A 118,635-nucleotide genomic window follows, 5' to 3' on the forward strand; every position below is an offset into this window, starting at 1 on the left:
AACAACCATCTGTTGTTTTGCAAGGCAGTTCTGAAACTGGAGATTGTTATACATATATTGTAGGAATCCTATGCCTGGGTTGTAATCAATGGACAAGTAATGGACACAAAAAATAAGAGACTCTTGTCAGGATGCCCTCTCTGTCTTTCCAAGCACGATCCAAGCAGCCACACCTTTGCTCCACTATCACTGTCTTAGGAGGCACACCTGACTGTTTTCTATTCTAATTTGAAGCCAATCACTGGACCTCATTCTCTCTCCCTTGTTTTATTTCTCCCATAATGGCATGTTTTACAATTACTTGTTTAATTTTTATCTAGGTCCCTCTTTATAGAATGCAAGCTCAGGAAGGCAAGGATTTTGCCTGATTGTTCACTGCCATCTCTCAGCACTTAGCAGAGCACCTGCACATAAATGTCCAACAGACATTTGCTAAGTAGATGAAAAGTAGCTCTGACTTCTCTTTTAAGAGGAGGTAAAATTAAACACAATAAAACAGAACAAAATAGGACATAAGAAAGCAATGTAAGAGATGCAAATTTTTTTTCTTTTCTTTTCTTTTCTTTTCTTTTTTTGGTCTTTTTTCATTTTTATTGGTACTGGGGATCGAACTCATGACTGCCTGCTTACAAGGCAGGCGCTTATGCCACTGAGCTAAATCCCCAGCCCCCAAGAGATGCAAATTCAAAGCTGGATGACTTCACTATCTTCACTATCGATCATATTTTCTCTTGTTTTCTTCCAAATAGTTGTCCATGTCTTCGCATACAGAGAATTCATACAAATCAACATAATATAAAACTGGTCTGAGAGGCTGGGGATTTAGCTCAGTGGCGTAAGCGCCTGCCTTGCAAGTGTGCGGTTGTGAGTTCGATCCCTGGTACCAATAAAAATGAAAAAGAAAAAAATTTAAAAACAACAACTGATCTGAACAGAATAAGGAAGGCGTTTTAGGTCTTCAAAACCAGACAATAGGGAAGTCACTAATGGCTGTCATACAGTCTCTCGTTCTCTTCAAAATAGCTGTCCATACTTTCATGTATACTGAAGTTCAACAAAACAAAACAGGCTAAAATAATACCATTAATTAGAACAAAGCAAAACAGGGATAAAAATATTTGCCTTCAAAGAGATAGTAGAAGGAAATCCCCCCTATTTGCTACACTGCCTATGATCAACCTCTCAAGGGATGTCCAGATCACTGGCTCCCACTTGCTAACAGGGGCAGGGGGAGATGGGACATGTCATGTTTGATTCTCAGCCTGCACACGCGCAGGCTCACAGCTGCTCACCAGGCAGGAAGGGGTTGCTTGGTTTCCCAGCACTCCAGTGCCCATGGCACGGATCCCCATAAATGCGGGTGGTCCCATCCTGAGCCGTCCAGCCTGCCACGCTCACAGCCCTCAGAGCCACTCACCACGGGGGGAGGGATTGCTTCAAGCTGTTTCTTTCTAATGAATTGACCATTTCACTGCCCAACTTCTGAAATGGCCAACAGACCATAGAAAGACATCTCTTTAGGCTCCTGCTTGAAATCAACAGCATCAGGAAGCTGCCAGCCTTGATTCAGGGCCAGGCCCTGACTTCTCTTCAAGAGTTCACAGGAGCTAGGCATGGTGGTGAATGCCTATAATCACAGCACTCAGGAAGCTAAGGCAGGAGAACTCAGGCCAGCCTAGGCTACATATGAGACTCTGTCTCAAACATACTAGTGATAGACTTCTAGTAAGTTGGTAGGGTGGCGAACAGCAGAGAAACAGCCTCTCCTCTCCCTGGTGTCCACACCAGGGAATACAGCAATGAGAAAAAGAGAAGGAAGAGGAAAGTGGGTTCCCAGGACCTAGCAAGAATCTGAATCAAGAACTGAAGCCACAGGAAAAGTGAAAAGAAGACACTCAAGGCAGAAGGTGGCAAGTGGCACTTTCTACCTGGGCCCTGGCTGACTGCATGGGACAGGCAGCTCAAAATTACAGACATGACGACTACTGAGGCCCCAGAGGTCTCCACGGAGAAATATACTAATGGAATTGAGTACTGGATGCAGTGGACTGCAGTGGCTGGTAAGTTATTCAAGTTCAGACATCCCACCGGAGAGGATAGTTTGGCCAGATGCAATTATGGAGAGGAACCAACTGAGTTTGGAACTCAGAGCAGCTGCAGGTTGGCTCCATCTAGAAACACCCAGTGTCAGGGTAAAGCAGAGCTGAGTACAAGTTGTTAGGTCAAGGAACTGAATTCAAGCCAAAAGTAAGCTGAGTTCAAACCAGTAGGAGGCAGGAGGAGTGCTGCAGGCTGAACAACTGGAGTTCCAGCCTCACAGCCAAAAACTAGCCTGAACTTCACTGGAACTAAAGGTACACACTTGCTGAGATTATCACCACCCACTATCCCACCATAAATCTACTAATGGCTTGCTAGAATTAATCAACACAAATCTGGGCTCTCCCTGCTCACACTGTCTGCCAGTGACAGTACAGACAGGAAACATGCCCTGAAGTGGACATTTTCTTCTTTTTGTTTTCTCTCTTGATTGTTCTTATTAATGTGAACATTGTTTCCAGTTTTTCTATTGTTTTGTTGTATTCTTATTTTTTCTTTCTTCTCTCTTTCCCTCCTGTCTTTTTTTTTTTTTTTTTCACTAGCTTCCCAAATTTTCCATAATCTTCCTTTGTTCTCTAGGCTTGCTTCTAATTTCTTTCTCTTCTTCTATTTCTCTATCCCCCCCCCACCCCGACCCTTTTAAAAATTTTCTCCCCAGGGTAAAATTGCCATATTGACCGTGTGTGTGTGTGTGTGTGTGTGTGTGTGTGTGTGTGTATAGATATACATATTTTTTTGTCTTTTTTGAGACAGGGTCTCATTATGAAATTCAGGCTGGCCTTGAACTCACTCTGTAGTCTGGCTGGTCTTAAACTCACAGTGATTCTTCTGCCATAGCCTCTTGAGTGCTGGGATTACAGGCATGCACCACTACACCCTGCTGAAGAGGGAGGATCTTGCAACAGATTCAAACCCAAAATCCAGCTACACCTGGAAGATACCTCTTAGAAGAAGTCATTTCAAGGCCTGCCTGGCTACATAATGAGTTCAAGCCCAACCTGAACTATATAATGAGACCCTGTCTTAAAAAAAAAAAAAATTGAGATCCAATAATATTCTACATAAAGAAACATGTTTAATTAAAAAAGAAATTGGGGCCAGGGATTTAGCTCAGTGGCATAAGCACCTGCCTGGCAAGTGTGAGGTCATGAGTTCAATCCTCGGTACCAAAAAATAAAAAATTTAAAAATTAAAAAACAAAAGAAATTCATAGACTGAAAGTAAAAGGGTGAAAAATATATTCCATGTAATAGGAACCCAGAAAAAAAGCAGGGGAAGCTATTCTATTTGTAGACAAAGTGAATTTCAAGCCAAGACTGATTAAAAGAGACAAAGGTCACTACAACCTTGTAAAAGGAACAATCCAAAAGGAAGAGATATCAATCATAAAAAGATATGCACCAAATACTGCTGCATCCAACATAAAACAAATATTAACAGACACGAAAAATCAAATAAGCACAATACAATTGTAATGAGGACCGCAATATCCCAATATCCCATTATCACAAATATACAGATCAAACAGACAAACACTGGGGCTGGGGATTTAGCTCAGCGGCATAAGCACCTGCCTTGCAAGTAGGCGGTCGTGAGTTCAATCCCCGGTACTGATAAAAATGAAAAAAAAGACACACAAAAAAAATCAAATAGACAAAAACTCAACAAAGGAGCATCAGAATTAAACCAATTTTGAACAAATGGACTTAGTAGATGTCTACCAAGTGTTCCACCCCACAACATTGCACGTGGGGCTATCTCCAAAATATATCACATACTGTTACATAGAATATACTTAAGTAACTGAAAAGAAACTGAAAGTATCTCATTCACATTATTAGACTATTGTGCAATGAAATTGGAAATCAATGGCAAAAGACACCATAACAATATCATAAACACTTGAAAATTAAATAACACAAGGGGCTGGGGATTTAGCTCAGCGGCATAAGTGCCTGCCTTGCAAGCAGGGAGTCATGAGTTTGATCCCTGGTACCGATAAAAAGGAAAAAGACAAAATGAAAGAAAGAAAGAAAGAAAATTAAATAACACCCTCCTAAATAACCAATAGGTCACAGAATTAAATAAAAATTTAGACAGTTTCTACAAGGAAATAATAATGTCAGTACAACATACCAAAACTTATGGCATGCAATGAAAACAGTCCTACAGCAAGGGGAATTCAGAGTGGTAAATTCCCACATCAAAAAAACAGTGAATTCAAACAAATAGCCTAATGTTGAACCTCCAGTTTCTAGAAAATAAAGAGGAAATCGAGCCCAAAGGTCTTACAAGGAACAAAATTATAAAGATCATAGCAAAAATTAATGCAACTGACTAAGACAACAATACAAAGAATCAATGAATCAAAGAGTTGGTTCGGTGAAAGATTAAATAAAATTGACAAATCCTTAGCCAACCTTTTCAAAAACAGAAAAGACTCAATTCACACAATTAGGATGAAAAGGGTAAAATAACCACAGATCCTGTAGAAATACAGATCATCAATACCTACTTCAAGTACCTGTATTCTAATAAGGTGGAAAGCATAGAAGGGATGGACAGATGCCTAGATCTATATGAATTGCCAAAGCTGAATCAAGAAGAAATAAAGATTCTAAATAACCTAATATCACTTAATGATATTGAAGACGTAATTCAAAACCTACACAAAGAAAACCCCAGGTCCTGACAGATATACTGCTGAAATGCTACAAGAAATTTAGAAAAGATACAATGTCACTATTCCTCAAACTGTTTAATGAAACTTAATAGGAAGCAATATTCCCAAGTTCATTTCTGGAAGCAAGCATTACCCTGATATCAAAACCAGAGAAGGAGTCAACCAAAAAGAGAACTACAAGCAGTCTCCTTAATGAACCTGGACACCAAAATCCTCAATAAGATACTGGAAAACAGAATGCAGCAAATCATCAAGAAGATTGTACACCATGACCAAGTAGGATTCATTCCAGGAATGCAGGGATGGTTTAGCATATGCAAATCAATAAATGTAATGCATCATATTAACAGGGCAAAGGACAAAAACCATATGATCATCTCATGGAACACAGAAAAAGCATTTGACAAATTCTAACACCCATTCATGGTAAAGACCCTGAGGAAAATTGGAATAGATGGTCTTTATCTCAATCTGATAAAAACCATCTATGACAAACCAACAAATGGACAAAAACTGAAAGCTTTCGCTCTAAAATCAGGAACAAAGATTCCCACTATCATTATTCTTATTTAATATAGTTCTGTAAACATTAGCCAGAGAAATTAGACAAGAGAAAGAAAAAGAATAAGAAAAGCAAAAGACGACATTAAATTATCATAATTTGTGGATGACATGACACTAGATAGAAGGCCCCAAAAACCTCACCAAAAAACTTCTAGATTTAATAACCAAATTTAGTAGCATAACTAAACACAAAGTCAACATTCAAAAATCAGTAACATTCCTGTACACAAATAACAAACTAACTGAGAGAGAAATTAGGGAAACAATGCCTTTCACAGTAGCATCCAAAAAAGTCAAATATCTAGGATTCAATCTAACAAATACTTTTACATCGAAAACTACAGTACTCTGAAAGAGGAAATTAAAGAAAACATTAGAAAACGAAAAGATGTCCTTTGTTCTTGGGTAGGAAGAGCCAGTATAGTGAATATGGCCATGTTTCTAAAATTGTTATACAGATTTAATACAATCCCAATCAAAATACCAATAGCATACCTCATAGAATTAGAGAAAACAATCCTAAAATTCATTTGTAACTGGAGTAGACCTAGAATAGAAAAAACAATTCTGGGCAACAAAAGCAAGGCAGGGGGCATCACAATCCTTGATTTCAAATTATACTACAGGGGCTGGGGATTTAGCTCAGCGACATAAAGCACCTGCCTTGCAAGCAGGCAGTCATGAGTTCGATCCCTGGTACCAGTAAAAAGGAAAAAGACAAAAAAAAAAAAAATCTTCAAATTATACTACAAGGCTACTGCAATAAAAACAGCATGGTCCTGGCAAAACAAACAAAAACCCCCCAGACTCAAAGATCAATGGAACAGATTAAAAGATGCAGAAACAACTCCAAACACACTTGGCCACCTTATCTTTGTGTGTGTGTGTGTGTGCGTGTGTGTGTGTGTGGTACCAGGGATTGAACTCACAACTGAAATCACAACCTTGTACTTGCCAGGCAGGCACGTATGCCTGCTGAGATAAATCCCCAGCCCCTGACCTTATGTTTCACAAAGGGGCCAAATACCTTCACCGGAAGAAAGACAGCCTCGCTAATAAATGGTGCTGGGTGTGGTGGCTCTTGCCTGTAATCCCAGCACTCAGGAGGCTGAGGTGGGAGGATCGTTGCAAGTTCAAGACCAGCCTGGGCTATAAAGTGAGCTCAAGGCCAGCCTGAACTGCATAGCGAGACTCCGTCTCAAAAAAAAAAAGACCAAAAAAAAAAAAAAATGGTGCTGGAAAAACTGGCTTTTCACATGCCAAAGATTAAAATTGACCCATATTGGGGACAACAAATTATAAAATGACACTATCTGTGAGAGGCCCTCTTTGTCCTCCTTGTGGGCCAGTTTCGGAACACAGAAATCCTGCTTCCTCTTGGTCATCACTGAGATCTTGATGGTCAATGAGGCCATAATGACCACATAGCAGGATGAAGTCTGCTGGGGACAATCCATGGAAAACTAGTACCCAGGTATGAGGCTGAATCTTAATTTGTTTCCTTTATGATACTAAACTTGTCCTTTCAACCATTACTTCTACGTTTTTCCAGGAAAAGCCCTTGTATCCCTCCCATCACACTAATAAAACAGTGGCTAACTGGAGATTCTTGATCTTTGTTCTCAGAGAACACTGATCATCCCAGAGCCCCATATCCTCACAATTCTTGTCTCTTGATCTTTTTGTTTCTCACTGTGCTCTGTAACTCCAGGCAGGAGACTGGGTACTCACTGCAGAGGTCCCTGATAACTGGCACCTACAAAGAGTTACCGATAGACCTATATCTTTCACCATGCACCAAACTAAAATCTAAATGGATCAAAGATCTAAATAGTAAAACAGAAACAATGAATTTGCTGAAAGACAGACTAGGTAGAACTTTGGAAAACATAGTGTAGGAAAAGACTATGAATAAAATCCCAATCACACAAGAAATACCACAAAGAATCAACAACTAGGATCTCACCTTATTAACAAGCTTTTGGACAGCAAAAGAAATTACCAACAGAATAAAGCGGCAGCACAGTGTGGGAAAATTTTTTGCAAGCTTTTCCTCAAAGGATTAATATCTACAATACATAAAAAACAAAAATCAGATTTATTTATTTATTTGAGACAGGGTCTCACTATGGAATCAGGCTGGCTTTGGGCTCACTTTGTACCCCAGGCTGGTCTCAAACTTGCAACGATCGGATCCTCCTACTCAGCCTCCCAGGTGCTAGCATTACAGGACCGCATCACCACACCCAGAAAGATCTCCTCAAATTTAAAGACCCAATCCAAAAATGAGCACTCAAAATGAATACACATGTCTCAGATAAAGAAATACAAACAGCGGAGCCGGGCATGGTGGCTCATGCCTGTAATCCCAGCACTTGGGAGGCTGAGGCAGGATTGTTGTGAGTTCAGGGCCAGCCTGAACTGCATAGTGAGACCCTGTCTCAAAAAAAAGACAAAAAAAAAAAAAAAAAAAAAAAAAAAAAGAAATACAAACAGCAAATAAATATATGAAAAAATGTTCAACATTACTAGTCATTTGAGATGCAAATTAAAAACAATGCTGAAATTTCATCTCACTCTAGAAAGAATGGCCATTATCAAGAAATCAGTGGATAATGAATGTTGTAGGGCTGTGAGGAAAAAGGAAAAAGGTAGATCTCAGGCTGTTCCATCTGGGAGAAAGAAACATGACTGTTTTGTTCATTCTCTCATGTTCCCTTTGCTAATTTGACAAACAATTTTTATTTTATTTTTCCTAAACAAAACAGCCCAAATCCAAACACGTCTCTCACGAATGAGCAGTTTATTCGTGTGTTCTACATGTTTGATTGCTGCATTATCAGACTTTTTCCTCTCCAGTCTAGTAACTGAAGAACTTCACCTTTCCCATCATCTCAACAGACCCGGGGCTTAGTGTTGATGAGCAAGGTGGGAGGAGGTTAGGTACAGGGAGAGAAAATCTGATTTTTTTGCTTGTTTGATTTTGTTTTTTGCGTTTTTTGAGACAAGGTCTCGCTATGCAGTTCAGGCTGGCCTCGAACTCACAATGCTCCTCCTGCCCCAGCCTCCCAAATGCTGGATTACAGGCATGCACCACCGCGCCCAGCTATAGGAAAGAAAAAAAATCACTACAGGGAATATTGTAGAAAGGATAACTTGGTAAAAATGTAGGCCATCACCCTGCAATATAGTTCACTGCCTCAGTAGAAATCGGCTACCTAAAAAGGGAAAAATCCACACGCAGCAATGAGTTCAGAGGCGACAAACCACAACTCCCAGGGTAACAACAACAAAAAAGTCCAAGCCTGTGCCACAAGACTACAACTCTCTCTCTCTTTCGTCTCCGTCTTTCTTTTGAGGAAGGGTTTCACTATTTCGTTCGGGCTGGCCTTCAACTCACTTTGTTTTTTATTTTTATTTTTATTTTTTGTCTTTTTCCTTTTAATTGGTACCGGGGATCGAACTCACGACTGCAAGCTTGCAAGGGAGGCGCTTATGCCGCTGAGCTAAATCCCCAGCCCCTTTTTAACTCACTTTGTAACCCAGGCTGGCTTCAAAATCAAGGCGATCCTCCAGGTTCTCCCCACCTCGCGCCCCCCAACTCGGGCTGGAATTACAGGAGTGCACCACCACGCCCAGTTTATTCCCTTCTCTTTATTCTTCCCTTTTGCTGAGCCTGAAGTAAAAGTAGAAACTGTCACGCTCTTTTTTTAACCTTCACAGCCTGAGAGGACCCAAAGGACCACATGTGTTAATGGCCTCACCTGCACGGGTAACACAATACCCCAACCCAGGCACCACCAGGAATTGATACGCAGGCGCAGTAGCATGCTAGCCAACAGCCTGCGTCTCGGCACATGCGCAGACATTCACTCCGCACGCGGCCGGGCGCGGCCATGCCACTGCGCAAGCGTCTCTGTCCTCCAGTTTCCATCATCATGCTCTCTCTATCTAGCTTGCCCTTACGTTCTCACGTAGGAGGCGGAGCTAATACTGTCGATTGGTCTAACTCCGTGCCAATCAATGAGATGGGTGCAGTGATTGGTAGCAACTCGTAGGATACGGGGTTTAGGTGTCGGCCTTGAAGAGGCAGCGTTTTCTAGGTTTGTCTGTGAATCTCTCGCTCTCTCTCGCTTGCTCGCTCTCTCTCTTTCTCCAGAAGATTCTGTCGGTTCCTCTTGCTCTAGGTACCTGGCTCTGCGACGCTCCGCCATGATGGGCCACCGTCCCGTGCTCGTGCTCAGTGAGTTCTGGGGAAGCTAGAGAAGGGATCCCTTTTGTGCTTCTTTCTCTCCATACTTTTCAGTGTTCCCGCTGCTCTGTCCCGCTATGACCCGGACACCGATCCATCCAGCCATCGTTTCGTTTTGGAAGGTCCTTCTCTCCGTTTCCTTTTTTTCCTTTACGTTCCCTGCCTCCTTCGCAAATGCACATTGACCCTCCTCACAGAGTCCCTGGTCTTTCCATGTTCTTGTCTCTGAAGCGTCCCTCCACCCCATGCTCCGTTCCTCGCCGCCACCCTCCTCCACGCCCCTCACCCTCCAGCACGATTTCAGCGTTTGGCTGAATAAGTGATGGATCCCGAGGTTAGACCGAACTTTACATCCTTGACTACCCTTTAGCGGCGTGATCGCGGAAAAACCGCTTAACTTTTGCATCGTCGTTAATGCGGTTGATAGTTCCTCGTTGATTGGGCGATTAGTAGTGAGGTGCATGAAAGGGAGATGGCAGTGGGATCTTTGTATTCGGTCAGCAACCCTGTTCCTGAAGTATCCGCTTCTTCCGCTGGTTTTAGACTAGTCTCTCCCCATTGAGTTTCCCCCAGTTTCTGTGCTGGTTTTCTTTTTCCTTTGGGAATACTCGTTAGTCTTTCTGAGTAATGAGCACCCCATTGTCTTTCCCTTGGTATGATTCTATTTTGTGTGTAACTTCTGTAACCCATCTGCCAGACTTGCGAGGGTAGGTGGCCGTTTCCTTTCCCTTAGTATCTTCAGTATACACAGCGCCTAGGAGTTTGGTTTGTTTGTAACCGGGAATCGAATTCAGGACTGCATCCTTGCCAGGCAGGCGCTATGCCACTAAGCTAAATCCCCGGTTCTGAGACTGTCTGTATCTTGAAAATCATTTTTTTCGAGGAAAAACATTACTGAAGTATGGGGGGAGAGGGGCGGCTATTTTGATAGATTCTAGGTCCTTACAGGTTTTTGGTTATCACTATCTGAGACACAAATGTAAACCCAGAAGGTTATAATATGTGTTTAGATTTGATAGGACTGGATTGAAAGTGAGTGATACGTTTATAAAGCACTTTACAGGTTTGTGTTAATCTCTGGCATTAATGGCTGAGATTGACTAGACTCCCAATTAAACTATGTGGCCAGCTCTTACAGTTGTTGAATAAGTTACTGAGACATTCCTATTACATGCAAGTATGCAATGACTACATCTAGTTTTGTCTTACAAACTGGGATGCTTTGGAAAGTGTGTTCTCATTTCACAGATTTGATTCTCATTCTACAGCATGCAGTGGAGCTCCATGAGTCAATTGTGCTTGAACTGTGAAGAGTATGATCTCTTTTATCTAGGCAGGAACATTTGAGTCCTTGAATTCTTCCCATTTGCATAAAACAGTTGGGGCTTTTTTCAGGTCACTAGCACTTTGAGAATCTAATCATACTTGTGGATCCTCTTCCCAGCAAAAAATATGCAGTATCTTTCATTTTCTTATGTAGTATTGGGGAGTTGACTGGGTTACTGAAGTCCATTAATGGGTCTTAGATTATGAATCCCATTATAAATATGAAAATGTTAGAGGGAAGGTGTTTACCAAGATTTTTTATTCTTCTTCTTCTTCTTTTTTTTTTTTTTTTTTTTTTTTTTTTTGTCTTTTTCCTTTATATCGGTACCGGGGATCGAACTCACGACTGCCTGCTTGCAAGGCAAGCGCTTATGCCGCTGAGCTAAATCCCCAGCCCTCGTTTACCAAGATTTTGAAGTTGAAGCATTATGGGTTATTTCTTAGCATGCCAGTGGTTGAAATACAGAAGTAAATAGCTATTCAGTATAAATGTGAATTTTTAACAATTTGGAGGGTGGTGGGCAGTGGGCAGTGTGGTGACTCACAATTGTAATCCCAGCACTGGAGCCAGAGACAGGAAGATCCCCACAAGGTCAAGATCAGCCTTAACTAGTAGCAAGATCCTGTCTCAAAAAACTGAAACCAAACAAAACAGTTAAAGGGTATAATTAGCATATAACTTGCACATACTTGAAATATATAAATTGATAAGCTTTAGTCTGTGTAACACTCTGAAATACATGTGTTTATTTACAAAGGTTGGGAAATAAATAGCTTGAGTACAATAGGGCAGTCCTAGACTATTGATTTTCTCCCCTCCTTTGTCTTAGGCCAGAATACAAAGCGTGAATCTGGAAGAAAAGTTCAGTCTGGAAACATCAGTGCTGCTAAGGTAGCGTATTTTTTTAAGTGTTATAGTAGTTTGCCCCTAGCCTCCTTCTCTAATATTTCTATGTAGTTAGCCAAAAGAGAAGTTGACTTCCCTTCTTTCAAGAGATTTTCCTATGATGGTAGAGAAAAAGAAGCCCCCTCTTCCTATGAGTTAAGCCTAATAATCTTGTCTTTTTCGATTTTATCAGTACCAGGGATCGAACTCACGACTGTCTGCTTGCAAGGCAGGTGCTTATGCCGCTGAGCTGAATCCCCAGCCCCGTAATAGTCTTCTTATATTAACCTATGCATAGTTCTATTGCTATATATATTTACATATATTATAGTATCTTTTGCTATCTCCCATATCAGTCTTGAGTTACTGGAGTGGGAAGATTATTGGTTCCCTTTTGTATTCTGGTACCCCTCTGAAGTCCTGTAGAGGTATTCCATAAATGTATTTTTAATGAAGTAATAAAATGGCCTGAGATCTGACTTAGGTTGAGAATGGAGGCCACTGTCATGGAAGGAAATGCACAAAAAAAAGAGAGATCAAAACTCAGACTGCGTGAAAACTAAAACATGGGGGGTATCCTTGTTTCTTGGGAAAAGTTGGGGGCTTTTGGTTTTTTTGTTTGTTTGTTACTATATCTAAAACTAAACTTTTGAGGTATCACTGTTAAAACACTGACTGTGTAGGTTGCTATACAACTCATTCTCACTGTTTATTGATTGGGCCTGCATGTCTTACATTTCCTTTCCATTAGACTATTGCAGATATCATTCGAACATGTTTGGGACCCAAGTCCATGATGAAGGTAGGCTAATCTCTTACTGAAACTAAGGCTGCTAATTTTTTCTTTGTTTTCTGGGACACCTAATTCGGCTTTTTTGTCTTAGATGCTTTTGGATCCAATGGGAGGCATCGTGATGACCAATGATGGCAATGCTATTCTTCGGGAGGTGTGTTTATTTTTCTCATTTTTCTTTTTAAACTCAAAGGATCAGATAAGATAGATGTAGCTGTTGGTTCATTTCTTATGGCTGCTGTACAGATGACTAAATTGGGTGGTTTTAAAACATAAGCTTGGGGCTGGGGATTTAGCTCAGCGACATAAGCGCCTGCCTTGCAAGCAGGCAGTCGTGAGTTCGATCCCCGGTACCGATAAAAAGGAAAAAGACCCAAAAAAAAATGTAAAAAAAAAAAACAAAATAATAAGCTTATAGGACATACTAGCGCATACCTACAATTCCAGCACTCAGGAGGCTGAGGCAAGAGGATACTAACAAGTTCAAGGCCAGTCTAGACTACATAGGGAGTTCAAAGCCAGCCTGAACAACATACTGAGACGCTGTCTCCAAACAACAAAGCACGCAGTTCACCCATAATGGTGCAATAAATAAGCTAGAAGATACTGTTCTGTCTTCCAGAAACTTAAATTGAGTTCTCATGATGTCTGCCCCACCCCTCCAAAAAAGGCACTTGGAAAAGTGACCTGTATACAAATTTTTATTTATTTATTTATGTACCAGGGATTGAACTCTTGACCACGTGCTTACCAGGCAGGCACTTATGCCACTGAGCTAAATCCCCAGCCCCAAAATCCCAAAATATCTGGTTTACAATCACAGGGGTGTTTTTGTTTTTGTTTTGTTTTTTGTACTTGGAATCAACGTGATGACCTTGCCCTTGCCAGGCAGGCACTTATGCCACTGAGCTAAACACCCAGCCCCAGGTACTAGAGATGAGGAGCATTAATCTTGAAGGTATACTAAAACAATAAAACGTAAGAGTATACATATAGAACCAAGAAGCTGAAGGTAGTGATTCGGTGGTGATTAACTTCTTTTCTCCTCAGATTCAAGTCCAGCATCCAGCAGCCAAGTCAATGATTGAAATTAGCCGGACGCAAGATGAAGAGGTTGGAGATGGAACTACATCAGTAATTATTCTTGGTAAGAGGAGAATGGAAGATTGAAAAGGAAATTTTAGAAAAGGTCTATGTTTTGGGTTGTGAGCCACACCATTATCCTAAGACGATGGGAGGCTAAGGCAAAAGGATTGTAAATTTAATCCCAGCTTGGAGCAAGTTTTTAAGACTGTCTCAAAATAAAGAAGCCAAGTGTGGTGGTACACACCTGTAATCCAAGCATTTGGAGGCTCTGGCAGAAAGAAAAAGGGTAATGTGAAGGCCCTGAGTTTAATGTGTAATACTATAAATCGGGCCTAGGATTTAGCTTAGTGGCACAAGTACTTAGTGGCAAATGCAAGATCATGAGTTTGATTCCCCAATCCCCCTCTCCCCAAATAATGTCTCTAATACTGTAAATCCCAGCAGTCTTGAAAACTGAATCAGGAGAATCATAAGTTCAAGGCCAGCCTGGGATATAGTGAGACCTTGACCTGGCCCACAGGTCAGTCCGGATCCGCAGGGCAGTTTCCTGGGAAAGGAACGGGGATTAACACAGACAGCGTAGGAGACAGAGGGATGGAGACAAGTCGAGAAAGTCCGATCAAGCCTCATTTATTGATAAAGTGGTCGCTGCTTTTATAGGGCAGGGGCGGGTTGGTGGGACAGGAAGAGGCTATGGGGTGATCTCTGATGGGTCATCGTCACGTCCGTGTATGTGATGTAAATAGGAGAGGATTGTGGTTAATGTAGGTGCATTATGTGTCCATATGAGGGAGACAGCAGCGGGGCGGTCGCACCGCTCCCTACAAGACCTTATTTCAAAATAAAAATTTTAGCACATATGTGAATTCACAAACAGAGTTTTTAAAATTTATATATTTATTTATTTATTGGTCTTTCTGAGACAGGGTCTCACTATACAGTTCAAGCTGGCCTTGAACTCACTTTGTAGCCCACTCTGACTTTTAACTCACAGCAGTCCACCTGCCTCAGCCTCCCAAGTGTTGGTATTACAGGCCTACGCCACCACACCAGGAAATCTTTTGAGGGAGACTGAACAACATTTATTTCTTGCAGTTCCGCAGGCTGAGTACAAGGTTGAAGGCAAATATGAAATCTTAAAATAATGAGCCTCTCTTTTATAAGTTTAAAATTTATTTTACATTCATATAGAATCATAAAGGATGATTTCTGAAATCCAGCCACTTAAGGCAACTAAGACATCTAAATTTCAAGTTGATGGTAAACATTTTTAATAGATAACCCTCTCCCCAATGGTTCCATATGTGGTTCAGGCTGGCCTTGAATTTAGGCTTGGCTTGAACTTCTGGTACTCCTGCTTTAGTCTTCCAGAGTGCTGGGATCACAGGTGGGCACTACCAAGCCTGACAAATTTGAACCATGAAATAAAGCCTGATGACTATCTTTGATCATTTAAAAGATACATATAATAAGGATGTTCTTTTTATGAATTGGCTTATGCAAAGTGTAAAATTTCAAGTAATGTTGATAACCAAATGACATGTTTTGGGAAAAAAAGTATTTTTTAGAAACATAATGAAGTTGTCTTTTTTTTTTTTTTTTTTTTTCTGTCTTTTGTCCTTTTTATCGGTACCAGGGATCGAACTCACGACTGCCTGCTTGCAAGGCAGGTGCTTATGCTGCTGAGCTAAATCCCCAGCCCCTGAAGTTATTTTTAAAATACTTGTTCTTTTTAAAATATTTGTATGTAGTCAGGGTTGGTGGTGCTGGGGTAATCCAAGTAGTTGGAATGTTGAGGCAGGAGCATCAAGTCCAGCCTGGACTACTTAGTGAGTTCAAGCACGGTTTGAACTACATGGCAAGACCTCATCTCAAAATAACAAATAATAAAAATCATAACATATCATAAAATAACAAAATACTTTTGGTGGTGCTGTCCTTTTTTCCAGCGGGAGAGATGTTGTCTGTGGCTGAGCACTTCCTGGAGCAGCAGATGCACCCAACAGTGGTGATCAGTGCTTATCGCAAAGCACTAGATGATATGATCAGCACTCTAAAGAAAATCAGGTATGGAGAGCAGTGCGAGGAATGGGTCATCCAAGCTAGAAGGCCAAGAAGATGGGCCTATTCATAGAGGTAAAGGAAGGGCAAACATGTCTTACACATGTAGTTTATCTCTTGCTGTCATTTGGTTGGAAGGAGAAAATAAGGAACAGAGTAAGGGAAAGAGTTCCTAGGGTGACTTCTTCAGAATATATTTTGGTATATGCTGTAAGTTTCCATGTTGGTTATACATCACCATGGGCAATGTGTCAAAACTGAAATAGACTTAACCTTCAAAGATTTTAGGATTGAGCATGGTGGCTCATGTAATCCCAGGGGGCTGGGGCAGGAGGAACATTTCCAGTTCGAGACCAGCCTGGGCTACAAAGTGAGCTCAAGGCCAGCCTGAACTGCATAGAGAGACCCTGTCTCAAAAAAAAAAAAAAAAAAAAAAAAAAAAAAAAGATTTTAGGTTCTTGTTGGAGGACATAGTGATAACTATAATTATTTAGGATTTGATGTTAAAATATCCTATCATCACGTGTGACTAGCTGAACTCAGTAAGTACTGTGAGGCTGGCAGCGGCTCTTTCTCATTGAAAAGGATAGACTGAAAATGTAAGTTGTGTTAAGTAATTCTAGTACTTTGTATTAGTTCACATTTGTAAAGTACTAAGTCAGTAAATGACTTCTGTCTATCAGGAATATTAGTTGTAGCATAAGGTATAGTCACGAAAAGCAATCCTACTAATAAGACTTGTTCAGTGAGAAAAACATATGTGGCTGAGAATGTAGCACCATAGTAGAGCACTGGTCTAGCATGTGAAAGGCCCTCATTTAATCTCCAGCACACTAGAAAAAGCTAGAACCTGTGACATGGTGCTCTATTACATTGTTGGTTCACAAGATGCATAGATATTTAATAGTTTAGTAGACTTTGTATTATACTTGCTATTGTGATCTGTCTAGCGTACTGGCAGATAAGGTATATGGAGTTTTGTTTCGTTGGGAACAGTGTTTTTGTTTGTAGGAGGTTTTTTTGTTATTACTGTTTTTATTTTGAAGACAGAGTCTCACTGTAATTTAGTGTATGTGTTGCCAAAGTGAGCACATCATTATGTAACTTAACCTGGCCTCAAACACTTTGGCAAAGTTCTTATCTCAAGTGCTAGAATTGAAGGCATGTAATACCATGCCCAGTTGATGTAATTATTTTTGTGAAATGAGCTATGCAAGTTTTATTGAGTGTTTGGCTGAAATGATCAGGAGATCATTTTGGGAGAGGGCACTTTAGGGCACTGTTGGACCAAACTTAGGGCTTCACACATGGCTAGGCAAGTGCTGTACCACTGAGCTATATACCCTACCCCAAAATCTTTTATCAGGTAATAATGATCTACATTTTACTTTTTATCTTAGATAATGGTTTTGAAGCTATTGCTTCCTAAAATTCATAATTCTGAGGCAAGGGAAATGATTGAAATGTTTTGTGTATGTACAGTTCTGCCAAAATGAAATCCATTAACCTGCATAACCAATGTGAAAATAAAAAGTGTGGGGAAAAGTCCATAATTCAACCACCATATTTATCACAAAAGTGCCAATACTGCAAATAAACCTGAATACTGGAGTTTTTTGGGAGGGGACTAATACATTAATGTCTTTTCTTGAAAGAAAAACAATACACGCCATAGATTTGTTACCACTGGAGGTTTGTACTGTTACAAAGGAGATTTTAGCAGCATGCGAAAATTTGGGCAAATGGTTATCCGAGGTGTCTTACAGATGGTCTTGACGTATACAAATTTGTAATCTTGTGAGGGGAGACTAACATAAAAGCAGAAAGTAACTACTGTGATAAACCATGATTTAGTAGAAGAGAATCCACTATTCATAATGCGTAAGACTAGTAATTTAATCAAAAGGCAATTCTAGTTCTGTATGGGGTAAAGGATTGTCAACAAAATAACTTAATCTTGGTTATAAACACTAAAGAGTATTTGGTTGAAGCCAGGAGATAAGGAAGAAATTACCCTTCTGTAAGCTTTGTATGTATAGAGTTGTCAGATGGGAATTGTTTTGAGAATTATAGCACCTTCTAGGAATAAAGTTGTAATCTTTTTGCCTTTGTGATACTGGGGATTGAACCCACTGTCTTTCTGTTGAGCTATATCTCCAGTCTTTTTTTATTGTGAGATAAGGTCTTGCTAAAGCTGCGTAAGTGCCTGGACTGGGCTTTTTTTTTTTTTTTTTTTTTTGTCTTTTTGGGACAAGGTTTCACTGTGCAGTTTAGGATGGCTTTGAGAACTCATTTGGAAGCCCAGGCTGAGCTGGAACTCAAAACTGTCCTCCTACCTCAGCCTCCCAAAAGTGCTGGGATTACAAGCATGCAGTACCACACCTAGCTGGGTTAGTTGTAATCTTGGTGAAAAGCTTGAGGACAGATTAACACTGGTTGTTGATCTCCCTTTCAGTTTCCTTGCAAAGAACCCTTGTCTCTGCTTCTTGGCTTACTGTTAGTCTCTTAAGATATATATGAGAAACTTCTTCAAGTATGTAAATTGTCTACTGACCATATTGCCTTGCTTTCTTTTCTCCAGCACCCCTGTTGACATCAATAACCGTGATACGATGTTGAACATCATCAATAGCTCCATTACTACCAAAGCAATTAGTCGGTGGTCTTCTTTGGCTTGTAATATTGCCCTGGATGCTGTCAAGACCGTACAGTTTGAGGAGAATGGTCGGAAAGAGATCGACATCAAAAAATATGCAAGAGTGGAAAAGGTGAACTTCATATGTGCTTCACAGATTATTTCTGGGCACAGATCATCCCACTTGTGTAGGAACTACTTCTTCATCGTCGTCTTCATCTTCTCCCCTCTTCCTTTCCTCCCCCTCCCCTTCCCTCTCCCTCTTTTTTTTTTTTTTTTTTTTCTTTTCTTTTTATCCTTGAAATAAAATGGATTTGGAACTACTTTTAAATCAGAGCAAAATATCTGTAGTTAAAACAAGGAAGAGTAATATACTTGCATCCTGGAAAGAGGCTATCAAAGAACTCCTGAACTAGTTTTGTGACCCTCGTTGCTGTCTTTACACTAGAAGGCTTATAAGGGCTAGGGAAAGCTTATCAGTATGTGCTTTTTTGCCTTTGTATACATAAGTCGTTTGGTCAGAATATAAACCTAAAGGCTAATAAGCCTGTATTTTTGTCTGTTTCTACTAAATTTAAGGGGGTGAAACTATGGAGCTAATAGTTTTGTCCAGTAGATGGAGCTCAATCCCCAAAACTCAAGGTAATATCTTTAGAACCAAGTCTCTTGTAGTTGTTTTAGTTAGGTCTTTGTGAGGAAAGAAGTACCTTAGAAACTTGAAGTTGGCTGGGGATTTAACTCAGTGGCGTAAGTGCCTGCCTAGCAAGTGCAAGGTCATGAGTTCAATTCCCAGTACCAGAAAAAAAGAAACTTAAAGTGGTGGTCATTTGGTCAGGGTGGGAGGGGAGGATTGAAATGGAAGTGAGAAATTGTCTTCTCTTGGTTATGGACTTTTTTTTTTTTTTTTTTTTTCTCAGATACCTGGGGGCATCATTGAAGACTCCTGTGTCCTACGTGGCGTCATGATTAACAAGGATGTGACCCATTCACGAATGAGGCGCTATATAAAGAACCCTCGAATCGTGCTGCTGGATTCATCTTTGGAATATAAGAAAGGAGAAAGCCAGGTAAGATTCTTAGCCCTGTTCCTTAAAGTAGAACTAGAACATGACTGCTGATAGAATAAGAAAGTAAAAGGTATGTTTATTGTGTGTCTGTTGTGTCCCAGTTGTGACAGTATTCCTTGAAAAGTTTTTATCGGTACCAGGGATCGAACTCGCGACTGCCTGCTTTGCAAGCAGGTGCTTATGCCGCTGAGCTAAATCCCCAGCCCCATCCTTGAAAATAGTTTTTATTGATTTTGGGTGTTTTTTGTTTTTGGTACTAGGAACTGAGCTCAGGACCTTAGGCTAGCCAAGCAGACACTGCGTCACTGAGCTAAATCCTCGACCCCTAACCTTGGTGTTTTTGTTTTTGTTTTTGTTTTTTTTGTATTTTTCATTTTTATCGGTACCGGGGATCAAACTCACGACTGTCTGCTTGCAAGGCAGGCCCTTATGCCGCTGAGCTAAATCCCTAGCCCCCTAACCTTGGTTTTTTTGAGATAGGGTCTCGCTATATAGTTTAGGCTAGCCTTGAACTCACTATGTAGCCCAGGGTGACCTAGACCTTGTGGAGACCTTCCTGCTTAGCTTCATGAATACTGAAATTATAGGCTTGTGTTACCATGCCTGGCTCACAGCTTTAGCTTTATAACTTAAATTTTCTGGGGTACATCAGAAAGGTCCAAGGGGAAAGGAATATAGTCATTGGGGTGACCTTGGGGCGCCTCACCAGGCCAGGGATTTTTATTTTAATTTTATTTAACTTTTTTATTTTTTCTTGAGACAGTCTAGCCATATAGATCAGACTGGCCTTGAAATCACTATGTAGGTACCAAAAAAAAAAAAGGAAACAACTCACTATACAGTATGGGCCCAGGCTGGCCTCAGATGTATGGTAGTCCTCCTGTCCCCAGGCTCCCAAGGACATGTGCCATCATGCCTGGCCAGAGATTTTTGTTTTTTTTGTTGTTTGTTTTGGCGGGGTTTTTTTCTCTTTTTTAGACAGGGTCTTGCTGTATAGTTCAGGGTGGCCTTGGGCTCACTTTGTAGCCCAGGCTGGTCTCAAACTTGCAGTGATCCTCCTGCCTCAGCCTCCTGAATGGTGGATTAGTGGAGTGCACCATCATTCCTGGTTCCTGGCCAGAGATTTTTAAATCATTGTCTTTTCTTTATCACACAGACCGACATTGAGATTACACGAGAGGAAGACTTTGCCCGAATCCTCCAGATGGAAGAAGAATACATCCAGCAGCTCTGCGAAGACATCATCCAGTTGAAGCCTGATGTGGTCATCACAGAAAAGGGCATTTCAGGTAGGACTATATTAATCTGTTAACGTAATAAACATATGACAGACTACCTAGGACAAAACCAGTTTAGAACCTAGGAGCCTGGCAATCAGCTTCACATCTCTGTTCTTGGGTTTACAGATTTAGCTCAGCACTACCTCTTGCGAGCCAATATCACAGCTATCCGTAGAGTTCGGAAGACAGACAATAACCGGATTGCTAGGTGAGTAGGCAAGGTAAAAATGATATTCTTGCTTCCCATGTTTCCCTTTTTGTAACTGTATAGTGTTATTAGCTGAAAAGATAGTACAATAATAGGTAGGAATGAGCTAAGATAGCTGTCTGCCCTTTTCAGTAGCCTATAATGTAGCAATTAGCCACTTTGTGAGTCCCTTCACTACCAGCCCTGGCCATTAGTGAGGAGGTTATACTTAGACGTGTAATTGCTGCCTTGGTAGATCCAACATGTTTCTAAGTAACACCTGGTCAAAGACTGTTCTTAAATGTAATACTGGTGCTGCTGAATGAATGTTTCTAGAGGGGTCTGTTTTAACTGACTCAGAAAAGCAGAACCTTGATTAGATCCTTGGCAGTTACTTATATAAGTCTAGACTGCATTTATTATGTCTGCACAGATGTCTATATTCAGATACCAGCTACTTTTAGTACTAACATAAAAGTAAATATACCCTACTGCATAGTGGGTTTTGTTTTGTCACTGTAACAAATACCAGGGATCAACTTATAAAGAGAAAAGGTTTATTTTGACTCAGACTTATTTTGTTGTTTTATGATGGGGTTGTTTGTTGTTTTTTATTTTGTGTTTGTTTTGAGATAGGGACTTGCTTAAGTAGTTCAGGCTGGCCTTAAACTCACTGCGTGGGGGCCTGAACTTGTGGCAATCTCTGCCTCAGCCTTTTGAATGCTTGGGTTATAGGCATGTACCACCATGCCCAGCCTGACTCGGGTTTCAGAGTTTCCAGTCTGTGATCATTTGGCTCCAATGCTTTTGGCCCTATATCGAGGCAGCACATCATGGTAGGAGCACATAGTACAACAAAATTACTTGTGCTGTGGCCAGGAAGTAGTAGAAGGGGGCTGGGTCTCACTGTCCTCTTGAAGGCCACATGCCCAATGACCTGAAGACCTCCCATTCAAAGTATAAGCTGGGCTTGGTGGCACACGCCTATATTCTCAGTACTCAGGAGGCTAAGGCAGAAGGATTGCTGTGAGTTTAGGGCCAGCTAGGGGGCTACATAAGCGACTTAAAGGCCAGCATGTACTACATAGCAAAACACTGTCTCAAGCACCCCCGCCAAACATATTATTGTACCTATTCACATTTATCAGAGATGTGAATGGCTGTGGGCACACAAATGCATATACTTAGTTGTCATGGATTAGGGAAAGAAGTGACAAGTCTGTCCCATTAAAACTGGGTCTAGGGCTGGGGATTTAGCTCAGCAGCATAAGCGCCTGCCTTGCAAGCAGGCAGCCATGAGTTTGATCCATGGTACCGATTTAAAAAAAAAAAAAAAAAGACAAAAACTGGGTCTAATAAGACACACACATACTTAATCACCTTCCTATTATTTATTAGTTTAAGGAAACTTGGCCTGTTACTTTTGTTGTTGTTTTGTGTTTTTTGGGTTTTTTGATACTGGGAATTGAACTCAGGACTACACACTTGCAAGGCAGGTGCTTATGCCACTGAGCTAAATCCCTGGCCCATTGGCCTGTTATGTTTGAAATCTTTTCCAACAGACATTTGGGACATGTCAGGCAGTTTTAATGAGACTGACTTGTCACTGCTTTCCCTAATCCATGGAGGGGTGTTTGAGACAGTGTTTTGCTATGTAGTACATACAGGCAGTGTTTCTAGCAATCTACTTTATCCCTAATCATCCCCAGCCTCAGACCATAGACCAGAGATCTGAAATCTCCCCACTTCCTCAACCCACTAGAGCCTGTGGGGCCCGCATAGTCAGCCGACCAGAAGAGCTGAGAGAAGATGATGTTGGCACCGGAGCAGGCCTGCTGGAAATCAAGAAAATTGGAGATGAGTACTTCACATTCATCACTGAATGCAAAGACCCCAAGGCCTGTACCATTCTCCTCAGAGGAGCCAGCAAAGAAATTCTCTCGGTGAGTCAACCTTAGAAATACGGCAGCTAAAGTCCACTTCTAGAGTTTCCAGAATGCCTCAGATCATGCTTATGTCAGTCACAACTTTTCATTACATAACAAATAACCTGAGAGCCAGGCCTGGTGGTACACACCTGCAAGTAATCCCACCTATTGGATGGCTGAGGCAAGAGGATCACTGTGAGTTCAAGGCCAACCTGAATGTCATAGCAAGTCCATGTCTCAAAAAAAAAAAAAAAAAAAAAAAAAATCTAAGGTGTTTTTGTTTCTCATTAGAGGAATGAAGCGTCACACTGGGATTAGAAGCCATAATCTGCACTGAGGACACAGCCCCAATGACTGGGAGACTTTTTTTCTACTTAGCACCACCTCTGTAGTTCCTACCACCTATAAGAGGCCCATGTTAGGGATGGGCTCTGCCATTGAGCTGCAGAACCCTAGCCCTTTTTTTAAGTTGAATTATAAATACTACTTTTTTTCCTCAATGAGACTAAGTAACTTTTTCAAAGGCACATAGAGAGTAAAAGTTTCCATACACCTTGCAGTCCCCTAAACCACCACAAGTAGGAAGGTATAAAAATGGAATTTAGGGGCTGGGGATTTAGCTCGGCAGCATAAGCACCTGCCTTGCAAGCAGGTAGTCATGAGTTTGATCCCCGGTACCGATTTAAAAAAAAAAAAATGGAATTTAACTGTAACATAGTAAACAAACAACACACACACACCACACACCACACACCACACACACACACACACACACACCCACCCACCCTCTTTGGCCTGGAGGTACGCATTCTTCTCCCATTGAGGGGTTTCAGAGGCCTTGCCTGCTTACCTCTGTGGTTTACTAGTCTAGGAAGATAGGAAGCCATTGGTGTCTGATTTCTCCATGAGTTGTCTGTTTGCTTCCCAAGGAAGTAGAGCGCAACCTACAGGATGCTATGCAGGTGTGCCGCAATGTACTTCTAGACCCTCAGCTGGTGCCAGGAGGTGGAGCCTCTGAGATGGCTGTGGCCCATGCCTTGACAGAAAAATCCAAGGCCATGACTGGTGTGGAGCAATGGCCCTACAGGGCTGTAGCCCAGGCTCTGGAGGTCATCCCTCGCACGCTCATCCAGAACTGTGGTGCCAGCACCATCCGTCTATTGACCTCCCTTCGGGTGAGTCCCTCTCCTGATTATTGTCTGAATGGAGTAGGGGAAACAGTCATTGGCCTAAGGGATGGTTTTCATATTGACTTCCCCTTGTGATTGGTCCCCTAAAGTCTGCCTTTTAAGTTTTGATTTGCTGTCTTTACCTTTTATACCTTCTGTACCAGTTCATTGTTTCTGATGTTTTCTGATAGGTCACTTGTTCCAGTATTTTCTTTGAACTACTTTTGTTTACTCCAACTGCAGGCCAAACACACACAGGAAGGCTGTGAGACCTGGGGTGTAAATGGAGAGACAGGGGCTTTGGTGGACATGAAGGAACTGGGCATATGGGAGCCTTTGGCTGTGAAGCTACAAACATACAAGACAGCAGTGGAGGTGAGGATGTTATATGGCATTGGTATGCTGCTTATTTCCATATGGCCAGAAGCCATTTGTGTTAGGCCTAGTCTTGGAGGGGCAGTAAAATGTAAGAGTGTTCCCAAAGATTGTCCAAGGAATTCCATTTCCCCATCTTTCATTTAAAAGCAAGGTAACTTAGCACAAGCCTGCATTGCTTAAGAATATCTGTTTTGGGCCAGCGATTGAGCTCAGCACAGACACCTGCCTGGCAAGTACAAAGTCAATGAGTTCGGTCCCCGGTACAAAAAAAAAGAATATCTGTTTTACATTCAAGACACTGGAAAGGTAGATTTCAGATAAAATGGTAATTCTGTGGGGCGAGCTAGATTTGTTTAAAAGAAAACAATATGCTTCCCTTCTCCTCTGACCTCTTTGAAACTGGTTTTTCTCCTAGACGGCAGTGCTGTTGCTGAGGATTGATGACATCGTCTCAGGCCACAAAAAGAAGAGTGATGATCAGAGCCGGCAAGGCGGGGCTCCTGATGCTGGCCAAGAGTGAATGGTGGGCAAGGCAACTTCAGCACACAGACCAGCAGTCCTTCCTTTTCCTCAACCAGTGTGCCAGGAACACTGTGGACGTCTTTGTTTGGAAGGGATCAGGTTGAGGGGCAGCCCCAATCCCTCTCTGTCCTAGCTCAGTTTGCAAAAGGCACTGACATGTAATTCTTCTCTATTGTAAGCTTTCCATTTAGTTTGCTTCCTATGATTAAATCTAAGTCATTTGAGATAGTTCTTACGTGTTTTTCAACCTTAGGTCATATCTCTATCTCCTGGCAAGTGGGAATAGGCAGAATGCTTTACTAGGTAGAACAAAAGATGGGAATTAAGGTCCGTAAGTCTTATTTGCCTTCTTGAGAGGTTATTCAGATCTCCCATAAATCTTGCTGAAAGACTTGGGAGTTCCAAGGATGATTCTATAAAGATGAAGAAATACCTTTTTAGCGTTGGCAGTAGTAGCTCAGTAACAAAGTCCTTTGCCCAGCATGTATGAGGCCTTGGATCCCAGCACTGGCACAACTAAGTAAAAAGAAACACTGCTCTACATATACATCACCTAAAGAAAAAGAGGAACCTATCTGAAGTACAGGTGTTCCCAGTCTGATTTTATGTAGAGCCTCGCCCAATATATGGTAGGACTCAGCGTTTGTCTTAAAGGACATGTAACATCTCTTTTGGGTGAAAATGTTACGGAGGCAGACTTTAATATCTTCCTTATCCTTCCTCCTTTTTAAAAAGGTATAAAGGAATTTTATTAGGCAAAAATTTAGAAATAGACATTCAAAGAAATAGTGTGAGCCCTTGAGCAAAGGGTACAGTACCATTGGAACTGGGAGCACTTGTGTGTCTTCAGTGGTGGAAATCTGAGGAATTTATAAACCTATAGGAAGTTAACTCTTGGTCTTTATAGGAGAATGGCCCACCCACAGAAAGATAATGGCCCATTTTATGGACAAATGGCATAAACCCCACATCAAGTTTTTTAAAGATGTTTTCCTTTAAAACATTCTTGAGATTCAATCTGTTAAGATCAGGTTTCTGCCATTTACTGAGTGTCATAACCTACAGCTGCTAACAATTCAACTTCACATGTATTACTCATGGGTCCTCGTGATCTGTAAATTTTTTTGCGGGGGGCAGGTACTGGGGATCAAACTCAAGACCTCACACTTGCCAAGCAGGTATTTTTGCCACTGAGCTAAATCCCTGGCCATGATCTGTGTATTTCATTTTAAGAAATTTTTATTTTATTGAAGCAGGAGCTCACTGTGTAGTTTCGACTGACCTGGACTCACTATATAGTCTAGGCTGATCTCAAACTTAAGGCAATCATCCTGCCTTGGCTTCCCAAATGCATGTACCCCCATGTCCAGTCTTTTTTTTTTTTTTTTTTTTTTTTTTTTTTTTTTTGTCTTTTTCCTTTTTATTGGTACCGGGGATCGAACTCAGGACTGCCTGCTTTCAAGGCAGGTGCTTACACCGCTGAGCTAAACCCCCAGCCCTTTTTTTTTTTTTTGGTAAGTAAAAATATTTGCTTATAGGGGTTGGGGATTTACCTCAGCCACGTAAGTGCCTGCCTTGCAAGCAGGCAGTTGTGCATTCAATCCCTGGTACCGATAAAAACAAAAAAGACAAAAAAAAAATACTTGCTTATAAACATACTATGTACTTGTAACATTAAAAAATTAATTTTCAAAACCCCCCAAAAAAGGAAAAACATGAAATGTAAGTAAACCTAAAGCATATTAATAGATAACTTTGGGTAACTGTTCTAGATTTGTCTTCTTTTTGTTGGTTTTTTGTTATGTTTTTCTCTTTTTTGACAGGGTCTAACTATGTAATTTAGTTTGTGTTTGAACTCACTATATAGTTCAGGTTGGTCTCATTCATGCCAATCCTCCTGCTTCATCCTCCCGAGCCCCGGGATTGCAGGTGTGCTCTCTACCACCATGTGCAGCTTTCATCAGTAGTGTTCACTTTTGTTTGTCCAAAGGTGTTACTTCTAGTACAAGTGGAGTTAAAGGGTATATGGAATCTGGGGCTGGGGATTTAGCTCAGCGACATAAGCGCCTGCCTTGCAAGCAGGCAGTCGTGAGTTCGATCCCCGGTACTGATAAAAAAATGAAAGAGACAAAAAAAAAAAAAAAGTATATGGAATCTTCTCTGTTTTGACAGACAAACCTAATGTTCTTTTTAATTACAACAGTGGGAAGGAATACACAAGATTTTTGTTACTATTGAAATTTTTACTAGGGCTCTGTTGTGGAATTGAAAACCTTTTTTGAATTACTGGCCCCAGATAATATAAACAAGAGTTAGGCATGGTAGCACATGACCGTAATCCCAGCATTCAGGGATACTGAGACAAAAGGATCATGAGTTCAAGACCAGCCTATACTACATGTAAGACCCTGTCTTCAAAACAGTATATACTGCTTACTAATACATTCCAAGTAACTAGAATGTGTTTGCATGTGTTAACTTTCACATCAACCCTGTACAAGGGGTAATAGCCCTCATTTGTGTGAGTGAGAATATATAAAGTCACATGTCCACGGATCACAGAAGTGTTTAGGCATAGACCTGGGGTTTGTATGTGGGAGCCTAACCAGGATTCCTACTGGCTGTTTGGACTGAACTGAGGAGAGCAAAGGGCTAAAACCACCTCTGGACACCCTGCTGCTATCAGGCCTAGCTTGAGCTTCCTTCACTTTACCCTAAAACCATCTGCTTTTACTTTTCTATAAGGGACTCTAAAATAAGCCTAAGGCCTTTTGCGCAAGTCCCTGCCTCTACTAGAATGTTAATTGCCTCAGCCCTTAATCTTGAGAGGCGGATGATAGGTTAATTCTCAAATTGACAGTTAAAATCTTGAAACACTGCTCTAAGGGTCTGAAGATGCAATTTAGGAGTAGAGAATAATCTACCATATGTGAGGCCTTGGATTCCGTCCCCAGCACAACACAGAAAACATTTCCAAGAGCTGAGCATGGTGTCAATCCTGGCATTGAGGAGGCTGAGGCAAGAGAATCTGCTCACACTTGTCTTATTTATAAATACATAAATAAAAAGAGCTGAAGAATTGAGCAAGTCCTGAGGTTAGCTGGTCACACCCTAGGGGTTCTTACACATCTGTGTATTCTTGGGTCAGCCATCTGGGTACTTTTTGTTTTCTGCATTACAATGTCTCCTGCCTCTAAACATAAATTGTGGCATATTAGATAAGTCTGGACTCCAGCTTGCTTCTGGAATCCCTCTTCACTCAATTTTAATGGTGATTAAAAATCTGTATGAACCCTGTTCACTAAACTTAATAATTAGATGAATGTTTTTGCTGCCTCCTTAACTTTGTTCATGATTCTTCCCATTCCCAAATCCAGTAAACTAGAATTTTTCCCCCATAAAGCAGTGTTAAGTTTTTTTCCAGTGCTGGGAAGAACCCAGAGATGCTCTTATCACTGAGCTACATCCTCAGTCCTTTTTATTTTTGAGAGTTTTCCTCAGTGCTTTACCTAGGCTGGCTTTGATCTTGGATCTTCCAGTCCCAGCCTTCTGAGTAGCTAGAATTATAGGCATGTGCCAGATCTGAGACTTGTTTCTATTCTCATCGATCCCAGAGTTGATATTATAAAAGACTTCTCAAAGTTTTAGGATTAACAGATAGTTCCTCTTAAATTAACCATTTGGAAGAAAAAGATACAATTGGATCCCTGTTTCATTACAGCAGGATTAACTCCAGGCAGCTAAAAGATATAAAGAATGGTCCAAGTGTGATAATCTCAGCATTAGGGAGGCTGAAGCAGGAGGATTGCCATGTGTTTGAGGACAGTGTGGGCTACGTAGTTAAGTCTAGCCTAAAATACATTGCAAGACCCTGTCTCAAGTCAGTCAAACCAAAAACACCTAAATGAGAACATTAGGGGAAAAAGAATCAAGATACATAATGTACAGGTACAAATTCCCTATGATAAGTGTTACCATTATGTATACCTAAAATGCACCAATGAGATTAATTTAAAAAACAGAATAACAGGGATATAGCTCAGCAGGACAGTGTCTGCCTGGTAAGCACAAGTTCGTGAATTCGATTCTCAGCACACACACACACACTCAAAAAGAACCAAAAAAAAGCCACCAAAAAGTAGAAGAGCCAGACATCCAGATATAGTGGGGTACACCTATAATCCTAACTACCCTAGAGGCTAAAGCAGGAAGATTGCAAATTTGAGGTCAAAAATAAAGGACTGAATTGTATGGGATCCCTGGATTCAATCTCCAGTACTTAAAAAAATGGAGACAATGTTTGCAACATAAGAATGAAAATTTATGTCCTTAGAGTGCTTTTAGAGGTTAACAGGTAAGTGGCTGAAAATATAGCTCAGCATAAGAAGTTGGCGATTAAGAAAAACCTAACCTGGATTGATACAGCTCAGGGTCAAATATTTGTCCAGCGTGCTTGAAGCTAGAATTTCATCTCTAGCACTGCAAAATGAAAAGCCCTATAGTGAAATAGATAAAATGTATAAATTGTTCCAGGGAAACAAAAAGATGACACCAAGGTGTAGTGGCCCACACTTACAATCCCAGCAGTCAGGAAGCTGAGATAGGGTTGCCATGAGTTTAAGGACAGCTTGAGCTACAAAAGGAAACCCTATCTCAAAAAAATGTGCAGACATTCCTAAAGTTACTCAAGGAGAAATAGAGACCCAATTTGGTAAACACAAAGGGCCCTCAAACATGGTGTGAACATGGATTGTTAGACCTCATGCAAAGGGCAGTTTGGCTCAACTGTGCTACTCTTGGGTGTTTATCCTACAGAACTGGCTATGATACGTGAAATGCATGCATGAAGATTATCAGTGTTTGTTCTAGTAAAACAGGACTATTATCAGCAAGTTTCTGGTCAAGTATATTCATGGAGCATAACTGCAAGAAGAATGATCCTGGTCCAAGACTGGACACAGGACAGTCCTCAAGCAAAAAAAGCAAGTCGAAAAAAAAAAAAAAAAAAAGCAAGTCGAAGAATAATGGATGCCATTCCTATACAAATTATTGAATATGACAGAGTACTTTTAGAAGAGGCTAGGCATGGTGTCACATACCTGTGAATCCCCAACTGAGGCAGGAGGATCACTGTGAGTTCGAGGCCAGCCTGAACTGCACTACAAAACGCTGTCTCAAAAAAGAAAAATGAAAAAAATTCAGGGCCGAGGATTTAGCTCAGTGGTGTAAGTGCCTGCTCAGCAAGCACAAGGTTGTGAGTTTGATCCCCAGTACAAAAAAAAAAAAAAAAGATTCAAAGAAACACATAAGAGCCAGGCTTGTCATACACCTGTAATCCCAGCACTTGGGAGGCTGAGGCAGGAGGTTCACCGTCAGTTTGAGGCAAGCCTGGGCTACACAGCAAAACCCTGTTTCCAAAACAAATTTGTAGTGGTGGTTCGCTGGTAGGAAGCAGTTTGCTAGGAAATACAGATGACACTGTGATACCTTTCAAATTTTACACCATGAGTGTGTATTAGTCATACATAACTTAAGCAAAAACAAAGGCATATTTAGTTTGGTATGATGGTGTACTGTGATCCTAATACTCTGGGAGGCTGAGGCGGAAGAACTGCAAGATCACAAGTTTGACCTCAGCCTAGGCAACTTACTAAGCAAGATACTGTCTCTAAAATGTAAAAGCGAGTGCAGGGATTTAGTTCAGCGGCACAAAAACTTGCCTGGCAAGTTCAAGGTCATGAGTTCGAGCCCTGGTACAACAATAAAAAAAAGGTAAAAGGGGAGGCGAACATAGCTTAGGGGGAGGGCCTTGTGTTCCATGCGGTACTATCTACAACAATGTGCCTAAGGCTAGGTGTGACTGCCCTCTTGAAAAATAGATATATTGCTGTCTAATTTTCTGAGGGATCTTTACAATTCAATTGTTAACTCTTCTAGGATAAAAACCTGCATACCAAGCGCCCAGTAGATAATAGGTTGACAGAAACCTCTGTGTGTGCCATTCCGCAGAATTCCGTCCAGTTTTTCTTTGGACCTTCCCATCAGAGATGTACTCAGATCCTGTTTGTATCTTCAGCCCATACCATGCTCACTTTAGGTGACTTTCAGTGGGACTGGCTGTGTAGGAGACGCCAGGTCTATATCTGGAATATCTTGCTTGCCACCCCTGTTGGGGATGATTTACTTCCAGCTTCTCTGGTTCTGTTTCAACTCATGCTGAAATCTGGGTTAAAGGAGGCAGGTTCTTTAAGAACCGGCGTTGCGCCCCGCCCTCTAAAGAGATCAGCTGAATCACAGTCACGTGACTCTCCGAGTCTCTTCCGGCAGCTAAAGCTGCTGCAGCATGTACAGTTGTGGGGCGCTCCGCCGGGGTTGGGGGCACTGTGCCCCCAGCCCCATCCTCTTCTTCAGTCTGCTTCTGTCTGCCGCCCCATTTGGCCTGCTGGGGGAGGAAACCCGTCAGGTGAGGGCCGTAGAATCACAGCGGCAGAGGTTTCCGGAAACACTAAAATTTGGGGCAACCAAGGGGTGGGGGGTGGCCGCAAGAGTAGCGTTCTTTGCCCTGGAACCGGGATGTAGCCGTAAGCCACGAGGAAGGAACTGTGGAATGAGCAGGTATATGGCTTCCTGCCTTCCATCTTAATGAGGACCTGACTCAGCCTTGAATGACCCAGGTCCAGGGAAATGTTGGAGTTTTTTCTTCTCAGCTCTGTGCCCTGACCTCCTTCCTACCAGGTCCAGGCAATCCTGGCTCTTCTCCCAACTCCTTGACTCCATCTGGATCCTGCCATTTCTTCCAGGACTCTAAGCTTCTGTGTGCAGCCAAGGCCCCACACTACCTAGCACTGTCCCTTCCTCTCCCCCACTGTCAGGCTTGATTTTGCTGTCTCTCCTTGATCTTGTCCACACCCCTCCACTACTCCATGCTAGGTATCTCTGGAGGTACCGACCTGGCCTGATGTTCCCCAGAACCTGCTACATATCCGAGCAGTAGGCACCAACTCCACCCTGCACTATGTGTGGAGCACCCTGGGGCCTCCGACAGTGGTGCTGGTGGCCACCAACACCCCCCACAGTGTCCTCAGCATCAATTGGACCCGTCTGCTATCTCCTGAACCAGATGGGGGCCTGATGATTCTCCCCAAAGACAGCATCCAGTTTTCTTCTGCCCTCATCTTCACCAGGGTGAGGAGGTTGGTGGGGGGACCAGAGAAGAAAGGAGCACAGCAAAGATGGAGGGGGGTGGATGAGGTAGACTCAGATGGAAGGCCCGGGGCAAGGGAGGTGAGTGGCTCAGCAGGAACCTAGGCGAAGGCAAGCCCAGGTCCACTCCAACCCACCCCCAGCTGCTTGAGTTTGACAGTGCCACATCAGATGCTGCAGCAAAGCCCCCTGGAAAACCATATCCTCCGTACTCCTTGGCCGAGTTCTCATGGAACAACATCACTGACTCATTGTATCCTGCCACTCTGAGCGCCACCTTTCAGGGCCACCCTAAAGGTGACCCAACAGGGGCTTTTGCCAATGGCAGCCTGGCCTTCAGGGTGAGTGTGGGGAAAGAGTGGGAGGCCAATGGTTTGTTTCTGTGGGTACGAATTATGACAGGTGGAGCCCCCAGTCCAGGCTTTGGGTCTACTCCCATACCTCCTGTGTTTCTTCCTTTCTAGGTTCAGGCCTTTGCTAGATCCGGCCGACCTGATCAGCCTCCTCGCCTCCTACACACAGCAGACACCTGCCAGCTAGAAGTGGCCCTGGTTGGGGCCTCTCCCCGAGGAAATCACTCCCTGTTTGGGATAGAGGTGGCTACCGTGGGGCAGAGCCCTGACTGCCCCATGATTCAAGAGCAGCATTCCATCGATGATGAATATGCACCCACTGTCTTCCAGGTCTGGCCAGTGGAACAGGGACAGGCAGAGAGACCAGGATGTAGGTGGGACCCTATTAGGACCACAGAGAATCATTCAAGCACTTACCATTTTGCAATGCTTTCCTGGCCTCTTTTAAGTGCTGGGTAGTGTGCTAATGAATCCCACCTTTTGCCTCAAGGGAGACAGACCAAAGGCAGAACCAGATGACTACATCTCCAGATTAGGCTCTCCACAGGGGCCTACCATGCAGAGGAAGGAGCTGGGTACAGGATTGCAGGGTTCTAAAGAATTCTGCTCATCCAGGGCAACTACCCCCACTACAGATGCACGTAGCCTGTTACTTCTAGGCCCAACCTCAGGACTCTTGTTGCCCTTCAAACAGTGTCACTGACAAATGGGGACTGAGAGAGGCAGAGAAAGGCCAGGCTAATCGTGTCTTGGTTCTTCTCACCTGCTTCATTTGCCTTTCACTATAGCTGTACCAGTTGCTGTGGGGCTCCCTCCCATCTGGCTTTGCACAGTGGCGACCCGTGGCTTTCTCCCAGGAGAAGGCAGGCCGTGAATCAGCTCTGTCCTGCCAGGCTTTCCCTCTTCATCCCACCGTAGCACACTCTCTTCCCCAGTCACCTGTTGTCCAAGCCTTTTTTGGGCTCCAGGAAAAGTACTGTACCTTCAACCTGACATTTGGGGCTTCCACAGGCCCTGGCTACTGGGACCAACACTACCTTAGCTGGTGAGAGTCAGGTTGGGTCTGAAAGTTTGGGGGATGAACCCCCAGTTCTCCCTGTAAGTCTGCTGACCTGTTACTTTCCTTTTTTAGGTCAATGCTTCTGGGTGTGGGCCTCCCTCCGGTGGATGCCTTGTCTCCACTCATCCTGGGAATCATGACAGTGGCCCTGGGCATTCCAGGACTCATGTTGCTGGGGGCAGGCTTAACCCTGATCCTGCGCTGCAAGCACGCCTCAGAGTACCAATCCATAAATTGAGGTGCACTCTCTGCAGGGAAGGGCATGATTGGACCTGCCATGCTGTGTCTTGAATGTTGGAGCTTGGAAGATCAATATTCCCACTGGTTGGCTCCTCCTTGCCCTTTTTCCTCACCCATCTTGCTTTTCTTAAGAACCTCCCTCTGAGGTCCACCCTCAATTTCCTGAGGACCCCCAGGTGGGGCTTCTTGCACACATTGGGGAGGGGTATGGGTTGTTGCTAAAAGAAGGTCCTTTTTGTGTTCCCTTCATGTATTATCATTCCCTCCAAACCCTTTTCTAAGCTGGACCTGTAGTCCTAGCACTGAGGAGGCTGAGGCAGGAAGATCACCATGAGTTCAAGACCAGCCTGAACTACATAGTGAGATCCTGTCTCAAAGAGGGAAAAAAAAAAAAAAACCGTTTCCATTGGGTGACATTCAAAGGCCTGGAAGAATGCCCAGCTGGCTGCCTCTTCCAGCATGAAATAGAATTATTTTTTTCACAAGGTTCCTGTCTCAGTGTGTGTAAGTGGTGTTGGGTTGGTTTGAGGCTGATATCAGAGAATGGGAGGGATAAAAGATGGGCTTGGAAGTTGGGCCTCTGTTTGAGGCCCCGTTTGCCAGTTTTTTTCTGTTCCTCCTTGAAAGCCAAGGTTCCTGCCAGCCACCCCCCTACATGTGCAGTCTGAATTAGGAGAGACATTTGAGGCTGAGGAATGCAAAGAGGGAGAAAGCCAATGAAGACTGCTAGAGATTTATTGCTATACACATCCCCTCAAAAAATAGGTTAGCCTCAGCCACTGCTTCAACACTCCAGGTACACACATGCACACACATGCGCACTGCTCTGGGATACAGGGTTCCCTGTCCACTCTTGTCTTCCTGTAGAAGGCATGACTTCCAATAAGTCTAGAGGAGGGAAGTCTTAGGGGCTTGCACAGGTGATAGGAGGAGGTTCAGTTCAGGGAGGTGACTGAGGCTAAAGGGCCACTAAGGGTAGTGGTGGCAGGTCCTAAGCCCAGGTCCCCAGGAAGGTCTTCACTGAATGTGAAGCAGCATTTCCGGTGGCCTTGAGCTCCTCTGTCTCCACAACTGGTACAGAAGTGGCCAGAGCTGGGCCTCACAGGAAGCTGGAGAAGGGCAAAGTCCAACATTCGGGGTTTGGGAGGCAGCTAAGGTAAGAGCCATCCTTCTGTCTTGGTCCCTTGTCCTCTGTATCCTTAAAAGATGGCCATCTACATCTTTCCCTGCAAAATATGCCCCTCACCAGCTATGGTGGCACACATAATCCCAGGTGGGAGAATCTCTTAATTAAGAGTTGAAAGAGTTCAAGGCCAGCCTCAACCACATAGTGGGACCCTGTCTCAAAAAGGAAAAAAAAAAAAAAAAAAACCTCCCTTATACCGGTCTCAGGCTTCCAAAACAAAGGGAGAGCCAGGGTGAGGCGAGACTCTTGACTGCACAGAACCCTATGGGTGCAGCAAGGTTCCTCTCACCAGGTCCTCGGGCTAACGGGCGCATCCAAGTAGCTAGCTAAAGTGTGTCCAAGTCAGCCCCTCAGCCCCAGGGGCGTGGCCAGTAGTCAGAAGCGGAGTGGGCATGGTCCGGATAGTCCAGGCGGCTCTCTGAGGCTGTGAGCATGCGCTCTGGTTCCACCACAAACATGTAATAGAGGTTCCACACCAACATGGCCAGCAGCGGCAGGAACGTCAGGCCGTAGCCGAAGCCTCGGAAGGAGCGGCCCACAGCAAAGGACAGCCAGTATATCAACCTGCAGGCCAAGGCAACCAGTGAGGAAGGTTCACGGCAGGGAGAAAAGGGTTGATGCCTATACCTGTACTGTACTTTTTTTTTTGGTACTGGGAATCAAACTTAGAACCTTGCACTTGCTAGGCAGGTGCTGTCACACTGAGCTATGTCCCTGGCTCTGATGCTATACTTCCAAAATCAGTTAAACCGGGCGCGTGTTGTACTCCTGTAATCTCAACTCTCAGAGACTGAGGCAGGAGGATTGCTGCCAGTTCAAGGCCAGCCTGGACTACATAGCAAGACCAGGAGCAGGGCTCATTACTGTAAGTGTATTATTTAATTTTTACTTTCTCACCCCTCTGAGGTAAGTACATTATTCCTCTGCCTTCTTTTATTTAGTTTTGAACTTTTAATTAAAAAATTTTAAGTAGGGAGCTGGGGATTTAGCTCAGCGGCATAAGCGCCTGCCTTGCAAGCAGGCAGTCGTGAGTTCGATCCCTGGTACCGATAAAAATGAAAAAGACAAAAAAAAAAAAATTTAAGTAGGTAGCTGGGCGTGATGGCACATGCCTGTAATCCCAGAACTCTGGGTGGCTGACAGGAGGACTGCAAGTTTTCAGCTGAGTCTGGCCAATTTAGGACTTTCTCACAATTTTAAAAATGAAAAAGAATTGAATCCTTGGATTTAATCACCAGTACCAGGAAAAAAAAATTGAAGAACACTATGTATCCACATGACTCTAAATACAACGAATATTATAAAATATCTTATTCCCTTACCGATTCCCACATTTTCTCCCCATTCACATTGCAGGTATCCAATATTATGGTTTCTTGTGCTTTTTTTGTGTGTGTGAAAGGTTTTTGCTATGTAATCCAGGTTGACTTTGAGGTCAGTATGTAGTCCAAGTTGGCTTTGAACTTGAAGGGATCCTAAAGTCTCAGTTTTCCTTAGTATAGGAATTACAGGCATGTACTACTACACTTGGCTTCATCTTGAACACTGATTGTTTTATGTACACATAAATAAAATGTATTGTTGGGAATGGAACCCAAGGCTTTATTCATGCAAGCACTCTACCACCAACCTATACCCCCAGTCTGACTGAAAAGTTTTGCCTTCTTTTTCCCTTTTATGAAGTATGGTAGCATACTATATAAACCTCTGTATGCTGACTTTTTCATTTATCTTGGAGGTCACTTTAAATATATGCCACTTCCTCATTCTTGTACAACTGTCATGTGTCCCATTATATATTTGCCCACTTGCAGATTAAGAAACTAAGATTCTAAAGGGGTCTAAAGTCACACCTGGGAAATAGCAAAGCCATGATTTGAACTCAAGCCTGTTCATCACTCCCACTTAGTGCTTTTGAGGGATAGAAGGAAAGATGAGAGAAAGGAAGCCAGCTTCAAGCAGATTGGAAGCCCTGAATACCTGAGGGATGGATCAGCTATCACAAGACTTATTGCTGGAGAAGCCACTGCATGAGGGATGGAAGGGGAAGTAAAAGGAAATAAAATGTGTTATGTATACATACCAATTCCCTGCCATGAATATAACCTCTCAATACTGCGAACATGGACTGAGGAAAACAAAATAAAACAAAAAAGAGACTAAAGAAAAGCACCTGAAAATGCATACCCCTCAGCATGGGGGTATGGAAGCAGTGTCTTCCTAATATGAGTATGACATACTACAAAGCTGACACATTTCTTCTCCTGTGGCCTGGAAGCCCAGGAAGCTGCTGTCACCTTACTGCTGAGGAGGCTACACCACATCAGAGTTCCCATTCAGCGAGTCCTCTGGTGTCAGAGTGTTTTAATAGCTTTACTTGAATTAACTCATCTACTCCACATAGCTCCACATTCTAGATAATGAAACAGAGGCACAATAGGCTTTAAGACCTTGGCCTGAATGGGAGAAGGAAGGGGCTTGGATTCTGGTCCTGTCATGGTTACTGACCAGCCTGAGGAGTTCTTTGCAGTTGGTTGTGGTTTCCAGGCATGGTGGCTCACATCTGTAATCCCAGCACTCCGGAGGCTGAGGCAGGAGGATCGTTGTAAGTTCAAGACCAGCCTGGGCTACAAAGTGAGCTCAAGGCCAGCCTGAACTGCATAGTGAGACCCTGTCTCAAAAAGACAAAAAAAAAAAAAAAAAATAGAAAACCTGGACCAGACCATCACTAAGTTTCCCACTTTAGCTCCTTGTTGATTTTCACTCAACTTCTACATGAGACTAGTAGTCCCCAAGAGTCAGAGACAAGGCTGAGTTACATGAGGAGGAACATGTTTGTTTTGGGCAAATCTACTGGGAGAAAATGCAAAGTTGCATGATGTTCAGGAGGATGAGGGGACAGCTAGACTGCAATTGGAAGTGACCAGACTACTTAGTCTTTACAGGAAGAATATTTTACCACTTAAAGATACGATACATGGACTTATGTAGTGAAAGCAACACAGGAAATGTACCTGAGAAAAATGAAAATACTCCCCACTTTTTTTTTTTTTTTTTTTTTTTTTTTGGTGGTATCAGGTATCAAACTCATGACCTCACACTTGTCAGCAGGCACTTGTGCTGCTGAGCTAAATCCCTGACCAATACACCCATTTTTATTTGGTTTGGTTTGTTTGTTTGTTTTGTGGTCCCCCCCCCCTCCCTGTGCAGGGTGGGGTGGGGATCGAACATATGATCAAGCGCTTGCCAGGCAGGCACTTAAGCCACTGAGCTAAATCCCCAGCCATTGTTTGTTTGTTTTTGTACCAGGGATTGAACTCAGGACCTTGTGCTGTTTGGTTGTTTTTGATTTGTTTTGTTTTTGTCTTTTTTGAGACAGTCTCACTATGCAGTTCAGGCTGGCCTTGGGCTCACTGTAGCCCAGGCTGGTCTCAAACTCGCAACAATCCTCCCGCCTCAACCTTCCGAGTGCTGGGATTACAGGTGTGAGCAACCACGCCAGGCTCCGGTGTTTTTTTTGTTTGTTTTTTTTTTTTTTTGAGACAGGATCTCCTTACTACATGGTTCGGCTAGCCTTGAACTCACTATGTAGCCCAGGCTGGCCTTGAACTGGCAGCAATCTTCTTACCTTAGCCTCTCAAATGCTGGATTTACAGATGTGTGCCACCATACCCTAAAAAACACCTCCATTTGAATCCAGAAATTCAGAAGTGCCTTCTGAGATAGGCATGGTGGTACAATAGTAACCTCAACCCTCAGGAGAGGCTGAGTCAGGACAATGGTGAGTTCAAGACCAGCCTAGGCTACATAGCAAGACTCTAACTCAAATAACCAAACCAAACAAACAAAAACCAGGCATGGTGGTACCTGCCTATAATCTAGCACTCTGAAAAGTTTCAGCAGGAATGTCACACATTTCAGTACTGCCTAGGGATTTAGCAAGATCCTGTCTCAAAATAAAAAATGACTGGGGATGTAGCTTAGTATGAAGGCCCTGGGTTCAATTACCAGTACCACACACTCACACATGCAAGCCATGGTAGTGCCCACACCTGTAATCTCTTTTTTATTTTATTTTATTTTTTTGTCTTTTTCAGTACCAGGGATGAAACTCACGACTGCCTGCTTGCAAGGCAGGCGCTTATGCCACTGAGCTAAATCCCCAACCCTTCACACCTGTAATCTCAACCCTTGGGAGGCTGAGGCAGAAGGATCACAGAGAGTTTAGGCCCAACAACCTGGGCTGCATTGTGAGTTTAAAGCCAGTGTGGTCTATGTAGCAAGAACCTGTTTCAAAATAAAAAATAAAAGGTGGGGGTGTAACTCAGAGTGAAGGCACTGGGATGTAATTGCTAGGGGAGAGAGAGAGAGAGAAAATTTCACCGTGGCACCATCACCTCCCTCCTAAGCATCCCAGCCCTTACTTTACTCACCTGGAGATAGCAAACAGCCCCGTGAGCAGAGGGAGCAACTTGAGGGTGTCCTGGGGCAGGTAGGTGGAAAGCACAGCCAGGTTGAAAAAGTAGAGGATGAAGAGTTGGACAGACTGGGCCACATACTGCCGATGGATCTCCACTTCGCGCCTTGGCTCTCCAAAGGGCCGTAAGGCAGAAAAGCACAGCAGGCTCAGGCCATATACCAGGAGTCCTGGTAAGGTGGGAAGTGCACAGGGTCAGAAGGAACAGGAGGCAGGAGCCATAGCAAGAAGGCTAGGGTAGGGTACACATACAGAGACATGGGCATGGACACTATGCAGTGAGTCAGAGATGTGTACCAAATGTCAAGTGTGGGAGGACCTAAGTTCAGGCTGAGTGAAGGCCAGGCAGAGCCTGCTCCCTTAAGTTCACTTCCCAGATGCCCTTTTCTTCTCCCAAGGTCTAGACTCACCCAGCACGATGGGAAGTGTAGCAAAAACCCCACAACGCAGTGTGTAGATCAGGCGGGAGCTCATGGTGGGCAACCGTGGGGCATCAAAAGGCAGGAAGGCGTATGCCCCATAGAGCAGGCAGGGGAAGAGAATGAGAGCAGCTCCGACTGAGGCCACAGCCCTCAGTCCCTCTTGGCTTCCGCAGCTCCCGCAGCCTCCACAAGACTGGCCAGGTGGCTTCATGACTGCTTCAGCCCACTTGCATTCAGGGGGCTCAGGATGGGTGGCCCGAGGAGGCAGAAAGTTTCGGTGCTCCCCCTCCCGCGCCTCAAAGCACACAATGACTTCTTCCTGGCGCTGTTGCTCGATGCACTGTAAGTCAATGGGCACAATGGCCCGGGCTGGCTTCTCAGGCAGCAAGTTGATATCATCTTCAAGTGGCTCCTCTAGCTTGGTGAGTGGTTCTGACTCAAGAGGGTCTGAAATAATGTCCCGCCACCCAGGGGGGTCAGGGAATGGGGCACTGGGCTGGGGGTCAGTCCCCCAGGGCAAAGTGGCAGCCTCACTTACTGTGCTATCTAGCCCATCTTCTGTCCCCTCTCTAGCAGTGGGAGATCCAACTGAAGACCCTACTCTGAGAGACTCAGCTCCAGGAGACTCAGTGCCACCTTCCCCTTCTGGCTGCTGGCCATTGGGGACCAGAGTCTGAGATGGGCTCTTTTCTGGGGTTTCAGGTTCCTTCACTTCCAACAGGGCCAGGGACTCAGGTTCTGTCATTCTGTGGTCTCAGTCCTAGGGTCCACCATAAGGTCATGTCATCCTGGAAGAAGCAGAGGAAAGCTCTGTCAAAAGCCTGTCTTTGGCCTTTTGAAAGGTTCATTAAGCAGTGAGACTGTCCAGGGCAAATGGGCTCAAGGGCTCCAGCTGTCCTGGGACCTCATGGTGAATGTGGTACAGAGGTGTTGAAACAGCGAGGCAGGCAGGCAGTGAGTAGCTGCAATGGAGACACTCTTTCAACATCAAATGCTGTCTAGCAGGTCAGAGTGAGTCAGGGGGCACCGGCTCTGGTGACTGTGCCCTCCCTCAGCCCCACCCACACTTCAGCCCCTACACCAAAAACCCTGGGGTCATGACCAGCCTAGAGTAAGAAAAGGAGGTATTAGAATTTTGCTAAGAGCTTCTTTCCCACCAAAGATCTCCCAAAAGACAGAAAAGCTACCCCTCCACTGTCCCACTGTCTGTTCTCCCCGTAGATCCCTGCTTGTAACTCTTTTGGCAACTGATACTTGCAATTGGCTGACAAATCTGTCTCAAGAAGCTGGCAAATGCAGGACTCAGTCTTTCTGTCTCCAATCTAGGTGCCTGGTCAGTTTCCGAATGCCTCATTAACCTACCCCAGTCACCTGTACGGGTCCTAAGTCTACTCATTTTGATCTATAGGTCTAATCATGACTGTTTTTCATGCCTTCTCTCCTGTGTTTCTCCACTCCTCACCACCCTCTACCTAGCTCACTCTGGATGGGACTGATCCCCTCCTTCACTTCCTCCAGGGCTCTCCCACCCTTGCCATTTGGACCCTGACACCTTCTTACTTTTTATCTGGAGAGAGGTGAAGGGTTCCCAGCATCCAGGAAGGAGGTGCCTAGCTCCTAGTTGGCTCTGCAAGTGTTTCTCTCTGTCTAACTCCCTCTACCTGTGTCTCAAAACCTGTCTGACCAGAGCAGGTGGGGCCCAAGTTAAAGGGGCAGGTCCTCCCCTGCTGAACTGGCCGACAGAAAAAGCAGTCAAGAAGTCATCCTTTGTGAAAAAAGGGGTGTAGCTGGTCATAGAGTTTAAATTTATGTTCTAGGTGCCTAGGATGTATGAAGACTCCCAGCTCAGGCAAGCAGGGGGGAGGAAGTAAGTTTGGGCACCACAGAGAGTGCTTTGAGTAACCATGGGATACCTAGAAAAAGAGATGGAATTTATACAATTATTCATTCAATAAATGTTTATTGTTAGGTGTGGTACACACCTATAATTCCAGCACTCTGGGAGGCTGAGGCAAGAGGACTGCAAAGTCAAGTCCAACCTGGGCAATTAGTGATTTAGCAATATCCTGTCTCAAAAAATAAGGGCTGAGGCTGTAGCTTGGTACAAAGGCCCTGGAATCAACCCCAAGTAGGGGAGATTGGGGGGAGAAAAAGTTTAAAAACTTAAGCACTGGGCCGGGGGTTTGGCTTAGTGATGTAAGTGCCTGCCTGTAAGTGCCTGCCTTGCAAGCGTGAGGTCGTGAGTTCAATCTCTGGTAACCAAAAAAAAAAAAAAAAAGAAAAGAAAAGAAGTGCCTGCCTGGGAGCATGAGGTTATAAGTACTCTGATACTGAAAAAAAAAGATCTCTACTTTTGAGTTTATGTTCTGTGGCATTTCAGATAGTAAAGAATTCTTTTTTTTTGTCTTTTTCGTTTTTATCGGTACCAGGGATCGAACTCATAACTGCCTGCTTGCAAGGCAGGTGCTTACGCCGCTGACCTAAAGCCCCAGCCCCCCCCCCCCTTTTTTGTCTTTTTCCTTTTTATTGGTACCGGGCATCAAACTCACAACCACCTGCTTGCAAGGCAGGTGCTTATGTCACTGAGCTAAATCCCCAGCCCCTAGATGGTAAAGAATTCTTATACCTCAATCAGTAATACCCTTTCAATAGGGAAAAACTCATTGATAAGGTGACATTTGCCCTGCAACAGGATGGGAAAGTAGGACTAAGAATGCTCCATGCAGAGGAAATGCAAGTGAAAGGCCAGCAGGTAAGACTTAGCCTGTTTCAGGAACAGAAAAGTTTGGCAGCTGGAATCAGGAGGTGGTGGTAGAATTAGAATTTGAGACCCATTAAAATGTGTACAGGGTCCCCAGAATGCTTTGATTTTAGTTTAGGTTTAAGGAGGGAAAAAAAAGGGAGTTCAAAACAGATGTGGTAGCCAGGTGTGGTGGTTCATGCCTGTAATCCCAGCACTCGGGGAGGCAGAGGTGGGAGGATCTTTGCGAGTTTGAGAACAGCCTAGGCTACAAAGTGAGCTCAAGGCCAGCCTGAACTGTATAGAGAGACCCCGTCTCAAAAAAGACCAAAAAAAAAAAAAAAAAAAAAAAAAACCAGATGTGGTGGTAGTGCACACGTATAATTCCAGCACTGGAGAGGTTGAGGCAGGAGGCTCACTATGAGTTCAAAGCCAGCCTATAGTGAGACCCTGAAACAAAACAAGATGAAACAAAAAACAAAAGGAAAATCCTAACCTAAATTAGATAAGAGGTGATTTTTTTGTATATGAACCCAAGACCACACTCAAATGCTAGGCAGATGGTCTTCCACGGCGCTGCTACCATATCCCCAATCCAGAGGTGCCCTAATGAGAGATGGGGGGGGGGGGCAGAAATGGGAGGGAGTTAGTGACTTCTCATTTCTAGGAGACTTTAACTGTAAAGTCATCTGAGATTTGTGAAAGAAGGAACAGGACCTAGTTTGCTTGTCTGTGTCTCCAGAAACCAGCACAGGTTTGGGAGAGAGGACAGGTTTATAAGCTGGAAATCTTTAGAAAAGCAACATGAAGGGTTGAGATGTTTGTACAAAAACCATGTCTTTTAGAGGCACAGTCCAATATGATGTCTGGAGTTTTCCAAGGAACCTTTTTTACACACCTCCACTACCCTTTTTGTTTGTCTAAATTATGAGGGGGGCTTGAATCATTCTATCAAGTTATCTCAAGAAAGCTTGGTTCAAATGTGTGTGTGATGTTATTAGGGTGCAGGATGGACCAAATAACCACTGCAGGGCACAGCAAAGTCACGCTCCCAGATGTCACGCTCCCACTTGCCCATATACAGTTTCACATCAGACTCCTTTCCAGGCCAACTGTCCGTTCTCAGTCACCTTTATCAATAAAGTTTTTCTCAAGGGCTCGGGGAAGCCGGAAAGAGGCCATGCTGCCCAGAGTTAGTTCTGGCAACTTCCCTGGAGGGAATCTGCTTTCGCGAGATTTGGTACCAGCCGGTCACTAGCCTGCTGCACGGCGGCTGCTATCGCGAGATTTGGTGGGCGGAGGCGGAGCCGTCACAGGCAGCCGCCTCACAGCAATGGCGGCCGAGCAGGGCCGGCGGCGGCGGCGGCGGATACGACTAAGGCCGGTGACGGCAGTGGTGGCGGTGGTGGTGGGCGGTGGGGGTCTGTGACCAGGAGCCGCCTGCGGGCCCGGGCATCATGAGCCAAGGCCCCTCCATTGGGGAGAGCAGCGAGCCCGAAGCTAAGGTTCTCCACACCAAGCGGCTTTACCGGTGAGAGGGGTCGGGGCTTGAGTAGAGGTTGGCGGGGTCGCGGGGTAGGGCGCGAGGCGGAGGCGGGAGGGTAGTGTGGCAAGCGCGGGATTGCGGAAGGGGGCGGGGTCCTGTGTTCTGGGAAGGACCTGGAGAGTGACTGTGTGGTGGGAATCTGAAGGGAAACACGTGGAGGAGTCCCCTCCTCGGTGGGCGCGGGGCTTTGCAGAGTTGGGGTAAAGACGCTGGGAATTGGGAGCGGGAGAGGTTTGGTAGATTAGGGTGGGGATCACAACGAAGAACCCGGAAGAGAACAGTGCTTAGAACCCTGTAGGATTTACAGGGAACAACCTTGACTACTCCACAAAACAAGGTTCGGGTCCTTTTTTTGCCACACTCTAGTTGTGTGACCTTGAGCCTTAGTTTCCTCTTCCTTAAAAAGATTCATGTTGGATACACTCTGAAGTTCCTGACTGCTCCAATTTTAGGGAATCTTAATGAGAAGAAAGATGCTAGAAGGCTAGTTGTGTTGGCTTGAAAGCACCAGGAAGGATTTGGGGTCTAGAGAGTTATTTATCAGGCTTGGGATCCCATTTAAAGGAATCTTCGGACTCCTGAGTCTTACCTTCCTCCCAGCCTCATGATTACAGTCTCCTGCCAGGGAGCTTCCATTCCTGGTTTCTGATTTCCACAGTGCCACCCGCACTCTTCCAGTCACTTCTTCAGCCCTTTGGCCCTCTGTTGGAAACACAGCAGCGTGAGCGCTTCCCACCTTGGGTGGAGGAGTTTTTGTGTAGGTTAACAGGACACAGGCCCCAGAACTGGACCACAATAAAATGAAGTGTAGAGCCTAAGCCGAGTGTTCTGTCTTCCAGCGGAAGTAGGGTGTAGGGTTTTCTTTTAGCCGAGGCTTTGGTTGAACATAAGGTGTTTGCTTGAGAAAACTGCCCTCAGAGCCTCAGGCCCTATCTTGGCAGTGAAAGGGTCAAGCACGTGTTGTCTTTTCTTCCCTGAGTAGGCATGCTGTCAGCTCTGGCCTTGTAAACCAGAAGGCAGAGGGGAATATAGGCTGCTCCATAAATAGAAAAGTGATGCAATCCAGCAACCCCTGAGCTCCCACTGTGGGCTGCCCCAAGCAGTCCCCAGGCAGCTACTGTGGCATGTGTGCCATGTCATGCTGCTGAGTGTCAGTGCTGCCTGTCAGACAGAGCGTGGGCAGTGTCTGCAGTATTCCTTGTTTCCAGCTTTGGGAGTGGTTCTGCCCAACCTTCTGATTTTTTTTTTTTTTTTTTTTTTTTTTTGTCTTTTTACTTTTTATCTGTACGGGAATCAAACTCACGACTGCCTGCTTGCAAGGCAGGCGCTTATGCTGCTGAGCTAAATTCCCAGCTCTCCCCCCCCCCTTATGATTTTTCTCAAATTGAGTTCTTTCTCACCACTGTCATTACAGACTGACTTGAGCTGGTGTATTTGCATGTTGGTTATCATGTTTGCACGTGGATGCACATGCTTGTAGTTGTGTATTGTTGGCTTTGAGTCGGGTGGACTTTGCAGGCAGCTAGTTTGTGGTATTTATTTATTTATTTATTTATTTATTTATTTATTTATTTGAGTCAGGGTCTTACTATGTAGCCCAGACTGGACTCTAAACTAGCAGTCCTCTGCTTCAGATTCCTAAGTGTTTAAATTATAGGCATGCACCCCCATGCCCAGTGGGTTTATTTATTACGTATTTATTTTTGTGGCAGGGATCAAACTCATGGTTTGGTGCCTGCCAGGCAGGCATTTATGCTGCTGAGCTAAATCCCCAGCCCCTCAGTGGGTTTTTAAAAAATTTTTTATTTTTTAAAGCAGTGGTGATTGGTGAAAGGAACTGGGAAAAAGGTCTGATTTCTCTACGTAAGATAATATGTTGTGAGGACTGTGGACCTATCATAGAACTTCAGTAAATTTGGGAGTCACACACCTAGCTGTGTACAAATATGAAATTTTGAAATAACTTAAGGCAGTCAGAAGAAAAAGAAGCATGAAAGGATGCTGGAAGGGACATAGTACCAATTACTTTATTAGCCCAGTTACTGTTTTTTTGTATCAGGAATCAAACTCAGGATCTTGTGCTTGCCGGTCCCTCAGTTACTGTCTTAAAAACATCTTTTTTTTTTTTTTTTTTAACTGCTTTATTCTTTAGATCAGAATATATTAAGTATAGACTTTTCTTAAAAATTAAGGAGTTTCAGTATTAGAACATTGTTATGGAGAGGGAAATATCTGGCTCTTTTGGCTTTTTACATTTATCCAAGTTCCAAGTAGATTATCATATTTAGGTTCTTCTGTGTTACTTCTGTCCAAGTTATGACAGCTGTCTCATGAATTGCATAGTATTGAAAAGCTCCCTGCAGCCATACAAAATGTGTTGGCCTTGCTTTGCCTTTATGTAGTCAACAAGATTTTGATATTCAATATAGTTACCTCCTCCCACTACAAAAACAGTTGCCTCTTGGAATAGATTTTTGTTTCTAGGCATGAGCTGTCATTGCTCCCGAAGCATTTTGGGATCAAAATAGCAATAGTCATCAGTTTCAGGGTTTGACTTCATCTCCGTGAGGTGAGGTTGTCTAAAATATAAATAACAGAAAGGTTCTCAGTAGCTATCATCACAGGCTGTTTCTCCACATCAGCTGGTTGCTGAGCTGGGGGAAGGGAGTATTGATTCTTCTTGTCTCCTAGCCCGAGCTCCAGAAAGGGCTGGCCTCTAGTTCTCACCCCAGCAGCCTGAGCATGGCACTGACTCAAAGGAAAAGGCTGGTGTCTGGTTCTCCCCACAGTGGTCTAAGCATGGTGCTGACTTGCAGGAAGGATTTGCTTCTTGTTGACTTTTTTTTTGAGAAATCGAACTCACAGCCTTGCACTTGCCAGGCTCTTGTTCACTTTTTTGTTCTCTTCCTCCCACCAAAAACATTTTTTCTTAACACTGTTGTGGCTTGATATTATGAAAGGTTTCTTGTTTTGTGTTTTGTTTTTTGAGAAGGGATTTCTGTGTAGTCCAGACTGGCCTTGAACTCACTATGTAGTTTAGGATATCCTTGAACTCATAATCTTCCTGCCTCATCCTCCCTCCTACTATAGGTGTGCACCACACTTGCCTGTAAACTAGTTTGTTTTGTTCTGTTTTGACACAGGGTCTCCTTGTGTAGTTCAGACTTGTCTTAAACTCACTGTGTGGCCTAGGCTACCTAGAATTTGGCTTCAATCCTCCTGCCTCAGCCTCTGGAGTGTCAGGATTACAGATGTGCCTTACCATGCCCAGCTTTACAGAACTAGTTTTTGTTTAAAAGAGATTATATTTTGTTGGAGGAGTTTATGGTCTGGTGGAGGAAAAAAATGTTGTCTTAACTATTTGTGATTAGAACTTTCCAAAATAGTGGTGGAGGGGTTGTTTGTTTTGTTTTGGTCTTTTTGAGACAGGGTCTCACTGTGCAATTCAGGTTGGCCTTAGGCTCACTTTGTAGCCCAGGCTGGTCTCAAATTTGCAATGATCCTCCTGCCTCCACCTCCTGAGTACTGGGATTACAGGAGTACACCACCACTCCTGGCTCAAAATAATGGTAATTAATAATTTTTTATTGATTCTTGTTTTCAGGTTGTCCCCCCCCCCCCTTTTTAAATGGTGTGGGTGATTGATCCAGGGCCTCATCATGTACATTAAGCAAATGCCACTGAGCTACATCCTTAGCCTTCTAATATTTTGTTTGAGAATCTAAGGAGTTTGAGTCTTTCCGTAGAAAGCACACCTATCGGCTGAGATTATAGTTTAGTGAAAACCCTTGGTTCAATCCTTAGCATTAAAAGAAAGAAAATACTGTTCCTATTAGGTTTGCCTATAGTACTGATGTTAAAGAGTCCTCTGTCCTACCAGGGACAGAGATGTGTACCTATAGTTTGAGCTACTCAACAGGCTGAGGCACAAGAATCTATTGATCTTGAGTCTAAGAGTTTGAGGCTACCCTGGCAAAAATAGTCAGCAAACTCTGTCTCTTAAGAGAAAAAGAAAAAAAAAAAAAAGCCTTTCCCTGCAAAATAAGCTGATATCAAGTAAATCACTGCTGCTGCCCTGGCATCTATGGCCAGGCTGGCTAGAAGGTTTCCCTCTCTAGGACCCAGAAGGTGTTTGGAGAAATGCTGAGCTCTCAGGCTGGCCTGTGAAAGGCTGTGATTAACCATCCCACCCTTTGTACTGAGTTCTGGCAGACACTTGGCCTTGTGCAGGACAGGTCTTTGTAGTGTACCTCCTGAGCCTGCTGTATCCTACTCTTCCTGGCTCAGGGCGTGATTGGTTTATTAGGGAATGATCACTCTTACTTTTATGTTGTTCTTCTGTCCACATGTGTTCTCACAGCTGCTGTCATGGTCCTCTGGGTTTTACCCTTCTAGAGATGCTATCTATTGCTAGGACTTGTTGGCCATCCCCTGTAGTTTCTGTCATTCTTGCTGCAGTGACAGACATCTCTTGCTGTTTGGAGTCTCCCCTCAAACTTACAATAGAAAGGAGGGAAACTAAGACATGTTGGATGTTAACTACACAGCAGGCACTGTCGTAAGTGGTTTATGTACTAGTTGATTTAATCCTCCCAAATAGGTGATTTATACTCTGGTTTCTCTTGAGATTGGATAAATATTTCACCTTTTACCAAATAGCTGATAGATTTTATTCCCAGTTTTATGAGATGAACTGAGGTGTTTTGCTCAGAACTTCATAGCTGGTATGAAATAGAGATAGGCCAGCCAAGGTGGCACATGCCTGTAATACCAGCACTTGGGAGGCTGAGGCAGGAGAATCACCACAAGTTCAAGGCCAGCCTAAGCTATACAGTGAGTTCAGCACCCAGCCTGGACTACATAGTGAGACCCTGTCTCATAAAAGGGAGCAGGGTAGGATTTTAACTTAGGCAGTCTTGCTTCCAAGCCTGTATTCTTTAGCCACTGTGCTGTACAAATCATCTGTTAGCAGAAACCAGGAGACTTTGCAACTGAGCTGCTCAGTAGTCTTCTCTAGTTTCCCCTATCTGCAGTTACAAAGCAAAATTTTATATCAAGCATGCCTTTCCTTGATGTCAGAGATCATAAAGTCTTTGTATAATAATTCATTCCACCATTCTTTGTTGAATGCTTACCATATTCCAAAGCCGTTGGCAAATGATTGCATTTAATCTTCACAACACTTTTCTGAGTGGCTGCTAGTGTTATCTACACATATATTGATATGATAACTTTTATCCATTTACTTATTTATCTTTTTGAGACAAGGTTTCACTATGCAGTGCAGGCTGGCCTTGAATTTGCAGTGATTCTCTGCTTCAGCCTCCCAAGTGTTGGGATTACAGATGTGTGCCATCATTTTCTGCTTGATAGGATAACTAAAAAATAAGCAAGGTAATTGGCCCAAAGACACAGCCAAACTTTAGATTTTCTGCCTGGTATCATAGCCTATGCATTGGGAGAGTTTGTCTCTGATGTAAGAGTTTCTCTACTTTGGCACTATAGACATTTGAGCAGGGTAATTCTTTCTTATGATCACCTGAGGATCGAAGGATGTCTAGTAGCACCTCCTAGATGCCAGGAGCAACTCCTGTGACCCTCATGTTGTGACACCCAAAAATGTCTCCATCATTGCCACATAGTCCCTGGATAGGGAATGCCATATGGGAATGGAGACAGTGATCATTTTGTTATGTGCAGAGCTCAATGTATAGCCTTTTGCTTTCTTTATCCCTCCTTTAGCTTTTCCTTTGAATTAGCATCTGAGATGGTCTATGCATATGGCTCAGGGCTCTTTGCCTGTGTTTCTTTGCAGGGCTGTTGTGGAGGCTGTGCATCGACTTGACCTCATTCTTTGCAACAAAACCGCTTATCAAGAAGTGTTCAAACCTGAGAACATTAGCCTAAGGAACAAGTAAGCTGAAGACTCAAAACCACAGATCCTTACTGTTTTCCCTGCCCATCTCTACCAGAAATCCTGCTGTATATAAACATGTTTTCTTTTACTTCTGGACCTCATGGGACTGTAGTGCACTATAAAATATCTTGGCTTCCTAAGGGAGGAGATAGGAGTGAGCCAACTTAAAGTTCTTTATTGTTTTTTATCTTAATTTTTTTGAGACAGAGTCTTGCTTTGTAGGGCAGGCTGGCCTTGAACTCACTATGTAACCCAAGCTAGTCTGAGACTTGCAACCCCTTTCTGCCTCAGCCTCCCAAGTGCTGGGATTACAGGAATGCACCATCATGCCCAGCTTTCGGGTTTTTGTTTTTCTTTTTGTTTCTCCTCCTCTTAAAAAACAAAAGGGGAACTGAGGATCTTACTCCATCTGCAGTTTCTACATCCCTTGGCCTGATACCATAAAAGTGGCATACAAGCCAGGCATGGTTACATGCACCTATAATCCCAGCACTTGGGAAGCTGAGACAGGATTGCTGTGAATTTAAGGCTGGTCTGAATTGCATAATGAAACCCTACCTCAAAAAAAAGGAAAGAAAGAATGGCATACAAAACCAGGCCTGCTGTAATCCCAACATTTGGGAGGCTGAGCCAGGAGAACTGCTGTGATTTCAAAGCCAGTTTGGGCAACATAGTAAGATATTGTTTCAAAAAGGAATACATAGGAGCCAGGTGTGATGTCACACACCTATTATTGTAGCTACTTGAGAAAATGAGGCAGCCTTGTAAATTCAAGGCTAGGGAGCAATTCAGCAAGACTCTCAAAAAAAGTAGAGGTTAGGGGCTGGAGATTTAGCTCAGCGGCATAAGCGCCTGACATGCAAGCAGGCAGTCGTGAGTTTGGTCCCTGGTACCGATAAAAACGAAAAAGACAAAAAAAAAAAAAAAAAAGTAGAGGTTGCCTTAGTAGTGGAGTGCCTGGCTAACATATGGGAAGCCCTCAGTTTGATCCTCTGTGCCACATACACATGCATAAAAGAATGGTTTATGAGGGCTAGGTCTGGTGGCACATGAATATAATGTCAGCACTGAGAGGCTGAGACAGGAGAATTGTCACAAGTTCGAGGCCAATCTGGGCAACACAGGCAGCCTGAAACTGTGAAGTGAGATCCTGTCGAGAGAGACAGAGAGAGTTGCTTATGAGTGAAAGAAATTAACCATACTGCATAATGAAAGGAAAAAAAAAGAGGAGGCAAAAGGAAAGATGGGTGCAGGAAGAAAAGTAAGTACTGTTAAAATCCTGATTACCGGGGCTGGGGATTTAGCTCAGTGGCATAAGTGCCTGCCTTGCAAGTGTGTGGTCATGAGTTTGATCCCTGATACCAATAAAAAAGAAAAAGACAAAAAAAAAAAAAAAAAAATCCTGATTACCTTCTGCTTCTGTCGTTTTTACTACTTTACTAGACTGTTATTGTGTTCATGCTGACTCTGGATGTAGATTCTTTGGTGGGGATAGCACACATGCTTCCAGTCTTTACTTCATGTTCCCTTCCACTCACAGGCTGCGTGAGCTCTGCGTCAAGCTTATGTTCCTCCATCCAGTTGACTATGGGAGGAAGGCTGAAGAGCTGCTGTGGAGAAAAGTATACTATGAAGTTATCCAGCTTATCAAGACAAACAAAAAAGTAAGATGAGGGTCTAGAATGTGGAAAAGGAAGGAAGGAAGATTCAGCTAGAAAAGTGGACCTATGGTAGCCTAGAAAAAGATGGTAGAAAGGAGAGAAAGAGTCAGATTTAATTGAGATTTGGAGAAGGAAGGAAGGCTGGTTTCATGTGGTGGGAAAGACAGGTCCCAGGAGATGTAAATGAGGTTTCAAGGCCAATGAGTTAAGTGTATTTCCTCAGGAAGATGAATGGGTTGAGGGAAGGAGAGTGGTACCCTGACTTACTGCTAAGCTGGCCCCTTCTTTTGCCAACCTCCAGCACATCCACAGCCGGAGCACCTTGGAATGTGCCTACAGGACACACCTGGTTGCTGGTATTGGTTTCTACCAGCATCTCCTCCTCTATATCCAGTCCCACTACCAGCTGGAGCTGCAGTGCTGCATTGACTGGACCCATGTCACCGACCCCCTCATAGGTCAGTGAAACCTGAAAGGTATTCTTTATTTTGTTTTGTTTTTTGAGACAGGGTCTCACTGTATAGTTCAAATTGGCCTTGAGTTCACTGTGTAACCCAGGCTGGCCTAGAATTTGCCATGATCCTCCTGCCTCGACCTCCTGAGTGCTGAGATTAGAGATATGTGCCACCATGCTCAGCTGTTTGTTTTTTTGAGACAGGGTCTTATTATGTAGTTCAGGCTAGAACTCACTATGTACCCCATCCTGGCCTTGAACCCACAGAGGTCCTCCTGCTTCAGCCTCCTGGGTGAGGTTATAGGCATGCAATGTCATGCTTGGTATCTGAAAGATGATACTGAGAAGTAGTCAGTCTGGCCTTTCTGTTTCTCAGGATTTGTTTAACTTGTGCCCCAGCCTGATAGAATTCTGGCACATACACAAATGCTTCATGAAACTTGGATGTGTCCATACAAGCGGATGAGTCAGGGTAGAGGTGTTAATGAAGAAGAGAGGCTTGGGATTATGAACTATTGCGGAAGCAAAGGAGGGACAGAAGGCTGTAGAGTAGGCCTGGCTTTGGCAGGTAGCATTAATTATGTTTCTTCTCCAACTTGAAATTTGCTGATACTGTTTCCTTTGACTTTAAAGATTGATTCCCCGTGTTTGATGAAAATACCGAAATCTTTGGCCAGATGTGATGACGCATCCCTGTTATCCTAATACTCAGGAGGCTAAGACAGGAGGATCACAAGTTCAGGTTGGCCTCAGCTACGTACTGAGTTCAAGGCCAACCTAAAGTACATAGGGAGACCCTGGTGTGTACTCCCCACCTCAGAAAACATAGAAATCTTTGAAAACATTGGAAAATGGTGTATTTATTTTCTTTCTTTTTTCTTCTTGAGACAGGGTCAGGCTTTAGGCTGGCCTTGGGCTCACTTTGTAGCCCAGGCTGGTCTCAAATTTGCAACAATCCACATGCCTCAGGCCCTTGAGTGCTGGGATTACAGGAATGTACCACCACTCTTGGCCATTGGTGGATATTCTTTCAAGACAGTGCAAATCCCTTTTCAGCTAACTAGGGTACTGTTACATACGTAGTTTTTTGTCATTTCTAGTTGATAGTTTTCTTTCTTTTTTTTTTTTTTTTTTTTTGAGACAAGATTTTACTGTGTAGTCCAGACTGGCCTCAAACTCACAGCCATCCTCTTGCCTCAGCCTCTTGAGTACTGGGATTACAGATGTGTGCCACCACAACCCAGCTTGGTTCAGCTACTTTTTAGAGCTGCTTCCCAACTCTCATTACTGTTGTGGTCCCTTCCTTCCCACAGCCATGTCACCACCCTTGTCAGGACAAATAGCCTGGCTCAGCAGTAGAGGTTGTGGCCTTGCCACCCACCACATGGCAGCATTTGCTGGTCAGAAGCTGAGCATCTGTGCTTTGTGCACATAATACATCCAAAACAACAGGACTTTACAGCTGGAGCTCAGTGCCCCAGTGTCTGGCTAACGTGCATGAGCCTGGCTCCGTCTCTAGTACCACATACCAGCGTCAGGCTGAGGGAGTGTCCCCAGGTCTCACTAGATAACCAGAGGTGGTCAAGAGCTCCAGTAGGTCAGCTCCCAGCCATGGTAAGCTTTTCTGTCATAGTCTTCTCTGTGTAGCCAACTAAGAGATATCTGTGGGCAGGTTGCAGAATGGGAGCACTTTGCAGAATGGGAGCTGTGTAACTAAGAAAGGTTGCAAGGTGGAGAGGCTTAAGGGATGACCCAGGGTCCAGGCTGCTATTTCTTTCATTTTGTATTGATTTGGTTTTTGGCTTTTTGAGATAAGATCTTGCTACGTAGCCCAGGATGGCCTCAAAAGCTCATGATCTTTCTCCTTCAGCCTTCCACCTTCTGATATTGTTGGTGTGGATAACACACCTGGCTCAGATTGCTTTTTTTCTTTGTCTTTTTTTTTTTTTTTTTCTATTTTCTTCTTCTTTATTTTTATGAGACAGGATCTTGCTGTATAGCCCAGGCTGGCCTTGAACTCATGGTGATCCTCCTGCCTTAATCCTGCAGTGCTGGGATTAGAGGCATGCAATACCAGTCCTGGTTTCAGATTCATTTTTGAATCCTGGGTGTGCCACTTAGTGAAATGAAAGTAGCAGTGACCTCCAGGAATTGTTGTGGGATTTGTTAATACTATGGACATGCCTGGCATGGGAGGAAATTGGCTGAAATGAGCTGCAATTCTGTGAACTAAGGTGATAGGCTTGGTAGGAGGAGGAGAGCACAGGCATATTCAGCTTTGGCTATCACCATTCATGAGGTGAAGCAAGCTCACCTGTCTGCCTCATGGGAGACCAGTGGCTGCTGTTGGCTCTGGAAACCCCTCCTTTAGGCAGAAGTGAGGAACTTTTCCTGGGCTCACTCACATTCAGTTCCTTGGCAAGTTAGCTTCCCTTTCTCACCCAAACCTTGTAACTTTACATAGGTAGCTTCTACACAAGGGTACTCCATCTTTCTGATACAGGAGCAGATCTCCTCTTCCTCCTCGTAGGTGCCTACCTATTTTGACCCTTCCTCTAGGGCCCTGTTCTGGGTTAGGACCCAACACTCCTTGTTCTGTTCCTTTCTGTCCTGCAAATGAGTCCTACCTGTGCCTCTGAATCTCTGAATAAGTGCTAAATGAGTATCTTCTTTTCTCCAGAAGTCTGGGTTCCAAGATTGGCCCCGTGCTCTGTGAAGCATTCCTACCCAGGTGAGGCTGGAGGATGGGCTCATAAACTTCTTTCTCTTTCTCTTGCAGGATGCAAGAAGCCAATATCTGCCTCAGGGAAGGAGATGGACTGGGCACAGATGGCTTGCCACCGATGTCTAGTGTACCTGGGGGATCTGTGTAAGAATCTGTGCCTTTTGTTTGCTCTGTTTTGGGCCACAGGAAAGAACCAAGCTGCTTCAGTGGTTGGGACCACCTTTTACATGATTAGAGAGCAAAAGAAATAGTTTGACTTCTGACAGTTTTTCTCTTCCAGTCTTTTTGTTTATTCTTTTAGATAGGGTCTTACTCTGTAATTGAGGCTGTCCTGAAGTCGTTATCCTCCTGCATCTCAATTTATGGAGTGCTAGTGATAGAGACATGCACCACAGTGGCTGACTTTTCCACTTTGATCTGCTTACTGTGATCCTTTGTTTCAGCAGCTTGCCTTATATACAGATGATCAGTGATTATAGGAAAGGGAAATACCTTTGAGTTTTGAGAAGTTAGGATGATCTCTGTTGTAGTAATGAGGCAAAAAGATTTTAACTTGCTATCTTCTTTTTGGAGACAAGGTCTCTCTTTGTAGAACCCTACAAAGATCCTTTTGGTCTTTTTGCTTCAGCCTCCCATACCTGGCTTCCTCTTTCTTGTTGGAGGCTTTTATCTTTATTGACTCTTTAATGAATAGAAACTTCAGTAGGACCTTAAGGAGCACTTACATGCCTGACAGATTTTTCTGAGACTATAGAGTGCCCTTTTGCTTGTGGCTCCCAAATCTCTAGTTCTCATGGATGCCTGTGCTTCTTTAGGTGGCTGATGTGTAGCTCTGAAGACTTGAAGCCTGGTATCTGCTTCCTTGCTCAGGTCCCTTCCTCCCAGGCTCTCATCACAGCTCTTCAAAATAGGCTGCTAGTGAAGGGGACACTTCTCTGAAACAGGGAGTCAGTATGTTTCCCATCCTTTTATCTTGCAGCACGCTATCAGAATGAACTAGCTGGTGTAGACACTGAGCTGCTTGCCGAGAGATTCTACTATCAAGCTCTGTCAGTAGCTCCCCAGATTGGTAAGTGAATCCCTGCTGGAGTCTCCTGACCAGTAGCATTTCCAAGAGGAAGATAGTACTATTGAGATGTCAGTCTCTTCCTTGTTTACCCAAGGCCTTGCAACCCTCAGTTCTCTTATGCTTCACTTTGGCACCCCCATCTACCTTATAGCACATAGGAGATAGAGGAATGGGAAGGTCTTAACTAAGAAGGAGGAGGACAGAAGAGAAAGGAAAGATGATTTCCTTGTCCACAAGGTCTCTAGAAAGAGGACAGGATACTTCAGCTCTAGAGAAGGGATGTGATTCCGTGATACAGAGAGATGAGGTAGGAAGGAACTCAGAGGTAAAAAATAGAGCCAGAAGAGGGGAGATGGCTCCATAGAGGTCCATCATCCTTGGAAAAGCTGCAGTAGAAGTGGAAAGCATACACACAGTGGTGCAGGACATGTCAGGCAGAAGTTGCCTGATGAGAAGTGAGAAGAGTCAGTAATACCCTGGAGGAACAGAGTTAAGATACTGACCACCTTAGACACCAAAGTTGACTGCAGACCGAGCTGGTCTCCCATGAATTCACTGGTGCTTAGCATGGGTCGGGCCTAGGAGCGTTGACTGATTTGTGCCGTATGAACACTTTTTCTTCAGGAATGCCCTTCAACCAGCTTGGTACCCTTGCAGGTGGCAAGTACTACAATGTGGAAGCCATGTATTGTTACCTGCGCTGGTGAGTATTCACCTGCTCCTTCTCCAGCCCAGCTGTTAGGTCTTGGTATTTTCACCCCTGCTCTTAGGAACTTCAGCTCCTGGTAGAATAGACAGGGAAGGAGGCTTAGATCAGGGGGTCCCTCCCTTCACGGGGACCCTGACATAGCTCTGCTGCTTTTCAGAGAGCCACAGGGATTTGTAGGCACTTAAGCAGCCAACATAACTATACCTTTTTGTGCGAAAAAACAAATTTGATATGTTTGATCAAATGGTACTGAGGTGATCTCTAAAGGATCCTCAGGTTTCTAGAGCTTCATTGTGTTCATGTACTAACAAGTATAGGGTAACCTGCTCAGCAGGGTAGATCTGACCCTCAGCTCTTAGAATAAAAATACAAATTTCTGGGGACCCAAAATTGTTTAGATGTAAGGTACTGAGGCACCAAAACAAGGCATAGGAGGCAGATAGGTAACTTTGAATGAATTTTGGGGATACACTGTCTAGGAAGTTCCCCATCACTATAGTGAGGCTGAAATCTGTTGGAGAAGCCAGGTCATTCTCAGGAGAGGGTGGAAAGTGATTTGGGCTGTAAGCAAAGGGAATAGGGTAGTCTTCGGAGACTACAATGAATTTAAAATGGGTGTGGTGGTACATACCTGTAATCCCAGTATTTGGGAGTTTGAGGCAGGAGGATCCTGGGCTATACAGCAAGACCCTTACTTTACCTGGGAAAGGAAACCTATTTTCTGTAGCAAGAAAGTATTAGCTTCTGGGGTGCATCTTCCCTTCTAGATTGACACCATACTAATGTGTTCATGCTTGTTTCTTTGTCTGTTGTTTATTTGCTTTTGGTATCAGGAACTCAGGACCTTCCCTTGTCAGGCAGGCACTTATGCTACTGAGCTATATCCCAACCCCTTTGTTTTATGAAACAGGATTTCCTTTCGTATTCCAGTACTTAAGCTCACTATGTAGTCAAGAGTGGTGTCAAACTTTTGTTAATGCTTCTGCCTCCGCCTCCTGAGTGCTAGGATTTACAGGCATGTGCTTTCACACCTGGCCATGCTTTCTTAAAATGTGATTACCAGGTTTATAACCTGTGTGACCTTTTTTTAATTTTTATTTTTCTATTTTCTTTTTTGTGAAACTGAGGTCTCATTATGTAGTGTAAGCTGGCCTTGAACTCACTTTTGTAGCCTAGGCTGGCTTTAAACGCACAGTGATTCTCTTGCCTCGGCCACCTTTTTTTTTTCTGGTCTTGTCTTTTTTTTGAGACAAGGTCTTGCTATACAGTTCAGGCTGGCCTTTAGTTTATTTGGTAACCCAGGCTAGTCTTGAATTTGCAGTGACCCTCCTGCCTGAGCCTCCCAAGTGCTGGGATTGCAGGGGTGTGCCACCATGCCTGGATGTTTGTTTTATTTTGTTTTGTTTGAGACAGAGTTGTGCTATGTGGTTCAGGCTGGTTTTGAACTCAGTATGTAGCCCAGGCTGGCCTCGAATTCATGGTGATTTTTCTGTGTCAGCTTCCCAAACGAGATTACAGGCAGGTGCCACCACACCTGGTCTCCTTTTTTAAAAAAAAATTTTAGTATATTTCTGTTTTAACTTTATTTTTTTCTTTACTAAATAAAACTTTTTTTCCCCAAATGAGATTTTCTAATTTTGATTGAAACCTGCACCATGAGAAGTTGTAGTATTTGTTGACTAATTTACTGAATGAATGGTGAACTTTTTTTTTGTTTTTTAATCGGCACCAGGGATTGAACTCAGGACTGCGTGCTTGCAAGGCAGGTGCTTATGCCGCTGAGCTAAATCCCCAGCCCCGAATGGTGAACTTTTACAATAACCTTGTGACAATACAAAGTGGGCAGTGGCTTCGTAAAACTACAGAAATTGAGGCCCAAGAAATTAAGAGCCTAGGGTTATGCAGTGGGTGACTGGTGCCAAGCTGTCTGCTGTCTCCAGAGCACTGGTTTCATGAGTCCTTTTGTTTCCTTTGGGGTATTTTAAAAAATTTGAGTCATTAAATTGGCTCAGGCTGGACTCATATTTGTGATCCACCTTCCTCAGTCTCTCAGATTGATAGTTTACAGACATGTGTTATTATGCCCAGCCCATGTGTCTTTCCTGTTCCTCAGCTGTCTTCCAGAAATGCCTTACTTACTTGCCCCAGGTCCCTCACCATACTTATGAGCTTGTTGTTGGTGAGTCACTTCCAAAATAGAGCCAGGCACGTCCAAGTTTGATAGGTAACCCTAAGAATATACCTTGCTGTGCAGAAACAGTTGTATCACATGGTTTGTGGGTTAGCAGTTGGGAGAACTTAGTTAGGCAGTTCTCCTCCCCATGGTGTTGTCTAGGGTTTTTCATTGTGGTTCAGCTGACCTGAAGGTCTAGAATCTGGTGATATTTTGTGTGTTGGCATATATTTGTCATCTCAGCACTCCAGGACTTCAACAGGGACATTGGAACCCAGCCTGGTCAACACAGTGAGACTTGTCTTAGAAGGGCCTGGGTTTAAACCCCAGCACTACCTCAAAATGAAGTCTTGGGGGTTGGCCCATATGGGAGCCTCCTTTTCCCTGTCCTGACAGACTCAGGGCGTCTCCATTTCTTAGGGGAAGCAGTGTCAAAGAGTCAGTGACTCTGACCACAAACATGTCTTTTGTGGGTTTTTTTGTTGTTGTTGTTGTTTTTTGTCTTTTTCCTTTTTATCGGTACCGGGGATCACGATACCGCCTGCTTGCACGGCAGGCACTTATGCCGTTGAGCTAAATCCCCAGCCCCTTTTGTGTTGTTTTTATAAATAAGCTGGAGTTTTTATTTTTTGGTGCTTAAGAAAGAATGGAGGAAAAAAAAAAAAAAAGAAAGAACCGAGAACCTTGTATATGCATACTACCACTGAACTACAATTCTTTCCCTGAAAAATTAATTTTTTTTGTTTTACTTTTTGAAGTAGGGTTTTGCTACATAACCCAGGCTGGTCTTGAACTCATGATTCTCTCTCCAGCCCTGGGATTATGGGTAAGCACCACTACATCTGACTGACCTAAAAAAAGGCAGAAAGGCAAAGTATGGCATATAGTGCCTTTTTTTCTTTGTTTTGCAGTACTGAGGATTGAACCAAGGACTTGGCACATGCTAAGCAAGCATTCTGCCATTGAGCTACATTCCGGACTCTTTGTTTTTCTCTTTCTTTCTTTTTCTTTCCTTTTTTTTTTTTTTGTACTGGAAATCAAACTTAGGACCTTATGCTTACCAGAAGCACTTGTGCTGCTGAGCTATATCCTCTGCTTTTCTTTTAATTGTTTATTTTGTTTTTGCAGTATTAGGGATTGAACCCAGGGCCTTCTCACTGAGCTATATTCCCAGGCTTTTTTATTTTATTTTATTTTATTTTATTTTCTTATTTTTTGTTATTTTTTAGTCTTTTTGAGACAGGTTCTTTGCTATGCAGTTCAGGCTGGCCTTGAGCTCCCTTACTAGTGCAGGCTGGTCTCAAACTCACAACAATCTTCTTGCCTCATCCTTTTTTTTTTTTTTTTTTTTTTTTTTTATTTTTTCAGTTAGTCAAGCACAGGTGTGGGGGGAGACAATGTTAACCATGTATAACAATAACCCACAACCTTCGGACCAACTATCCTTTTTTATTTTTGAGACAATATCTTGCTCAGTTGCCTAGGTTCGGCTCAAACTCAAAATTCCTGCATCAGCCTCACATACTGCTAGGATTATAGGTGTGCACCATCATGCCCAGTCGGGTTTAATTTTATTTTGAGATAGAGTCTTGTTGAACATTGTGTGTGCTACCCTTGAACTTGTGATTCTCCCACCTTCACCTCCTAAGTAGCTGGAGTTACATGTATGTACTACTGTGTCTAAACAGGTCATTGATTTGGTTTTGTAGTGAGATGGAGGGAGTTGGAGACTGTGTTCTGCCTTAAGTTGTCAGTGTGACCTTGGCAATGTGCTTGTTCTCTGAGCTCCATTTCCCCCATCTTTAGTGTGGACAATGTTAGGGTTCACTTTGTCCCTGACATAGTGGGTATTCAGCGTGAGTTTTGAATGCATGCTGGGAGAACTAACTGCAATAAAGCAGTAGCTGTACTTGTTGGTAGTAGGTGCTTGTTAAATACTGCCTGTTACAGTTAAGATAATGTATTTTCGCATTGCTAAGTTTGTAACAGTAGGATAAATTTCTCCCTTTACAGAGAATATAGGAAGGAGAATAAAAGCAATTGTTTTGATTCAGATTAATTTGGAAGTTTGTGTGTGTGTATTTCACCTGAGAAAATGTACAAGGAAAAGTGAAGCTGCAGGTGGTGAGACTTACTAGGAACATTGTTCCAAAGGCCATAGTAGAATGACACTGCCTTCCCCCACACACCTGGCAAGACACAGCAGCTTATCCCTGTGTCTTCTCAGCATCCAGTCAGAAGTGTCCTTTGAGGGGGCTTATGGAAACCTCAAGCGGCTGTATGATAAGGCAGCCAAAATGTACCACCAGCTGAAGAAGTGTGAGACACGGAAACTCTCCCCTGGCAGAAAGCGGTGAGTGAAGCTGGGGCAGGTGCCTTCTTTTTGCCGTCAATGCAGCAGGGCCACTCCACATTTACTTGGGGCCTTGTCATTCCAGATGCAAAGACATTAAGAGGTTGCTGGTAAACTTCATGTACCTGCAGAGCCTTCTGCAGCCCAAAAGCAAGTGAGTAGAGGAGAAAAGAAGTAAGCATCATGTCCTGAGGACCTAGCCAGGAGTGCACTCTGCCCATGGGTTCCAGAGACAGAGAGCAGCAGAGCTCTACACTCCATGGGACAATTTCTAGCCAGTTATGCCGTCCATGGCATCCCTCATTGTTGGGTCCTAGGGTCTTGTGCCCATGCTCATAGCAGCTTACTGCCACAGAGTGGGTGCTCAGGGTGCTGCAAGAGTAGTGACTGGGAAGTCACCCATACCCTTCTCTTACTGTGTGCTGTGCTTGCTGTGTTTTGTTTTGTGATGTTGGGGGTAGAACCCTGGCCCAGATGTCTTGTGTGCTTGGCAAACACTGTCACTGGGTTACGCTCACATTGTATCTGCTTTGGAGATGAGTCCAGCCCTGCCTCCCTCCCCTGCTGCCTCTGAAGTCCTCTTAATCTTGTCTCTGAGTTTATATTGTTGAGTCTTTGCCTCTTCTTACCCTCACTGACCTCCCTTTATTTCTGCCCTTCTGTAGCTCTGTGGACTCTGAGCTCACTTCCCTTTGCCAGTCAGTCCTGGAGGACTTCAACCTGTGTCTCTTCTACCTGCCCTCCTCACCCAACCTCAGCCTGGCCAGTGAGGAGGAGGAAGAGTATGAGAGCGGGTATGCTTTCCTCCCAGACCTGCTCCTCTTTCAGATGGTCATCATTTGCCTCATGAGTGTACACAGCCTGAAGAGAGCAGGTAACCTTCCTTGTATCCCCCTGCCCTGGCCTCCATGCTGGGTTCTCACTGCCCTTTTTTGCAGCTCCTTATTGGTGAATTTCTTCTGGAGCAGCCTTTTCACTGCCTGTGTCCCCAGCTGGCTGTGGGAGAGTAAACGCTGCAGAACCTACCCTGTGGCACCTCCTGGGAATGAGCAGAGGCAGCAGTGTGTCCCCTCCCACAGACTGGCTGGGGAGTGGGGTAGGATGAGGCCAGTGGGCTCAGCTGAGGATCCAGGTTTTATACCTTGCTTCAGGGGCACTCAGTCACTCAGGAACCTTTCTGGTGGATGTGTAGAGCGGGATTGAGTGGTTATATGTGTGATGGCTCTTGGCTCACAGCAGACCTTGAAGCTAAGGGGGCTGAGCTCAGATAAGAGGACACTTGCATGAGGGAATGTCGGGTGAGCTGGTGCGTTCTGGAGTGTAGAAAGAATGATGTTCTTGGGGCTTGGTAAAACTTTTTACCTTAGAAGGACCTTGGTGGAGTAGAAGAATCCTTGAGTGAATTGAAAGTGAGTTGAAATTGATGGTGCCTGCTCCTCATTTGGGGCCAGGGCCCTGATACCTGGCTCTCCTGGTTCAGGATCTAAGCAGTACAGTGCAGCCATTGCTTTCACCCTGGCCCTCTTCTCCCACCTTGTCAACCATGTCAACATACGACTGCAGGCTGAGCTGGAAGAGGGCGAGAACCCCGTCCCAGCATTCCAGAGCGATGGTGCAGGTGGGAGAGGATGGGAGGCTTGGGCTGGAGGGTTGGGATAGGACTGGGGATTGAGGGCAGGGACAGACTCAGTGGGGAAGAGGTGTCGGAAAGCCCCTTTCAGCTGCTAGCCTCCATTCTTTCTGGACCTCTCCTTGACCTTCCTCTCTCCGCAGATGAGCCAGAGTCCAAGGAGCCACTGGAGAAAGAAGAGGAACCAGATCCTGAACCTTCTCCCACAGTAGCCCACATGGGTGAAGGTAGAAAGAGCCGCAAGTTCTCTCGCCTCTCCTGCCTCCGCCGCCGCCGTCACCGTCACTCACCCAAAGCTGGTGATGACAGTGACTTGAGTGAAGGCTTTGAATCAGACTCAAGCTGTGACTCAGCTCGGGCCAGCGAAGGTTCAGACAGTGGCTCTGACAAGAGTTTGGAAGGTGGGGGCACAGCCTTTGATGCTGAAACAGACTCAGAAATGAACAGCCAGGAATCCCGGTCTGACCTGGAAGATATGGAGGATGAGGAGGGGACCCGATCCCCAGCCCTGGAGCCCCCTCAGGCCAGATCAGAGGCTCCCGATTCCCTCAATGGCCCTCTGGGCCCCAGTGAAGCTAGCATTGCCAGCAACCTGCAAGCCATGTCCACTCAGATGTTCCAGACAAAGCGCTGCTTCCGACTGGCCCCCACCTTCAGCAACCTGCTCCTGCAGCCCACTGCTGCACCTCACACCTTGGCCAGCTGCAGGCCCTGTGTCAATGGGGATGTGGACAAGCCCTCAGAGCCAGGTACCTGGGTCTCTGCATCTCCCTGCCACAGGCCTTCGCTTGAGAAAGCCTCTGTCTTCTCTGTGAGCAGCTTTTTATCTCCACCCTGTTGCCTCACAGTAATGTAGCCCACAGGTTTATTCCCTGGGACATTCTCTCCTGTTTATTTATTTCCTTGTTTCCAGCCTTCAACTAATCTCCTGGTCTTAATTTGTCTTCCACTCTGTGCTACCCTATGGTTTGGGGATGTCTACCCCACACATTTGCAACTATAGCTTCTTCTCCTGGCGTCATCTGGTCCTTCTAGGGCCCCATCAGGGCAGTGGATTGGAGTGAGACTTTCACTGAGGCAGAAGGAAGACTCAGTCCCAGCAGTGTTAGTTGGCCAAACTCTGTGCCCAGCATTAGGCTAGGCCTGTGGTAACAAACCTATGGCATGCATACTACAACAGGTTGTTTGTATCATTGAGAGCTCTGAAAGATTCAGTATCACTGGGCTAGACTCTCTAGGGTATTGTCTTTTTTTCTGGCTTCCAGAGCAGTCTTGTGGTGGAGAAGTTACTGTCCCTACTCTAAAGGCTATCTTTTACCTCCACACTTTTTCATGGGCTTCCTCTGTCTGGAACATAGCTTTTCCTTCTTTGTCCCAAGTCTGTCCCTTGGCTAAATCTTACTTGGCCCCTGAATTGTAGTTTAAAAGTAATTTGGGGCTGGGTGCATACCTCAATAGCAGAACACATGCATAGGGGTGCTTGGGCTCAGAATAAGTCAGTTGGTTTGGGACTCCTCCAGGGTTAGCTTAGATTCATGTCCTGTGGGTTCCCATGGCTACCTGCTCTGCCACAGCCCCTGTGAGGCAGTTTGCTGACCTGTTTGTCTCTCCTGACAATACCATGAGCTACTGCAGGACAGGTCAGTGTGTGTCTTGTTTACTGCTGTGTCCCTGGCACTAACAGTACTTGGGTACAGGGGTTTGAGACATTTGAATGACTGAAGGAAATGTGGGCACTGTTGTTCAGAGAGATAAAGTGACTGCCAACTCTTTTGTCAGACAGAAGATCTGGGAGGTGGCAAGAATGGTTGCAACCTGTGCCCCTTACTTTCTCGTCTTGTAGTCCTTCCAGTAGAATCAGCACTTAAACTGGCTGAATGAGTTGCTACAGAGCAGCTTTACACATTAGCTTGAGTCTGAAATAGTCATATTAAAGGGCACCAAGCTCTTGGTTTAAAAGCATCCAGTTAGTGGGCTTGAAAAGTTGGTCAGGGGTCTGAATTCATACCTCTTTTGTAACAGAATTTTTCAGAAGAGTCTAGGTCAGGTGGCAGGAACTGTGGCTGTTGCCAACTGCTCTTTGTTGTTCACCTTGCTCTCCCCCGCCCCGCAGCTTCTGAGGAGGGCTCCGAGTCGGAGGGCAGCGAGTCCAGTGGGCGTTCATGTCGCAATGAGCGCAGTCTACAGGAGAAGCTGCAGGTCCTGACTGCTGAGGGCCTGCTTCCAGCCGTGAAGATCTTCTTGGACTGGCTGCGGACCAACCCTGACCTCATCATCGTGTGTGCACAGGTGTTGCCCTCCCCACTCCCTGGTGGGGAGGAGTCCTGGTGTTGGAGGAAGGGGTCAGGGTGCTTCTCAATGGTCTGCCAAATGCCAGGCAGCATGGAACGGTCATGGGCATGGTCTCACCCTCAAAGCCTCTAGCTGGGGAGCCATGAGAGAACTGGTTGTGCTGTTTTCTGTCCACAGTTCTGGGCATAATGCCTGCCATTGTGAGCAGTGTCAGTGAGTGAGTGTGTGTGTGTGTGTGTGTGTGTGTGTGTGCGTGTGTGTGCGCACGCGCGCACCTGTGTGGCTAAGCACAGTACATAGTACAGAATCCTGAAAACAGTGACACAAGAAGGAAGAACTTTGGACAGAGGTTAACAAGGCCTTGTTGGTAGGGGTAGCAGCTGGAGAAAACTGCACAGAGGAACTGATGGTGTTGGGCTTATTGGCTTGGAGCTTCTACTCTTCTTCCATGTCCTTGGGTTCAGAGCCTCAAGTCTTGCCAAGCTCCATTTTGGATTTTTTTTTTTTTTGGTCTTTTTCTTTTTATCGGTACCAGGGATCAAACTCACGACTGCCTGCTTGCAAGGCAGGCACTTATGCCGCCAAGCTAAATCCCCAGCCCTTTTTTGTCTTTTTGAGACAGGGTCTCGCTATGCAGTTTAGGATGGCCTTGAGCTCACTTTGTGGCCCAGGCTGGTCTTAAACTTGCAACAATTCCCCTGCCTCAGCCTCCCAAGTGCTGGGATTATAGGCATGTGCCACCATGCCTGGCTGTATTTTAGATTTTTACGACAGAGTATAGTCTAGGTTGGCCTTGAACTCATTACGTAGGTAGCCTAGACTGGTCTTAAATGCATGATCCTCCTGCCTTAATTTCCCAAGTGCTGAAACTACAGGTATATACCACCATACCCAGCTTAGAACATCAGCCTTGAGCCTGAAATTGCCAGAGCTTACATGTGGAGTGTTTTCTCTAAGAACTCGCTTGCCTTGCTGTGGGCCACATCCTTACCTAGAGGGAGAGTAGGTCAGGGCCAGGCACACCCATGGATATATGTGCATCTCTGAGGAGAGATACTCACTCAGTCATTAGTCATGGGGGAGGTGTGGTGCAGATGCTGGTCACATCCTAGAGAACTGTGCCAGGATGGGAACACAGAAGGAGGAATGAAAGAAAAGGTTTCTGCAGCCAGGTGTAGCAGCACAGACCTATAATCTTAGCTCTCTGGGAGGCTGAGGCAGGAGGACTGCCAACTTTGAATCCAGCTTGGGCACCTTAGTGACTTAGCAACCTGTCTGAATTTAAAAAATAAAAAGAGTTATGGTTGTACCATAGTGTTAAGGTCCAGGGTTAAATCCCTAATATTGCCAAAAAAAGAGGTTTCTGCTAGATGAAGAGATGCTGCCAACCTCCACCACTCAGCTTTTACCACTGTCAGGATCCAGGAAGTACTTCCTGTAGCCTCACTGCCTTTTCTATTCCTGGGGTAATCTGGGTAGAAAGTTCAGCAAAGTCCTTTGGACCCTTCTCTGGACTCACCAGGACCAACTCCCCTTTCTGAGTCCTCCGCAAGTTTCCTGGCCTCTCACTTCTGTGTAATCCTTTAGCCTCTGCACACAGCCCAGATCCCCTGGTGGGTGCTTCCCTTCCTTGTTGCTGCTCTCCAGCACTGCCCCTGGCTCATAGCCACCTCTCCTCTCTTCCAGAGCTCTCAGAGTTTGTGGAATCGCCTGTCTGTGTTGCTGAATCTGTTGCCCACTGCTAGTGAACTCCAGGAGTCTGGTGAGTGGGTCCCTGGTACTGTACACCTTTTCCCTTTCCCTCTGGCCCCACTTTATCCATCGCTGTCCTGTAACTCATCCTTTGGGGTAAGGAGGTTAATAGGACTCGATGTGAGCCTCCTTAGCACACAGCAGTCATTGTATGGTCCAGGCCTCTTCAGTTTCCATCTCAACACTGCTCCACTATGGGCAGGTGGCCTGGTCTGCCAGAGACTGTACTCCCTGGGAAGACACCAGGGTGCAGTCAAGGACCTGCTGCCCATGGGCCTTAAGAATTAAGTTGGGGGCTAGGAGTTCAGCTCAGCAGCATAAGCACCTACTTGACAAGCGTAAGATCGTGAGTTTGATCCCTGGGACCAAAAAAAAAAAAAAAAGAAGTGGATCACTTCTCATCCTTTTGGTAAAGATCAAGTGAAGAATTAAGTTGGAGGCTGAGGCAGGAGGATCATCAGTTCTAGGCTAGCCTGGACCCTGTATAGTGAGCCCTGTCACAATCAAAAAAGAATTGACTGATCCCAGGAGCTCATCTGTCTGGCTCTTCCCTCTTAGATTCACTAGGGCTATTATTTCTGTAGGGCTTGTCCTTTTATTTCTGCCCTAGTGTGATTTCCACCCTGAGCTGCCCTTGTGCTGGTGCCTTGGAGTGCTGGTGCGTTGGAAGTTGGCGTGGTGTGTTAGTCTCCTTATCCCTGTCTCATCAGTCTGGTAGCTCCCTAGCACAGGTGGTCTGATGCATCCTCTCTCTGCCCAGGTTTGGCCTTGTGTCCTGAGGTCCAGGATCTCCTTGAAGGCTGTGAACTGCCTGATCTCCCCTCCAGCCTGCTGCTCCCAGAGGACATGGCACTTCGCAACCTGCCTCCCCTCCGGGCTGCTCACAGACGCTTTAACTTTGACACAGACCGGCCCTTACTCAGCACCTTAGAGGAGGTGAAGGTCTCATTCTGGGCCACAAGCACCATGTGCTAATGTCAGTCATGCTCAGCAGTGAAGCAAGACTTGGGGTTTGGGGTGGGCGGCTGTGGGCTGCGGGCTGCATGTTCTTGCCTGGCTTTGCATGCATCGTACAAAAGGCTTGCTGGTGGTGGTTTCTCCTGTTGTAGAACCAGCCCCTCCTCTGTCTTCCAAAAGGGACAGGGCAGGTGGGTTAGGCCTGGGAATCTTTATTAGTCACTGAGCCAACACCCTGAGCTGCACACAAACCAGTATAGAACGTTAGGCTGGGAGCCTTGCTACTTATTTAGTTCAGTGGCTTCTAATTGCCATTCTGTGTCACTACGTAGGCCATCTGGGGGCAGCAGAGGGAAGCCAAGCAAATAGATCCTCAGTCTCCATCCTTGCCCCAGGCTGCCTCATTTCCAACCAAAGCAGCTTGGCTGAGATGTTTTATATTTGAAGGATCTAAGTAAGACTTTTATGTGAGAAGAAAGATGGTTTTATGGACAAAAATTTGGGGAATGTCAGTCTAGTTTAGTCCTTTCATTTCACATGTAAGGAGTAGAGACCCTGAGAAGTGATGGCAGATGGCCTTAGAAACCATCTTTTCACATGCAGCAGAACACCTTTGCTCTTCCATAGTTGCCCAAGTCCCTCACCTGCTCACCTCCTTTGGCAGCCAGTATGCCTCTTTCCCAGGCTTACTAGGAGGGAAGGAGAAAGCAGGGCAGGCCTGGCTGGCCACTCAGGGAGGGCCCTGCTCAGCAGACCATTCATATGTCTCCCCAGTCGGTGGTGCGCATCTGCTGCATCCGTAGCTTTGGACACTTTGTGGCCCGCCTGCAAGGCAGCATCCTGCAGTTCAACCCAGAGGTTGGCATCTTCGTCAGCATTGCCCAGTCGGAGCAGGAGAGCCTGCTACAGCAGGCCCAGGCACAGTTCCGCATGGTGAGAAACCAAAGTGAGAGGCTTGGTTGCACTGGTGGTCCTGGATTCCAGGATGTAGGGAGGAGGAGGCTCTGGACTTCCTGGGGGAGGTCTGGTGGGGAAGAAGGGTGGGCTGCCACAAAATGATGGCCGTGATACTTTAAACAGATAGTGTAGCTCAGGATAGCTGTCTACTCTGACTGCAGCTTGAGGCCCATTGCTGCCACTTCCTAGTCTGCATTGAGTACATCACTAAAATTCTTGCTCAGTTAGTGGGAATAAATAGAATCAACTTGCTGGGAGGGGTGATGCATGCCTGTGATTTCAGCACTCAGGAGGCTGAGGCAGGAGGATTGTGAGTTCAAGGCCATCCGGGGCTGCATACTGAGACCTGGGGGGCTCTTGTGAAGATAGAACGATAGTGTATGTGAGGTACCTTGCACACTGTCCTCTAGAGTCAGGGTGCCCAGCAGAAACCTCTTCCTTCCTTGGAGCACAGTAGATAGGTGGAACGCTGCAGAGGTTCTGGTCTCAGTACAGACACAGTCCAATCCCCTTGAGGCCCCAGAGGATAGGAAGCTGCCTGTTTCATGTCTTCTCCATGTAATCACTCATCCCCACCATGTTCACTGAGAGTCAGCTTGTTGCCAGACAAGTCAGTACAGGGACTGGTATCTCAGCAGTGCACACAGCACTGTCCCCAATAGGGCTTATAATTTGTTAGCTACAGTCTGATTTTCCCAGTGGGGTCAGTACAGCCGTGTATGTGTTCCCTTCCACGCCTATTGCCAGCAGAACATTTGGGGTGTTGGTACTAGCATAGGAAGGACAGCCCCTGTGTCTCAGCCAACTTCAGGGTTCTCCATCCCAAGTCAGTCTCCTTCCCTGTGTTCTTCCTTTCCCCCCAGCTTTGAATCCTCAGCTAACCCACCCTCTGATCCCATTCTTGGTAGACTTCTGCTATGCCGGGAACAGGCCCAGCTCCCCAGATACTCCCTTCCGTGTTGCCTCATAAACAAGCACATTTTGTTAAAAATAAACCTTTTGTGTTAAGGCTTTTATTGCTGTTCCATAGGGGAAAACACAGGGGGTTACAAAAATAATTATGGGGAAGTTACATGGCTTCACAACTTTTTAGCGTTGTTGCAGGCATTTCCTCCAATGGAAAGCTCTTGGATACTTGGGGATGAGGTCGCAGGGAGTCCTGCAAGCCCACTTGTATGGAACTGGACGCTGCAGGCCACCCTGCTTCCTTCTCTGCTTCAGTCACAAGCTTCCAGCCAGGTAGCTTGGCAACAAGAATACTGCCATCTTCTGTCATTCATGAAATCTTTCTGTGATAAAGCCTGGTTTTCACTTGCCTTATTTCATCCTTGCAGTATCTCTTGAGAGGTGGGTACTTGCATCCTAATTGGATTTGATTTATTTTGAGACTAAGTCTTGCTATGTAGTCCAGGCTGGTCTTGGATTCTTAAGTGATCTTCCTGCCTCAGTCTCCTGAGTACTGACATGATAGGGGTGTGCCACCATGCTGGGCTTGCATCCTGACATTATATACAGGTACATGTATAGGAACGTTTCCAAGATCAGATTATAGTCAGAATAGAGCCAGTGCTCTGGAATTGGACAAACTTGGATTCTTTTTTCTTTTTTTATTTTGAGTCCCAGCAATCAAACTCACAACCTCATACTTGCCAGGTAGGCGCATTGTAAAACTAAGCTATATCCCTGCCCCCAAACTTGAATTCTTTGGTCTGTTTTCTTTTGAGTTTTTGGTGCTAGGGGTGGAAGCCATGGCATCATTGCCAGCTAGACAAGTGCTGTGCCATAGAGTGGCTCCCTCTGCCCACCTGAGCTGCCTTTCTAGCTTTCTGTGGTACATGAGGGCTTCGCATTTTTGGCACCTGCTGAGGGCTATAGGGCTGTCTGCTTCAACTCCCTTCTCCTAATGGCACAGCTGCCTGAACTGCTGGCCTTGCTGTGTCAAGCCCTGGGCCAGGGTGGCTCCTTCCCTTCCCTGGTCCTTGTGGCTCCCACTCCCCTGCATATGGTTCTCTGTCTCTGGAACATGGGTTTCACAGCTAGTCTTAGGATGAGAGTCAAACTCACAGGCTTGACTTCTACAGGCAAGAGAGGAAAGTCTGTCCCTGCACTTCTTTCCTTTCTAGTCTGCCCACAGGCCTGTCAGGAAATGGCTCTCCTGGGCTCTGTTCTACTTCCTGTCTTCCTCCTCTGCTGTTGCTTTCCAAAGGGACACTTGGCATGTTAAGCAGGATAACTCTTCATTATATAGACACTGTAGGACTTTGGATAGATCTTGCTAATTATATTATAAACACCAAAACTGAGAAACTTGGAGGAAATGGAGATCCACACCCGTAATCCCAGCACTCAGGAGGATGAGGCAGAATTGAGTTCAACACCAACATAAACTCCATAGTGAGTTCAAGCCCACCCTGAACTACATAGCAAGACCCTGCCTTAAGAAACAAACTGAGGATTTAGCTCAGTGGTGTAAGCACCTGCCTGGCAAGCACAAGGTTGTAAGTTCAATCTCTAGTACCAAAAAAAGAAAACAAAAAGAATGAGATTAAAATTTGAAAGCCTTACCCTACTGATGATAACACTTGGCTCATTTAGGTGCCAGCCTTTGGTAGCTCCCAGGATAAAGGCCACATCCTTCTTTCATTTTAGACCATATTAAGGAATTTGGACTTTATCCAGAAAACGAAGGAAAGACTTTAAACTTTGTGTTTTGTTTTGTTTTTTGAGGCAAGATTTCACTATGTAGTCTAGGCTGAACTCATGATCCTCCTGTCTCAGCTTTCTGAATGCTGAGATTACAGTCATGGACCCTAGCACCTGGCTCAAAGGAATTTTAAGCAGGGTCATGATGAACACTCAGATTTTATTTATTTATTTATTTATTTTTTGGTACTAGGTATTGAACTTACGACCTTGTGTTTGCCAGACAGGTTCTTTGCTGCTGAGCTATATCCCTGGCCCTGACACTCAGTTTTGAAATATGATCCTAGGGCTGGGGATTTAGCTCAGCAGCATAAGCACCTGCCTTGCGAGCAGGCAGTTGTGAGTTCGATCCCCGGTACCGATAAAAAGGAAAAAGACAAAAAAAAAAAAAAAAAAAAAAAGAAATATGATCCTGGTTGCTGGTGAAGAGGTTGGTTAGGGAGGAAAAATGTTGCTTAAGACAAGAGCTCTTGTCTTAGCCATGCAGTTGGGGAGAGGGGCAGGATTGGGGAATGGATGGGAAATTTGATTGATATGATTGGGCACTCATGGCTTCTGGATTCAGAGAAAGGGAAGACTGAGCCAACTTTGTACTTCTAACTCAGGCAGGGGTGGGTCATTTAGCAAGGAGGGAACTACAGAGGGGAAGCAGCAGAGTAGTTTGTTTTGAGATAGGGTCTCTCACTATGTAGTTTAGGCTGGCCTGGAATTCTCTATGTAGCCCAGACTGGCCTCAAACTTGTGGCAATCCTTCTGCCTCAGCCTCTTGACCTTGGGATCATAGGCATGCACCTCATGTCCATCTAAAAGCAGCAGGTTTGAGGAGAGGTAGGGTGTGGGGGCAGAATTCCTGGTGCTAAGCGCTGGTCTGAATCTACAGATTTAGGAGACATTGGTAAATTGCTGGTGACAGAAGGTGAGGGGCACATGGTTTTAAACCTGGGGCTGAGAAGAGCTGAGGAGCAGAGATGTCCCAAGACATGGCCAGGTTGTGTCCTGCATTTGTAATGGCACTCAGTTGCTTGTCTGCTGACTGTCCCAAAGCTGCAGGGTGCCACCTATGGAGGATGGTTATGGGACTGATCATGTGTCCTGGAAATAGCCTTTCCCCTCCAAAGTGCAAGTCACACCCAGGAAGGCAAGAAGGCCTGCTCTCCTGTGTGCTGCAGGAGTGTGCATTCCCAGTGTCTCCATTTGTCTCCTCACAGGCACAAGAGGAGGCTCGGCGGAACCGGTTGATGAGGGACATGGCACAGCTGCGGCTACAGGTAGGAACAGGCCAGGTGAGCCTGTTCTTGGGTGGCTTTTGCTGGACCTTCCTTGTCATGGTGCTCACCCTGCTTGGTGCCCCTGAGTCCCTGTCTGCTCCTAATCAGACTGGCCTCACGGTATTGCTGTTCTGTATAGCCTGTATGTCTTTATTTCTCTTCTTTCCCTACACCTTTACTTCTGTCCACTTTTCCTTCATGGTTCCCCATAGCAGCAAGAAGAGCCACGTAAGGGCCATCTTGCTCCTGGCTCCTGGCTCCTCTTATCATCCTGTCTAGGAAGCTTAGGACTCCTGCAGCCACCTTTTCTGCCTTCTCTCACAGCTCGAAGTTTCTCAGTTGGAAGGCAGCCTGCAACAGCCCAAGGCTCAGTCAGCTATGTCTCCCTACCTCGTCCCTGATACCCAGGCCCTCTGCCACCATCTCCCTGTCATCCGCCAGTTGGCCACCAGTGGCCGCTTCATCATTATCATCCCAAGGACAGGTAGGCTTACTGAGTATAGGACAGATAGAGGGTGGCTAAAAGAGGCTCTGGGCTTGGGATTGAGAAACCCTTTTTTGCGGTTCGCCTGTTAGCCAGGTATACTTGGGAATGCGTGTAAGCTCATCTATTTGGGAGGTTGAGGCAGGAGGATTTCTGGTTTTTTGTTTTTTTGGTTTTTTGTTTTTCATCTTTTTTGAGACAGGGTCTCGCTATGCAGTTCAGGCTGGCCTTGAGTACACTTTGTAGCCCAGGCTGGTCTCGAACTTGAAACGATCCTCCTGCCTCAGCCTCCCAAGTGCTGGACTAGGCAGGAGGATTTCAAGTTTAAGGCTAGCCCAGATAACTGTTTCAAAAGACTTCGGGACAAGCTTAGTGATGGAGCTCTTGCCTAGCAGACAAAGGGGCAAGTTCAGTCCCCAATACTACATATAACACACACACATATACAGTATACTCACAGTACACATATGAGTGACCTTGGTCAGATTCTGTCAGCTCTTTGGTTTTTTTTTTTGTCTTTTTCCTTTTTATCGGTACCGGGGATCGAATTCACCACTGCCTGCTTGCAAGGCAGGTGCTTATGCCGCTGAGCTAAACCCCCAGCCCCCTCTGTCAGCTCTTTGAACCCAGTCACTTCATCTGTGAATTGGGCATGACAGTCCCCATTAAATCTTGCCACACAAGAGGGCCTGCTTGGCAACCATGAGGTCGAGTTTGATTCCCAGTACTCCTCTTCCCCCGCCAAAATCAAAACAAAACAAAAAAACTTGCCACACGAAACTGGGAGACATGGAGAGGTTGATCTGAGCACCCAGGAATTGCCTGGCACAATGTGGTAGAAGGCACAGGGCACTTGGGAGACTTGGAGGGGCAATGGTCTCTTCTCCCAGTGGTGTCCATGGTGGGCACTGATGCTTGCTTCAGAGCAGGGTCAGCTGTCCAAACTACGCTGTTCTGTGCTGCAGTGATCGATGGTCTGGATTTGCTGAAGAAGGAGCATGCAGGGGCCCGGGATGGGATCCGTTACCTGGAGGCAGAGTTTAAAAAAGGAAATAGGTGAGTGCAGCCACCAGGCCCTCCTGGAGCCGTGTTCTGCTGTGTACACAGCACCTGCTTTCATGCTTCTTGCTCTCTGTGTAGAAGAAGTGAGCTTCCGCCCTGCTCACACTTTGCACACAGCATAAGGAGCAGCACCAAAGCCGTCACTAGAACTCAGGTCCTATCTGCTAAAGCCCAGGCAAGAGCCATGTGTTCTTAGCTGGGGCCCCTTGTGAGGATTCCTGCAGCAGGGTTGGGGTAGGGTCACGTTTCCAGGCTGAGAGTAAGCTGAGGCAGCCTGGTAGAGCAAGTGTCAGTTGCTCAGGCCATCCTCCTGAGGAGGAGTGGGGCCAGAGGAAGAGTGGGCAAGTTGCAGGGAGAAGAGAGTCCCCCTCTGCTGGCCAGCCCACCCCTCCTCTGGCCAGGCCACACAGTGGGGAAGTTATACAAGGCCAGCTTGTTGGACCTTGTCCTTAGAAACATTGACTTGAAAAGCTTCTGCTGTTGCGCTTCCAGCTTCTCCCCTGGGAGGAACTAGAGAATTGATGGTATCAGAGGAAAGCACACTGAGCTCAGCAGCCAGGAAGCCACTTGGAAATAGTTCCACACAGTCTGATGAAAGAGACCCCAACGCCTCCTGCATACCTGGCCCCAAAGTCACAGTGGCTGGCAGTGGCTTCCCACTCCCACTGTACTTGACTCTGCATCTCCTTTCCAGGTACATTCGTTGCCAGAAAGAAGTAGGGAAGAGCTTTGAACGGCATAAGCTGAAGAGACAGGATGCAGATGCCTGGTAACATTTTACTCTTCACCCCAGAGCCTCCCATCAGGAGCTGGCATCCCCTAGGCAGCAGGACAAGGTTGTTTTAGCCTGAAAGCACTTTCTTCCTCTGCTTGGAGATGTTTGTGCTCTTGTTTGGGCACACTGGCCTACTTCCCTTGCGCATCCTCCCAGGCCAGTTTCCAGAGCCCACTGCTGCTGGCTGCCTGGTTTCTCTTGATGTCTGCTGGTACCTTCCAAGTCCTCACCCTCCCCTGGATCCTGTGAACCCTCCCCTCTTCGGGCTGTGCTAATGCTGGGTATTGTGCATCTCTCCCACACCAGGACTCTCTATAAGATCCTGGATAGCTGCAAACAGCTGACTTTGGCCCAGGGGACAGGGGAGGAGGACCCAAGTGGTATGGTGACCATCATCACAGGCCTTCCACTGGACAACCCCAGTGCACTCTCAGGGCCCATGCAGGTAAGTCAGGGCAAGGTCTCTGGGAATGGGTGGACCACAGGGAAAAGGCACCAGAGTGGCACCCAGCCCATGACCTCCAGAGTGCTGCCTTTTCTTTTTTTTTTTTTTCTTTTTTTTTTTTTTTTGTCTTTTTCATTTGTATCGGTACTGGGCATTGAACTCACGACCGCCTGCTTGCAAGGCAGGTGCTTATGCCGCTGAGCTAAATCCCCAGCCCCTGAGAGCTGCCTTTCATCCCCACCCTTCCCCAACCCCAGTGACCTGTCTCACAGTTCAGATTGGCCCCCTGCCATCTTTCCTGCTATCCATAGGCAGCCCTGCAGGCCGCTGCTCATGCCAGCGTGGACATCAAGAATGTTCTGGACTTCTACAAGCAATGGAAGGAGATTGGCTGAGACTGACCTCAGGCCCTGCAGTAGGGCAGACTCCAGATCTCTCCTGCTCTCCCTGGCAGCCAGGACCACCACCTGTAGTCACCCCACCACATGCAGACTCAGTGCACACAGAAAGGAAATCCAGCTGCCACGAGGCTGGAGGCTGGAGAGGGCCCCAGAGCCAGCTGGGAGGGTGGGGCTCCCCCTGTTGCCAAGGTGATAGCAAGAAAACTAGGGAAGTGCTTGGAGCAGGAGAGGACTGTGGGCCCCCAGCCAGTCCTCCCTGCTGACCCTCTGGCTGTCCCGAGGCAGGTGGCAGGCACAGATGTTTGAATTTCATGGCAGTGGTCACTGGACCTCTGGGGATGGGACAGCAGAAAGGGCCTTCATCCTTACCCAAGGCACAGGGTAGTTGGGGTCAAGAGTTGGATCCTCCAGGCCCTGGGAGAAGAGTTGGGTGATATCAGGGGTCTGGATAGCTCTGCAGATCTTTCCTCCTCTCACCTCCCTTTGGGGGACCAGGCAGCTCTGGAGTTAGCTGGGGCTCTAAGGAAACGGGGCCCAAGTGGCCTATACCACACAACAGGGGCCACACTGCCCCCCTGCCTCTAGTTGCCTCAGACTGCAAGCAGCATGGCCTGTGTGCCCCTGTGGTGCCTGTGCCCCACTCCCACAGCTGCTGTGCTGTGTTCATAGCTGCTATGATAAGCAGTGGGGGCACAAATAAGAAAAGAGTGGGGCACAGGCTGTGACTACCCCCTTCCTGTCTTGGCAGACCTGAAGACAAGGGGCCATATTCGGTAAACACAGAAAGGAAAGGCCTGCTGTCCTAATGGGCTCCCCTCCTTTTGCCCTTCCCCAGGATAAAAGGTCCTGGGTGTTGAGCCTGGTGTGGGAGCAGAGATCATGAGTAGCTCAGGGTAGTGAAGCAGGCACAGGGAACAGCAGGCAAGGCTGGGGTGGGCCAGGTCCTGCTGCCCAGTGCCAGCCGTGCTTCCCAGGCTGTGCTAAGAGGGGAACCGGCTTCCTGCCCACTTCCTATAAGACAATGTGTCTAGAGAAGCTGGGGTAATGGGGTCACCCCAGTTCCTGGCAGAGACTGAGACAAAAGCATCATTAAATAAAGACCCCCCAAGTCTCCCTGTCTCCTGGTGCTGTCTGTGCAGGGGTGGGGAGAGCAAGAGCTCTGGGCCCTGGAAGCCATCCAGAGCCTGCCTGCAAGGCTATTTCAGTGAACCTCAGGCTAACCCAAAGGCAAGCAGCTGGGAGTCCTCTCCACACTCTGGTGCTAATATGTACAAGGCCTAGTTGGGCAACTGCTACTCTGAGGATTTGGAGCCCTCTGCTCAGCCTCCTGTGGAAGAACTTGAGGTGCCTCTGGTCAGCAGGTTGCACTGTGCCTCACCCCAGCTGTGGCCCAACTTGGGCCCTCCATGCCATGCCAGCCTGAGCCAGTGCCTGGTGAGGCTAGGTCAGGCAAGGCCCTGGCCTCACACCGTCCGAGTGAGCTGCCTGCTAATGGGACTGGGCCACCCTGTGCTGCTCCCTAGAGGCTGGACAAGGCGAGAATTGTTCCCGACTGCCCTTTGTCTTCCCCACTCCCCGCCCAGGCCTGGCCCTCCTTGCCACTGTGCTCTGTCTGCCCAGCTCTGATCCCGGTCAAGCTTGGGGTAAGGACACACTCCTTGGGCTCTGTGACTCCTCCTAAGGTAAAGCTCTTATTTAGGTTCCCATGCACACACCACACCCCACTGTCCGACAGAAATCTCCAAAGTTGAGGGGAGGGATATCCCAGCTGCTTCTGTCTCCCAGATAGCTGGGCAGCACTTGGGATAGTACTCTGAGAGGCTCTTACATTCACATGGAGCACAGTTTTGCCTTGTGCCCCAGCTCTGAGGCAGAGTCCCTAATCCTGAATGGCAGGGAGCTGAGTGAAGACGCGGAAGAGGGACCTGCCCAAGGCAGAGATTCAGAGTCATCACTGCGCAAGCTGGAGGACCAAACGGGCTGGCGGCAGGAAGGGGTGGGGCTGGCCTTGGAGTCATTGGAAAGTTTTGGCCTGGGGAGGGGGCGTGTTCTTTCGCTCCAGCAGTGCCACCCACCTCACTTGGTCCAGCCCCTCGGCGGGTGCCAAGGAATGTGCCGGGAGCGGGGCGAGCGGGCGGGGCAGCAGAGCCGCGCCACCAGGAGAGAGGCAGCACGCAGGTCTGAGTTGGGGGCGCGGGCTCAGGAGGGGCAGCGACCTCGGCCTTGGCCTCGAGCGCTCCCAGGGGTACAAGTGTAGGCCCTCGGAGAAGGGCCAGGTATTCCCCTGCCTCGCCCCGATTCCTTGCCCTACTGGCTGGCATCCTGCTTCTTCAGGAATTTTCTCCAAGGGCAAGAGTTTTCGGAGCAAGGCGCAGAGCTGCTGGCCAGCAAGCCTTCTACTGGGGTGGGTGCTCCGCCTGCTGTATTGCCTCAGGGAGCAGAGCTGTCTCCGTCAGAGACAGGACGGGGTTGGCTGAGCCTGTCTCTGGACTGATGTCCTAACTAGGACTCTGGGAGGTCTTGGGGAACTGAGGATAGCTGCCATTCCACGCAGAGTGCCCATCCCGGGCCCAGTAACCAAGTCTTTCCCGAAGCTGTGCAACCAAGGGGTCTCTGGATTGGGCCAGTGCCTGATGTTGCTCCATCTGATTCCAGGTCAACGTGGTTTCCAGGCCACCATGCTCAGTCTCAAGCTGCCCCAACTCCTCCAGGTCCATCAGATTCCCCGGGTGAGGGCTCAAATCACCACCCTGCTCCCCTGGGGCGGCTGCAGCAGAGCGTCTTCTAGCTCTGGTGCCGATTCCTCCTGTGCCAGCAGTAACTTCCTCTGTGCTTGGAAGATCAAGTGTGCCCCCCACCCTGGGCTCATCCAGGCTCCCTTTCCTGAGGTCTTTGGGTACAGTCTCCTCTTCACTCATCTTGCTCTGTGGGTGATGACAGGGATTGGACTGAGATTGGCTGGGACCACTATGTTGTTGGCACAAATACCTTGGGGTGATTTCCAGAGATCTCTCCCGAAGGGAGCCTCTGGTGATGCCCCTCTGCCCCACTGTCTCAGGTGTTCTGGGAAGATGGTATCATGTCTGGCTACCGCCACCCTACCAGCTCAGCCTTGGACTGTGTGCTCAGCTCCTTCCAGATGACCAACGAGACAGTCAACATCTGGACACACTTCCTGCCCACCTGGTGAGCACAGGCCCGGAGGGCAGTGGGTGCAGGAGGGCAGTGGGGTCTCCACTGAGCCCTCTGTCCCTCTCAGGTACTTCCTGTGGCGGCTGATGGCCCTGGCGGAGGGCCCAGGTGGTGCAGAACCTTACCGCCGGCCGCTGCTTGTCTTTCTGCTGCCCACCTGCCTCTACCCCTTCACGTCGTGCTGCGCGCACATCTTCAGCTCCATGTCACCTCGCGCGCGGCATATCTGCTACTTCCTGGACTACGGTGCGCTCAGCCTCTACAGCCTGGGTGAGCCATGCACAGGTGGCCGTGGGAGCAAGGGAAGGTGGGAAGGAGGAGCCTCCCCCCACACAGCCTCAGACCCTGCCTCCCACAGGCTGCGCTTTCCCCTACGCTGCCTACTCCATGCCAGCCTCCTGGCTGCACAGTCCCCTGCACCAGTTCTTTGTGCCTGCCGCCGCGATCAACTCCTTCCTGTGTACCAGCCTCTCCTGCTACTCCCGGTGGGTTCTCAGTCTCCTCAGTGGGCTCAGAAGGCAGGGCACAGGGACAAGAGAACCTCTGCCCTGCCCCCAACATCAGTCACTGCTGGTTATTAAGGACTTACTGTAGTACCCTGTAGCCGAGTACCTTCCCCATGCTGTCTTTTTTTCTTTCTTTCCCCTTTTGCTGAATTGGGCATTACACCCAAGGCTTTTGCACTGAATTACAGTCCTAGTCCTTTTACGTGTGAGATGTAGTCTACTAAGTCTAAATTGCCCAATCTGGGTTTGAACTCAGGATTTTCCTGCCTCAGCCTTCCAAGTGCTAGAATGTGTGCCATCATGCCCAGCTGCTTACTCCTTTAACTCTCACAGCCTCTTGACCATTTACAGAGAGGGTTATGTGACCTAAGGGCTTTCTTAGCCAATATGTTCCATTTTGGCCCAAGGCCCCATTGCCCTGCTTACCCCTAGCCAAGCCAGGCATCGTGACCAGCCTGTCTGTATTGCATCGTAGGTTCCCAGAGCTGGAAAGCCCTGGGCTCAGTAAGGTCCTGCGCACAGCTGCCTTCGCCTATCCCTTCCTGTTCGACAACCTCCCACTCTTCTACCGGGTAAGAGTGTTTAGGGCTCCAAGACTGGTGAGTCCCCAACCTCAGCCCTCTGCCTACTCTTCAGGTCCAGCATCTGCCCCAATAGTATTGCCCAGCTCTACATCTTCTGTTCCACTCTTCAATACCTTCTCCCAGCCCTGCTTTTCCTTTGCCAGCTCGGGCTGTGCTGGGGCAGAACCTACAGCTGTGAGCAAGAGGCGCTGAGCTCCAGCCATGGCTACCACCTCCTGTGCGCACTGCTCACTGGCTTCCTCTTCGCCTCCCACCTGCCGGAGCGGCTGGCCCCTGGACGCTTTGACTACATTGGTGAGAGTACACCCAGCCTTGTCTGGGAAGGGCTTGGTAAATGGGGTTCCCTGGCTGAGGGTGGGAGCAAAGGACAGAAAGAACTAGCTGTTTTTCCTCAGGCCCCACCTCCTCTCCACTTCTATGTGACAGCAAAACTAGTGGCAGGTGTGCTGGGGGCTTTATGCAGATCAGATCAGCCACTCTCTCTACCAACTCTGGACATAGTAAGCCCAGATGATGTGACTTGCCCTGAGTGACCATGAGTCAGGGCAAGCCTCAGAATGGGCATGTGCCCTGACCTGCCCTCTGCCTTGCAGGCCACAGCCACCAGCTATTCCACATCTGTGCCGTCCTGGGTACCCACTTCCAGCTGGAGGCGGTGCTATCTGATATGGGATCGCGCCAAGCCTGGCTGGCCATGCAGGAGCCACCTCTGGGCCTTCAGGGCACCGTGGCCACATTGGGCCTGGCTGTGATTGGGAACCTGCTTATCATTGCCGCCTTTACAACCTCCCTGCTTCGGGCCCCTGGAACGTGCCCTTTGCTGCAAGGTGGCCTACCAGAAGGGGGGTCCCAGGCTAAAAAACAGTAAAGCCCCTTCTGTCCCCAGCTGGAAGGCAGCAGAGGCTGGCTGGGATCCAAGGTGGGAGCACAGCAGAGCCTGGAACAACAGTGGCTGATGAGGGGCAGGGAGAGGACACAGAGAGGAGGGACATCTAGGGCATTGGTAGAGTGATGGAGACTGGGGGGGGGGGCATTGTGGGCATAGGGATGTGCTGAGGGTTTGTGAGGGGAGATGTGGGTATCCAGGGCAGGATGGGGTGTCAGGCCTTCATCTGGCCCTGTTGATAGTACTCCTGAAGTCTGCTCAGCCTGGGAGGACCTGACCTGACTAATCTAGGCCCAGTTCGCATTAACCAGGCCCAGAGGCCACCTTCTGCCTCCACCAGAAGCAAGTGGTACCTGGGATGCAAGCAGCTGTTTTGTGACAGAGACTGTGTCCTCAAGGTGTCCAGACCTTAGGTGCTGGATGGTTTGGATGGAATGCAGGTGGAGAAGGGTATGGGGCCCAAGGGGGAACCCTAGACTTTAGGAAGCCAGCTTCAATGCTTTCTGGAACAGAGCAGATACACTGAATAAACTGGACTTGGAAACACTTTCTGTGACTGAAGAAGGTAGATGCTCTTCTCCCTATCAGCTGAACCTTCCCTCTTTCCTTCCCAACTCCGCATACTAGACAGACTCAGGTTACTGGTTCCTCCTCTGGGCTTTATTTGGGAGTAGCTCCACTTGAAGACTGGCAGAGAGAGTGCAAGGGGAGGGGAGGGTCCTGGTGGGGAGCAGAGGCAGGTGGGACTGTGCGCAGCCAGTGGGTAGGCATCCTAGACCCTGCCGTAGAAGCGCTGATAGGCATCCTGGAAGCCGATGTGGTCTGCCAGCTCGTCACAGTCTGGGTTGAGTTCACACACCTCCCTCTGGGGCTCCAGAGGACCTGGCGTAGGGGCTGGGGCTCTGAGAGGCACCCCCCCAACACACATACACAGTCACATCAGCCCCGGCAAGGTGCCAACCCCTCCTCCCACTGCTTGTGGGGTTGGAGAGTGCCTACCAGGGAAGGACAGGGTGGCCTGGCTGATGGCCCTGCAGCAATCTGGAGACCACTCTATACCACCACTCATGCGGGGACATCCCAGAGACACAGGGCTGGCCCAGCACCTTTCCCTCTTACCCCAGCCCTTGATCCAGGTAGCGCCGGGGTCTCTTCACCACCTCACTGCCCTCCTGCTTAGATAAGAAGGCTGCAGGACATAGCAAAGGCATCAGGTGGCCCTGGGCATGGGACGATGATAGGCTGGAGAGCAGGACAGCCTTCCAAATAGTCCGACAGGAGGTGGCAGGAGTAGGGAAATGGGGCAAGGTTCAGTCCCAAGCAATCCCCCACCTAGTCCAGCTTACCTGTATCCTTGCCAGACTCTGCACCGCTGTGCTTTGCATCTGCAGAAAAAGGAAGCCGGTTCATCCTACTCATTCCCCTGCCTCTCCCTCCACACACAGATCTGGGAATGAGTGGACTAAACCTTGGGAGGGCAGTGAGATTGTAGGAGGAAAGGGCAAGGAGAGCTGGGGCCACCCCGTAGAGGGAAGAGGACATTGACCTGCCCGGGCAGCGAGGCAAAGCACAGCCAGGGCCAGCAGTGCCAGCAGGGTGACAGTCTTCATGGTGCCTGTAGGCGTGGTGTCTGGGCTGCTGCAGGGACTCAGCTGCTCCTTCCAGCTGCCAGCACTGTTTATACCCGCTGGGCTGGGCCTGAGGTGAGGGGGCTGTGGCTGGCAATGGGTCAGGTAGGCGGGACACAGGGGAAGCTGCCAGAGCTAATTGGGGGGTCATCTACCACGGCTCTGTAGGCCAAAGCCCAGAGGAGATTGCGGCTGGGCACTGCGGCTGCCTGGGCTGGGTCCTGGGGGTGAAGGTGGAAGGTGGATGCAATCCAAGACTGCCAACCTCTGGACACTGCTCCAGCCCCTTTCTCAGAGGGCTGCTCCTTCAGCCCCTGCTGTCTTCTTTGGAGACCCCCAGCCGAAGCCTGAATATTGGCTGGGGCCGCGGGAGAGCCTGGACAGAAATGGGTGCTGAGGTCTCAAATAGGTTTGAAAAGAGCTGGATCTCACAGTCTGTGATTTTCACTGTCTGCCCTGGGGGCAGGAGCCAAACCCCAGGGAGGGCCAGGCTGGCAATGTCCTCATCCGCTAGCAAGATCAAAAGGGTAGCTTAGCTGCACATCAGAACAGAGGGGGTCAGGGCAGCAGGGCAAGAGCCAACAGACAAGGGACAAACTGTGAGACAAGGATAGCCTCTTGTCACCAGGGCAGGCCAGGTGGCTACAAGTGCCAGGTCCACAGGACACAGGACAGGGCTGGCTACTGCAGTGGGACCCTGCTCCTCTGGCCTTAGCAGCTGGGGCCAGAGGGAGACAGACCATTCCTCCAGGCTTCTCATCCTTCAGGTTCCTCATATAAGGGACAGGAAGGCCAGAGCATCCCAGCCTGAAATGTCTCATGCCTGAGCATTGTCACTAACTTAGAAGGTTAACTTAGAAGAGGAGAAGGGTGGACTAACACTTCCCATCTGGCCCATCTCTTTGCTCACATGCCATCTATGAGGGTTCAATGTCTACCAACCTAACAAATAACAAAGCTGTCGATGACACAGTGTGGCCTGGACAGGAGGGAAGCATCTGTCTGGGTGAGGAAGTGAGCAGTTGGTGGGGACTGGAGTTCCAGTAGTGCCACCCATTATCTTCCTGTCTGTCCCTAGACTGACCTAGTGTTAGGGTGAGGCTTCCCAGAGAAAAGCCCAGGAAGCACCATCCTACTTTTGGGGCCCTGGCTGAAGATCAAAGAAGCAAGGATACCCAGCTCCCTATTCACACAGAATGAGACCACCACTGTCACCTCAAGAGTTAACTCAGGGGGCTGGGGATTTAGTTCAGCGGTATAAGCGCCTGCCTTGCAAGCAGGCAGTCGTGAGTTCGATCCCTGGTACCGATAAAAATGAGAAAGACAAAAAAAAAAGTTAACTCAGAGGGCAGAAGAGATCAGAAGGGATGGATAGTGCCACCCCTCAGCAGCTTGCCCTGACTCCAGGAAACCTAGAGTCCTAGTCTCTGCTGCCCTCTTCCCATGTTGCCCAACACAACTCACTCGGCCATTGCCCTCTTCCCATGTTGTCAGCCATCCCACCCTCCAGGTCCTCATGGATGAAAGCTGCAGCCTTGACCTGCCTGTGCAATTGCTCCAGAGCCCCTAAGTGGGTTTGGCCAAGGAGGCACCAGGCGTGGAAACATCCTCTAAGATTACAGTGTAGCAGAGGAAGTTTATTTACAGATGTGGGCAGAATATGGCATATGCTCCTGGGCTGGCCAGCAAGATGACAATCAGTGGAGATTGAAAACACATTCTGGGCTGAGGGTGGGGTTCAGGAAGCAGGAGAGCATAGGAGACAGTGCTGGCCTGCACCAAGTGGAAAGGAAGCCCAGCACCTGATTCTGAGGGCAGAAGACAATGGGGAGCAATCTGCAGTGGCACAATGACAGCCAAGGGAGCCCTGGAGACGCAGTGGTAGTGTGGCTCGCTCCAACTGGTCCTCCATCATTGCCCTGGGACTGGCACTATTTCCCCTGTCCTCAGGGCTAGGACTCAGCATGCCAGCCGTGGGTCTTGACCTTGACCACGCTCTGCTGCAGGGCCCACTGTGCCCCCTCACTTAGGCTCCTTCAGCACCACTGCCAGCTTCCGCCGCTCTCTATGCAGAGCCTGAAATGGACAGAGAATAGCCCTATCAGGGTCTGAGGAAACCAAGCCCTTTCTCTTGGTGGTACCCAAACTCCAGGTCTGCCTTCCCCTTTGGATAACATGGATAGGGTCTTTGGATCTTGTCACTGGCCCAACACACACATTAGGTCAAAGACAAGTGGTAGTTCCCACCTCTTGGAGGTATTCATGGCAGGTGAGGTACCATGGCCATGGTCAACAAGAGCCCCCAAAGCAGCACCCCAAACCTCTGACCTCACCAAAGCTTTCTATTGGACCCAGGGCCTCATGCATGCGAGGCACAACTCTACTGTTGAGCTACATCCCAGCCCTAAGTGAAATTTCAGTTGGGCTGCAGAAAACACAACTTTGGTGCTCCCCTACAGGGCTTAGCACTGAACACCAATCTGAGTGAACCACTTCAAGTGATGCCAGGATCTACAGCTGGGGCGGGTGCATGTGGCTGGAGCAGGGGCTGTATTCTCTCTCTCTTAAAATAGGACCCCTAAGCATCAGAGCCAGTGGAGCTCTGAGGATCAGTATTTGGCCTAGTGATGGCCCTGGGCACTGTGGCACTGTGTGGCAAAAGCGAAGTACCTTGTCTGAGGACTCAGGCCTGAGTGCTCGGCACACAACTCAGCTGAGTAGCCTGACCCAAGGGACAGCACTAGGTTGAGGTCACTCTGATCTTGGTCACTAAGACTCTTACACCTCCTGTCTGGTCCCCTAGGGCCAGTCTGTGATGAGACTGGAAAGGTAGAGAAAGCTGGCCACAAGTTTTCCACCTATTGCCACCTCACCAAAGTTCAAGGCCCTTGCCAAAAGCCAAGACAGGAGCTTTGGGTTGCAGCAGAGCAGATCAAGGCATCTGACAGCATGGATTGGGGAACAGGAGAATCTGCCCCAGCAAGTGGCTGTTCAGTGGCCACTAGCAGGCATAAACTGGACATTTACATCACAGATGAAACCATCACTAATGTCACCACCAGGTCCTACTAGAAACCTCCCAGAGCAACTCCATCCCATCACTCGTGCCATTTTTGTTTATCATCTACCTTCATCCCTTCTTCCCCTCATTTACCTGAAGCCACTTGCAAAAAATCAAGTTCATCCTTGAATGGCCCCCTTGTTGGGGATGGTGGAGTTTACCAAAGGCTCTAGAAGCCACTGTAATGCATGTGTTTTAATGATACCACCACACTCCCAGATGGAGCCAGAGGCATGAGCCTGCATTCTGATTTGAGGAGCCAGTACTCCTGGCCAGCCTGGCCCATTTCCTCAGTAGCTGCAGCAGGGAATGTTTGCTACAGCTGGGCTGTAGCAAGGGCAGGCTGGCAGAGAAGAGGGTTCTGGCAGCCTGTCTGCTGAGGCAGCAAGGGCCTACTGCACGTATCCAAGCACAGGTGACAGACTGCAACCGGGGGCAGCAGCCTGCTCCCCATGGGGTCTCTTGTGTTGGCAGAGGGGAAGCTGACAATTTAGAGATCTCCAAAGGCTACTGGAGATGGAAGGAAGAGCACGGGACTGAACACTTGCCTGCCAGGCCTGCTGCCGGGCCTGCACCTGCTGCTGCAGCTCCTCCACTCGTCTGCGCCCTGCCAGGACAGCCTCAGCCAGCTCCTGGTTCTTGGCCTCCTGTTTCTGCACATGGTGCCGGAGGGTGTCTCGCTGCTGCAGGAAGTAGGGTGCCAGAACACTGCACAGGTCTTTCTCTGGCATCCCACTGGGGCGCCTGGGGATGAGGGAATGACACAGGAATGAATGGGAAGCTCCTACCTCTAAACCCAAGCAATGCCATCCCTCGCTCTAGTCCCAAGGCAGCCACTCCAAGACCCCTCCCATGCTCCCTTGCATCCCCAGACTTGCCCTGTCAGAAGTACGCCTCATGTCCCGGTGTCCCTACCCTCAGTCCTGTGCTTAGCCTCCCCCACTGTACCTGCTTGTCCACACACATTCCCTCTTCTCCACCTGCTTAGGGTGACTGCTGTGAGCTGGACAGAACAGGACAGTGGCAGCTAGGGTAGCTCCTCAGAGAGGGCCCAGCCCCTTCAGGGGCAGGATGAGATGGCTAATGAGGAAACATACAGAAAGCGGGTCTACAGAGGCAAGATTACACGGGGAGTGGATTTGGCCACTGGAGGTGCTTCTCAAAATTGCTTTTCAGCTATAAAACTTCACTCTCTTAGGTACTAAGATCATAGAACATAAGACAATGGCAAGTATAAAACACCACCCTCTCACCTGGGGCCTGTGCGAGGCGGCAGGGTAGTGGCAGGCCAAAAGCCAGGCCCCATCTCTCTGCCGCACACAGCCCAGCAGGCACCAAGCAGCCACCACAATATCAGCTCGGGGAGCTTGTTGCCAAAGCTCTAGCATCTATGACAGCACTGAGCATATAGTAGATGCTCTCTAAACATTCACAGAAGGAACAAAGAAACTGACATCAGAAAGTGACCAGCCTGACCCATGTGTAATTCCAAGCCTCACTCTCCTCTCCTGTTCCTCTTTCACAGGCCACAACCAGTGTGAGCCTAGGCAGTCACTTGTGCCTTGGGCTTCCTTCCTGGAGGGACTCTGGCTGCTAGCTGATACTGGGTGCAGTCTGCTGTGTGTCGTTCTCTCAGGGCCCCCAATCCCACATCTGACAGGCATGGTTAGCCCAGGAGCCGACGGCCATGTGCCATGCTTCTCACCAAGCAGGCTCCTTGCAGTTCTTGCCATCTTCCACAATTTTATCCAAGGAGTTTAAGACCGTTTCTAGGTTCCCTTCCTCTTTGATTTCTGAGATTTCTTCCTAAGGGAAAGAAGAAAAAAGCAATAATGACACTGGACAACTTTGGGATAGAAATATGCTAATCCAGGAACCCAATTCAAGCAAGATCTAACTAATTTCTATTGTGTCTTTGAATCTTCTCAAAAGTTTCAACTTTTCTACAATATGTGGCTTTTGTAATTATTTTCTTAATTTTCTAGGATATAAATGGCAAATACTTAAAAAGAGCCAAAGGAAGCCCCTCCCTGCCTGTTCTTGTCCCCATTAATCGATGCTCCTGGCTGACCGCATGCATTGTGACTGATCCTTCAAAGGACTGTCCTAGAACAACAGTGAGGACTCTGACTCTAGGGACATTGTTTGTGCAGCCACAGGGATACAGCCTTATCCTTTTTTGCATCCCCAGTAGTATTCAATTAATTAAGTGCCTCTTCTGAGTCAGGCATGGTCCCTGCAGCAGGAGGTACAGATAAGTGCGGCTCTGTCCTGTCCTCCCTGTGAACTCAGCAGACAAAAAACACATAATTATAACACAGGACAAGGAGAGAAGGGGGCATTTAGGGAGCTTATAGGAGGGAGGCGTGACTCGGTCTACATCCTGCTGGGCATGGAGGAGACAGGTCTCTGCCCTGGGATGACAATACAGAGATGAAAGCCAAGCCAGTAGTGTCTGTGGGTCTCTGGCTACTTACCCGGATGGATGCCTGCAACTGAGTGACAAACTTGTCATAGATCCGCTGGGTCATCTCAGGCTGAAGCTGGTGGAACTGCTTGTAACAGTCCGTGAATTTCTGGTAGCTGGTAGAGAGGAGAAGGCTGACATCACATTCTCCTGGCCTGCCTAGACCCCTCTGGTACCACAGGCTGTAAGCTGTTTACTCAGGGCCCTGTCTGATGGCAGTGGATACAAATCTCCCTTGCAGTGCAAGTCATGGGACAGCTCGACCCTGGGCACCACAGTGCCCATGGTTCCCTTCCCATGCATAGCCCCACCTCACAGTGGGCCACGATGATCCAGGCGCAGGGCTCAGCAAGACATGAGCTCAGGAGTATGAAGCCAGCCTGGACTACACAGCAATACTGTTTCAAAGACAAAAAGCAACAAACTCCCCCCAAAAAACACAACAGAAAGGTAGGCCAAGACTACTGTGAAACCCACACCCACACAGACACCCAAGGGGGGAAGATAGTGGCTTAGCTAGGAAGGGAGGAAGTAGGACTGGGCCCATGTCAAGAGAAAAGTAGTCCTCTGTGCGCATCAGTGAGGACCTGGAACAGTTTGAATGCCTGCGGACTTCCTGAAAAACACACTTAGGCCAAAGCAGGACAGCCACATGTTTTAGAAAACGTTCATCCCTTGAGCAAGCTGTGATATCAACCTGTCCTCTCAAGGTCACTGGGAGCCCAGGGACTCAGAGCAGTGGGAGAGGTACAGCAGCACAGCAGACTTTGAGGCTGCAGCTGGGACTGAGGTGATTCCAGGCTGCCTGGTTCTAGGCCTGCCCCATTTCCAGCCTCCGTGTTCACCCTGGACCCCAGATACAGGGTCTGGCCTGCTTGGGTAAAGGAGTTCACTATGGAGCCTCCCCTGCAGCCTCTCTGCCAATCTCTCCCTCATTCTGGCATAGATCAGGTTGCTGTTTTGGATTTGATAGAGTGTACAGGAGGCTACCTAGCTATGTGCTGGGCAAGAGTCCTGGCTTTTGCCTGGGTTCAAATCTTGATGCTACTACTCATCAGCTCAGACCTTGGACAACCTTCTTCTTCTATAGGCCTGTGTCCTTTTCTGTCAAATGGGGATAACGACAGCATCTGTCTTTTGCAAAGCTACTGTAGGTATCACATGGAGCTCCATGTACAAAGCAGTCACTGAGTGCCTAGCACATTGACTTGTTAGCGCCATCAATCCTGTTCTCACAAATACATCCATGCTGTCTCTTTGGGGGCTGTAGAAGTATAACTTCTTGATGTTTTGCAGCCGAGAAATCATTTCCCCTTGGAAGGCAGTAAATGTGTCTTGGTTGCAACTGCATGAAAAGAAACCAATCCAGCACCAGGAAGACTCTGTTATCCTGCCATCAGGATCTGTCCCTACTCCAGGGAAAAGGCTAAATTATGGCTCCCCAAAAGGCTGAACCTATCATCAGTGAAAGTAAGCCTTTAAAAACCACACTAAAAAAAAAAAAGCCAAAAAAACACTGCTGAATTTCAAACCAAATGACCACAGTAAAATGATTTTAACTTACTCTTTTTATACTGAGAACCCTTCATGGATACTGGATTCACTAAAAAAGCATTTCAATTCCTGCAGTAACAGGGTGCGGTGCAGTTTGGTACACTGAGAGCTCAGATGTCAGCCTGGGTCCCATCTCCAGAACCACAAGACAAAACAGTACAAATCACTGTAAACTGAATTTTTATGTAAGTCTGACTCCGAAATTAATAAAATATTTAGGCCCAGATTCAAGCCCCGGTAGTTGCTCAACTGTCAGTCTGTATGTGCACATAAACTGTGTGGAACAACATGAGAAGATAAGCTTCACAATGTCACAGGAGGACAGAGTGTGGGGGATGGTGGGTATGGGGACCAAAAACCCACCGGGTTTGCCTTCCCCACCTCCAGTGATGAGTACTGCCAGATCAGCGTGTTTCAGAGCCTGTCCACTAGAGGGCAGAAGCGAGCAGCGCGTGCCCGCTAAGATATCAGCCTCCATATAGGTGTGCACCACTACAGCCGGTTAGAAATTTTGTTGTTGAAAGGACTGACTGGCAGTACTGGGGTACTGTACCTATAGGGTGCTTTTTTCCTGAGCTACATCCTCATCCCTTTTTTGAGAAGGGTCTTGCTCAGTCATTGAGTTGTCCAGGCTAGGCTTGAACTTGTGATCTTCCTGCCTCAATCTCCCAGAGTTCTGGGACTACAGGTGTGTATCACTACACGTGGCAAGAAATCTTTCATAAAGAGAATAAGCAGTCAGGCATGGTGGTGCATACGTGTGATCCCAGCAGTGGCGAAGCTAAGGCAGAACAGTCATGGGGCAAGGATATATCTTAGTGGTACAGGCACCTGCCTGGTAAGCGCAAGGGCCTGAATTCAATTCCTGGTACCAAACAACAACAACAAAAACAAAAATTAAAAAACACTAAAGTTAATAAGCAAATTCAGTAGCATAGCTGGATACAAGTCAACACTCAAAAATCAACAGCCTTCCTGTACATAAAGAGCAACCTCACTGAGAGAGATGTTAGGGAAACAGTACTTTTCACAATAGCATCTGAAAAAATGAAATACTAGAAATCAATCTAACGAAGGATGTCAAAGACCTCTACACTGAAAACTACAATACTCTGAAAAAGGAAATTCAAGAAGATATCAGAAAATAGGATATCCCTTGTTCCTGGGTAAGAAGAACCAACACAGTGAAAATGGCCATACTTCCAAAACTTTTATACAAATTTAATGCAATTCTGATCAAAATTCCAAAAGCATATCTCACAGGATTACAGAAAACAATCCTAAAATTCATTTGGAATGAGAAGAATCCTAGAATAGCAAAGGCAATTCTGGGTAACAAAGGCAAGGCAGGGGTATCACAATCCCAGACTTGAAATTATACTATAAAGCTACTGTGATAAAAACAGCATGATAGGGGATATAGCTCAGTGGTATAAGCGCCTGCCTGGCAAGTGCAAGGTCCCGAGTCTGATTCCCAGTACCAAAAAACAAAAAACAGATCCAAAGATCAGTGAAACAGATTAGGAGATGCAGAAACAACTCTAGACTATTTAGCCACATTATCTTTGACAAAGGTACCAAATACAGTCACTGGAAGAAAGATAGCCTCTTTAATAAATGGTGCTGGAAAAACTGGCTCTGTTGGGTCCATTATCTTTTACCATGCACCAAGCTAAAATAGGAATGGATCAAAGATCTTAATATTAAAACAGAAACATTAAATCCCTTGAAGATAGAATAGACTTTAAGAATAAAACTGCAATCATACAGGAACTATCACAAAGAATCAACAACTGGGATTTCATCTCATTAAAAAGCTTCTGTGGGGCTGGGGATTTAGCTCAGCGGCATAAGCGCCTGCCTTGCAAGCAGGCAGTCGTGAGTTCGATCCCTGGTACCGATAAAAAGAAAAAAGACAAAAAAAAAAAAAAAAAAAAAAAAAAAAAAAAAACTTCTGCGCAGGGACTGGGGATTTAGCTCAGCAGCATAAGCACCTGCCTTGAAAGCAGGCAGTCATGAGTTCGATCCCTGGTACCGATAAAAACGAAAAAGACAAAAAAAAAAAAAAAAAAAGCTTCTGCACAGCAAGAGAAACTACCTACAGAATGAAGAGACAACCCATAATGTGGGGAAAAAATGGCAACTATTCCTCAGACAAAGGATTACTATCAAGAACATAAAGAATTCAAAAACTCAGACCTCCCAATTTATTTATTTTTTATTTTTTTGGTGCCAAGAATCAAACTTAGGACTTCATGTGTGCCAGGCAAGCGCTGCTCTGCTGAACTACATCCCTGGCCCAGACTTCCCAAATTTAAAGAGCCAGTCCAAAAATAAGCATCTGAGATGAATACACACTTCTCAGATGAAGAAACACAAACAGCAAATAATACATGAAAAATATTCAACATCACTACTCATTATTTGAGAGACGCAAATTAAAACAACACTGAGGGGCTGGGATTTACCTCAGCGGCATAAGCGCCTGCCTTGAAAGCAGGCAGTCGTGAGTTCGATCCCTGATACCGACAAAAACGAAAAAAGCCAAAAAAAAAAAAAAAAAAAAAAAAACCAACACTGAGATTCCATCTCATCCTGGAAAGAATGGCTATCATCAAGAAATCAACAGATAACAAATATTGTTGGGGCTGTGGGGAAAAACAAACTCTTCTCTGGTTTTGGTGGGAGTATAGACTGGTACAACCACTGAGGAAATCAGTGTGGAGATTTCTCAAAAAACTAGGACTGGAGGTCCCATTTGATCCAGTTATTTTCCTGCTGGGTATCTTCCCAGAAGAATTAAAAACATTGTACCACAGCAATATATGTGGACCTGTGTTTATAGTAGAACAATTTTTAATAGTTAAATCTCAGACACAGCTCAGATGCCCATCAACTGAGGAATGGGTAAAAAAGATGTGATCATTTTTTTTTAAAGAGGAAAAAAAAACTATAAACAATGACACAAGGCCAAGAATGTAGGGGCTGGGGATTTAGCTCAGCGGCATAAGGGCCTGCCTGCCTTGCAAGCAGGCAGTTGTGAGTTTGATCCCCGGTACGGATAAAAACAAAAACAACAACAACAACAAAAAACACAAGGCCAAGAATGTAGCTCAGTGGCATAGCACTTACCTGACAAGCACAAGGTCCTGAGTTTGATTCCCGGTACCAAAAAAAAAAAGGCAAAACAAAAACAATGATACAGAATTTCATATCAAGATAACAGGAAATTAACAATGGTTAATGTATTGCATATTGTTATTCTCACAGTAGTTGCTCAGATTACAAGATATAGGCATGCAAAATGGATCAAACAATACAAGCACAAACTGTTCTTTTCAAAGAACTAAAAGAAATTAGTAGTATAATTATCCTGGCTATTTTCATATATATATATATATATATGTGTGTATGTATGTATATTCTTTTCCCTTTCTTCTGTTCTCCTTCCCCCATCCCAGCTGTTCTTTCCTTTTAAGCAGTTTCTTTCCTTTTCACAATATCTATTATAGGCTTGTTTTTGTTTGTCTTTCTGAGATAGTTTCTTACTATGCAGTTCAGGCTGGCCTTGAGTTCACAATGATCTTTCTGCCTCAACCTCCCTCAATTGGAATTATGGGTGTGTGCACCACACCCAGCTTCCTTTGCAGATTTTGGATCTTATTTAGTCTTACACTATGGAGACAATACTATGTTTACACATGTGAGTCTGATTTATTTCACTTATAAAGTATGGTCTCTAGCTATACTCATTTACCTATAAAAGTCTCAAATTTATCCTTCTTCATAGCTGAGTAGTACTTCATTGTATAAAAATACATCCTTAGTCGGGCATGGTGGCTCACGCCTGTAATCCCAGCACTTGGGAGGCTGAGGTGGGAGGATCCTTGCGAGTTCGATACCAGCCTGGGCTACAAAGTGAGCTCAAGGCCAGCCTGAACCACATAGTGAGGACTCGTCTCAAAAAAAAGGGGGGGGGGCCTGGGGATTTAGCTCAGCGGCATAAGCACCTGCCTTGCAAGCAGGCAGTCGTTGATCCCTGGTACCGATAAAAACGAAAAAGACAAAAAAAAAAAAACATTTTTTTTAACCCTTTTAAATGCTACTCTAGGGAGGGCTTAGCTCAGCAGGTATAAGTGCCTGCTTGGCAAATGTGAGGTCATGAGTTGGATCCCCAGCACCCCCCCCCCAAAAAAAAAGAATAAATGCTTATAACTTTTGGGAGGATGGGAAGAGAAAGGAAAGAAAGGACTTTAAAACCCATGCTATCAATATAATATTTTAAATAGATAAAGCAAGATCTAAGGCATTGGCACTCATTTTGATTTTTTCTTTCAGTACAGGGAAGTGAGCCAAGGGTCTTGGCCATGCTAGGCTCTAACACTAAGCTACCCTCCCCACGCCAAATTTTAGGTGCTTTTTTTTTTTTTTGGTGGTGGTGGTACTGGGGAATGGGCCCAAGGTCTTTGCACTAAGCTACATCCCCAGCCCATTTCATTTAAAAATACATCTTTTTTATCTAGTCCTTAAAATCACTACAAAGATGTATCAAAAAACTAGCATTAGCAGTCCCATTTGATCCAGTTGGGTATCAAAAAAAAAATTTCAGGCTAAGAACTGAGGGTGTGGTGAAGGGTTAATAGAGGCTGTGGACTTAGTGACTGTAGTGACTGCAGGCTCACGGAGGGCACCACTGAGCAGTAGGACAGTGACCTCATGGAGGGTCCACTTCACACAGGGCTGAGAACCTATGACAGGCTCTGACAGAGCCTGGACAGGTACATGCCAGTTCAAATGACCCACTAGCTGTCTTGGAGAAATACAAGTCTCAGCTAGACTGTCACTCTTAGAGTGGCTTCCCTAACCACTCTGCCTAGTGCTGTCACATTAGCTGATCCTCTTCTTTCCAAAGCCCAGTGATCAGTGTATCCACCCACTAAGTGGGAACTCCCAAGACAGAGACTTCAGTTGCTTCACAGTAACCCTGCACTGGACATGGTGAAGGCATGCATGTGCTGGATTATGCAAAAAGATTGAAGTCTTTTTGCTTTGCTTTTGACATGGAGGTTGACATTTCCCTTTGTTGCCTAGGATGGCCTTGAACTTCGGGCTCAAGTGATCCTGCTGCCTCAGACTTCGGAGTGACTGGGACTGGAAGGACACAGCAGTGTCCCCAGCCACAAAATTGAACTCTTCATGAACACAAAGAACAGTGACAACAGAGAGTTGGATAACGAAGGTAAGGCTGTGGCCAGGGAACCAAACTGGAATTCTGGTAACTGTTTCAGCATTCATGTATCTGGCTGATGGAATCAGCATAAAACTCTTTCCTCTAGTATCTAAGCAAGCTGTGGTAGTGCACACCTATAGCTCTTTGTACTCTTAAAGGCTGAGGCTGGAGGATCTCAAGTTTTGAGCCCACCTTGTGCAATTCACTGACTTAGTGAGACTCTGTCTTGAAATTTAAAAATAAATGAATAAACAAACAAATAAAGGGGGCTGAGGAATGTAGCTCACTGCGAAACCCATGGATTCAAATCCCAGTATCACCAATATTGTTAATATAAGTAAACAAAAAGGGCCGAGGATATAGCTCAGCGGCATAGCGACTGCCTGGAAAGCGTAGGGTCGTGAGTTTGATCCCCGCCTCCCCCCTCTCCCCAAAACAAGTGTCAACGAAAAAGAAAAAGTGCCATATAGTAATGTTAAATCCTCATAACCTCCCAGGGAAGGCATTAACTCCATACATGCTAGCAGTTTTCTATGGACACACATCGTCCTCGGCGGCTCCCGGTGTGCTCAGCTCTGTTAATTCTCTAAATGACCCCACGGGGATGACTGTAGCATCTGACAGCCAGAACGACCTAGCGAGCTACCCTGGAAACCCTCATCTAAAGCGACATTCTCATCTAAATAAGGCTTCCTGCGGGAGGAGTGGCCCTCTGTCCCTGGGCTGCTACAGGTTTCTCGCGACTCTTCTGGGCTCTGGATCTGACAGTGAAAGGAGGGAACAGCGACCGCCAAGGCCATCCCCTAAACGCTCTACAGGGTCGACGCCCCCTGGCCTCATGTGACCGCCCCGCCGGGCCACTCTCGCGGGATTTGGACTGCAGCTGGGAACAACTTCATTGTCTCTCTCTCCATCTTCCACTTTACCTCCCAGCGGCGACCAGCTTCTGGAGAAAAGTGTCCACCATGGTGTCGAGGAGTTTCACCCGCGAAATGGTAGTACCAGGTGGCACGGATTCAGGAATCGACCCGCCAGGCTCTCCCTCAGCCGCCGCCTCATTGGGCCCGTTGGCTTCAGCCATATTGGAGTCGAACCGCCAAATGGAAGTGGCTGGGTTGCACCGCCCACCAGTGCTCCCGATTGGCTGTCCCTCCATTGGATGCTGCTGATTGGGGAGGTGCAATGTCTTATCACCGAGGCACGCGCCACTAAGCAGCTCAGGGAGGCGGACGTACGGGTAGCTAAGCAAGCGGCGCGCTAACGTGCAGTGCTCTCTCCTTAACCCGGAAAATACTGGCAAACCAAAGTCCATGGGGTCAGTAAAAACTTTTAATTACACTTTAGAGACTTCGTACAGTGCAACATAGAATATTCGCTAGTATAGTATTCACAAGAGTCCATTTTACCATTTTAAATGAATTAGCATTTTCATTCCCCTGTCCTTAAGTATTCCAGTCAGGTTGCCGGTCTCAGTCTCTCCAGGTTTTGTTTTTGTATGTATGTGTTTTTTTTAGTTTTGGTTACCAGCCAACACATTAAAACTTCCAGCTGCTTTGGTCTCCAGTTTTAGGAAAACAGGAAGTCCATTGTACCATCCTCACCACGACGTACTGTAAATCCAATCCCAGTTCCTAAACTATTAAAAGAAAATGGGGGGGGGATTTAATTTAGGGGCATAAGTGCCTGCCTTGCAAGCAGGCAGTCGTGAGTTCAATCCCTGGTACCGATAAAAACGAAAAAGACAAAAAAAAAAAAAAAAAAATGACTACGAATGAGTGAGATAAAAGACTGAAATGCTGCGCAGGGAAAATGAATCAGAGGGAAGGAGTCTGGGAGAGAGGAACACTGCTGTCCATACTTCGAGACGGGCATTGAACTCTACTCTAGCCAACCTCAAATTTGTGCTCCTCTGGCTCCAGACTTCCAAGCGCTAGGGTGTCCAGGCTTGTGCCACTATGCCTGGCCTGTCCATGATCCTTTACCCACTCTGCCACTGTGAGGGAAAGGATGGAAGACAAGGAAAAAGATGTGAAACTAAAAAAACCAATCTAGAGGTCTTACTAGGAAAAGCTTAAAGAGGAAGGCCCTTGCTCCATTATATTATTGGTGGTTCTCAGGTTAAAGAGGTGAGGGGACATCAGAGGTGATGCACACCTGTAATCTCAACACTTGGAAGGTTGAAGCAGGAGGATCTTTGCAGGTTCAAGACCAGCCTAGGCTCCAAAGTAAGCTTAAGGCCAGCCTGAACTGCATAGTTAAGACCTTGTGGGGGGGGGTATTCAAATGATCTGTGGCCTCAACTCTTTGTTTGGCTATTTGTGACTAGAAATTGAAGCAATCTCTTGACAAAGCGCAGGAAGAAACAAATGGGAAAAAACTTAAAATGGGACCAAGGGGCTGGGGATATGGCTCAGTGGCACAGTGCCTGACTGGCAAGCACAAGGTCCTGAGTTCAATTCCCAGTACCACAAAAAAAAAAAAAAAAAAAAAAAAGGGTCCAAGATAAGGAGTGGAAATAACGGTAAAGAAATATGGTTTTGGGGGCTGGGGATTTAGCTCAGCGGCATAAGCGCCTGCCTTGGAAGCAGGCAGTCGTGAGTTCGATGCCCGCTACCGATAAAAAGGAAAAAAGACAAAAAAAAAAGTAAATTTAAGAAATATGGTTTTGAAAAGAAAAGAAGTATGCTTTTCAGATCCTTTCCTGGCCAGGGTAGAAGAACATGGTACAACCATAAGAAATCAAGGCTTCAGGTAGCTAGCACCTTTCAAATCGGCACATGGCCTTTCCTGGGCTGGGACTATTAAAAAGGCTTAAGGGTCATCCAGGCTAAATGTCTCAGATAGGAAGGCAGAGCTTGACTGTCTTCCCATTCGATTTACAGCACTTTCGGCTGGTAACAGGCTTGGTGGCGGAGGTGGAGCAGGGAAAATGAGGCAGGGAAGGAGTGCCACCTCTAAGCTCCTGAGGAGAGCATCTCAGATAATCTTGGCAGTATCTGGCTGGTGAATGCAGTGGTCCTAGTATTGGGTGACTTCCTGACCTATTCTTTATTTTCTTCAAGCACTGGGTACCATGGCTAGGAAGACTCTGCATATCCAGGGGGAAGAAAACAAAAACGTTCCACACCTTAAAGAGCAGCTTAACATCTGTGGCTGTGAATCTGAGCAGCTGGGGTATATACGTATGTGTCATGACTGCCTTCAGTGAGAACCTCCCCTGTTCTCTCCTAGGCTTGGCTCAGTGGCCTGAGGAAATGTGATAGGTGACATAGAGCCAGCCTTTTGTCACTTTCTAAACCAACTGCTCTCTCAACCTGACTTTTCAAGGTGGTGCTCCAAGTTCAGTGTACTCCACACAGCCTGTGCTACTTAGAATTGTGCCGCCCACCGTAGTCATATGGGCCTGGGGAAGTCAAAAGCTCATACTGCACGAGGGCTGCTGGCACTGAAAGGATGCTGAAAGGATACAGAAGGGACAGGAATCTGGGACTGAGGAAAAAGCTATGTGACATTTTCTACCTGTCTGAGGAAGGGGGAGGCTCTGACAGCACGACTGGTGCCCTAGCGGAATAAGACAATAGTTTAGTTCACAGATGCTTAAAAAACACACGCACAAAATAAACTATCAACTTTTCTCTCTATCCTAGTAACTCCCCTAAAGAGAGGATGAGGGTTCTACAAAGCCATACTCCCTGTGTGAAAGTGCCTAGCAACTTGCCCTAAGGGACAGGAAGAAGCAACTCATTTCCAAATTTTAAAAAAGCAAGTGTAAGAGATGGGGCAGGAGAGGGCTGGGAGCAGCTGCTTAAGAGTCTGGGCTGAAAACCCAAGAGGAGGAACCAGTAGTCCTAAGCGAGCTGTGTGCAAGGCTCTTCTCAGTACCTCACGACAGACACAAGGAAGCCAGGGAGAGAGCCAGCAGGATGGAGGGGGTGGGGTCCTCAGGGCCGCTGAATGAGGCAGTCCAGTTCAGGAGGAGAATTACACTTAGTAGGGGCAGGTGAGCCAGGCGTGGATCCTCTTCAGCAAGAGCAGTTCAAAGTCTTTGCCCCAGTCCTAAACAGGCCACCTAGCCCCACGCAGGGCTAGGGATGGGTTGGGTACATCAGAGGGCGTTCGCTCCCCTGCTTTGCCCCAGCTCAGTGTAGTGTTGGAAACAGCAAGCTACTCAGCCTGCTGTGCCTACCAGTGTCTTGAGTCCACCAGCTCAGGGCGCAGGCTGAGTTTCTTGAGGCTCTCATATCCCACCACGATGACAATGGTGGAGGGCGTGGCTGAGATGATTCTGGCTGAGAGGCCCTTCATGAGGCCCCAAGGTCCCTCTTCTGCCATCAGCTGTCTGAAGGTCAAAATGATGGAGCTCTTGCCTTCAACCTGCAAAAGTCCACATGATAGTGGATCACTGTTGGAGTCAAAGCCCCTCTGCCCCATCTTGCTCTGCCTCAGGTACAAGTGGGGAGACCTAGACTGGAAGTCAGAGGGCTACATTGTGCTGCTGGGGGGCAGCACAGCACAGCGGCTTACTGTGAGGTCAGGTGCCAGACTACATGAGTTTGGAGTTTGCCCCCTAGCTTACAGTACAACATTGGATAATTAATGCTTCTGTACCTCAGTGTCCTCAAATATAAAACAGTGGCAGCAATACCTATACCATGAAGTTGTTTTTGTTTTTGATGTTTTTTGAGACAGGATCTATGTGGCCCAGGTTGACCTTGAACTCATGGCAATCCTCCTGCATCAGCCTCTCAAGTGCTGAGATGAGATTACAAGCATGCGCCATCACACCTGGCTAATGAAGTTGTTTTGGATAAAAAGAAACTAATATTTATAAATGCTGCCAACAGTACCTGACACACACCAAGTGCTCAGTGTTACCTGTTAACATCATTAGCTGAGCTACAGAGCTGACTGTGGCGTTCTCTGGACTGAGTGCTTTTCACCTTTGATCTCAGGCTGAGTTTTTTTGTTTCTGTTTTGAGACAGGTCTCCCTATGTCATTCAGATTGATCTCCAACTCACCATGTAACCCAGGCTGGGCTCAAACTTGCTATCCTCCCGCCTCCTCAGGCTCCCAAGTACCGGGATCACAGACATGTACCACCACACCTGGCAGCGAAGGCTCCCTCTTACTCACAGCTCCTCTTAGCCCCTTACCTCCAGCTGGAGTGCCCCTCACACTGGAGACCTACCATTTTCCCCTTTCTCCTCCAGAACACCAGCCTGAGAAGACTGAAGTCTGACCCTTGCACTTTTGCTACAAACCATTCAAACACCAATGTGATCATTTTCTTTTCCTTTTTGAGACATGGTCTTGCTATGTGGTCCAGGCTGGCCTCAAAAATTTGAGGCAATCAATCCTCCTGCCTCAGGCTCTCAAGTGCTAGGACTATAGACGTTTGCCACCATACCCAGCAATGTGTTCATTTTCAAATGTTATGGCAGCGTTCTTTCCTAAGGACAAAAATACCTGTTTGCTGTATATCCCCTTTCTGACACTCTGATAGCAGAGAAACTGACTTTCTCCACAACTGGCTTTGTTGATTACTGATTTCATTTTTTTCATATAGGGGTCTCCCTATAATTTCCAGACTGGTATCAAATTTTGGGGCTCAAGCAATCTTCCTGCCTCAGCCGCCCAAGTAGCTGGAACTACAGGCATGCTTTACTCAGCTCCCCTACTTACTAAGGGTCTTTTCTTTCCCTCCTCTTTTCACCATTCAGTTAGAATGACCATACCACCCTGTACATTTTTCTTAATTCTCCTCCGTTCTTCCTAAGGTACCCAAATCCAGCATTAAAATCTCCTTTTGATTTCCATCTGAAACTTCACACAGTAAAACCTTCCCTTGGCATACCATATACTATCAGGTTCTATTTCCAGGTGAAAGAAAAGTCTTTCAGCTGACTGAAGACAGAGGTTCTCATTCCTGGACAGCACTACCATAGGCTGTCAGTGTTTTTGCTGAGCCCACACAGCCCAATCTGTGAAAGCTATTTAAAAACTGTTGGTTTCCATAGACAGCCCTAGTGGAAAAACTACTTAGGAAGCAAGCGAAATCAGTATTTCTATAAAGCACAAACGTGTAAGATGGGAAAGAATAGTTTACAGGCTATAGAACAGGATTCCAGTGGACAGCTGGAAGAAACAGTTAGAAATCCTGGAGGCAGGTGCGTGTAACAGGGAGGCATGCGAGGCAGCAGACAAGTGTTTGGCTGCTTTCTGTGGATGGTAAGTACAGCATGGGCCTGGCTGACCAGAAGGCCAAAGACCATCTTCCAATGGCTTCTCCCGGAAGAGGCTCAGAGGGGACCGGTTTTACCTGCACTCGGGTTCGGATGACATCCATGGGGTTGGTGAGGATGGAGGCAGTGGCTGCAGCAAGGGGCCCGGAGATGGCTTGAAGGATGATGTGAGGGCACTCCTTAGGGCACAGGTGCGAGAGTTGCTCTGGAACCCAGGGAGAGACAATGCCTCAAGACACGAGATACCACCGCCTACTCTTCCTGTGCCTGCTGCTGCTTCCATTCGCCGGCACTAACAACCCTGACAAGCCCTCCATCTTTTACCCTTACACCTGTAACTCCCAGCCTTCCTCTCTATTTCCACCTGCAGCCAACAAAAAGTATTACATATCTCAGGCCCCTCCCAGAAGTCATCTTGGTGATATTACCCATTTAAACAGGACAAGAGTCCCCTGGAAAAAGGGATCTCCAAACTTCTCTGACTCCTTTCATCCAATGGACAGAAAAATCCTTCTTGAAGTAAAAATTGTACACCTCTTGCTCTGCTCCTCTCAACTCATGGGCTGCAGGGGCACACACTGCAGATCTGCTTAGTTATGCACTGAAAAAGTCTGCTGGGATAGATGAAAAACTGTGACAATGTCTGTCCCCTGGAACTGGACGACTGCTGTGGGCAAGAGGGTGTTTCATTGCACGCCACATACCTTTCCCTAGCTTTCAAATTGGGAGCGTTGTGTTTTCACAAATGAAACCATTAATATTAAAATGCAAAGTCTTATCCTACAGTAAGAGCTTTGCGCTGGCCTATATCAAGAAAGAAGAATTGACTTCTCAAAATGCTAATGATGATGGATTGGTACCCAGATTCATTCATTCCCACTGCTCGCAATTAAATGTGCCTTTACCTTCTGAAGGTGAAAGACAAAAGTTCATTCATTTATTCAACAAAGATTTATTGAGCACTACTGGTCAACCCCAGTCCTGAGGATTTAATAGTGAGTAAAAGAGCCTCAAATTCCTGCACTGAGGAAATTCATAATCTGGGGGAATACAGACAACAGCCAAATAAAAAAGCAAAATACATAGCCATGCTAGAAAGTACATGCTGATCCAGAAGGTAAAAATAAAGCATAAAAGAGGGAGGGAGTACCAAAGCAGAGTAAGGGACAGGATTGTCATTTTAATTTTTTTTTTGGTAGTGGGGATCGAACTCACAACATGACACTTGCCAGGCAGGTGCTTATGCTGGCCCAGAGATTATCCTGGCCCTGACTGTCATTTTAAACACAGTAGACATGGGTGCCCATCTAAGAACATGTTTTTTGTTTTTTGTATTGAGAATTGAACTCGGGACCTTGCACTTGCCAGGCAGGTGTTTGTGCTGCTGAGCTATATCCCCAGTCCAAGAACCCTTCCAAGTAAGGCAGGCGAGAGAGCTGAGTAAAAGCAAGCCAGATGGTTCTAGGGAAAGAGCTTTCAACCACAAGATAACACCCTATGCAAAGGCCCAGAGGTAGAAGTATCCCAGGGCCACCAAGTCTAGTAGCCTGGAAGAGAATAAATGAGAGAAAGAAAAGTAAATGAAAACCAACAGGAAAACCACTTTATAACCTTGAGGCCACCTCACAGAGGAATCATGCTTTTACTCTGAGTGAAATGGGATGTAAAAACCTTGCATCTCAGTGATTCCCTCTCTCCTCTCCTACAATAAATCACCATACCTTTAAGGATTTTTTTCCCCCTAAGTGTTTTGAGTTTTGGTAGTTTGTGGTCACACAACTAAAGATAGAAGAAGTACAGGGATTTGGCAGGGTAAAAATAAAGGCCATGAAGTCCCAGATGGCAGAGAAAATTCCTTAAACCCTGCCAAAACCACCTCTCCCCTAGTTTCTGATCTCCTTCTTCCCCAGAGTCCTGTAAACAGAAACAATGTGAACTGCTGGCTGTGCCCCATGGGCCCAGTTTCTCCCACAAAGAAGGTATTTTGCAATCAGACTGTAGCATCAAGGACTGGCTCTGCCTGTCTCTGTGGGCCCACCTGCTCTGGCTGTAGGCCTACAAGCTGCAGTGGGCTGAGATTCTTGTTCTAATTTCACTATGTGTCACCTTCCCAGGGCTTAAGCAAAGGATGAAAATAGGAAAAAGGTTAGGATAGCTAAGATGATTGTGCTACAAATCCTGTAAGATCTTGGAAAACAGCTAACATTCTTAGGACTGAAACAACTTTGTATGTTTGTGTCTGGTGATCTGAGGAACTCTTGAAGATCACTATATATGTATATATATATATATTTTTTTTTTTTTTTTTTTGTCTTTTTCATTTTTATCAGTACCAGGGATCGAACTCAAGACTGCCTGCTTGCAAGGCAGGCGCTTATGCCGCTGAGCTAAATCCCCAGCCCCGAAGATGACTATTTAAATAACAACCTTAGTTGTGTTTCTACCTCCTCGTTTTTATATATTGTCATTGTTTTGGGCTCTTTGCTATTGTTATTTATTTGTCTTTTTTGTTTCTTGTTTTTCTAGTAATCTGTTTTATTTTGTTTTTCTCTCTAATACAGAAAGGATAGGCACACATGTAGAGGCTTATACAGCTGTAGAACTTTTATGAGAAATAATTATATTATGTGTGATGAAATGAACAGCTACTATGAAGAAAAAGACACTGAGCTGGGGATTTAGCTCAGCGACATAAGCGCCTACCTGGCAAGGGCTAGATCATGAGTTCGATCCCTGGTACCAAAAAAAAAAAAAAAAAAAGAAAACGAAAAAAAAAAGACACTATGGTATCCACTGCTGATTCTGTATCATCATGCTGTGAAATCCAATAATGCTTTTATTCTTTGTTCAGAGTGATTTTAGTCGGTTCTGTGTTGTTTAACTTCAACATACATAAAGGTACGGACAGCTATTTTGAAGAGAACAAGAGACATCATGGCAGCCATTGTTGATTTTCCTATTGTCTGGTTTTGAAGGCCTGTAAAGTCTTCATTACTCTGTTCTGATCAGTTTTATGCTGTTTTGTATGAATTCATTGTGTGTGAAGATACAGACAACTATTTAGAAGAAAACAGACACATTATGGTAGCCACTGTAGATCTGCTGTCTTGCTTTGAAATCTGTGTCACTTACATTGTTTTCTTCTGATCTGCTTTGTTCTATTTTTTTGTTTGTTTAGTTTTACCCTCTTTAAAATAAAAAAAAAGGAAGGAAGGAAAAAGAGTGATGAAGAGTCCATGTCTTTCCTTCATCTCCATTAAAGAGAGGAAGCAAATGTTTATTGAGGCAGGAATGGTGGTATGTATCTGGAAGCCAAATACTTCTGAAGGCTGCAATGTGAGGATCACTAAATTTGATGCCAGTCTGGGAACTTAGCAAGCATTTGTCTCAAAACTAAAAATTAAAAAAAAAAAATTAAACAGGCCTGGAGATGTTGCTCAAGGCAAATGCCCCGGTTTCAATTCCTAGTACTACAAAAGAAAGAGAGAGAAAGGAAGGAAGGAAGAAAGGAAAGAGGGGAGGGGAGAGGGGAGAGGGTGAGGGGAGGGGAGGGGAGAGGAGAGGAGAGGAGAGGAAAGGAGAAAGTCAGGGATATAGCTCAGTAGCACAGCACTTGTCTGGTAAGCATGAGGTCCTGAGTTCAATTCCTGGTACCACCCCCCGCAAAAAGACACAATTTCTTGAGCACTTATTATCTACAGGCAGATGAGCTCAGACCAACATGGTTTAAGTCCTTCCTGATTAAATGAAAGTGGGGCAAATAATATAAATGAATATTTATTCAATGCTTCTTAAACACCAGGCACTGTGATATCAGATGTGAAACAAGGAAATGTCTGCATAAAACATATTCTGAGCTGGGTATGGTGATGTGCACTTGTAATCTTGGCACTTGGGAAGCTGAGACAGGAGAATTGCCTTGAGTTTGAGGCCAGTGTGGCTACATAGTGAGACCCTTTCTCAAAAAAAACTTACATTCAGTCCGGAGGCACCTGCCTTACAAGTACAAGGTTGTGAGTTCAATTCTTAGTACCCAAAAAATGAAACAAACAAGCAAATGAAAACTTGTAATTAGGAACCTGGAACCTGGAAATTGGGATAAAATACTGCAAATTATGAGAAGTGCTAGGAAGGAAATAAAGTGCTAAAATAGAAAACTGAAAGAGCCCTCTTTCTAATAGGGAAGGAAGAGAAGTATTTTTTTGCAAAGCTGAGCCTTGAAGCCTGAGAAGGAGCCAGCTACTAAAGAACAGAGGAAAGGTGTCCCAGGCAGACAGGATACCATCTGCAAAGGCCCTGGGGCATAACAGAACTTGATGTGCACCAGACCTGAAACAATGGCCAAGGATGGACCAGGGCCAGGAAGTAGAGTGCACAAATAGGAGAGGGCCAGCAGACAGGGGTCAGGCTCCTCTGCAGATGTGTGGATGGTGGGGGAAAAAGTGGATTTATTCTAAATGCCCATGTAAGCCAAAACAGAGTGAAAACAACCAATCTACACATACGAAGGGAACATATTTACTGAGAATTTATGATTCACCAGCCACTGAACGAGGTGATGAAAGGCACAACAGAACAAGAGGAAACATCTATAAGTGAGTAACATGTCACTGTCAAGAGGTCCAACAGCCAGAATACCTGCAGTCTGAGAATGGAAAGATGTTGGAAACAAGGAAAACAAAATCAAACAAGGACAGATACAGACTGCAGAGAAAACATTCACATTTCCTGGGAAGCTTTGTTTTGGTTTGGTTCAGTTTGTTTTTGCCACTGGGGAGGGAACCCAGGGCTGCTCTACCACGGAACTGCATTCCTGACTTTTATAATTTTTTTCATTTTGAGACAGGGTCTTGATAAATGGCTAAGCTCCTGCCTCAGCCTCCCAAGTGCTGAGATCACAAGTGTGCACCACCATCCCCAGCTCAGGAATCCAAGTTTTTACTAAATAATCCAGATGAAAGATTGTGCTAAACAGAAGAAATGGAGATGGCAAAAAGAATATATAATCAAAAAACAGAAAAAGCAGTAAAAAAGGACAGTGCCACAGAAACAAAATGATTTCAGGTTACAAAGTAATTTTTTTTTAACACCAAGTACATTTATTAGAAAAGAAGAAAGTTATAAAATAGTCTCATATCTTTCCTTGAGAAAGTAATTTCAAAGTGTCAGATGGAAGGACAAAAATGCCCACTGCAAAAGGTAAGGAGCCAGTGGCAGTGAGTAGGGAGGCTGCAAGCAGAGATATCCTACAGCTGGGCAGGACAGTTATCCTAGGAAGTGGACAGCAGGCTCACTCAGATCATCCTATGGCTTTGCCCTTTCAGAATGCAATCTAGCAGAATGTCTACTGAGAGGCCTCAAAAAATGTTATTCTTGGGCTGGGTATGATAGTACACGCCTGTAATCCCAGCAATCCCAGCACTTAGGAGGCTGAGGCAGGAGGATTATTGTGAGTTCAAGACCAGCCTGGGCTACAAAGTGAGCTCAAGGATAGCCTGAATTGCATAGTGAGACTCTGTCTCAAAAAAACAAAAAACAAAAAAAGTTATTATTTTACATAACAGGAAATAGGGGGAGATGGATCTTTTGCAAAAGGGAAGAGGACCAAGAGATAGAGGGATGGTAGAAGGAAGGGAGGGGAAGGGGATTAGAAGAGTTCAGATGTGTTATGTATATGTATCAGCTCCCCATGAGCAATGTAATCATTATGTACTACAAACACATACTAATAAAAAATAAAATTTGAAAAGAAAAAGGGTAAAAAAATTTAAAAAAAAAAAAAGAAAAAAAAGGAAAAGGGTAAAACATTATCTTTTGACCTACTAATCCCAACTTCTGAAAACATTTTGAGTAAAATGTCTTGTTAACAAGACATACTATAGAAGTCAAAAGATTTAATGTTCTATCAGATTTGTGTTCAACAATGCGAAGAAAAACACCCAACTTGAAAGCTCACAATTATCCATCAATGTGTCTTCAAACCCCAAATAATTGACAGCTTTCGTCCTCCCAGCACCTCCCACTTCTCTGCCCATATTCTGCTACCTCAAGTCAATTCCAGTGCACCACAACATATGCAATACACTGTTCTGTGTCTATCTACTTCATCTGTCCCCTTCACTACATTGTATGTTCCTTGAAGGCAAGGATCACATCTAACTCACCTTTGAATCCCGCTGGAGTCAACCATTTGCCAAGTGAATAGCCCATCCCCCCATTAAAGCTCACTTCCACTCCAACATCACAGAGCAATGCTGTCCCTTCCGCCCCAACCTTCCTGGCCCGGCTTACCTGCATAGAAGTGATAAAAGGGCCACCAGACAGCACTGTTTGGAATATAGGTAAGCAGTGAAGCCACATAGCCTCGGTAGAAGCCACGAAGCCCATCGGCCTGCAGGATCTGCCTGATGATGTCCTTAGTTTGGCCAAAGGCAACAACCCCTTGTCCTTCTAGGTTCCCACGCACCTGAAAGCGGCCCATTTTCTCACCCTTGCGCTGCATCATCAGGTGTTGGGATACCACATCGATGGGCACAGTGATGCTCTGGGCCACAAGAGAGGCTGAGCCACCAGCCACCAGTGATTTGACTGTGTTGCTCTGACTGTAGTCAGCTACAAACTTCCGAGTGAGTTCATAGGTGGTAACATAACACTGGCCAGAGATAAGGGTGAAAGTGTTGACCAAGAATCCCCGGTATAGGCCGGTCACACCATCTGCTCGTAGAATCTTGATGAAGGCATCAAAGGTCCCATGGTAGAGGCTCTTTCCCTTTTGAACTTGCAGTCGCGTGCGGATGAGGGTAAATGGGTAGACACTGACACGGATCATCATGGTCATGGCCACGCCAAACACGTAGAACTTCTTCTTGTCCAGGTGTTCCCACTCAATGATCTGGATGTTGCGTTTGTCCTCCATTATGCCTGAAGAGCTGGGATGCGGGCGGGGTGCAGGGATGGGAGGAAAGGGGTCAGGACTTTGTGCTCTCTCCTCCTGGCTAGATGCCAAAACCCCTCTCCTCAGGCTTCATCTCCTCTTAGACTTCACCTGGCTCTGCCCATTCCTGCCCTGCACAGACCAGCAGCATTCTTCTGCCCTCTCATTGCCCTTGACCAGTCCCTTCCCAACTCAGATCCCCTCCTTCATAAACCACTCCTCACTGGTGCCTCCTTTGGCTCTACTCAAACCTCAGCTTCCTGCCCCAGCTTAGAGAAGCATGAACCCTAAACTCTCTGTCCAAGCCATGGTGGCATAGCAGGGACCATTCAAGCCAACCACCTGCAGGACCTAGGTGACCCCACTAAGGGAGACTGAGGAGGTTCCTGAAGGTTCCTGGGCTCACTGAGGATGCCCCACATTGGGCCTTTCCTCTCCAGCGGGTGCCTCTAAGTGCCACTCACCAGCTGACTCTTACTGCTGGATTCCCGCACTGACCCTTCTGAGCTCCCCTAAACATTCACGGCACTTGCATTTTCTCCAGTATGAGTGGGGCTTTCATGCCACACGGCACCACTACCACCTGCCCAGCTTCAGGGAGAGAAGGGGGATGCCAGGAACAGGCCAAAGGCCAGAGTCCTCTTCAGGTTATTAGATAATTGACTGTAGAAAGAGAAAACAACCACTTGATAGCTATAGTTTACCTGAAGAGCCTGAAAACCACGGGGTGGAGGACAGATGTGACCCTGTACTTTTTTTTTTTTTTTTTCTTTTTCATTTTTATCAGTACCAGGGATCGAACTCACGACTGCCTGCTTGCAAGGCAGGCACTTATGCCGTTGAGCTAAATCCCCAGCCCCTTGACCCTGTACTTTCAACCCTAATCACACAGACCACAACCTTAGACCTAGAGAATGAAGGTAGCAGAGGGACACAGAATTCAGATTCCGCTTTCAAGAAGCTCACAGGTTGTTCCAGGAGACATCCAAGCCTTCTGGGGAATGTATATAAGAAACAGAGGAAAAGAAAGCAGGGTGAATTAATGTACATGGGGCCCATGTGTAAGTTTATCCATCGCCTAAACAAAATAATAAGCTTGCCAATGTAATAATCATACGAAACCAGGAGATTCACATTTAGGAAATGTGAAACAAGAAGACATCATATATCAAAAGTATTTTTTTTATCGGTATTAGGGATCGAACTCACGATCACCTGCTTGCAAGGCAGATGCTTATGCCGCTGAGCTAAATCCCCAGCCCCCCTCAGAAGTATTCTTAATGGTAATGTCATATGCTCCATTGTTTGGTAAGATGCTGGAAATTTTTACCCAGATAGTTTAGTGAGAAATCCATAACAGCTGGGAAAGGAGGTGACCATCTCCTAAGGAGGATTCTAAAGGACAGAAACGTCCCACACAAGCAGCTGTGAGCTGGATGTGGTGGTGCACACCTGTAATCCCAGTACTTGGGAGGCTGAGGCAGGAGGACCATTTAAAGTTCAAGACCAGCCTGGGCTACAAAGTGAGCTCAGGTCAAGACTGTGTGTCAAAAACAAAAACAAAAACCAAGCAGCTCTGGCAGCAAACCTCACAGTACCCCAGGACAAGGTCTAAAGTAGTTTCAGAAAAAAAAAAAAGGATGTGAAGAACTTGAAGTTACCTTATCCAGAGAATACATGTTGACTCCTGGCATGGAAAGATAACTTTTAGGACTGGTCAGTAAGAGGCACAAAAAGATTTATTTAGAAGAAAAGTGTGCATTTAGAAGGACATGTGTGTACCCAGAGAATGAAACGCATTCTTTTCTGGAGTTGGGAATATCTATTTTTTGGGGAATGAAAACCTGGAGAACTTGTGAATCTATAGAAAGTTTCGTCTTGGTCTATAGAAGAAAAGGATGGTCCATCCACATGTACAAAGATAACGAGCCAGATTGAGGCAAGAGGATCTCTCCAAGTTTGAGGCCAGCCTGGACCACAAAGTGAATTCAAGGCTAGCCTGAACCATATAGTGAAATCCTGTCTCAAAAAAAGACCAAAGGGGGCTGACAATTTAGCTCAGCGGCATAAGCACCTGCCTTGCAAGCAGGCGGTCGTGAATTCGATCCCTGGTACCGATAAAAATGGAAAAAAAAAAAAAAAGTTAAAAAAAGACCAAAGATAACAGGCCACATTATAGCAGAAAGTTAGGGCCCGATGAATTATTTGTTTTGTTTTAGTTTTGAAAGTGGGTGATCTATGATGTTTTGCCTAAAAACATTGTTTTAAGTCTCTAAGTCTGTTTATTAGGTTTCTGTCAACTAAGCTAAGCTATGGACTTAAAGTATCATTAAGGAATTTTAGGTTTCATGGGCCCAGAAGAAAATGGACACAAATAAGCCTAGGGAGTACGACTATGGGTAACTCTGGGTAACTTTCATTGTTCTGAAGTTGCAGGTTTCTTAAACGTAAGATTTTGAAATTAATCTTTATTTTTTCTATCCCACCTCAACACCAAGTATCTATTGAGAGTCCACCCTCAACTACCTTCCTCAGCTGAGGGCCCAACTCAAGCTCAGCAGTTCCATGGGAACGGTCCTTGGTTTGGATGGAAATCAGTAGGGTAGGCAAGATTTGCTTTTGGGGAATCCCTGAGCTAGGCTGCATCACTTCCATAAAAAGTAGCCTTACTCCTGGTGCAAACTGCTACCTAAGAGCTGAGAAAAGGGAGAGACACATGGAACCAAGACAGTCTTCCTGGAGGATGAAGCCAGATGAGGGCAGGAGGAATACATGTGAAAGTGAAAACAAGGGAATATTGGCTTGAAGAAGGGAAAAGAGAAACCAGGTGTTGGCCAAAGTAGGAAATCAAGGCTGTGGGAAATCAGCTAGAGATGGGGATCTGCAGACAGCAGAACTCCTAAAATAGAGTGCCACTTGGTGTGAACACAGGTGATCCAGCCTCTCCAGGCTCAGCCTAAGATAGCTGCCAGTCCAGCAGGGTCATCTCCTCTAAGCCAAGCAAGAGAAGGTGGTCACAATATTTCCAACACCACTGACAGATCAGCATATGTAAGGAAAATGCTAGGACTTAGAGAATACCTACCAACTCCTGCAAATCCTCGCAACTTAGCCTGTGTATATTAAACACTTCTGCTGAAGAAGGTAAAGAGCTGGACGGATTAAATGTAACAGGCCCAAGGTCATGCAGCTGGTCAGTGGTGGAAGTAGAATCCAAGCCAAGACTTCTATCCTCTGTCCTGCTTTCTTGGGAGTTGAGAACTCCAACATGAAATCACTCTGTTCAGTTGAAAGCCAAGTCATTCCCACCAGTGGAAGGCAGAGTTCACACCCTCAGGGCCACAGGTCACCCAAAGTTAAACACAGGCTCTTGGTTATGCAGCTGCTCAGCAACTTCTCTCAGCTCTGTGCACAGAAAGTGATTGCTGCCTCTGCTTCTCCAGTGTGCTAGTGAAGCGACTCAGTGGCTGAGCAGACGCATGTTGTCACAGGACAATTACAGCAAGGCTCAAGCAGGAGGGCTTCCTGCTGGCCATGTGCAAACTTCATGCACACAGGGCAGAAGGGCAGAACGATGAAGGGTTCTGTTCCAGCACTTGATTTTCAGGACATCTCCTCAACCTGTACAGTTGAATCACCAGCTACCAGCATCTCCTGATGAGGAATCCTAAGGTGACACCTATGGTCCCACTGTCGGAGGCAAAATTCCCACTACAAACTACTCCAGTGAAAAGAGACATACTGGCTCAAGTGTGTACACATTTTTCCCACTTCAACTCTTCTTGCACAAAACAAGTTCATCTAGGTTCTAAGATGAGAGTCCTGCTTAGAAGGACGTATCCACTGGGAAACAACAGAATGAACAGCTGTCATCAAGAGACCCACACTGGAGCTCCACTTCTGTTACTAGTGTAAGACTGGAACTAAATCACTTAACTGATACTCAGTTTCTTCATCTGTGAAGTGGGATTAATAAAGCCTGCCATGGCTTGAATAACAGTTTGTGCTGCAACATATAGGAGCTAATATCTGTAAAAAGTATTTTGTGAACAGAAAATCACTTCTGTTATTGCAGAAACTTCTGTTTCAACGGTGTTTTGTGTTTTTGTCATGTGGAGTAGTCCACAGATCAGCAGTACTGGGCATCACCCAAGCTAGAAATAGAGAATTTCAGGTTGTACTACAGATCTGCTGAATAAGAACAAACATTTTAACAGGATCAGTAGGTTATTATGGGGCCTGAGGATGTAGCTCAGTGTCACAACCTGCCTTGCAAGCATGAAATCATGAGTTCGATCTCCAGTACCAAAAAAAACAAAAAAAAAGTTATTATGGATTGTCACTATTGTAAGAATTGCAACCTGGGTGTTGTGACAAACACCTGCACTTGCAGACCTCTGGAAGCTGAGGCATGAGGACCACAAGTTTGAGTCTTGCCTGGGCAACTTAGTGAGACCTGCTTCAGAAAATAAATGGGGATGAGGTGGTTTGGTGTACACCTGCAATTCCAGTTCTGAAGAGGCTCAGGCATGAGGATTGATGCAAGTTCAAGACCAGTCTGGACTACAAAATAAGCTCAAGGACAGCCTGAACTGCAGAGCAACACCCTGTCTCAAAAAAAAAAAAAAAAAAAAAAAAGGCACCTTCTAGGCCAGCTGGGCGTGGTGGCTCATCATATAATTCCAGTACTTGGGACACTGAGGCAGGAGGATCAGCCTGAGTTCAAGGCCAGCCTCACCTACACAGTAAGTCCAAGGTCAGTCTAAACTACAGAGTGAGGTCCTGTCTCCAAAAAAATCACCTCCTACAATTCATGACAAAACAACCATGAAGCCGGGTGTGGTGGCTCACTCCTGTAATCCCAGCACGAACGTTGCGAGTTCGAGACCATCCTGGGCTACAAAGTGAGCCAGCCTGAACTGTATAGGAGACCCCATCTCAAAAAAGATTAAAAAATTAAATTAAATTAAAAAAAAAAACCATGGATCCCAAATTGGGGATGGGAATAGGGACCAGCATCCTCTGATCTGCCTGCATCTGCATCTGCATCTGTATCTAGGTCATGCATCCTGGGCTGTTGAATATATGTTCAAGTTTATCCACCATTCCTACTGAATATATATTCCCTATGTGACATCCTTGGTGATGCCTCCGCTGACCCCTCCTTTAAGATAATCTCCCTCAGACTAGGTGAGAATCTCATCAAGCCTTTATTGGTCTTCCATAGGTACCCGCGGGATCACGCATCACCGACATCACGTGACAACCTCTCCACTCACTCCATGTGACAACCCCCTTTATGCATCGTCTGTCCTGGTCCCCGGTAGCTGAGACCGAGTCTTCAGATCTAACCCTCTCCACGCTTCGTCACTGTCAACGAATCTCACACTCCTGCACCAGGAACAGATGCTTCCCTGGACTGTCCTTCAATCCCTAAACTGCAGGGCGGGATCCCACGGCGCGGCAGCCCAGCACCACGAACACTACTACCTTCCGACAGGTCCCAGTCTCCTGAGACCGCGGCAGACAGACACCCCAATCCACGGCTCACCTTCTCAGACCCCGGAGGTTCTCCTGCGTCTGAGGCGCACTCCAAGTCCGGACTTCTAGGCTGCAGCCCAGGCTCGACCCTCCGTACCCAGCGAGTGGGGGCCTCCAGTCGCATCTTCCTCCATCTCGACTCTGCTCCCGGTGCTACCGGAACCGGAAACTGGGACGCTGTCATTACCGCCCCCTAGGAGGGCGGGAACAAGCAATGGATAACTCACCAATGGCGTTCTGAGCCTTCGCCCCTCCCCGGGAAGCGAAGTTGGACTGCTCTGACCCCTATTAGGAATGAGGCAGTCGCCAGTCACACTTTACTTTAGCTGTGCGCTCATTCCTGAAAGTGCGTACGTGTTCACCTTGGGCTCTTTCTAATTCGTGGAAACTGGAGGCTTTCCTTGACAATCCGCTTATAAATTGGGTCACTTTGTGTTTCAGGATTTGTTGAAATCTTGACATTAAAATTTTGTGTAACTTTTACTAGAGGGCCAAGTGAGGCAGGAACAACTAAAGTTAGATAAATAAAATAGGGGCTGGAGATTTAGTTCGGCGGAATAAGCGCCTGCCTTGCAAGCGCGCGATCGTGAGTTCTATCCCCGGTACCGATAAAAAAAAAAAAAAAAAAAAAGTAACATAACCCATAGTGAGGTTTGGTAACAAAAAAGGCAGAAATAGGAGACATCCTGGAGTCAGTGGAAAACGACATTAAGAATCACATCTAGCTCTGAGAATGGTTTGGTTTGTCTTGCTTTGGTGTGTGTGTGTGTGTGTGTGTGTGTGTGTGTGTGTGTGTGTGTGTGTGTGTGTTTAACACAGATCTCACTACATAGTCCAGGCTGGCCTTCAACTTATTAGGTTCAGATCAGGCTGGCTTCGATCCTTCTGCCTCAACTTCCTAAATGCTGGAATTACAGGTGTTCACCACCACACCTGCCCTATCTATAGAGTTTTGAAGTTTGTTTATTCTACCTGAATAACTACTTTTAAAATAACCCATTGTTACATTTGTAACCCATTGTTACATTTGAAGACACCCATTGTTAAATTCCTATCATCTTAAAAAAAAAATTCCTATCATCTTGTTTTTACATTCTGTATCACTCTGTTTTTGTTGTTGATGTTATCCATTGGCTTTTGTTGTTTTTTTATGTTTGATTGCTTTTTGACTTTTTCTGTGCTTTTTTCTTTAAAAACATTGTTGATTCTATACTTTCTTCCTTTTTTATTTCTTTTGATTTTGCTAACTTATAGCTAAGCTTTTCCTAAAAAGTGAATATAATGAGGTACCATGTGATGTTTAAATGCATTTATACATGTATAATGTTTAATGTTAACCATATCTATCTTTATCATTTCTTTATAAAGAAAATATTCAGAATCCTTGCTTGTAGCATTATGGAAAATGCAATATATAATTGTTATCTATAGTCATTGTATGTGCTAAAATATTAAAACTTCTCAATCCTAATTTTATACTTATTGGTCAAATTTTATCCCATCTCTCCTTGCCTTTGAAAGGTTCTTACCCTAGTATAAATTACTGCATAATTATGGCAGTGTTCTAACGTGGCGAAAGACCAAAGTGGGAACCGTACCACTTTCTCTTCCTTCTTCAGCCCTAATTGCTACTCCCCTTCCTGTTTGCACGCACAGAGAATTCCAATCAGTTCCTCACATGTCATCAGTATTCGCCCCATACGCCATGTCAGTCAAAGGTCATATAACACTCTGCCTCTCTGTATCTGGCTGAAGGAGACAGCCCAGCCGCCATGGCTTGTGTGCTGCTGCCCACGTCCTCAACTCAATAAACCTGTTCATTTTGTGCTTTTGCTTGTCTATTGCGCCAGAATACTCTAACAGCCCTCAGCTCCTCTTGGCCTCTGCTAACTATTCTACTTCTATTTGTTTGAAATAATTTTATATATTCTACAAATGAGTGGGAGTATATGGTATTTACCTTATAGTACTGGCCTTATTTCATTTCATGTAATGATTTCCATTTCCATTCATGACACCACAAAGAGAATTTCCTTTTTATGGCTGTGTAGTATACATTATATATATATGTGACATATTTGCTTTATCTATTCTTCAGTTGATGAACAATTTGGTTTTTCCTTTGTTGGTTTGGTTTGGTTTGGTTTGGTTTGGTTTCTGAGATAGGGTCTTGATTTGTAGTTCAGACTGGCCTTGAACTCACTGTGTATCCAAGACTGGCCTTGAATTTGCAGCAGTCCTCTTGCCTCAGAGTGGTGAGATTATAGGTGTGTGCTACCACACCCAGCTACTTTAGTTGTTTCTATTTCTTGATTTGTTGTTGTCTTTTTGTTTAAAACAGGATCTCAGTGTGTAGTTCAGGCTGGCCTTGAAGTCAGTATGTAGCTCAGGGTGTCCTTGAACTCATTGGCAATCTTCCTGCCTCAGCCTCCCAAATGCTGGGATTATAGGTGTGAACCACCACACCTTGTATTTCTGGGTTATTGAGAATAATGCTATAATAAGTATAGGAGTATGTATACTGATTTTACTTTTTTTTTTTTTTTTTGTCTTTTTGGGACAGAGTCTCAACTATGCAGTTCAGACTGACCTTGAACTCACTTTGTAACCCAGGTTGGCCTCCAGTTTTTAGTGATCCTCCTGCCTCAGCCTCCCAAGTGCTGAGATTACAAGTGTGTGCCACCACACCCAAGTGGTCATTTACTTTGTATACTCACCAAGTAGAAGAATGACTGGGTTATATGGTCAATCTACTTTTAAATTTTTGTGGAAATCCCATGTTGTTTTCCATAATGTCCATATCAACATTCCCAACAATGCTGTGTGAGGGTTCCCTTTTCTCTACATCTTTGTCAGCACTCATTACCTTTTGTCTTTTTAGTAGTAGCCAAAAAAATTAGGTGATATATCATTGTGGTATTAAGAAGTCCTATGACAGGCCATCTAGAAGCTGGAGGACTAGAATACTGGTAGTGTGGCTCAGACCAAATCCTAAAGCTTCAAGACAGGCACGGTGGCACATGCCTATGATTCCAGTGAGGTAGGATCACTGCAAGTTTGAGGCCAACCTGAGCTACCTAGAGATTCAAGACCAGCCTGAACTATATAGCAAGATCCTGCTCAAAAAGTAAAATGAAAAAAGCAACAAAATCAAATCCTGAATCTTCAGAACCAAAGACTAATAGTCCAAAGCCAAAGACCTCAGAACCTGGGGCTGCTAATGTAAGTCCTGGAGTTCCAAGGCTAGAGAGTCTAGTTTTGGTATCTAAGGAGAAAAAAGATACATATATTTATGTGCCTCTCTTCCACTCCATTTCTGGGGACTGGGTTAAATCCAGGAAGCTCAGTGCTAAATTTTGTTCCTTTTTCATTTTAAAATTTTATTCTAAAACAGCATCTTGCTAATGGCAGTTTGTTCTCAAACTTGCAGTCCCCTTGCCTCAGCCTCCTGAGCAGCTGGGACTACAGGTGTGTTCTCTACTTTTATTTATTTATTTTTTTGGTCTTTTTCATTTTTATCGGTACCAAGGATCAAACTCACGACTGCCTGCTCTGAGCTAAATCCCCAGCCCCTGTGTTCTCTACTTTTTTCTTTTGTCTGGTCCCCTGGCTAACTGGATGTTCCTTATATGTTGAGAGTGGATCTTCTCCATTTAGTTCGCCAGCTCACATAGATACATGCACACATGCAGACACACACCAGTTTCTTTACCAGCTCTCTAGGTATTCCTTAATCTGGTCCGTCTGACACCTGAATTAACCATCATGGGGAAATGATTCAAGGAGCCTGAGTCACTTGGTTAAAGATGCCAGGCTTGTCCTACCTTGTACAGCATGGAGCCCAGGGGAAAGCATGACTTTGGAGCTGTGTAGCTGGCAGTGTGAGATCCACAATGCTTTAAAATGGATTTTCCTCCTATTCCTTTTGTGACATTGGGTATTAAACCAAGCTGCAAAGCCCTTTTTTAATTTTTGAGACAGTGGCTCACAACAGCCCAGGTGAGACTTGAACTTGTGATCTTTCTGCCTCAGCTTCCTAGAGTACTGTGATCCCAGACTTGTGCCACCACATCTGGATGCCTTTATTATTAGTATTATTTTATTTACTTTAAGACAGGGTCTCACTAAATTGTCTGGGTTGGGCTCAGATTTGCCATGCTCAGCAATCCATTTATCCATTAGGTAAAAAAATTGAGGTGCAGACAGAACAGAGTGTATAAGTCTATTTTTTAAATAAGCCTTTCTCCTTTTATTTTATTTTGTTTTGGTACCAGGGATCAAACTCACGGTCACACGCTTACAAGGCAGGCGCTTACGCCGCTGAGCTAAATCCCCGGCCTGTATGAGTCTATTAACAGCACATGAAAGCCCAGTAGCCCCTTCCACTGCCACATGCTGCCCCACATCCCTCAGTCCGGAGTTCATTAGGACAACAAGAGGAAGCCAGGAACAGGGGCTTGGAAATGTGAAGGCTGTGGTAAAAGTGCATTGTGGGGTAGAAAGTGGAAAAGGAGCCAGTAGGAGAAAGAAATAACTAGAGGAGACAAACAGTTCTGATTGAAAAGCCACTGGAAATAGGTCCAGAAGAGCTATTTGAACATTTATGTTCACTATTATGCACAATAGCCAAAGATGGAAGCAACCCACATATCCACCAATTGATGAGTGGATAAAGAAAATCTGGTATAAATAAACAATGGAATGTTATTCAGCTTTAAAAAATAATAATAATACCCTGTTGAGACAGGCATGTTGGTACACACCTGTAATCCCAGCACACTGAGAGCCTGAGGTAGGAAGATCAGGAGTGCAGCCCAACCTAGGCAATCTAGAGAATTAATGAGACTGTCTCAAAATAAAAAATAAGAAAAGAGCTCA

General features: G+C 45.9%; 8 protein-coding genes and 1 non-coding gene across 25 annotated transcripts; 4 read left to right on the forward strand and 5 right to left on the reverse strand.

Moving 5' to 3' along the window:
• Positions 1–1,439: 1,439 nt before the first annotated feature.
• LOC111758554 (small nucleolar RNA SNORA2/SNORA34 family) lies at positions 1,440–1,576 on the reverse strand. The gene has a single exon (XR_002792727.1). It is a non-coding gene; the product is annotated as a small nucleolar RNA SNORA2/SNORA34 family (small nucleolar RNA).
• Positions 1,577–9,406: 7,830 nt separating this feature from the next.
• Cct3 (chaperonin containing TCP1 subunit 3) lies at positions 9,407–25,141 on the forward strand. The gene is made up of 14 exons (XM_003475633.4): positions 9,407–9,590; positions 11,756–11,817; positions 12,563–12,613; positions 12,696–12,758; positions 13,655–13,751; positions 15,640–15,757; positions 18,333–18,519; positions 19,304–19,453; positions 20,610–20,742; positions 20,860–20,941; positions 22,683–22,863; positions 23,778–24,023; positions 24,261–24,392; positions 24,811–25,141. Exons 1-14 carry the CDS (start codon positions 9,560–9,562, stop codon positions 24,913–24,915), a joined length of 1,638 nt encoding a protein of 545 aa, XP_003475681.1. The 5' UTR covers positions 9,407–9,559; the 3' UTR covers positions 24,916–25,141.
• Positions 25,142–31,209: 6,068 nt separating this feature from the next.
• Glmp (glycosylated lysosomal membrane protein) lies at positions 31,210–34,260 on the forward strand. 4 transcript variants are annotated; one of them, XM_003475385.5, is made up of 6 exons: positions 31,210–31,380; positions 31,848–32,102; positions 32,264–32,461; positions 32,585–32,803; positions 33,262–33,518; positions 33,606–34,260. In XM_003475385.5, exons 1-6 carry the CDS (start codon positions 31,261–31,263, stop codon positions 33,769–33,771), a joined length of 1,215 nt encoding a protein of 404 aa, XP_003475433.1. In that variant the 5' UTR covers positions 31,210–31,260; the 3' UTR covers positions 33,772–34,260. The 4 variants fall into 4 exon arrangements, with proteins under 4 accessions (XP_003475433.1, XP_005006233.1, XP_013014164.1 ...); XM_013158710.3 differs by having other exon boundaries at positions 31,224–31,380; positions 31,887–32,102; XM_005006176.4 differs by lacking the exon at positions 33,262–33,518.
• A 234-nt stretch (positions 34,261–34,494) lies between these two features.
• On the reverse strand, positions 34,495–45,130 carry Tmem79 (transmembrane protein 79). Of its 4 annotated transcripts, none has more exons than XM_013158711.3 (4): positions 44,734–45,130; positions 39,847–40,646; positions 39,393–39,606; positions 34,495–35,523 (listed from the first exon to the last, which is right to left on the reverse strand). In XM_013158711.3, the coding sequence occupies exons 2-4, from the start codon at positions 40,601–40,603 to the stop codon at positions 35,310–35,312; spliced, it is 1,185 nt and encodes a 394-aa protein (XP_013014165.1). In that variant the 5' UTR covers positions 40,604–40,646; positions 44,734–45,130; the 3' UTR covers positions 34,495–35,309. The 4 variants fall into 4 exon arrangements, with proteins under 4 accessions (XP_013014165.1, XP_003475679.1, XP_063106463.1 ...); XM_003475631.4 differs by lacking the exon at positions 44,734–45,130 and adding an exon at positions 41,419–41,542; XM_063250393.1 differs by lacking the exons at positions 34,495–35,523; positions 44,734–45,130 and adding exons at positions 37,275–37,630; positions 41,419–41,543.
• Positions 43,936–77,042, forward strand: Smg5 (SMG5 nonsense mediated mRNA decay factor). The gene is made up of 22 exons (XM_003475630.5): positions 43,936–44,129; positions 49,960–50,058; positions 51,602–51,725; positions 52,024–52,180; positions 54,956–55,045; positions 55,881–55,970; positions 56,595–56,673; positions 61,080–61,205; positions 61,291–61,359; positions 61,871–62,079; positions 62,686–62,823; positions 62,979–63,584; positions 64,949–65,124; positions 66,814–66,889; positions 67,640–67,815; positions 68,611–68,769; positions 72,705–72,764; positions 73,089–73,248; positions 74,214–74,304; positions 75,005–75,079; positions 75,392–75,530; positions 75,842–77,042. Exons 1-22 carry the CDS (start codon positions 44,056–44,058, stop codon positions 75,923–75,925), a joined length of 3,057 nt encoding a protein of 1,018 aa, XP_003475678.1. The 5' UTR covers positions 43,936–44,055; the 3' UTR covers positions 75,926–77,042.
• A 174-nt stretch (positions 77,043–77,216) lies between these two features.
• On the forward strand, positions 77,217–81,646 carry Paqr6 (progestin and adipoQ receptor family member 6). 4 transcript variants are annotated; one of them, XM_013158974.2, is made up of 8 exons: positions 77,217–77,613; positions 78,587–78,660; positions 78,990–79,117; positions 79,191–79,393; positions 79,482–79,608; positions 80,105–80,201; positions 80,357–80,507; positions 80,807–81,646. In XM_013158974.2, the coding sequence occupies exons 2-8, from the start codon at positions 78,610–78,612 to the stop codon at positions 81,079–81,081; spliced, it is 1,032 nt and encodes a 343-aa protein (XP_013014428.1). In that variant the 5' UTR covers positions 77,217–77,613; positions 78,587–78,609; the 3' UTR covers positions 81,082–81,646. The 4 variants fall into 4 exon arrangements, with proteins under 4 accessions (XP_013014428.1, XP_023423241.1, XP_013014430.1 ...); XM_013158976.3 differs by lacking the exon at positions 77,217–77,613 and adding an exon at positions 77,967–78,109; XM_023567473.2 differs by lacking the exon at positions 78,587–78,660.
• Positions 81,647–81,737: 91 nt separating this feature from the next.
• Positions 81,738–82,814, reverse strand: Bglap (bone gamma-carboxyglutamate protein). 2 transcript variants are annotated; one of them, XM_063250400.1, is made up of 4 exons: positions 82,646–82,814; positions 82,446–82,484; positions 82,219–82,319; positions 81,738–82,001 (listed from the first exon to the last, which is right to left on the reverse strand). In XM_063250400.1, the coding sequence occupies exons 2-4, from the start codon at positions 82,482–82,484 to the stop codon at positions 81,872–81,874; spliced, it is 270 nt and encodes an 89-aa protein (XP_063106470.1). In that variant the 5' UTR covers positions 82,646–82,814; the 3' UTR covers positions 81,738–81,871. The 2 variants fall into 2 exon arrangements, with proteins under 2 accessions (XP_063106470.1, XP_003475432.1); XM_003475384.4 differs by having other exon boundaries at positions 82,219–82,288; positions 82,646–82,808.
• Positions 82,815–84,343: 1,529 nt separating this feature from the next.
• Pmf1 (polyamine modulated factor 1) lies at positions 84,344–96,152 on the reverse strand. Its single transcript, XM_003475628.5, has 5 exons — positions 95,966–96,152; positions 88,266–88,371; positions 87,494–87,594; positions 86,337–86,532; positions 84,344–84,803 (listed from the first exon to the last, which is right to left on the reverse strand). The coding sequence occupies exons 1-5, from the start codon at positions 96,118–96,120 to the stop codon at positions 84,750–84,752; spliced, it is 612 nt and encodes a 203-aa protein (XP_003475676.3). The 5' UTR covers positions 96,121–96,152; the 3' UTR covers positions 84,344–84,749.
• Positions 96,153–96,350: 198 nt separating this feature from the next.
• Positions 96,351–113,939, reverse strand: Slc25a44 (solute carrier family 25 member 44). 7 transcript variants are annotated; one of them, XM_063250395.1, is made up of 5 exons: positions 113,768–113,937; positions 111,302–112,370; positions 107,574–108,211; positions 101,360–101,487; positions 96,351–99,413 (listed from the first exon to the last, which is right to left on the reverse strand). In XM_063250395.1, the coding sequence occupies exons 3-5, from the start codon at positions 108,196–108,198 to the stop codon at positions 99,222–99,224; spliced, it is 945 nt and encodes a 314-aa protein (XP_063106465.1). In that variant the 5' UTR covers positions 108,199–108,211; positions 111,302–112,370; positions 113,768–113,937; the 3' UTR covers positions 96,351–99,221. The 7 variants fall into 7 exon arrangements, with proteins under 7 accessions (XP_063106465.1, XP_063106464.1, XP_063106466.1 ...); XM_063250394.1 differs by having other exon boundaries at positions 107,574–109,210; XM_063250396.1 differs by having other exon boundaries at positions 107,574–109,210; positions 111,302–112,404.
• Between the last annotated feature and the right edge of the window lie 4,696 nt (positions 113,940–118,635).

This window comes from Cavia porcellus, unplaced genomic scaffold, assembly GCF_034190915.1.
Source record: "Cavia porcellus strain 051 isolate PalLab524CR breed Dunkin Hartley unplaced genomic scaffold, mCavPor4.1 scaffold_6, whole genome shotgun sequence".
Classification (NCBI taxonomy): Eukaryota; Metazoa; Chordata; class Mammalia; order Rodentia; family Caviidae; genus Cavia; species Cavia porcellus.

Coding starts and splice junctions, on each gene's coding strand:
- Bglap (XM_003475384.4), bottom strand. CDS start 82,709: ATGAAGACTGTCACCCTGCTGGCACTGCTGGCCCTGGCTGTGCTTTGC. Junction 82,485..82,645: donor TTGCCTCGCTGCCCGGGCAG/GTCAATGTCCTC, acceptor CTTTTTCTGCAG/ATGCAAAGCACAGCGGTGCA. Junction 82,289..82,445: donor AGAGTCTGGCAAGGATACAG/GTAAGCTGGACT, acceptor TATGTCCTGCAG/CCTTCTTATCTAAGCAGGAG.
- Pmf1 (XM_003475628.5), bottom strand. CDS start 96,120: ATGGCTGAAGCCAACGGGCCCAATGAGGCGGCGGCTGAGGGAGAGCCT. Junction 88,372..95,965: donor AAGCTGGTCGCCGCTGGGAG/GTAAAGTGGAAG, acceptor CCTCTCTACCAG/CTACCAGAAATTCACGGACT. Junction 87,595..88,265: donor AGTTGCAGGCATCCATCCGG/GTAAGTAGCCAG, acceptor TCTTTCCCTTAG/GAAGAAATCTCAGAAATCAA.
- Smg5 (XM_003475630.5), top strand. CDS start 44,056: ATGAGCCAAGGCCCCTCCATTGGGGAGAGCAGCGAGCCCGAAGCTAAG. Junction 61,206..61,290: donor CTCTCCCCTGGCAGAAAGCG/GTGAGTGAAGCT, acceptor TTGTCATTCCAG/ATGCAAAGACATTAAGAGGT. Junction 75,531..75,841: donor CACTCTCAGGGCCCATGCAG/GTAAGTCAGGGC, acceptor TGCTATCCATAG/GCAGCCCTGCAGGCCGCTGC.
- Slc25a44 (XM_003475627.4), bottom strand. CDS start 108,198: ATGGAGGACAAACGCAACATCCAGATCATTGAGTGGGAACACCTGGAC. Junction 101,488..107,573: donor CTTTTATCACTTCTATGCAG/GTAAGCCGGGCC, acceptor CCTGGGTTCCAG/AGCAACTCTCGCACCTGTGC. Junction 99,414..101,359: donor TCATCCGAACCCGAGTGCAG/GTAAAACCGGTC, acceptor GGACTTTTGCAG/GTTGAAGGCAAGAGCTCCAT.
- Paqr6 (XM_013158974.2), top strand. CDS start 78,610: ATGCTCAGTCTCAAGCTGCCCCAACTCCTCCAGGTCCATCAGATTCCC. Junction 79,118..79,190: donor ACACACTTCCTGCCCACCTG/GTGAGCACAGGC, acceptor TGTCCCTCTCAG/GTACTTCCTGTGGCGGCTGA. Junction 80,202..80,356: donor ACCTCCCACTCTTCTACCGG/GTAAGAGTGTTT, acceptor TTCCTTTGCCAG/CTCGGGCTGTGCTGGGGCAG.
- Glmp (XM_003475385.5), top strand. CDS start 31,261: ATGTACAGTTGTGGGGCGCTCCGCCGGGGTTGGGGGCACTGTGCCCCC. Junction 32,103..32,263: donor CTGCCCTCATCTTCACCAGG/GTGAGGAGGTTG, acceptor ACCCACCCCCAG/CTGCTTGAGTTTGACAGTGC. Junction 32,462..32,584: donor ATGGCAGCCTGGCCTTCAGG/GTGAGTGTGGGG, acceptor CTTCCTTTCTAG/GTTCAGGCCTTTGCTAGATC.
- Tmem79 (XM_013158711.3), bottom strand. CDS start 40,603: ATGACAGAACCTGAGTCCCTGGCCCTGTTGGAAGTGAAGGAACCTGAA. Junction 39,607..39,846: donor TACACTTCCCATCGTGCTGG/GTGAGTCTAGAC, acceptor CCACCTTACCAG/GACTCCTGGTATATGGCCTG. Junction 35,524..39,392: donor GGGCTGTTTGCTATCTCCAG/GTGAGTAAAGTA, acceptor CTTGGCCTGCAG/GTTGATATACTGGCTGTCCT.
- Cct3 (XM_003475633.4), top strand. CDS start 9,560: ATGATGGGCCACCGTCCCGTGCTCGTGCTCA. Junction 12,759..13,654: donor GCAATGCTATTCTTCGGGAG/GTGTGTTTATTT, acceptor TTTTCTCCTCAG/ATTCAAGTCCAGCATCCAGC. Junction 20,743..20,859: donor CACAGAAAAGGGCATTTCAG/GTAGGACTATAT, acceptor TTGGGTTTACAG/ATTTAGCTCAGCACTACCTC.